We start from the raw sequence: 144,179 nt of genomic DNA, 5'->3' as shown, positions 1-144,179 counted from the left end.
ATCTTTGATTAAGCTTGTCGCCCTCTCTTCCCTATAATGCTTATGGACGAAGCAGATATCCCAAATGCCATCACACAGAGCTAGTGCCCCAGCTCAATTTTCAACAGGGTAATTTTATATGCTCATTCTCCTGTGGTTAAAACACACACATACACTTCTCTAGAAAACACAATATGAAGAGATTGTGTGTGTGGTGAACAGCTTGATTTACGATAGTTACAGAATATCAGTCAGAGCCACACACAGTGGCCCCTAACGAATTTGGACACTGAAGCCACACTTAAAATGTATCTAATTGCATTAGATAAAATTATTCCTTAGGCTTTTTTTCAGAACTAATTTCACTTTTCTTAGCCATATTTGCATAAACAATTGTTTGTATTCGGTGTCTAAATATTCCTACTTCTTTCTATATTGTATGTGAAATATAATTTGTCTTATTTTTGAACAATATATCTACTTAGTGTAAATATAATATATGTAAATATATATATATATATATATATATATATATATATATATATATATATATATATATATATATATATATATATATATATATATACATTGCCTGAAAAATTTAATACTATTTATTTTTAATATTTTTGTACAAACCCGATTCCAAAAAAGTTGGGACACTGTACAAATTGTGAATAAAAAAGGAATGCAATAATTTACAAATCTCATAAACTTATATTTTATTCACAATTGAATATAGATAACATATCAAATGTTGAAAGTGACACATTTTGAAATGTCATGCCAAATATTGGCTCATTTTGGATTTCATGAGAGCTACACATTCCAAAAAAGTTGGGACAGGTAGCAATAAGAGGCCGGAAAAGTTAAATGTACATATAAGGAACAGCTGGAGGACCAATTTGCAACTTATTAGGTCAATCGTCAACATGATTGTGTATAAAAAGAGCCTCTCAGAGTGGCAGTGTCTCTCAGAAGTCAAGATGGCCAGAGGATCACCAATTCCCCCAATGCTGCAGCGAAAAATAGTGGAGCAATATCAGAAAGGAGTTTCTCAGAGAAAAATTGCAAAGAGTTTGAAGTTATCATCATCTACAGTGCATAATATCATCCAAAGATTCAGAGAATCTGGAACAATCTCTGTGCGTAAGGGTCAAGGCCGGAAAACCATACTGGATGCCCGTGATCTTCGGGCCCTTAGACGGCACTGCATCACATACAGGAATGTAACTGTAATGGAAATCACAACATGGGCTCAGAAATACTTCCAGAAAACATTGTCGGTGAACACAATCCACCGTGCCATTCGCCGTTGCCGGCTAAAACTCTATAGGTCAAAAAAGAAGCCATATCTAAACATGATCCAGAAGCGCAGGCGTTTTCTCTGGGACAAGGCTCATTTAAAATGGACTGTGGCAAAGTGGAAAACTGTTCTGTGGTCAGACGAATCAAAATTGGGACACCATGTCATCCGGACTAAAGAGGACAAGGACAACATTCCTATTCCTAAACTTGAGCAACTTGTCTCCTCAGTCCCCAGACGTTTGCAGACTGTTAGAAAAAGAAGAGGGGATGCCACACAGTGGTAAACATGGCCTTGTTAAAATCAACTTATTTTTCCCTTAAAATTATATATTTTCTCAGTTTAAACATTTGATATGTCATCTATGTTGTATTGTGAATAAAATATTGAAATTTGAAACTCCCACATCATTGCATTATGTTTTATTCACAACTTGTACAGTAATAAAAAATATTAAATTGAATATTAAAGGTGCAGTATGTAATAATTTTGTCCGCTAGAGGTTGCTAGAAGCCTATTCAAAACAAAGGCGTAGCTTGATGCCAAGTTTTAGAACGGAGTCTTGGGACATGTGCAAAATAATTGGGATAGGACTCAGGAAGAAATCATGTTCATGGATGCGATTATAAACGTTACTGTAGTATGAAGCAGAGCAGGACCGAGTGTTATGGGAGCTGAACGAGGCCGCTTGAACGATTGCGCAACACACACCTCACGAGCAGCGGGACTTTTATTATGCCACAATCGCCAGCGCTATGAGGTAACAGCTCTGTTTATCATATTAGATTTGAGAGCGTTGAAAATGTTATAATGTTACTCTGTGCGTTTGCTCAGCGGCTGCTGTGAGACACTGTTACACACTGCAGTAAGATAGATCGATTTTACAATATCAGATTAAATGCTGGATGGCTTGTGTGGCATGCGATTCATTTTAAAGCATATTGTATGATGGAGAAAATGCTGTATTACTGTTAATAAAAATAAAGCTGCATCTGATTATGCTATGTTAGCTATTTGACAAAATAGTGTTTTTCTCTGAGGCATGGTAAAGCACGATACTTGCAAAAAAATCAAGAAAATTGATTTAAACAATAAGACTAAACATGTTGAGCAATATAACAATTAGTTTTCTGTCTATAAATATATCAAAACAGTTGATCCCTTGTCTATTAAAACATGTAATATATTGAAGCATCTTTGGTGTTACCATGGTTTCTACAAAATAAAACCTGACACTGAGGGTAACGTGATAACTAGCAACGTGCGACTCCTCACACGTCCCGGGGCCTTGGTTAAAATTGCAATTTTCTCATGATTTACCAATAGTTGGAAACATTTGGGATGTTGTAAGTACTCAAGTGAACAAAATATATAACACTGGCCTAGTGGTATTTTACTGCAAAAATATTACATATTGCACCTTTAAATAATATATTTTTTTCACACAAAACAAAATACATACACTATGTGTATGTATACACACACATGGTATACACACAAGGAGGGAAAACTGCTTTATCTTTTAGGAGTTTGATTAAAGCTTGGCTAAGTTATATCTTAGCTGAATTCTTTATTTCCTCATTAAAAATGCATTATTAGTGCCAATATTCTGACAAATGCTGACTAATTAATGTCCTGTGCCCACAGAATGACAATGACTGAATGAAGATTCAGCTACAGAGATTGTCAAGCTGTAACAAAGCAGTGCAGCCGACAGCTGGCCAGGTGGGGAACTGTCCCCAACAATTAAACCACATTGGCCCAGTAATGTTTTAGTCTCAAAATTGCCCTTGATCTCATGACCTTTTTAAAATGATGTTATGGACAGTGACTGCCAGCCATGCAGGGTTAATGCGGCCCATCTGTTCGAATCTGCAGAAAGCGGGCTAGTCTAATGGCAGGGGACACATACAATTGGCCAGTGCCCTGCCTTAATTGTCTTCAATAAAGAGCTCACTGCTGCACCTTGATGGGTGTATTTCACAGGAACGACATCTCTCTTGTGCGTCACGGTTGTTCTACTTCTATACATTACCCTTGATTGTCAAAGTTAAATGCCTTTGTGTGTGTGTGTGTGTGTGTGTACATAGAGAGACTTATCTGTTGAAGTAAACTACATCAGATACACTGGAGGAGGTTGGCGCCTGTTTGACAAACAGCACAGGAACATTTATATGGGCCTGAAGGCATTTGCATAAAGATGGAAATCAATACAGCTATGTGTAATGCTCAGTCTAGACTACGCCATGCACAATTCAGTGTAGCTCTTGCTCACATATAAATCAGACTGTCTGTAGCTTCTCTGGTAAATTAGAGACAGAGGAATAATGAAGGGAAAACCTGAGCTGTGTATAGCGCTGGCTCCAGTGTAAGAGACAATAGAAGAGAGAGAAAGAGAGATACAATTGCACACAGTGGCCTGTGGATGGAGGAGATTTGAGATGGAGGTAATTTGTGGGACGTGAGGTGAAGCCGATGGCAAAAAAAAAAAAAAAAAAAAAAAAAAAAACCAATTGCATTTATATAAGAATTTCAGCCATGCATGATGTCTTTATGCATAAAAAGCAATCCAGAGTTGCTTAAGCCTTCCTTTTTCTCATGCTGCACTTTATGAACAATGCTAACCTGTACAAACATTGGATGCTAATGTAGGACCTCAACCACCATAGACACATTATATGCACCACTCTTGTTTGTTGATAGAATGACAAAAAGTTAAAAGGCTGGTCTAAAAATGTCAGTTCTCTTCAGTATCATAATGATTGGGATGGCCAATCAAATCAAAAACTTTTCTGTTCACACAAGCCGAACTTCAGTTATAGCTTCAGTTTTAACAGTGAAAGAGGGCGGAGTAATAAGATGGAAGCAGCAACTGTTTTAAGATAGAATTGTTAATATCCAGGGATAAATGCTGGACTTTTGTGAATTTAGCAGTTTTAAATGAAAACATATGTTACATGATTCATGTAATTGGAAGCAATAAACATTAATTGAGCCGTTTATCGCATATTAAGCATATGATTATGAGTGTACATATGCATATATTTTATTTGCAAATAGTTCAAATCGATTTCTTTACAATATTCTAGTTATTTACTATTTTTCCCCTAAAGGGTTAGTTCACCCAAAAATTTAATTTCTGTCATTAATTACTCAACCGCATGTTGTTCCAAACCCGAAAAACCTTTGTTCATCTTCAGAGCGCATATTAAGACATTTTTGATGAAATCTAAGAGGGTTTTTTTAATGGAAAGCAACGAAATTACCACATTCAAGGTCCAGAAAATTAGTAAGGACATCGTTAAATCAGTCAGTGTGGTTCAAACGTAATGTTATAAGGCAAGGAGAATACTTTTTGTGCGCAAAAACAAAACAAAAATAACGACTTTATTCAACAATTTTTCCTCTTCCCTGTGAGTCTGTTACACAGTTGGCGCAGCGTATGTCACTGCAGATCACTGTGTGTACATTTCTCAAGATGGTCTTTTTTCAGTGCAGTGTAATTGCATTTGGGTGTTAGAGCCATGTGAATTGACTAAAAGGGTCATAATTTTTCTCTAAAAGTCCAGTTTGCAAGATTCAGTTCACGCTGCATTAGGTGTATACGGTTATAAATTTGCAGCAGGAGCACATTACTATTCACGCTTGTATTTTCTCCTCAGCGCTGAACTCACCTCAGGATCCCGTCATTGATATTGATGCCTGCTTTGTGTGCTTCCCTCCCTGAGCTGTTTGTTTCTAAAGCCTCTTTATCTTCATCTGGCTCATCCACACGCACACATGCTGTCTGCTTGTCTGACCGTCCTTTAGATACACTCTACCCAACACAGTTTTATCAGCAGCTGTAATGTGTGCTGCAATGTGTGAGATATATTATGAAATATACACAGTGAAAAACATAATTTCGGTGGTAAAAGACTGTAAAAATACAATGGTATTTTTGGTACAATGGTCTATATAGTGAAAAACTGTAATGGTGATGTAATGATGGTGCTTTGTGCTTATATGCATGACACTATATGCACCTGCTATGGGTCATTGACGAATAAGGTTTTTAAAAGTGTAAAAAAAAAAAAAACCTAATGGAGATATAATTAATTTTGAAATTTTATGTGGTTTTTATAATCAATTAACACTGCTTTTGTCATTTACAAGATGGACAAACTTTGTCACCAAAAAAGTCATTCGGTTTAACAAAAATTTTGGTTTTACCGAATGACGATTTTTTCAAACAATGCTAACAGGCTGATAACTAGCAAGCTAACAAAAGGACAATTAAACATTTTATATTTAGTACACGTTTTTAAAATATTACAACATTTTCCATGTTTTATAGCGGTTGTACCAAATGACCTGATGTTTCGGGACATGCGTATGAGCTTTTCTGGACATTCTTGCTCATAACAAAGCAACAACTTCTACACATAATTTTAATACCATTTTGCACTATGTTGATATATGACGTTAGAAAATCATGCCAGAATAAAAAATATATATATTTTAAGATATTTTAATCACAAATGAAAGGGCTCTTTTGGCCTTTGGTCTGTTATGACCTTTTGAATGACCTTTTGACACTTCTAAATCTTTAAAAATCCCTTTATATGAAGCAAAATATAATTAAAACCTTCTGGATTCAGTAAAATAGATCTAGTTGTACTACCTCACATACTTTGGATGTCATATCTTTGTTTTTTATTTTTATTAAGGCCTTTGGACAAAAAAAAAAAAAAAAAGACCCGTCACGTCATTGACCCGTATATTAGTATTTACCATGGGCAAAAGCTACTTGTGATTGTAACATATTAGGTCCAAGGAAGACAAAGATAGTTAATAATTAAAGTTCAGTTTAATAAACAAAGTAAATAGGATAATCCAAGATAGCAAAGGCAACGTAACAGACAAACATTATCGGACAATGATAGAGGACAACTAAAGAGGAATTTACACAGGCTAATGATGAACCGAATACAAACAGGTGTGATCGTTAATGAATGTCAATGGTAAGAGACAGTGGTGGGAAAATAGAACAAAGGGAAACGTGACTGACAAGAAACAAAATAAAAGTCCATGAAAATGAAACTAAACGCACAGATTGTGACAGTGATGAAGTTCCATCATGTGGCTTTCATCTGTGTTTTATGGTGGTTGTCACAGTATTATAATGGTACAAAACAGATTTTAGTACTTCAGTAGGCCGGTATTTTAACATTCTATCAGTTTAAAAATAATATAATATGAAATATGTGTTTTTAATGTAAAGTTCAGTCAATGTTGTTAGTTCTGGCAACCAATTTTTTTACCTTAATTTATTTATTTATTTATTTTACATTGGTGTGTATTTGTTATACGTATGAGAACAAATGTGTAAAAGGCATATTTGGATCTCTATAGTGGTTTACTAGCATCTGTAATGCACATTTTAGTGTTGAATCTGTGTTTAATATATACAGAATGTCTTAATTACTTAGTTCCAACAGCACATTAGGTATCTCCAGTAAATTAACAGTGTTCAGATCAGTGCGTTAACAGTTGACCTTGTGGTCAGCACCTCAATTTGATCTTGTTAGCCCGTCTGACAAGTAGCATCAGTGGCAAAGCATATAGGCTAAAGCAAAGATATAATTTGATAAAACAAGTCTCCCACTGTTGTCCTCCAACCCCTTGTGAAGGTGAGCTACATGTTGAATTAGGAGGTCATGAGCAGTCTGCACGCACAAAGACACATTTGTGCGTATAGTATATCTGATAGATTCCTTTTTACTTCTTAAGGCCATAAGATAACCTTCCTCAGTTTGAATTGACAATACATATGGATAAATTCACTTATGTGGGGCACAAACGCACCCTTCAACTGAATCAGACAGGGACTGCACTGAAATTGATTGAAAAGAAATTGTAGCCATTCATCTCATTATAATATGATTACTGCCTGCGATTCACGGTCTAATCTTTCAGTGGCGGGTACTTGTGAGTGTGTGAACGCTGCACACTCTTCACCCAAATCTCTTGAGACTGATGTATAGTGCACACTGTGGGACACTGTAATTTCAGAGGCCATGGAAACTTATGCTATGATTCACCCACAGCAAATCTATAAAATCTTTAAAAGGAAAAAGACTTCCCTCGTGTGCCGAATTGGTGTTTGGTGGTGGGCTGAGGTCTTCTCTGGGTGGATTTACTTGAACTTTCTTTTAAAGATTCTTCATGGTTCAGATGTGATTAAAGAAGGCTAAAAAACCAAAGCGGACAGATCGTTGAGAACAAAGCCTTGAGCATTAAAGATTGAGGGTGTGAAATATAAATTTGGGCTTGGGGGTGGGGAAGATAGTGAAATGTTTTTTCCAGGAACTTCTACAAGTCTCATATCTGTATGAAAGCCTTTTTCCGTCTCAAAGTAAAAAATAAAAAAATTCAAATATAAAGTCGCAGTTGTGAGATCTGAAGTCACATGCGAGTATAAGAATGTAAAGTTACAATTCAGAATACAAGGTTAGTTCACCCTAAAATGAAATTTCTGTCATTAATTACTCACACTCATGTCGTTCCAAACCTGTAAGACGGTCATTCATCTTCAGAACACAAATTAAGATATTTTTGATGAAATCCAATTGGCTCAGTGAGGCCTCCATTGCCAGCAAGACAATTAACACTTTCAATGCCCAGAAAGATACTAAAGACGTATTTAAAACAGTTCATGTTCAGTTCAGTTTGACTTTGATTGTGGTTCAACCTTAATGTTATGAAGCAACGAGAATACTTTTGTGCGCCAAGCTTTATGAATCTTTTGTTTCGAATCAGTGGTTCGGAGCGTGCATCAAACTGCCAAAGTCACTCCCCCCAGTGGTGACCCATTGAAATTTAGAAACGAAGCCTCATTTACAGAAATCACATGACTTTGGCAGTTTGATTCACACTCCGAACCCCTGATTCAAAACAAAAGATTCATAAGGCTTCAAAGCTTCATGAAGCAGTGTTATGAAATCGCCCATCACTACATATTGTTGAATAAAGTCCTTATTTATTTAAAGTATTCTCGTCACTTCATAATATTAAGGTTGAACCACTGTAGTCACATGAACTGTTTTAAATATGTTTTTCAGGGCAATGAAAGTGTCAATGGAAACCTCACTTTTTAACATGAAACTTTTTATCAAAAACATCTTATTAGTGTTCTGAAGATGAATGAAGGTCTTACAGGTTTGGAACGACATGAGTGTGAGTAATTAATGACAGAAATTTCATTTTAGGGTGAACTAACACCTTAACTGTTTACATTGAGGCAAAAACCATACATTTTTGCTTGTGAGGCATCCTAAAAAATGGATGTTTCCACAAAATTATTAAGCATGCACAAATGTTTTCAACATTGATTATAATAAGAAATGTTTTTGAGCATCAAATCAGCATATTTAGTAGAATGATTTCTGAAGGATCATGTGACACTGAAGACTTGAGTAATGACGCTGACAATTCAGCTTCGACATCACAGGAATAAATGACACTTTAAAATATATTCAAATAGAAAACAAGTATTATTATATTTCTGTACACTATTACTGTTTTTCTGTACTTTTCAAATAAATGCAGTTATGGTGAACATAACAAACTGCTTTCAAACCCATAAAAAACAACCCCAAACTTGAATGCTAATGTGTCTTTTTCCTATTGTCAAAACTTTGATTGTTGCTCTTCAAATGGTTAACTTCTAGCTTGAAGCTGGTGTTTTTAACAATCAAGTAGCTACATTGTTTTCCTTAGCAGGCTCATTTGCTTTCATGCTAAAGACATTGCATTACACTTAGGTGAACACAGCACCAGATACATTTATATTCCAAAACAAAAGTAAGGTATTGTAAAGCTTATCTTCTTGTCAAAGTTGCAGCTGTGTATTAGAATAAAACATTACTTTCCCTCATCATTATCATGCTAGTATTAAGCTCTCAAAGTGCCACCAGCAAATGTTTCATAGATGCATTTTGTTTTAATCAGGGCTAAATTGTGATTCTGATTACTCACTATTATGCAGAGATGTAGCAATCATTATAACTGTCCACCACTTTCAGAAATTTCATCCTCCCTATTTTTGGGGGAGTAATCATTATATTTAAACAACTGTTTTGCAGTATTGCAAAGGAAAAACAACAACTTTTAGACCAAGCAGAAGTTTCTGCATTCTGCCAACCGGTTGCATCAGACAAAGACTGCAACATACGTGCAAGTAGTAAGATCTAATATAATATAGCAAGCATCAACTTAACTGCCTCTCAGCAAATAAGATGGGTGAATTTTATGTCATCTAATTAATATTCATAAGCCAAAGAGATTAGGTTTATAATGTGTCCACCCACTTTTTAGATCATTTCTACACCCTTACTATTATGAACCAGGACATAAAGTCTGAATACTGGTGGATAATTCACATTTAAATAAAGCTGTTGTAGTTGGCGCCCAAGTTCAGTTAATTAAAAAAGTATTTCCAAAGTGTATTTGAGTGGAAAATTATTATACTTCCCAAACTACTTTATGGAGGTTTCTTGATACCACAATGGGTGTCACTTTATTTTTAACAAAAGTTTTTTACATTTCATCTATCATGTCCTTGACTGAAACACAGGCCTCTTTGTCGCATGCAGTGATTACTTTTCTGTTTTGGTTTTTCTCTGACACGCAGCCATCCTTTCATCCTGCGCCGCTGATAAACTGTTGTATTTCTGCAGACATAATTTCTCCTGCAGCGGGATATGCCTGGGAAGAACAACACAGACGTTTGAATCCAGAGGAACATGGAGAGGGTGCTTCAAAGACTATACTGTGTAGGCTTTTATACTTGTTTTTTTTTTCAGTGACTTTTGGAGGATATAATTGATCTCCTAGATGAAATTGGCAAATTGAAGAGGAGCAAAAGTAGAGAATGCTCGCATCTATTCTCGACATCTCCACTCTCTCACCTCATACATTTTAAAGCTAATTTATTTGTCAAGATTGGACTGCGATTTTCACTTTCCTTCTTCCTCCCATCCCCTCATCCTCTTACATTTAGCCTGTAAGCTGAGAACATTTCGCCAGCTGTCATGGAAACTGGAACACTATGCAGTCTGCAACAAACACTTTTTGAATTAGTTTTGATTTATTTTATTTCCTGCAGTATGGCATCTTAATTGCTGAGCCAAATGTCCTTCCAAGACATGTATGTCCTTGAAAGTCTTTGCAATATCACTTAGATGTGCATCTTTCTTCCTTCAGAGAAATTTTAAAAAGAAAATCAGTTTTGAGCAACAAAACAGACAGGCAGAAGGCAAAGCATTCTCTATTCAGTCAGTTAACTGAATTGCATCATGGTGTGTAAAGGCTTATGCAGTCTCTTTGAGGCATCATGTATTTTTGGAACTTGCATTTGAAGTACCTTCCACTACCATTTATATACCATGGAATGTAATATGGAAATCATTTACATTGCAACCTTATTTTCAAAAACTGTTTTTTTTTTTTTCATTACAAATTACACCTCCATTCAAAAGTTTGGGGTCAGTAAGATTGAACTTTTTATTTGAAAGAAATTAATACTTCTATTCAGCAAGGATGAATTAAATCGATCAAAAGTGGCAGTAAAGACATTTCTGTGTAATGTTACAAAAGGTTTCTATTTCAAATAAATGCTGTTCTTTCTAGCTGTATATTCATCAAAGAATCCTGACGAATCTGTTTCAATAAAAATGTCAGTCAGTGTTTTCAACACTGATAATAAAAAAAAAATTCTTGAGCATAACTGACTCCAGCATATGATGATCAGTATAAGATTTGAAGTGAAAAGTTTTATTGAAACATTAACATGATTAACTGATTCTTTTTCTAAGGTAGTATTCAGTATCGCCCCCTTTTTGCTGTTGTCATATCCATAAATAGAGTAAAGTTGCTCCAGCTACTTTGACAAATATTAGTTGTCACATTGAGCGAGAAAGGTTGACAGGGCGCAGCTAAATATCGAATCTCTGGGGAATCACCTGTTTTAAAAAAAAAAAAAAGCCAAACAGATCGCAACAGATCTCGTAATAAAATGAGAATCAACATTGGCTTGGCTTTTTCGAGATGGTGAGAACTGAGGGATTTGAAATGTTGTAAGATGGCGTTTACTCAATAGGTAACGTATTTTATTGAATAGATAAATTGCCATTTGTAACTCTCAAACAGAGTTCATTGTAAAGCATGATCTGTTGTGAAGGCTCATTTCATTATGGTTGTTGCAGAGCTAAGTTGGAATTTATTTTCAAGAAAGTACCATGTCTATTAATGTTTATAGCTACAGTAACGTCTTCAGCTAGTCAGTATGAGATCCTTTCCATCTAAACTGGTTATATTTAATCTTAAGCCTAGTAATGTTTTATGAGCAGTAGGATAATCATATTCATTTGCGCAGTCACGCATAACCAAAGCACAACCAAAACAATGTTCTTCTGCAAAATTAGCTTGTTTGATGATTGATACATTTTATGTAATAATGATTCTTTGTTTCAAAAATGTAAAGCTTTTGGTATTTTCAGATTTAAATTAGATGTTGAAACCTATTTTCAGTGTGATCTTAGACATTTACACCCCACTATACAGGGTCTCATAGTCTTACCATCTGGTACCATCACTGTGCCACAGTACCAACACAGTACTTTGTGCCACTTATTGTTCATTTAAGCCTGGCATCGAAAATCCTGTTCTCTCATTATTCTCTTAGGCTCAGAGAGACCATGGCATTTTTTTTTTTAGCCTGGCAATCACTTTTTGATGCTGTGCCATTAATCCACTCCCAAGTCATGTGTGCCTTGGGTATGTCAGGCCAGCGGGGTCCCACCAACAACTGAAATAACGTGTTCTAAAAAACATGCAATTACTATAATGCCATCAATGGTCTTATGCGGCCAAAGGTGCGGGGTTTGAAAGAGCTATGTTTTTCCTGATTGCAGACTCTTTGGAGAGTGACGGCCTCCCACGCAGGCCTTTGTTTCCGCAGCAGCACAGCAGGTCGAGGGGCTGACGGATGCTGACAGGTCTCTGGGGCTCAGGTGATTGCTGAGGCTTGCGGCCCTTTTCATCGGCGCTGCGGAGCGAAAGATATGAGAGCCGCAAGCTTCGCCGCTGACTCAGAATACTGGTGAGTCTGATTGATACGGAGTTGATGGAAAGATTAAAAACTTAGCTTTTACTCCCAGGCTCTGACAGCAACGTTCCCACACACAAACTTAGTCATATGCATGCAAAACACACTCCTCTACTTTTTAAGTGGACTGTCTGGCATGGATTTCATCTGTCAGTCTGTTGGTGTAATCGAGGCAAAAGCTTTCAATCATCATCTCAGAAATGACACGGCTTGTGCGGTCATAATTACGTTGGTTGTGATTTCAGTGAATAATGTCTAATTTCGATTGCAGCCATGGAGGTTTGTCTTTACCGTGTGGTTGCGAATAGCTTCGTGGTAATTAGAGCATATGAGCCTAGCATAGGCAGAGGAGGAGTATGTTCCTGCACAGTGATTGTTGGTTGGCTTGATTGTGGATGTTTTTTCTAAATTTAGTGGAGCTTTATATCTTTAAACAGCTACATGCAAAATTAGCATAGCCTCCTACACTTCACACTGAATCTCGAGTATTTTGTTCCAAGCACATAAGTTTCTCTCAGTAATGTTGCCAGGTATTAGTGTTTATGTCATAGGCACTCAAAATCGAATTCTTGGACTGCACTTTAATTTAATTGTGGCTTTATTTAACATTAAACTTAACTATCAACTCTATTCAGACACCTTATGTAGGGGAAACAGAACTGAGTTGAGTAAATTTCAAATGTCAACTATTAGCTAGCATGCTAAGCTTCTGTTTTGACAACAAAAAAATAAAGAAACAGCCTTGTGAAGTGTGTAATGTTATCTAGAAGTGCAGAGAATAAGAATAAGGACAAGTTCCACTCTACATCACAATTGATGCTGCTCCACCCATCTTAGTTATGGTTGCTAACTGAGACAAGCTTTACAGAAGATCCTAGTGATGGGTTTTTTCATGAACAGTGGGATCATTGCGTCTGCCACATGGCAAATGAAAACTCAGGAGTAAATCAGTTATGTTTCTCATAATTTATCTTTGGCTGCATTATAATGATTTCCTAATTCAAAATATTATCAAAGATTGCAGGTGGATGTGTTCGGAGTATTTCGCTATTGAATATACTGTAACATTTTAACTCAGCTCAAATAACTCAATTCAATTCAATGAACTTTATTGTCCCCAAGGGGGAAATTTGTCTCGAACTCCGGTGCCCACATACACATACATTGATCAAAGACATAATACAGAATACACACACACACACAAAAAAACATACTACTTATTTAAAAGTCTAATTGACGTTGGTACAAAAGATTTCTTAAAACGATTATATTTGCACATAGGCATCCTGTATCTTTTGCCAGAAGGCAGCATATTCTGAATTTAAATTATGCAAAGAATCAGATACAATCTTGGTAGCTACACTGATGACTGACTGCTCATATGAATACTCCAATGAATAGTATTCCCTTTTTCTCATTGCCATCTTTACCAGACGAGCAATTTTAGCCTTGGATTGAACTGTAATATTGCCAAACCACACAGTATATCCATAGTGTATTACACTTTCAATTACAGCCTGGTAAAAGATGTACATTATTTTCTGTTCTACCCCATACAATCTTAATCTACATAAAAAGTGTAACCTCTGTTGCACACGACAGCATACACTATCCACATGAAAACCCCAGTTAAGCAAGTTATCCATGTAAACACCCACATATTTGTAAGAACAAATAAACAAAATCACTAAAGATACGTTAATTTTGCTGAATGAGATTGAATGCGAGAGTCAATAAAATGTGACCCTGGACCACAAAACCAGTCATAAGGGTCCATTTATACATCATTGATCATCTTTAAAGTTGTCCAAATGAAGTCTTTAGCAATGCATATCCACTCACAAAAATACATTTATATGGTAGGAAATGTACAAAATATATTCATGGAACATGATCTTTACTTAATGCCCTAATGATTTTTGGCATAAAAGAAAAATCGATCATTTTGACCCATATAATGTATTGTTGGCTATTGCTAAAAATATGACTTATGACTGGTTTTGTGGTCCAGGGTCACAAATGATCCGATCTTCTCATCACTAAAATGTCATATTGGAATTAACTGGATATTTGAACAGCAAATATTTACTGGGTATATCCAGTAATTAACTGGATAATTGAACAGCATCATTTTCGGTCAAATTTGCTTATAAAGAGGTAAAAACTTGTTGTTCTTAAGTGGGCTGGAATGGAATTTGGCATTAGCATGGAGAAAAACACTAATCAAAGTCAAAAATAACAAAAAACTCATTTGAAACAGATTACAAGTGAAAACAATGTAAGAGAACAAAACGTTCCCACAACACTTCCACAATGGTACTGTAAGCTATTATTTGCTATTGACTCGAAATTCCTCTTAATGTAGTCCCAATGAAAGTATTTGTAATTTATTATTTCAAATTTATTGCACATGATAAAAATCAAGAATTGTGTTGCATTACCTCATTTTAATTAGCCTAAGTAATTTGAGCAGAAATCAATTTTTCGTCTACTCATGGAGTACTTTCCTGTATTTGCAGTAGTCCCAGGTCGGATTGTCCCACGTTCCTCACTGCAGCAAGTGATTTCTCTATCACCGTAAGGGTCGTCCAGTCAGACACCCAGAGGTCACTGATGACAGCTGGGTTCCCTGGCAGTGATTGAGTCAGTACTGGGGCACTTCAGCTCTCTAACCGCTCTCAGACACGTCTGGCCACGGGCTCTGCTCGTTTATGATGGATGAATGTTTGTGGGCTAGTTTGGCTCTGATATCTTAATGGATGTGCTCCTCTTGGGGTAGCAGGAGTGCTTTCTGTTGGACAAGTGGATGGATTTATCATCCGTCACGCTGAGGAGGCTGCAGCACTCCCCGTGCCCTGCTGTAACCCACTATGATGTAAGAGCTGGAATGTAAGTTACTATTTGATCTGTCAGAGACATTTATATAAGAGCAGTGCTGTAATGTCATTACAAATGTCAAGAAATTCAAAGGATACTGCCAGAACAGCTGCTCCGATCTCTTAAATGAAAGTTTAATGTGTGGTCCAACAGGGAGGGGTGTGTTTGACTCATGTCCCGATGGCAGACCCCCTTCAGGAGTACATTCTGCCACACGTCAGTCGCTTTATGTTTTTATGTCCTCAGCTGCTTGTGTGCAGGGACATCTGTTCTACCGATGCTTCAAGGTGCCTCCGACATTCCCCAAAGGCCTGAAATGGAGAACCCAGCGCTCTGGCAAACAAATGAGTTCTTGGATCCTTGTTGTCCCTGCTGACCCTCCTGTCGCTGTAACTGACGTTCGCCTCCGAAAGATAGTACCGCTCGTACAAGACGCAGTCAAATCACAACAGGATGAAAATAGAACAAGCCGTTTGAGATGTGGTTACTGTGCAACATCTCTGATCATTTTGACATGTTTTGCTGTTTACAGGGGTTTTGTCATCTATTCAACAGGCTTGGGTGAAAAGACATGCATGATGGTAAGGGATAGTTCACCCAAAAATAAAAATCTTTGACTTTGTTTGTTTACTCACCCTCATGTCGTTCTAGTCCTGTAAGCATTTCTTTCTTCTGTGGAACATAAAACATAGCATTTGTCTGTACATACATTATGCTTCAAAAGTTTGGGGTCAGTCAAATTTTTCCGCAAGGATGCATTAAAGACATTAATGATGTTGCAAGAGGTTTCTATTTCAAATAAATGCTGTTCTATTGATTGACAATTAAGCAGCACAACTGTTTTCAACGTTAATAATAATAATAATAAACGTTTCTTGAGCAGCAAATCATCATATTAGAATGATTTCTGAAGGATCATGTGACACTGAAGACTGGAATATCCTCTATCTCCATCTAGAATATGCATCACAGGAATAAATTACGCTTTAAAGGAATAGTTCACCCAAAAATTAAAATTCTGTCATCATTTACTCACCCTCAAGCAGTTCCAAACCTGTATAAATTTATTTGTTCTTCTGAACACAAAGAAAGATATTTTAAAGAATGTGGTAGGAATAATAGTAGGAAGTCAATGGTGCCCCAAAGCAACCCGGTTACCAACTTTCTTCAAAATACTTTCTTTTATGTTCAGCAGAACAAAAGGGTGAGTAAATGATGACAGAATTTCCATTTTTGGGTGAACTATCCCTTTAAAATATATTAAAATGGAAAACATTTATTTATATTGTAATAATATATCACAATATTACTGTTTTAATGCATTTTTTGTCAAATAAATGTAGCTTTGGTGAGCATAGGAGACTCTTTTCAAAAACATTTTGAACTGTAGTGTACAGTTGTATTCATCGTATGGACAAAAACATCTTCCAGAATATCTTATGAAGAAATTCATACAAGTTTGGAATGACATGAGGGTGTGTAAACAATGACAAAATTGTAATTGTAAATGTCCGCCAATGCTTATGTAGCCACAGTGAGGTTGTTGATGTGCTAAGATATGGATTTCTCCCAAAGAAAGAGTCTTTTATTTCACACTCTCTCAGGCAGCATGAGTGCTGTGTCGACACAGTCCCACTGCATCAATTAAAAATGTGTTGCTTGAGGTTAGGCTGGATATGAGCAAGCAAGCACTTATTAATACTAGCCGCATAAAACTTGCACTCTCTGTAATTAAGGTTGACCCTGGCTGCCTTATATATATATATATATATATTTATATATAGAAGAAGTTGCTGTTTTGTGCAAAGACTCTGTGGTAAAGTTTCGCCTAATATGCTTGTGAGTTCTGAGATGAATAGATGTAAACGTGTAATGAGGTGGGGGAAAACACAGAGAGGAAACTGAAGCTGTTTGCTGCACTGCATGAAGGTCATGAGTGACAGTAGCATCATTGAGATATACATATGCATATTAACATGTGAATGATCATTTCAGGAGAGAAGAGCGCTGGTGCGGCGCTCTGTGAAGAATGACATTAAGGGCTTGATTTATTGTATGTGAAGGAGCCTCTCAGCAGCTGTTAGTCAATGGAGAATTCATAATGATGCCCTGCGCTTCATCACTGCTTTGAGTGAATGAGAGCAAGGCTGGAACTAAAAAGATCTGCTTTGGTTTTATTTAGAGAGCTCGGTCCAGTGGCCTGTTGTACATGACAGAGAGCTTTTTCAAATTAATTATGATTTGTGATTTCTTTTTTTAAAACAACAAAATCAAAAATTGACTTATCTGTACTAATTAATGCATGCTGCAGTTGCATGATTTATCTGTGCACATTATATTAAAAAAAGAAAAAATGTGGCCTTCCAACTACTGGGATCTATTCTGGTATGTAAATTAACACTTTTTATGATCCAGTCAATCTCTGATATTCTCAATTGTGTGTTTCTCTTTTTTTAATGCAATTTGTCTTCTTTTTTTATTTATTTATTATGTACAATAACATTCAAATGTTTGGGTCAGTAATATTTTTTTTAATAGTAAATATTCAGTAAGGATGCATTTCATTTGATCAAAAGTGACAGTAAAGACATGATGTTACAAAAGATTTCTGTTTTTTTTTTTTTTAAATGCTTTTGAACTTTGATAATAATAAAAAATATTTCTGGAGCATCAAATTAGCACATTAGAATCATTTCTGAAAGATTATGTAAAATTGAAGACTGGAATAATGATGCTTTTACATTTTAAAATACATTCAAATAGAAAACAGTTATTTTAAATTGTGATAATTTTTCAAAATATTGCTGTTTTTACGGTATTTTTGATCAAATAGCATTGGTGAGCATAAGATATTTCTTTCAAAAACATTAAAAAAAATATGGTCATACTTTAGTTTATGGTCCAATTCTCACTATCAATTAACTAGTATCTATGACTTTTGCCTCAATAAACTCCTAATTACTGCTTATTAATAGTTAAGTTTAGGTATTGGGTATATTAAGGGATGTAGAATATGGCCATGCAGAAGCATAAATATGAGCTTTATGCATACTAATAAACAACCAATATAATATACATGCTAATAGTGAGAACTGAACCCTAAACTAAAGTGTTACATATATTACAGACCCAAACTTTTGAATGCTGATGTTAGTTTTCTTACTAGGTGGGATTTTAATGTACAGCACTTTGGTTTACTTAAAGTGCTTTATAAATAATACTTACTTCATTCTAAAATGTATTGTTTAAGATTTTTAAAATTTAAAATGTATTAAATTATCAACATTATTACTTTTATTGTTTAAAGGGTTAGTTCACCCAAAAATGAAAATTCTGTCATTTATTACTCACCCTCATGCCGTTTCACACCCGTAAGACCTTAATCTTCGGAACACAAATTAAGATATTTTAGTTGAAATCCGATGGCTCAGTGAGGCCTGCATAGGAAGCAATGACATTTCCTCTCTCAAGATCCATAAAGGTACTAAAAACATATTTAAATCAGTTCATGTGAGTTCAGTGGTTCAATATTAATATTATAAAGCGACAAGAATATTTTTGGTGCGCCAAATAAAAAAAAAAAAAAAAAGAATTATTTAGTATTGGCCGATTTCAATACACTGCTTCAGGAAGCATCGGAGCACAATTAATCAGTGTGTCGAATCTGCGGTTCGGAGCGCCAAAGTCACGTGATTTCAGCCGTTGGCAGTTTGACACACGATCTGAATCATGATTCGATACACTGATTCATTTGTGCTCCGAATCTTCATGAAGCAGTGTTTTGAAATCGGCCAATACTAAATAAGTCGGTTTTTTTTTGGCGCTCCAAAAATATTCTCGTGTGGAACGGCAAGAGGGTGAGTAATAAATGACAGAATTTTCATTTTTGGGTGAACTAACCCCTTTAAAATATTGCCTTCTAAAGTAAATATAGTGTAGTTTAAGTATGTTTTTATATTTATACTGGACAACAAGACAATACTGATTAATTCTATTTTATTTGACAGTGCATGATTCATCTATTCCTTCTCAAGAGCCCCTCTTGATCCAGGCTGCTTGAAATCTTTTCACCCTCTCCTTTCAACTGGGTGAGTTTTCACTTCTGATGGAAACAGACATGTATCCCTGGCCGTAGGAAAGAAAATAATCTTTTATTCAGCATCTCTGTATGTTCCGTCTGGATATGCATGTAGCATGTAAGGAGGGGAAGAAGTAGAAGGTGAGTAAATCTTTAGTCATTTTGTGCAATCCCTGGGAACCATCATCCTCACAGCTGCTCTATCTTCAGCACTCGTTCTTCTTCAGCAACAGACAGATGATGATGGAGGCCTCACTGTTGAGTCTTAGGATCAGCACAGTGGTGTGTGATTGATACCAGGGTTAGAATCCCAAGTGAGGGTGAGTTATTTTATACACACCTACACACTAATTCACACTAAAGATAACCAAACCCGTGTACACACAGAAATGTGCGCAAGGGCATTGATCAACTGTCTTGACAACAGTGAACACATGTATATACGCCCATAGCTCTCATAGGGACATAACTGTACATCAAGCAGTATTTGCTCTTATATTCTTGCTACTTCAAGTGACGGATTGCAACAGACAATAAGAGAAAGAAAGGAAGTAAATAAGCATGCAGACTGGATATTAATTCAGTTTGTGGGAGGTGTTTGAGTGAACGACTGAGAATGAGAGAGTGCTTAACATGATTTACCCAAGTAGGACATCCTTGTTGGTCCTGGAACAACATTTGTATCAACCAATCAGATTTTAGAGATAAGATTAGAGTTATGGATAGGGTTAAGCTTAGATCTGAGGTTAGGCCAACAACATTCTTATCATCTACTTACAGTATGTCTGTCTGATAGGGGGTGGTTTAGGCTTAGGCTTAAAGGGATAGTTAACCAAAAATGACATTTCTGTCATCAAATATCTGTATGACTCTCTTTCTTCAGAAAAAAAACAACAACTAAAAAACATAAAATAAGATATTTAAAAGAGTATTTTATGATTTCTGCACTCAAAAAAATAGCTCTTTGAACGAACATAAAAAAAATCATGGTAAGGATTTCCACATGATTAAGTTGCTTTATTTCAGCATTATGCAATTCTGTTATTCCAATTTAATGTACTTACGTTGGGTCAACTTAATTTATTACGGTTGATTCAACGTATTTACTATGGTTGGGCACAGCTTAATGTAATAGTGTCAGCCCAACTAATTTGAAATGTTTTGGAAAATAAATAAAAAGCAATAAATAAATAAATAAATAATTTTTTTCATATACATTGATTTTTACAATTAATTCTTCTTGTTTAATTTTGTGATTTATATAACTTTTGTGATGTTCTGTGTTAGAAATCTAGATGTGATACTGGATTCATCCTAAATTGCCTTAACCAAAAACATTTTAAAGCCTAAATTGATCATAAGTCCATTGGTGGCAATGGTTTTACAATCAACATAGGCTTACAATGCTTTTGGGAAATGCAACCCAGAGCAAAACCACAGTGATTACTTTCTTATTAAAGTAATTGTAAAGTTTGTTAGCAGGTCCTCAATCCGTACAAGTGCAACAATTCACCACGATGGTAACCATAAAACTATTAATTAACCGAAACTTTTAAATACCAACATAATAGAACAGGAAACATTAAAAAGTCTTTCCATTTTCTCATCTTCCTATAAACTGCTTAAAATAACACTTTATTTCAACATTTACACTCCTAGTTCAGCCCCTTTGCAAAGCATGATGGGAAGTGAAAATCCTGTTTGATTGAGTCCTGGTTGGGTTTACTTGATTTAAACATGTTATTCCAATATGAAAACATCAAGTTAAGTCAAAGAGTAATCGTTTCAAGTCAATTTAACATGAATCAATCACATTTAAACCAGAAACCTGATACAATGGTGTTGAATCAACATACATTTTTTTAAAAACCTGAACAGCATCAAAAAATCTTTTTTTTTTTTTTTTTTTGAGTGTGTTTATATAAAAGGGTTAGTTGTTAGTTTATATTAAAGTGAAATTGCCTTCATTAATTTCTCACCCTCGTGTCGTTCCAAACACATAAGATGGTTGAGCTGCTGTTTACCTTATTTGAGAGCTGTATGTTTGCTGATCAGTGTTTATATGTGAATAAAAGCATAAATTAAATCTATTCATCATACAGTGACTGTGTCTCTTTAGAGGACTTGGATTAAACCACTCGATTCATATGGATTTTCTTTTACAATCTCTGTATGAAAGTTTTTGGGTCAATTGACTTTCAATGGATAGACAGAAATCTCTCTGCTTTAATGAAAAATACCTTCATTTGTGTTTCGAAGATAAATGTGAGTTTTATGGATTTGAAATGACATGAAGGTGCAGTAAATGATGACAATTTTCACTTTTGGGTGAAATATCCCTTTAAGAATATTAATGAGTGCTAAACTAAAGGTGGTGTGAATCCATACAGCATGTGTGCTATATTGGAAGCATCACAACTGCTTTGCTCAAATGAAATCAAAACATTGATCAACACACACATACACAGATTTGTTTTGCCATATTCGATATACAGTAATCTGTGTATTTCACCATTTTTTATGCACATAATTGCATACGTAATTGTTCATAAACACTACATTTTTATATATTTTTGAAAGACGTCTATTTTGCTCATTAAGGCAATATTTATTTGACCAAAAATACAGTAAAAACAGTAATATTTTGAAATATTTTTCAAAGTAAAATAACTGTAGTCTATTTTAATGTTTTAAAATGTTATTCCTTTGATGAAATAGCAGAATTTTCAGCATCATTACTCCAGTCTTCAGTGTCACATGATCCTTCAGAAATCATTCTTTCTGAATTAAATTATGAATATCATAAAAAATCTTAGTGATTCCAAACTTTTGAATGGTAGTGCATAGTGGGTTGATTTTTAGTTCCAGTCCATCCCCAGGCTTAAGGGTTGGGTCTATAATTATTCCAGGACTAACAAAGGATGTTAATCCAGGATCGTCCTACTTCAAATCATGCAGTAAAGAGTTTGGGAGAAAGAGAAATGATATGTGATAGGGAGGTTTTTGTAAAGGTGTTTAGTACATCCACCACAGAGACTTGGGTGACACTTGTGAAGTAAGACCTGTTTGGCTCTGTGTGATACTCTGTACACCAAGGGCTCCTGTGGCCCACTAATTAAACTGACATTGCCTCCAGCTTCTTGCCCATGGGCCGTCATGCCAGTTGATAAGGGCATTATGGGGGAGGGTGTTGTGATATGCGGTGGCCGTGGTCCTCTTGCCAGCATCAGATGTTCAGACATCAGAGTGTGAGCGTCTGCAGTGCCGGTTTCCAGAACAGAAGGGTTCATCGTGCTCTGCTGCCCCGGCAGTACCGAGATAAGAGCAGACAGATGCACCCCAATGCGCCTGACGCTGTTGATAATGAACATGCACACACTAACCTAACACTGTGCAAGCAACAAGCAGTTTGTTTGTCCACACTGAACACAAAACTGCTGCGCATTGTGACAATCAAAGCCTATCAGAACATATTTGAAGTTGAAAGTTAAAAGTGAGATGAATAACCTATTGTAACCCATTTACTTTTGTAATATTCAGAGCAGGAGTTATGGATGATTTGGTGTGGTACTTAAATTGATAATATTTTCCTTTCATTTTTTTTTAAATTCAAAAATAAAAAAACAAATAAACAAACTTCTGTCAGGACCACTATCGTCAAATATGATTGATAATACACAGAGTTTGTATTGGCGGTATGGTTCTGTTCTGGGCAAGAACTCCCTGCAGCCTAGCATGGATAAGAGGAGGGAGAGCAGCAATAAACCCCCTAGGGTAAACAGAACAGAACCAACATATGCAGATATAATAATGTCAATAATTTAACATGTACACATATTTCAAGAATTAGTTTGATTCAGGGGAATCATAAGGCCAATCCTGACTGAACAGAGGAGGAGCTGGGGATGGAGGAGGGTAATTTGCTCCTGAGGAATGCAATACCTGCTGATAATACTGAGAATCTTATATATAGATGCCTAATAGGTGTCGTATTCCTATAGGTAGACATAAGTCACCTGGGAGTCAGTTGATGCAAGCTTGACTGACGTGATCTGCCAGAACTGATGCTAACGCTTCATGTTTTTGAAACTGCTAATATAATTTAAGTGTCACATTATAAATTGAGGAAAAAAAATTAATTGAAACATTTAAATTGCATTATTGTAGCATTTAACAATTGCTTTTCTTCATTCTGTTGCCAAATGGATTTCTCTATCCATAAAATCCTCCACAATGTCTTGATATTTTTTTCCATTGGAAATAGATTAGACAATGAAAAGTAGCCATTTGGTTTCAATGATAAAATAAATTAATGATTGCTAAAGTCAAGTACTGCCCAACATTTTTTTCTTGTTTGAGAAGCTATTTCACTTGGATGTACATTACAAAAGGGAAGAAAAGACTACACTCTAAAAATTGCTGTGTTAAAAACAACAAATGGACAAACCCAACAATTGGGTTGTTTTAACCCAGTGGTTGGGTTAAATGTTTGCCCAACGTGCTGGGCAGTTTTATTTAACCCAACTATTGTTTAAAAATGACTATATGGCTGGCTTAAAATGAACCCCAAATTGGTTGGAAATTAAAAATCAGACACATAATTACTAGAGGCAACAATAATATTAATCATTAAAATGTTAATTTATTAAACATACTGTATTAATAAATGTTAATTTTCAACACATTTTGTGTTTATTTTAATTAAGCAACACTCAAAAAAATGATTCTAGCTGCTTGTTCAGTTTATTTAAATAAAATAAGCTGAACCAACACAAATCTTTAGTTTTTTACTTAATTGGCATTTGCACTCAATTGTATTATGTTAAATGAAATTAAATTTGCAAAATGTTAGGTCAACCTAAACCATTTGTGTTGGGACTACATGAATCATTTATGTTGCATTGATTGAACCTGGGCAGTGTATTTCTAGTTCCCAGCATGCTTTGCGTAGGGAAAGATTGGAACAGTAAATGTTGAACTTAAGTGCTGTTTAATGTGTTTTTTAGTAAAGGGAAATACCTTTTAAAGTTTGATGTTCAGTTATATTTGACATTTAAAAGAGTTTGTTATGTCGATTTTTTTGAGGTTACCATTATGCTGAAGTGTAGACCTTGTGGTTAGGCTCTAGGTGGCTACGTAAAATAAATTTATATTGTTCTCAACGAGCATTAACTGTGCTCAAGGCAGTGATGAGAAGTTCTTTACCTGATCATCACTTGCATGCTATAAATGTTATGCATATGAAAAAGTGTTATTTTAGTTTTTATAGAAATATAAATAAATTAGTTTGAGGGTCAGCACAAAATTTACAGTCTACATATGGTCATCAGCTTTTCCCCTCTCAATGGTCATGAAACATGTATGTCTGTGTACAACAGCTACTCAAAACCTAAGCACAAGCGCACATCTTCACCATGATGGTAACAAAAAAAAAAAAAAAAAAAAGCACTGGTTGGATCAACAAGAATGAATTATGTTCAGGAAACATACACAGAATATGTCAAATGAAACTGGTGTGATCTCATTCAATTAGGATGAATTTCACTCATTAGTACAATTAACCTAGCTTAAGTTCAAATAAATCAGTTCAACTGTGTGGAAATAGGTGTCATAATTGAATTAAGTTAGACCAACAAGTTATTTTTTTGAGTGAATACAGTCATTTTTAAACAATAGTTGAGTTAAATAAATCTATCCAGCAGGTTGTGCAAACATTTAACCCAACCGCTGGGTTAAAACAACCCAGTCATTGGCTTTGTCCATTTTAAACCCAACTTGGGTTGTTTTTAACCCAGTGTCCATTTCATGCCCACTTTAACATTATTCTGCACATGCTAAGTGATGTCAGCAGAAAAGGAAAGTAATTTCAGAGGAAGAGCAAGTAGATTAAAAAGACACCTTTTTTCTTTGGGAAAAGCAAAATGATGAATCGAATCTAGGAACATGTATTAAAATAAAAGTAAGTACAGTAAATTTTCATTTTATTTTGACTTTTTTATATTGTAGATTGTCGACCAATGAAATTTCACTGTGGGCGGGGCTACTCAGCTCAACCAAGCAATTTGAAAAAAATCCATTGCTGGTTAGGACACAAACTCAGATTTACATGGAAGCAAATTGCTTGTTGTTTTACCATGTCACTTCTTGGTTACGACACGATGTAAGAAGAACAGCCCCCGTACCATGTATGCTTACATTTCACTCATGCCGAGATCAAAACAACACTAAGATTTTCAAAAGAGCACGTTCGGGTAGGCGCGCACACACATACACACCCACACACACGTTCAGTCAGCATCAAACCAGCCAGACGAGGCCATGAGGAAGCGACTGATGAGAGGACACCCGCTGTCTTCTGCTCTCATGTGAGAAAGCTGTCAGGTTGTGTTTGTAAGATGTCAATTAAAACAGACTCCATGAATATCAGCCACCACTGCTGTTGTTCTAGCACTTTGGCCTCCATGGAAAAATACTACAGAGGACCGGCCAAATGTTTTGCCGCTGCCAATCAATAGATCCCCCTCCAGAGCAGTAAAGGTCACTTCAGGATGAAGAAGATAAATCCCTACTCTTCTACTCGACACAATAGTGGAGTATGTTGGGCTTCTGAAATGAAAAGGAAAAGGGTGTAACTATGTTGCCATTAGGAATACACTGATATTAAAGTCACAATGTAACAGAAGTAATCTTATTAAAGATTTCTCTTTAATCTTATTAAAGCTGAAATTATATTTAGCGTCCCATACATGGACAACCATTTAAACATTCACTGTGCTATCTAGATAGTTAGCTTGTTGACGATTCTTTAATTTCGGTCAAATACATGTTATTTTCACTATGTATAAAACATAGAATATGCTTCAAATGATTATTCATAAATGTAAATATGCACTGCTTTACTGACAATACAATGCAATGAATCTGTTGTAATAGATGTTGTAATAATAAAGCATATTCAAGACTAACGTTGAGTGAATGTTTGATGCCAGAAAAAAGGCAAAGATAAACAGTTATTGTATATTGTATTGTATTGTATATTGTACACACACACACACAATATTGACCAATACTGGTAATTAAATAAATGCCAATATTAGCCATTATCAAATGTGATACAAATATATTGTGAATCTCTAGGTTCTATTGTAACAGTAACCTATTATTTCTACTGGCTGTAATTTTGATGTGCATTGATAACAAAGCATCAACAATTCCTTCCTTGTACGCCTCTACTCAAACTGGGGCGGAAAATTGCAAACAAAGGATTTTCCTACTTTTCAACATTCCTTCACCTTTCCTCTCCTTATACATGATAGATGAGCTGTGGGTTGATCTGCTAATTAGCTTCTATGTGTCTCCGGTAGCTGGTTGGTGGAGGACGTTGGGACACCAGCTTTTGTTGTTGCTTGCCAGTGTCCCAGATGGGAGGCAGTAATTTTACGCCCCATATCCATTAGTAATATGCCATGCAAAAGACAGAAGTCAAACTCAGTTAGATGATACCAAGTTGTTAACATGAGAGTTTGACTGCAGCCTGAGGCAATCCGATCTCTGATTGACCTCCTCCTGTTTACTCTGCAAGGCCAGGAGTGTGTATGTGTGTGTGTCATTTTTAATGTGAGGCTGAGCATTGAATTCACATAGAGACTACAACCCAACGGCCTCTGATGTGTCTGACTTGAATGTTTAATTCTGAACCCTCAGGTGTGAAAGATACTAAGGGAGAGATTTTAGAATTGGCAGTGTTGTAGGATATTGCATCCCATATAAATGGGAAGCCTAAAACATATACATTTCACTGGCTATCTTCGACCAAGATTTCTTTAAGTGCATCAAAAGGAGGTGCTAAAGTCCCTAAATTCATTATATTGATAGCCTGAAGCCATTTGTGTCCCTCACGAACTCGTTTTGTAATCTCGCAAAACTCTCACGCCTCAGAAAGTTCCCCTGAGTGAAAGCTCTTGTTCAATAGAGCTAATTCATACTTTTAAAATCACTGATAAAATGAAAAGTAATTTCTGGGGCTTTTTCATTCCTCATTCACTCAATTCAAATCTCATTGAGATGCTTTTGAGCTCTCACTGTTTGTCTCACTGGGCTTGGAAGTGTTGAATAGAAACTGATGAAGGCAGAAGACGCCAAGTCCCGTTGCATGTCTGATATGAGTCAGGTAAATGTATATACGCCACACTAAAGGCACTGGGGCTCTATAGAAAATGACAGTAGGCTATAGTCTTTGCTTCTGAATAACAGGATTTTAATAGCATGTCATAGCAGTCTGTGCTAGTATAAAAGAGACCAGCTTGTAAGAGCAGTAAACCTCACTCTCCTGGCCTCAAGAGGTGCACTAGCGACCGACGCTAGTGGCTTCAGTCTTTAGCGTCCTTGTTAGTACGCCCATGTCAGGTCAGAAACACTGGTTCAAATCCCCTTCAGAGCAGTTCAGAACCAGAGATGTTACACATGGAATTGAGAGTGGTGGAAATTACATTTTAACATCTAGGAAAAAATCTATTATATGCAAAGGTTAATTTTATAGCATTATATATATTCTAAATACATATAATTAAATAATATTTTACTTTTTTTTTAAAGGTGCCCTAGAACCCCATTTCAAAAGATGTAATATAAGTCTAAGGTGTCCCCTGAATGTGTCTGTGAAGTTTCAGCTCAAAAAACCCCATAGATTTTTTTTAACTGCCTATTTTGAGCCATAATTACATATGCACAGATTAAGTGTGCGGCCCCTTTAAATCTCCTGCTCCCCGCCCCCGCAAGCTCTGGACAGCCCTTAAACAGCAAACACAAAGTTCACATAGCTAATATAACCCTCAAAATGGATCTTTACAAAGTGTTCATCATGCATGCATTGATTCCTGTGAGTATAGTATTTATTTGGATATTTACATTTGATTCTGAATGAGTTTGAGGCTGTGCTCCGTGGCTAACGACTAATGCTACAATGTTGGACAGATTTATAAAGAATGAAGTTGTGTTTATGAATTATACAGACAATTTACAAATATCACTAAAAATATCATGTAATCATGGATCATGTCAGTTATTATTGCTCCATCTGCCATTTTTCGCTATTATCATTGCTTGCTTACCTTGTCTGTTGATTCAGCTGTGCACATCCAGACGTTTTGCCCTTGTCTAATGCCTAGAATATGGGCTGGCATATGCAAATATTGGGGGCGTACATATTAATGATCCCGACTGTTACGTAACAGTCGGTGTTATGTAGATATTCGCCTGTTCTTCGGAGTCTTTTAAACAAATGAGATTTATATAAGAAGGAGGAAACAATGGAGTTTGAGACTCACTGTATGTCATTTCCATGTACTGAACTCTTGTTATTCAACTATGCCAAGGTATTCATAATTCAATGTTTCATTCGATGGCACCTTTAAATAACACACTTTTTCATATGTTGACAAAATTATGTGAAATGCAATTTTAAAAAGTAATGTTATGTTCTGTTTGTGAGTTATATTTTTACTTCGATGTCAATTTAAATCAAGTCATCTTCATTTATATAGCACTTTTTACAATACAGATTGTTTCAAAACAGCTTCACAGTGAAAATAGGAATATTACTGGACAGAGATTCTTGCCGTTCATTTGCATGTTATGTCTGTAGGTATGCGCGTTTGAATGTGTATGTGCGCAGGCGCTTAGTCTTTTATACAAAGTGACATAGCCAAATTACTTGTCTGGCCTGCATAATACAGAATTATTAGTCATTTCCACAGATCCATGTGAACTGTTATCATTTTGATAGCGTTTTATCTATACATAGGGCAAGGGAAGGAGGCCTTCACAGGGGATAGTTTAGTTGACATTTCAGGGCTGCGTTGTCATCATGTCTAGTCGTTCATCTCATCTGGATATGGCCTGGATCTGGCAGACTACAGTAAACCTCCGGATAAACAGAGAGAGATTAATATTAGTGTAGACACCATTCTTCTCATGATGTAGCGAGTACATCAGGTGTTATAGGAACTGTATAGCCAGCACAAATATCAAGCGGGATTTATCACGTACACTAGATAATGTTACATAAAGCTCCATCACTTCAAAAGAATAATATTTGAAACTAGACCTGAAGATATTGCTATGACTTATAGTAACACCTCCCCCTTTGCCTTTCAGACGAGCCTCATATTTATAACAGTAACCTTGAGGGGTGGACTCATGTTCTTCACTTACAATGTTATCTCCTTGATAAGCAAATACACTGACTTGCTGTTTTGGGATTGGGGCGGGGGTAGGGGGGGGTTGTTGTGGTGAAAATTATGCTAACTGTGGAACAGTATTTTTTATTACTCTTTGTTTAGATAATCACGATTTAAAAGAGAATGATTTTATTGTACGTTTTCATTGAAAGTCTGGGACAAGGAAAAAAACAAAAAACAAATCTAACCTTGCTTTGAAAAATAAAGTCTCCAAGGCTGTTTTAATATGACCTTCATATAACTAAAAGGAAATAAAAATCTGTTTTAACAAAAAGCAGCCCATGGGATAAAAAAGTGGACAAAGTTGAAGAAACAACCACATACTGAGGATTTAGCAATGCATCAAGGCACTTTTTTATGTTTTCAGATCATATTGCTGCATTTACATTTTGCCTTTTTCATCATAGAAAAGTGATTATTAATTATGACCTGTGTTTTAAATCATGTTTTTAATTGAATTCATATATTATGGCATTGTTTCTGATTGGTAATCTCCTACTACTTCATGTTTTAAAGCTCATAACAATTCTGACTTTACATTTTCTTCTCTTTACTCAATTCCAGGATGTAACCAAGGGCTCTTGCTAAATCGGTTTTAATCAGATATTTGAAACAACAGCTGATTGAATTACATCGTAAATTAATTTAAGTTACTGATGAGCTCATAAAATCCATCTGCTTTAATCAAACTGAATTAAAGCGTAGAAAGGATTGGCACGCTGATAGCGCCTTAATTCATTCCATGGCTGTATTTAAGCTCAGGCCTAAGCTAACCCAAATGTTTCTGGCTACATTTTGGCCTACTAAAATATCTTTATTTACAATTTTATGCGGCTGCGGTAGTATATTTGGACTTAATCACAACACTAGCGTGACCCTATAATGTGATGTAGGTGTCATCAAAGCGTTATATGCACACACTGTCTCAGTGAGGCAATAAAGTCTCTCTGCTGCTATTTCTCACTTTAATCATCACTTTTAAAGGTCTGCAGCATCACACCGGCGGGGATCAGTTGTGAGATGGGCTGTCTGCACACAAGAAAGGTGTCTAGGCTGGTTGTGCTTTTGGAGACATGTTGGCCCAGGTGATGAAGTGCAGCGCTGCAGGTTCTGTACTTTCATCCAGTGCAATCAGGCCCAACGTGGATGGCTTTCGCAGCGAGGAGCCTCCCCATCTGTCAATTCAACCCCACACCAGTGTTCATGTCACTCTCCATGATGGTGAATTAGGCTTCTCAGTGGAAAGTGCTAGTTCTTATCTGGCAGGTTTGTGGTGAGTTCCTTTCTCATGCTAAAATCATCACTGGCTGCTCCTCACTGCATGACAGGTGCTGCAAATGGATGAGGTCTTTTACATTTGCTCTGTCTCATATCTTTTGGGGGTGAGGGACACATTCACTTCAATGTGGAAGATTGTTTCTGCCATGAAATAAAAAAATTGCGACTTTATCTCACAATTCTGACTTAATCTCAGAACTGCACATTTATATCTCCTAATTCTCACAATTTCTGACTATTTAAATCAGAATTAATAAAAAAAGTCAGAAATGACCTTTTTTTAGCAGTTTATTACATAGTGGGAAAAGAATGCAAAGGAAAAGAAAGTAAAAATTACGATGTTCTCAGAATTCTGAGAAAAAAACATCAGAATTGTGAGATGTAAACACACAACTACACTGTAAAAGTTCTGAATACTCTAAACATTTAAGAAAACTAACTCAGTTTTTTAGGTTAGTAGAAATTTTTGTGATAAGTGTGGCGGGGCCGAGAGCCGTGGGAGCGGAGCAAGGCCAGTGTGGTGCACAGGTGTCTCTCATTAACAATGCCATGCAATTTCTCAGACTTGCCCAACTCATCATAATGTTAATTACATACAGTTCATTTACATAAACATCACATTCAGATCTTGGTTAAATGTTAGATCACAAATAACACATGCCATTATAACTATCAAAACGACTATCATTATATACTTACATACATATAATCAAACAACATACAGTATATATGGTCTTAAATGTTTTGCAGCCCATCCTCAACCTAACCACAGGCTCTACTCTTCACCACAATGGTAACCCTACAAAACTAACATAACAGAATCCCCTGTAAAACCCATCATAACACAACATGCAACTCAACTCAATCATATTAAGTTCAGCTTACTACTACTAGTACAATGAACTTTATTATTTGAGTAAAACAAACTCATTTCATTTAATCAATTTCACTGTTCAGTTTTACAGTGTATAAATGGTGATTACGAGAGAAAAACTTGCAAATGTGAGAATGTTTTTTTTTTTTTATTCTGTGGTGGAAACAAGCTTTCATGCTTGTCAGTATGTTGTTGCTGTTTTAACCATTATTTCCCCCTCTAAACGTTTACTTTTTACTCCTTGTGAATTACCTTGATGGGGATAGGATTTTTGTGTTTATCCCCTCCCAGAATCTTAATGAAATGTTTTGCATCTCTGATGCCTTTTCAGAAACATCCTTTTGAAATAGCAAGAGGTTGTGAATAATTTCACCCTGAAGCTCTTACTCTGGTTTCACTAAGCTACTAGAGGCAAATTCGCTCTCGACGGGCTGAAATCTTTGCATTCTTTACGGATTTTTCCCTCTTTCTGTGTTTGTATGGGGGAAATGAGATTGTTTGCTAGGGTGATGAGACTCCAAATGGCTGTCATTTCTCCTGGAATCAGATGAAAGTGGCCACGTTGCCAGCGGAGGAGCCCAGGGCAGCGATCAGCACTCACAATTTTCCTCTTGTCCTCTCTGCTGTTATTGTATGACTCTCTGGAGGGCCTCTCATCTTATCTGTAGCTCTGACCACAGGGCTGGGCAGGGAGGCAGAGCCATCTTCTATAACTCCTCATCTGGGCTGAGTGATGGAGTGCCATTCGGTGAGGAGGTTAGCACAGATGCTGCAGTAGATCATCCGCTAGACTTTACAGTTCAGCACTCAGGCTTATACATCAGCATAGATATGTGTGTGGGCATGTAGGTGGGGTGATGTGTCTGCCTTAATGTGCATGCGAAGTCAAATTTATCTAATTTGTTTCTGTTTGTCTCAGTCTCTTGCCTTTTGTCTTCTCTAGAAATTCTCCTCCCCGCGTTCCTGTAATCTTTGCCTGCTGTCTCCTATGAAACGCACCACAGTAACCATGGCAATGCTGCACCTGAGCAGGAAATAGCCACTCCAAACCCACAGAAATCAAATCCTAGCTTTGTAGCCGAATGGTGATTTCTGTTAATAGTTTGTATTATATGGATGCTGTTCCTTAAGCTTTAGTAGCATTAGACAAGTACTAATAGTATTTTATGTGATGATTAGTTTAATCCAACTCACTACAGTTTGCAGGGTATTTGTATTACATTGTGTTTTGTGTATATATTCAGTATTCAATATAAAACCAGGGAAATTACAGTATATTGTTTCAATACCACAGCAAAAACAATCAAAAACACTACTGTTCAGTAAGATTTTTTTAAAGAAATTACTACTTTTATTTAGCAAGGACACATTAAATTGACCAAAAGTGACAGTAAAGAGTTTTACAATGTTACAAAAGACTTCTATTACAAAAATAATTTATTTGAAATAGAAATGTTATTTTTTAACTTTCTATTAATCAAATAGTCCTTTAAAAAAAAAATTGATTCATATCATGGTATCACGGTTCCCACAAAAATATTAAGCAGCGCAACTGTTTTCAACATTGATAATCAGAAATGTTTCTTGAGCAGCAAATCATCATATCAGAATGATTTCTGAAGGATCATGTGACACTGGAGTAATGATGCTGAAAATACAGCTTTGACATCACAGGAATAAATTACATTTTAAAATATATTACAGTTGAATTGTATTAATATTTCACAATATTGCTGTTTTTACTGTATTTTTGATTAAATAAATGCAGCCTTGAGGCAAGAGACTTCTTTCAAAGACATTAAAATCTTAGTGACCCCAAACTTTTGAATGATAGTGTATAATAAATTATAAATTCATTATAATAACCAGTATACTAAATTAATAAAAGTATTTTTAAAACAAGAAAGAAAAACATATAAGCAAAAGAACAAATTTGAACCAATCGAACAACAGTGCTTGGAGTCTCAAGTATTCAGTTAAACAATTCGAACTGCTGATATAACGGCCACAGTTATAAATAGTTATCACATATGACGCATTAGTACTGCCTGATGTTGTTTGACCAAAAAGGAGCTAATGAAATTCACTGAACTCTTGTTTTTCTCTTTAGGTCTAGCTTATTTCTATCCAGTAGGTCATCTCGAAGTCTGGGATAGATTTCACAGAAATGAATGCATAATGATGAGAAACCAACTAAAGCAACAGTCGACCCCACCCACCAAGATGGCACTGGTATCAGGGCAGTATTAGTGGTGAGTGCCAGCCCAAGCTGGAGCTCCAGCAGTGTGTAAATGGCTTCATGGGGACCTGCTGGCCTCCTGACGGGCTTGCAGATGGCCTGAAGTTTGTTTTTTTTCTCTCTCTCTCTCTCTCCTCATGATGAGGCTGAGTCAAAGCACCGATGGCAGCTCACGCAATGGTGGCGTTCTGCCAGCCGAAGAATCTGTGACGGCAGTGCTCACTGACGCTGCACGAGCAGACACGAATGCAAGCACACCCACGCATTCACAAAATGCTTCGCTCATATTCATACATCACATCTCCTCATTTTCCCTACCAGATTGTCAGAGTAGGACTGTAAAAATCATCCATCTAACTCCGGCTCTGTTGGAGTATGTCATTGGTGTGTGTAGGCTTTTGTTTTGCCTGTGTTTGCTGGTATGTGCAGCTTGCGGGGAGAAAAAAGAGCCATTACTCACTAGCAAAAGAAGTCACACTGACAAACACCTGTAGGTGGGTTGAGTCTGTGTGCTACTGTGACAGAGTGCTAACCTAAATCAATGCAGTCTGTTCATGAACGTCCCAGCCTCTTACACGTCTGAGCAATTTTTAACTGACCCTGTGCCCATAGTGTCTCTTCTGCCTTGTGCTTTTTTCTCTAATTCACCTCGGTGGAGCCTCATGGGATAGATAGCCAGCGCCACATTCTTCTCAGATTAAAACTACACCCTTAAATCACCAAAAAGGACTAAACCTTGTCTTAATGAGACCAGTAAATGCTGATACCTCACTTGCAAACTGAGGTAAGGCAACATTTATAATTCAATAACATGTTTAGATTTAAAAACATTTAAATAATGCGATGAAATGTTGCTAGCTAAGCTACAAGCTATTCTACTAGCTTACCAACGTTTTTCATCTTCAAACCAAACTTGGATCTTCGGTTGACAAAGTATAAATCCCGTCTGGCCCTTCCACCTGTTTTGGTTGATCAGATCACAAGTGGTTGACGCTAAATACAAGTGTAAACAGGGTATAAAACGTTTTGAGCTTGTCCACTTTCGACCACTTCCAGAGGTAGTTGAATACGCATTTGACCGGATTGCTTTTGTAGTGTAGACGCTCATGTGTTCAAACAGCCACTAAAGACCGCCTACTCTCTGCATTCTGAGTCTGACTTAAAGGTGCCGCAGAACGTCTTTTCAAAAGATGTAATATAAGTCTAAGGTGTCCCTTGAACGTGTCTGTGAAGTTTCAGCTCAAAATACCCCATAGATTTTTGCCTATACTGCCTATTTTGGGGCATCATTAATTAAGCATCGATTCAAGCTGCGCGGCCCCTTTAAATCACGTGCTCCCTGCCCTCCCAAGCTCTCGACTATGTGCAGTTATACAGTGCATAAACAAAGTTCACACAGCTAATATAACCCTCAAATGGATCTTTACAAGATGTTCGTCATTCATGCTGCATGCATGCATCGATTCATGTAAGTAAAGTATTTATTTGGATGTATACATTTGATTCTGAATGAGTTTGAGGCTATATGCTCTGTGGCTAACGGCTAATGCTACACTGTTGGAGAGATTTATAAAGAATGAAGTTGTGTTTATGAATTATACAGACTGCGAGTGTTTAAAAATGAAAATAGCGACGGCTCTTGTCTCCATGAATACAGTAAGAAACGATGCTAACTTTAACCACATTTAACAGTACATTAGCAACATGCTAATGAAACATTTAGAAAGACAATTTACAAATATCACAAAAAATATCATGTAATCATGGATCATGTCAGTTATTATCGCTCCATCTGCCATTTTTCGCTGTTGTTCTTGCTTGCTTACCTAGTCTGATGATTCAGCTGTGCACATCCAGACGTTAATACTGGCTGCCCTTGTGTAATGCCTTGATCATGGGCTGGCATAAGCAAATATTGGGGTCATACATATTAATGATCCTGACTGTTACGTAACAGTCGGTGTTATGTTGAGATCCGCCTGTTTTCCGGAGGTCTTTTAAACAAATGAGATTTATATAAGAAGGAGGAAACAATGGAGTTTGAAACTCAACGTATGTCTTTTCCATGTACTGAACTCTTGTTATTCAACTATGCCGATGTAAATTCAATTTTTGATTCTAGGGCACCTTTAATGATTAAACTTTATGGAAAGCATGCACGCTAGCCAAACGGGATGTAAACTTTGTCGGCTGAAGAACCAAGTTTGGTTTGAAAATGAAAAACTTACCAAGCACAATGTTCTCTCACCATTCCTGATTTATAACACTCACAGCGTTCGGTGTGGTCAGGGTACAAAGCAAAGCTGCTGCTCTCCTTATGTTTTTCCATCATCTCCGGGCGCGTTCATATGTAAATTGCGTGAGCTTATTTTGTCCATTAGCTCAAAAGATCTGAAAAAACTCATATATTTACCGTCCCCCAAAGAAAACAGGACACAAGTGGTCAGTGTTGCCAGATGTACGATAATTATTGTATTTGTATGATAATTTTGACTTCTGTACAATATACGATCAATAATGAAAAAAAAAATCCCATACTGTACGATAATTTCAGAATTTTTGACACTTCAAATGATGTAATCATAGTGTTTCTATACTCATTGATCTAGCTGTGGATCCTATGTCTACTGTCATGATTATAAAGCAGAATCATGTGTTATGCATGTCTTACGCATCTCATCTCATCTCATGTTACGTCTTCTTGGCTAATCATCGTGGAGAATGACTCTCTCTCACAAGCACAAGTTAACGTTCCTGCCGCAGCACTTTTAGGTCAGCTGTTTCCCACTAGTATGCCTAGTTATTTATCTGCTGTGGTAATTTGCAGGTTGTGTCAAAAAGTTGCTGGCCTAGATAAATAGCTATTCTGTACGTTTGACACGTCAAGTCAAGTCAGCTTTATTTATATAGTACTTTTTACAATGCAGAGTGTGTCAAAGTAGCTTTACAGTGATAAAGGGAACATAATTTTGGCTGTACAGCAGCTTTAGAAATGCGATTGTCCAGCTTAAGTTCAGTATTTATTCATTCCAGTACGCTCTGGAGAAAAAGAGTGATGACAATGTCCAGCTCAGTTCAGTTTACATACAATGTCAATGCAGGCAGATCAAAAACATATCAAAAACTGGTGCATGATCATTTTCTTCCAAATACGATATTTTTGAGCATCTGGTACGATACTTGGACATATCCAATCTGGCAACACTGTAAGTGGCTGAAAGTGGACAAAAGAGACGGATTAAAATATTAGGTGTAAACGGGTATGTGTCTCCCTCGTCCACTTGTGATCCGATCAACCAAAACATATTAAAGGGTTAGTTCACCCAAAAATGAAAGTTCTGTCATTTATTACTCACCCTCCTGCCGTTTCACACCCGTAAGACCTTCGTTAATCTTCAGAACACAAATCAAGATATTTTACTTGAAATCCGATGGCTCCGTGAGGCCTGCATAGGAAGCAATGTCACTTCCTCTCTCAAGATCCATTAATGTACTAAAAACATATTTAAATCAGTTCATGTGAGTACAGTGGTTCAATATTAATATTATAAAGCGATGAGAATATTTTTGGAGCGCCAAAAATAACAAAATAATGACTTATTTAGTGATGACCGATTTCAAAACACTGCTTCAGGAAACATCAGAGCCATCAGAGCACAGTGAATCATGTCGAATCTGCTGTTCGGAGCGCCAAAGTCACGTGATTTCAGCCGTTGGCAGTTTGAAACGCGATCCGAATCATGATTCGATACACTGATTCATTTGTGCTCCGATGCTTCATGAAGCAGTGTTTTGAAATCGGCCATCACTAAATAAGTCGTTATTTTGTTTTTTTGGCGCACCAAAAATATTCTCATCGCTTTATAATATTAATATTGAGCCACTGTACTCACATGAACCGATTTAAATATGTTTTTAGTACCTTTATGGATCTTGAGAGAGGAAATGACATTGCTTCCTATGGAGGCCTCACTGAGCCATCGGATTTTAACTAAAACATCTTAATTTGTGTTCTGAAGATTAACGAAGGTCTTACGGGTGTGGAAATAAATGACAGAATTTTCATTTTTGGGTGAACTAACCCTTTAATAGCAGGTGGAAACAGGGCCCTAGAGGAATATTATCTAAGGTAAGCTGAAAGCTACCCTTTAGAGAAAGTAAAAGTACCACCCATAGACTGTGGTACCACCCAACTGATACATATGAGTGAGTCAATTATGCTACAATTACAAAACTAAACTAAACTGAGTGATTCAGGTCAGATTGATTCAGCTGAGTTTTCATTCCTGATTCGCATTTGTTTCATTTGTCATCATGTTATGATTATAAACAGTTGACTGATAATACTGTAAATCATGTTTATTGCTGAAATATTGTCAAAAAAACGTTTTTCTCTCCTATTATTTGACAGACTCAATGAAAAGGATTCAACTGATTCATAGCAGGTGTTCACATCTGGGTCCTCAATATCCACTCTGATCAAACTCACCTGCCTGTAACTTTCTAGTAATCCTGAAGAGCTTGATTAGCTTGTTCAAGTGTGTTTGATTAGGGTTGGAACTGAGCTCTGCAGGAAATAGACCTCGAGGGCCAGAGTCGAGAAACCCTGATATACAGATTGTTCGGATTCTAAACAGCTGAAAGAATACAGTAAACACAGTAAATTTTTATTGCTGAAATATACTCACATTTTTCTTGACTGTTCTCCAATTTGAACATTGTTTGTTCTAATTTTAAACAGCTGACAGGGAATTCTCTAAACATGTTTATCTTTGCTGAAATATTGTCAAGAAAAATGTAATGCCTTTCTCTCTCTCTCTCTCTCTCTCTCTCTCTCTCTCTTATTCATGATTCAGAATTTTGGTGACATTTTTCTCTCCTGATTTGACTGATTAAATGAAAAGGACTGATTCAGAAGACTCAATCATAATTCGGACAATGTTTGTGCTGATTTTAAACATATTGTCATATTGTCAAGAAAAAATGTAGTTTTTTCTCTGATTCCATCTATTTGTTAGAAAAGACCCAATTCAAAATAATGATGGGTTCCGAATTCATGCATAGTTTGTTATTATTCTAAACAGCTGACAGATAATACTGTAAACACCTCTTTTTTGCTGAAATACTGTCGAGCTAAATTTACAGTTTTTTCAATGCTGATGTCCATCAGTGCATTTGGATGGTGGATGAGCTCATGCTAGATAATGCTGCCTTTTCCAGCAGGGCTCCCTCTGTTCTACCTGTTCTTCTGACATTCCTGGCATGACTGACTGTACAAACAGGCTGATACCAAAGGGAATGTGCTGTCAGAGAGCATTAACGTGACCTCTAACCTGAGAGGCCGATGGTGCTGTGCACCAGACTGCAGCTCTGGTCTGTAGCATCCACACCCATCTCACTCTCTGTTCTTCTGCGCTCTGGGCGATGACTCTATCCGTTTATTTGACTTTCCCCTGCAGTTATTTGTGCCGCGTCAGTGCCCTGGCAGCTGGTGTGCAACGTGCCACCTTCACCTCTTATTAGGCACATATTTCACATCTCTTCTTCTCGCACTCGCTCAGGTCCGCTCTCTGTGCATGATTTCGGGTTTTGGTCCAATTCTTTTAGAAAGCCATTGCAGGCAGTTCCTATAATATCTAGGTTTTTTATAGGCAAAGATTTGAGAAAACTGTGTTAAGAATACTGATCAGCATTTTTGACAAGGATAAAAGTAATATTTCTTTTGACCTTTTTTTTAGCTTTTCTTTTTAGCATAAGTTAAATGTTTCAAAGAATATGTGCAGCAGGATTTGTTAGGATGCAAATTTGCTGGATTTGCACTAGAAGTACAGTTGTTCCTGTCAGGTATGGAAGGACGAGGACTCAAATGCAGGTTAGAAGGGCATTTATTAAGCAATAAAAATAAAAACAAAAACACAACAAAAACAACCCCGTGGGGGAAAACAGACTTGACTTGACTTGACTTGACTTGACAAAAGGAAACACCAGGAAAAATATGACAACGAACCAGCACAGGACTGCAAACACAAGGAGAATAAATAGGAGAGCAAACAAGGCAGGTAACAAGGGAGGACAGGTGGGGCAAATCAACCAATAATGAGGTAACAAGGTGGGCGGGGTCAAGACAATAGACGTGAGAGCACATGGCACAAAGAAACACATGACAAGCCATGTGCTCACACCAAAACAAAACAAAGACACAAGCACATGGCCAATGAAGACAAATCACAAGCCATGTGCTTACACAAGACGAGACATGAACACGTGACTATGAAAACTCATAAGCCACGTGTTCACACAAAACAAGACAACATGAGAGCACGCAGCCCGTGAAACACCGACTGCGTGCTGCACAAGACAACACCACAACATGAAAGCACGCGGCAGGTGGAAATCACCGCGTGCTACACAAAACATGAGACAAGAGCGCACGGCAAGTGAACATACACACAAACCGTGCGCTCACAATAAATACAGGACTGGGAGCGCGAGTGTCCGAATCCCGACACGAAACCGAAACCAAACTAGACACGAGTGCCGGGATCCGAACGCCACGCTCCCAACATGAAACAAGGCACGCAGACAAGAGAGCGCACAGCCCCGAGAACCCTCGAGACCGTACGCTCACACAAAAACCCGACAAGAACGGGAGTGTCAGAGCTCTGTCACAAAACCAAGAAATAAACAAGACTGAAGTGACAGAACCCTGACAGTTCCACTATATATTTTTTTTACATTTCAGTTTCAGGTTAGTTAGTATGTCTTTAGTGACATGACAAATATTTTTCAATTTTAGTACAAAAAATTAAACTAAATGAAAATGAGAAATGTTGCCTTAACAACTTGCTCAAATAAAATAAGTTTATTTTATTTTATTTCAGTTAAAGGATTAGTTCACTTCAGAATTAAACTTTCCTGATAATTTACTCACCCCCATGTCATCCAAAATGTTTATGTCTTTCTTTCTTCAGTCGAAAAGAAGAAATTATGGTTTTAAAGAAAACATTCCAGGATTTTTTTCCATATAGCGGACTTCAACAGTTACCAATGGGTTGAAGGTCCAAATTGCAATTTCAGTTCAGCTTCAAAGGGTTCTACATGATCCCAGATGAGGAATAAGGGTCTTATCTAGCGAAACGATCATTCATTCATTTTAACCACAAATTCTCATCATCCACTGCTCTGTGATGCTCCACAGATTACGTAATCACGTTGGAAAGGTCACATGTGACGAAGGCAGAAATATCCAGTGTCTACACAGTGAATGTGCAAAGGCTAAGTCAAAAGCGCTTTACAAAAAAAGGTAACACAACAATGTCGGACAATTTTTAAATTGGAGGATTAAAAGAGATGGAGTTTTTCGCTCTACCATGGTACTTTTGCCTACGTCACCCTTGACTTTTCCAACATGATTACTTAATGCATGGCGGATCAGAGCAGAGCAGTGCAAGATGAGCCTTTTTGTGGTTAAAAAGTATATACAGTTTTTTTTTTTTTTTAAATGAATGATTGTTTCACTAGATAAGACCCTTATTCCTTGGCTGGCATCATGTAGAGCCCTTTGAAGGTGCACTGAAACTGCAATTTGGACCTTCAACCCATTGGTAACTGTTGAAATCCACTATGTGGAGAAAAAGAATGTTTTCCTCAAAAACCATAATTTCTTTTCAACTGAAGAAAGAAAGACATGAACATCTTGGATGACATGGGGGTGAGTAAATTATCAAGAAATTTTTATTCTGAAGTGAACTAATCCTTTAATGTTTATTGTATTTTTGATTTTTATGGTTTTAATTTTAGTTGATTATGATAACTATGATACATACAAATAAACAAAAAAAAAACAGTGCAAAATGAAAATAATGGTTACACTTTATTTTACAGTGCCGTAGTTACATTTTAATTACTCAAAGAAGTACTGAGAATTATTAATTAACTACATGTACTTACAATAGAGTTACAGTTAGGGTTAGGGTATGGTTTAGGGTTAGTTACTTGTAATTACGCATAATTTACTGTTATTACTATAGTAAGTACATGTACTAACATGTAACTACGGCACTGTAAAATAAAGTGTTACCAAAATAATAGTAGATAATAGTATTAGTGTAAAACAACAAATTATTATAAGAAAAAAATGCTTCTCTCTCTCTTTCTCACACTCTTTCTCTGTGCTTTTTTTTATCCCTTTACTTCATCCCCTGGGTCAAATTAGCATAGGAAGGTTGGTAAACGTGTTCAATTTATGCATATAAACCCCAAGCCCTCTATCAGTTGCAATACTGAATACACTGAAATATTTTAAAGCTGATGTCTTATATTGTATGTTGGTATATGTTTGTACTTTAAGGTTTTTGCATTTTCTGCTCTGATTTTGATAAATAAGCAGAATAGAATTAAACATGAAAAAGTGTTAAATTGAGTGAAAGCCCAGTCAAACTGTTTAATTAAACATTCAAGGGGAAGGTAATGTGTGGAATGTTTTGAGTGGCATCATTTTAATTCTTTAAACCACACAGTTGTTTTATTGCATGTTACAGAAAAAAATAAAAAGCAAAATAATAATAAAAATAATAATAAAAGACAAAAGACTTTAGGGGGGTTTTATGGCAGTGTAAGCTGCTGTGATTGATTGTGGGTAACAGAGGATAAGCCTTATTCTAGGCCAATTCCACTACTACTTAAAATATGTGTAGCTCCAGGTAAAATAGGGCTTTTTTTTTTTTTTTTTTTCCTTCTTCGTGCATTTAAGTCTAGAGTTAAATATTTACTTTTACAGCACTTAATGTGACTTAATTAAATATACATTGTTCTCTCTTCTCATTATAAATACATTTCTTCCACCCAGGAAAAAAATGACAAGAAAGAATGTACATGGCGAACCAAGTTAAACCAAGGTGAAAGTACTTCTGATTGGGCAGACTTGATTATGATCATGTTCTGATATTTATCCACAACATTCATTGCAGGAACAACTGTCATGGACTAACCTGAAATGAAATGCCTTGCTCAAGTTCATGAATCACCCCTTTGATGAAAACCTGCAAAAGGACATTTGTTTTTTTTTTCTGTCAAAGAGGTATAAAATCCATTAGCGTTCCCATTAATCTCAATTGCAGTTGTTTGGCTGGTGTAGGACCTTTGAGTTAATGTTGTTACAGTCAGTGCTGGAAGTGGGAAAAAAGTACAGAGAGTTGAAATCGCATTACTTCCGCCTCGGTTGAAATCGTGTTTAGGGTCGGCTCTGTCAGTGTACTAGCAACATGTGAGAAGTGCCAGTACGCAAGAAGTGATGGTTAAAATATAGAAGTGCTTGTACCGTGTATCGGTGCGTACTGGCCCACTTCGAGCACTGGTTACAGCATCTATCAGGGGGTAACAGGGTCATACTAACCCGCCAAACTCAATGGCTTCTGTTGCTAGACATCAGACATGTTTGGGTGTGATGTTGTCTTGTTGGCTGGAAAGAAGAACCCAACCCTTGTCTTAGCGATGGCCTCTTATTGGTCCCAGACAGTCTTTTCACAGGCCAATGAGATCACAGTGTTTATTTTGGCTTTCATCTGTTATGAAATGCCCTCTTTTCATTCCAGCTCTGTTTAAGGAGGAGGGCATTGGCCTTGTTTTCTGTGAACTCAGTGAGGACACTCATCCATGGCTTCTTTCTCTTACTCTCGCTCCCTCACTTTCTGTTTGTATGATTTTATAATGCTCTATAAATTCAGCCGCAGAGGCCATATTGAAAGACAAGGTCGACAATAAACCAGCTGGGGGTGTGTGTAAATTGGAGCCTGTAGAGCCAATACTGCACAAACACAAGAGATATACTTTCAAAGCTACTCACCTTTTCGCCTCATCTCTGAGGGCCTGTTTTGGAAACATATAACAGAAGACCAAGATAATCCTTCCCAGCACATATTCATTTTTAAACATTTCGATTCTGTAGACACCGTACTCTTGAATTGACCACTTCAGAGATAATGCTCTTTGAAAAATAAAGGGATCCATAATGGGAACCAGAGTTTCAAATTATTTGGTGATCTGTGTAGAGGCTATGTAGTAAATGGTAATGGAAATCACCCATAAGTGTTTAGTATTTGTGCTGTTTATTTTGTTTATTGTGCTGTTTGTGAAGTAGAATCGTGCTGGTTTTGAAGTAGAATCCAATGAGTGGCCATAGTGCTTTGGTGGTGTTGTTTTTTTCTCTTTGAACAGCAGGGTTGTATGCTGTTTAGAATTTTTTTTTTTTAGAATTTTTTTTTAAAATGAATTTATTAATTGAATTTTAAAAATCCAATTAAACCGAACTGCAATCGTATGGGGACATATGAATTTAAAGAAAATTCATAGACAGACAGATAGACAGGTAGATAGACAGATAGATAGATAGCAGTAGGGGTATGATTCTCGCTTGGGATGTGAGAGGTCTCGGTTTCAAATCCCGGACGAGCCCCCATTTTATTATGATCCATCTAGGTTAAAAAGTGCCCTAGACATAAAAATTTAATTTTCCTCGGCATAGTTGAATAACAAGAGTTCAGTTCATGGAAAAGACATACATTGAGTTTCAAACTCCATTGTTTCCTCCTTCTTATATAAATCTCATTTGTTTAAAAGACCTCCAAAGAACAGGCGAATCTCAACATAACACCAACTGTTATGTAACAGTCGGGGTGTACGCCCCCAATATTTGCATATGCCAGCCCATGTTCCCAACATTATGAAAGGCATTAGACAAGGACGGGCAGTATTTAACTTCTGGATCTGTGCACAGCTGAATCATCAGACTAGGTAAGCAAGCAAGGACAACAGTGAAAAATGCCAGATGTAGCAATAATAACTGACATGATCCATGATATCATGTTATTTTTAGTGATATTTGTAAATTGTCTTTCTAAATGTTTCGTTAGCATGTTGCTAATGTAGGCTGCTGTTGGTTGAAGTTACCATCGTTTCTTACTGTATTCACGGAGACAAGAGCCGTCACTATTTTCATTTTTAAACACTTTCAGTCTGTATAATGCATAAACACAACTTCATTCTTTATAAATCTCTCCAACAGTGTGTAATGTTAGCTTTAGCCACGGAGTACTATCAAACTCGTTCAGAATCAAAATTAAACATCCAAATAAATACTATACTCACATGACCCGAAGCATGCATGCAGCATACATGACGAACATCTTGTAAAGATCCATTTGAGGGTTATATTAGCTGTGTGAACTTTGTAAATGCACTGTATTATAGAGTCGCGAGCTCGATGGGCAGGGAGCATGAGATTTAAAGGGCCAGCAGCCCCTGAATCGGTGCATAGTTAATGATGCCCCAAAATAGGCAGTTAAAAAAATTAATAAAAAAACTTCACAGACACATTCAGGGGACACCTTAGACTTATATTACATCTTGTAAAAAAACGTTCAATGGCACCTTTAATCATAACAAATAAAAAAAGAAAAAGAAAAATGATCTCCCCCGCCCAGTCGTCAGACCAAAAAGAAACCACTGAACTAAAGATTCAAGAAAAATGATTAACATTTTATTAAAATGAAAATAAAAATATTGAGATCAATGGGAACGCTAATGGATTCATGAACTTGAGCAAGACATTTAATTTCAGGTTAGTCCATGACAGTTGTTCCTGCAATGAATGCTGTGGATAAATATCAGAACATGATCATAATCAAGTCTGCCCAATCAGAAAATAAACAATTATGAACACAATTGAGAATTTCAGGGTAACATATAAACCAGTGGGTGTATAATCTTCAGGAAGACCCAAGGCCCAAAATAACAAAACAAAATGGGTAATAAACAAAAGATCCAAACTAACTTCCCTCAAAATATCCAAATCAAAATGCAACAAATTACCCTAACTACACTAACAAAAACAGAGCAAACGTAATTTCAAAGAAAAGGGCAGGTCAACCCTACAGAACACCGTCACTGAAAAGAAAAGATTGTAACAGAATCTAAATAATGCATAATGGTGGTCTGGTGGCTGGAGAGGAGACAGGAGAAGTGCGACCGGCAAGGAATCACAACAGCTCAACTTCAGGAAGCACAGAGAGGTGGAGCCATGCTGCAGCTGATTACGGGATCCTACTTAGAACAAACAGAGCAAAAAGAACACACACACAGAAATAGCAATAACAGAAAACACAAACAAAATATACCCAAATCTGAACGCAATATACACAATGAAAACATAATATACAGAATTACACATAATCCACTTAACCGTCCATCATCCTCTGAGCGGCAGACAATGAGCAACGTTTATAGTTGTAAGTCAGAGATTTCAAGTAGGTATATCTTATATCCCACATTTGAATAGATTCACACAATGAGATTTACCATCTAGACACAACAGTTTGAGTCTCAAAGGGGTTTTTGCTTACCTTACCCCTTCGTGGATAGGTAATGAAGTCCAGTTGTTTCCGATTATCCCACCCTGCCGTGTTTGTACAGTCTCGGTTGCCCAGGGGGATGCTGACACGTGCACAGAGGACTCACAAACCTCCCATCTGACAAAGTGGTGCGTTTCATGCGACAGCTGCAATAAACTCAGCCATTCATCCCAATGAACGCGATTCTGCTTGACTTGCTTTATTAATAGAAATCAAAGGTTCTCATTCAATAAAGGGCAGGGGTTTAATGAATTAACACATGCATCTGTAAATGTCACTGATTTAAGCTTTTTTACATTTTCAGATCCTTTTAAAATAACTCTATGGTGCCTGTCAAAGCCCAAATTGGTATCGTCCCCATTGATTGATGGTAGGTTTTTTGAGAAAAGCCTCAAGGGTTTCTACTTTGATCCACCAACACGAGGTTCTCATTATGACTCTCTCATGAACTGAATCTTTCGAGTCAATAAAGTGGACAGAGAGGGAGGAACTGAGAAGAAATGATTTTTCACACTCTATTTTTAGACATTTTGGTTTCTTATTATATAGATCCAGTCTGAGATGTATACGTTTCCGTGGCATTTCAACAAAGCACATGATGACTGTCACTTGTGTGAGCCGCATACCAATGTGAGAATTTGATGATTAGGGAATGAATAGATGGGGAGTGGCAAAAAAGAAAAAAGATCAAAAGAGACAAAAGAGGTCAAGAGAAAGAGAAAGTAAGTTCATTTCACAGAATGAGCTGTTCAATCGCCCTGAAAGTTAGCAGAGCAATTGCCATTTGAGGTGTCTGATCTAGACTGCTCCCCCAACTCGCTCTGACCTTCAAGATGGCCAGTCTGAAAGGACTTTGGAGAAGCATCTAATCTAGCCTTTTTCTCAGCCCATAACCCTTCAAACGCTGCGTATGGATATATTGAGCTATATGTGTATGTGTGTGTGTGTGTGTGTGTGTCTATGCTATTCCCAAACTTAGCTTCTCACTGCTTCTCATTTAAAGTTGGTAAAGACAAACAGGAAAAAGCAGTGGTCCATAGACTGCACAAATAGACCCCTGGAAAACAGGCAGCGAGAAAAGTTGGAGGTGTGAGGATGGTAAACATTGGTTTGTTTTTCTGCTCTAATGCTCTACCCTGCGGAGGTGCCTCAGTTATTTTGAACCTCTGGGACATAAACACCCCGTCTCATAAATACCATGTGCCTCTCGCTCACCTCCAGGTCTGCAGTCCTAGAAGTGATACTAGAAGCTACTTTGAAACTCTAGCTTCCCAAGTTACAAGCTATTCATATTTTAAAGTTGTTACAGTAAAATAAGGTACTTTTTTGTACAGTTACAAGCTAACTACACTGAACCAAGCCTGTTTAACATCTTTTAATATTTTTTTTAGGCTAACTATTTTTAGTGCTTGGCATTTTTTACCGGTCGCCTCAAGTTGAAGAAAGTTCAACTTTGAGTAAAACGCTGCACTCTTCACTGTCACTTTTTAGCCAGTCATCGAATCAGAGAGGAGGGGCAGGACCGACCAACCGCCGCATTCTACTTGTACAGCGTCAACAGATGAAAAAAAACAAGAGACAGAGCAACTACTTTACATTGTATCGACATTTTTATATGAAAACAGTAAAGCATTTTCAGCAAAGCGCCTAGCGTTTTCAGCTGGCTTAAAATGCTTTGGTGGACATGCAGCCTATTTGTCATAAAACTAGAGAGGATCTGGATCTAAGTTACTCTAAAAAAGTAATTAATTATTAGTTAGTAATTACATCTTCAACAGTGTAATTGGATTACTGTACAAATTACTCTCTCTAAAAAGTATTACATTACTAATTGCCTTCTAAATCCTATATATACCTCAACCACTTACAAGGATACCAGGATAGACATAAAACTGCTCTCTTAATTCTTTTAAATAAATAATATAAAATTGCATAAATTATTCTTGAACTTGGAAGGTTACATTAAAAACATAAATTTTAACAGTAGATGTTACATTTTGACTTTAAGTCCAATATTGTTTTATATAGAATTGTTCTGTAGTCTATACAGATATTTAATGCAAAAACATCAGAAGTGACTGTAATTAAATGACAGAACAATTAAGAGTAATTACTTGCTTTAATTTTTAAGAGAAAACTAATTAAATTACAGTTATTAATTATTTGGTAATGCCAGGGTTGGGCAAAACATACATCAAAATGTATTTTAAAATAAATACCAAATACCTTAATTTTAGATGTATCAAAATAAATTACAAAATACAGCAGCCACACCATGTATCAAAATAAACTACTGTATTTTTGTATTTTGAAAATACTAAAAAATACTTTTACAAGGGAGCATGACATTTCTCCACAAACCTTCCATCAATTGGCCTATTTGATCTATCCCTTCACCATTACACTGACTGACAAACAATGTTTGATAGCAAAAGCTTTTCTCTGCCCGAGTTATGCAATAAATCTGACATATGCAACCAGTTAAAGGCACAATATGTACAGTAGGATTTTTGGATTAAAATATTTAAAAACCTCTAGAAGTCAAGTCAAGTCAAGTCAAATTTATTTATATAGCGCTTTTACAATTGGTAATTGTTTCAAAGCAGCTTTACATATTAGAAGCACAGAAAAAAAAAAAAAAAAAAGGGAAGTGGTTAAAACTGTACAAACAAGCGTGGTAATATGTAACATATACAAGATGGTGCTACATTAAGCCAATGTCGGCTGACTTCCAGGGGTGGAAAAAACCCCCTAGGAGAAAAACCCAGCGTGCTAGCACTGGGAAAAAAGTCCTAGGAGGGAAAAAACCCCTTGGAAGATATATATATATGTAAATGTATATGGAGATCAAAATCTGAATTGTACATTTTTATTATAGAGTTTAAAAATCGATTATATATAAATATATGTAAGCGGATACGGGGATCCTGGGCTACGTTGTAGTCAGGTCCAGACGCAGGTTCTCCATCTGACCTGGATACGGCCTGGATCCAGCACCCGGCAAACCTCAGGATAAGCAGAGAGACAGATATTAGCGTAGATGCCATTCTTGTTCTGATGTACAGGTATATCTAGTGTTATAGGAAATGTTCTCGGTTCCGGCCGACCTAATTATTGCAGCGTAACAATCCTTTAACGGATTTGAAAATGTTAATGTATTGATAATGTGTTATGTGTATGCAAGAGCAAAGAGATGTGTTTTTAGTCTAGATTTAAACTGACAGAGTGTGTCTGCTTCCCGAACAATGCTAGGAAGATTGTTCCAGAGTTTAGGTGCTAAATAGGAAAATGATCTGCCGCCTTCAGTTGATTTTGATATTCTGGGTATTATCAACTGGCCTAAATTCTGAGATCGCAATAAACGTGAAGGACTATAATGCATTAAGAGCTCACTTAGGTACTGGGGAGCTAAACCATTTAGAGCTTTATAAGTAAGTAGCAAGATTTTAAAATCTATACGATGTTTAATAGGGAGCCAATGTAATGTTGACAGAACTGGGCTAATATGGTCATACTTTCTGGTTCTAGTAAGAACTCTAGCTGCCGCATTTTGAACCAACTGTAGTTTGTTTAAAAGCCGAGCAGAACAACCACCCAGTAGAGCGTTACAATAATCTAGTCTTGAGGTCATGAATGCATGAACCAACTGTTCCGCATTTGTCATTGAGAGCATATGTCGTAATTTAGATATATTTTTTAGATGGAAGAAGGCGGTTTTACATATACTAGAAACATGACTTTCAAATGAAAGATTGGTATCAAAGAGCACACCCAGGTTCCTAACTGAGGACGAAGGTTTAATGGAGCACCCGTCAAGTGTTAGAGAGTATTCAAGGTTTTTTCGTGAGGAAGTTTTTGGTCCAAAGATTAGGAAATCAGTTTTTTCTGAATTTAATAATAAGAAATTTCTTGTCATCCAGTTTTTAATGTCAGCTATGCATTCTGTTAGTTTTGTGAATTTGTAGGTTTCGTCAGGGCGCGAGGAAATATAGAGCTGAGTATCGTCAGCGTAGCAGTGAAAACTAACACCATGCTTCCTAATTATCTCTCCTAAGGGCAGCATGTACAGAGTGAAAAGCAACGGTCCTAATACTGAGCCTTGTGGTACCCCATATTTAACCTGTGATCGATACGACATCTCTTCATTAACTACCACAGACTGATAACGGTCAGATAAGTATGATTTGAACCATGCCAAAGCAATTCCACTAATGCCAATATAGTTTTCAAGTCTTTTTAAAAGAATGTTATGATCGATAGTGTCAATGTTATATATTTTGTTGACTTGTGTACTTACATTATCCCAAATGTTTCCAAGAATTATTAAATCCAGAAAAATAAGCAATTTTAAACAGGACACAGCCCGTGTCCGTGTGTCGCCTATCAATGACATAATACCCTCAATTTCTGGTTTTATTTAGTAGAAACCATGGAAAGATCAAAGACGCTTTAAATTCCTGTTCTGTCTAATAAAACATATTATATGTTTTATTAGACAAATGAGGAACTGTTTGGATTAATTCATCAACAGAAAACTATATGTTATATAGCTTCTTGTTTAAATCTCGTTTTCTTGATTTACAGCGAGTACCATTTTTTACCATGACTAATATCGATCTAGCTTACTGCAGTGTCAACAAGTGTCTCATAGTAGCCCCCGAGCGAACGCAGAGTAGCATTATAACAACTTTCAACACACAAATGCATCTAATATCGTTAGCCTCATAGCATAATTGCCTAAGTTATTTTTTGGCCAAATATCTGCCTTTGAAATATGATCTGGGCAATTATGTTATGAGGCTAAGGATATGATAAACAGCGCTGCTTTACCCCACATACGCTAGACTGAAAAAAAGCGGAAGCAGCGTCTGTGGCATAATAAAAGTTCTGCTGCTCTTGAGGCATGTGGCGTGCTCGTCTCTCATTAACATTCATTCCAGCGGCCTCATTCAGCTCCAACATCACTTGGTAACGTTAATAATCTCATCCATGAACATGATTTCTGACCAAGTCCCGTCTTGATTATTTTTCACCGGCTGTAGACGTGAAGACAACACCTCCCATGATTCCACAAAATCAAGGATAAGTGACTGAATAAGTGACCTCTAGCGGCAAAAAATTTACATATTGTGGCTTTAACAGATCAAATATTCACATATCCCTGTGATCTCCCAGATGAAGGTTAGTTTTAAAGTAACCAACAGTATAATGTTTTCAAATGACTCATAATTGTATCCTAATTTAGTTACTTGGTGTTTAGTAACAAAGGGCCTGCTTTGCATCAGCAACACTGACTCAATGACAAACAAGTCATTTATAAGAAGACAACTGATGGCACCTGTATTCATAGCAACTAGATTCTAACTAATTAATCATTTGATTGTTAATCATAAATATAGGGGGCTGCTGCTCGGTATTATAGTTTTCAAGAACATTATGTAAATTGGTAAACTATTTAGCCGCTACTAAAACCAACACCAAAACTTAACATCTGTTCTGAACTCAAGTCTGGGCAAACCACTAAGCAAGCACCAATCAGAGGCTGCATTTTTATGATGTCGTCATGTAGACTTCTTACAAAGTATTTTACAGTATTTTAAAACTACAAAAATACAAAACACTAAAGTATTTTGATACAAAATACAAAGCCATTTTCATCAACCCTATCAAATACAAATTAAAAAATATTATTTTGTATTTGAAATACGTATTTGAAATACGCATGTGTGCTTGTTTTCATGATTTATGAGGACACAAATTTGAATAATGACATGGGTATTACACTGGTATTACAACGTGAACGTGTTTTATGAGGACATTTCATGAGTCCTCATATTTGATATCTTTGCAATTAAAAAACTTAACCTAAAGAATAAATGAAAAATATCATTCTGACATAAGTATTCAGACCCTTTGCAATGACATTTGAAAATTAGCTCAAAATGGTTCACTAAAATTATTTGATTATTGCAATTAATGTCACTTTGTAGATTAAAAGTAGTGATACACATTTTTTTTTTGCTTCAAGTGTTACTTGAAAAGTAACTCAATTAGTTTAAAAGTAACACTGCTTTAAAAAAGGCTGAGCTGCTTTTTGCTAGGCTACTGAAAAATGTTAGCAGTGTTGCTACTTAGTTATATGCTCTATAACACTCTGTCCAGGAAGTGGATCTTTTTCATTTGCAGCCAAAGAAAAATTTTACAAACCAGCAGTGTGGGGAAAATGTGATTTTAGCCTATATTTTCAACTCTCAGCAAGACTCTTGTAGCCTTTGAGGCCTCAGCGAGGTAGCTCACCATCTTTGTGAGCTTAAGGGAGGCTTCCATTGATGTTCAAAATGTCTGCCTCCAGCTGTCTTAATATCACACAAGTACACACAAACGCACACAGACACCGATAGACTGGGCTTGATTAAACATTCTTGAGGTGTTAGCTGGTAATCTGTCACTGAACTTCTAAGGAGCCGTTTAAGTTTGGCCTCCATGTGTCACCCGACGTGGCATGATAGGCCGTTCCTCACAAACACAATTCGTTCTGCTCTTAATGTGGCCACAGAATCTACAGCACTGTGAAGACCTTAGACAGCTTTAGTGCCGTGCTTATTGAATGGAGGTGAAAGCTCTGCTTTCTCCACACAAAATACACAAGATCTGATGTACAATAAGATATGGCTCAAAAAGCTCCTCTATATATGCCGTATGTAATCTCAGGAAGCTCACAGTTATTTTTTTCAAATGTTTGCATTAAAGGTATTTGGATAAATCGAAACCATTTTTTGAAATTAAGATATTCTACAGCATGGGTTTTCCAAAAAAGGGACCACAAGGGGACTAAATGGGTGCACTTAAGATATTAATTAAATAAGTTTCAAATAATGTTTATTTTTAATTTTTTTTTATTTATTTCATTCTGCTATTGAAAAAAGACTTATCAGAAATAATGAGATTAAGTTTGATTATTTTACTCTCTTTTTAAAAGTAAGTCTTGTGTATATTGGCAATACATTGACAATATAAAGGCAAATTATTATATTTAGAAACATGTTGTTTTTATCTCTGAATTTATAGCTGTGAAAATAATATTGCAATTGAATCATATTTGAGAAAACTCCTGTTGTCCTGTTTTTTGTTTTTTTTTTTAAACAAAAAAAAAAAATCTGTATGCTCTCTATTTAAATAAATTACCATCTTAAACAACTAAGATATTAAAAATGTCTCACTGTTGATTTTCTTTTCCTGTGGGCTCACATCCAGACATTTTCTGAATTGTTGCATCCTTTCACACTGTATCATATCATGCATCTCAGTTTGAATCGTGTTAGGTAAAAGTGGCACTATTGGTTGAACACCATCTCAGGGGGCCATTGAATTCAATTAAGCATCTGAAAGGCTGGACACCTCATGTGTGTCAAATGAATTTGAGACTGCTGGTGTGTCTGCCTCTGTACGGTACTGTCAGAAGACAGTTGCCATGACAGCCAATCGCAAGCCTGCTGTTAGTACAGCTACAGGTTAGTGAAACCATGACTGACTCGGAGATCGGCTGGACCTTTGTTTCCGCATTTGGCCACAATGTTTGTGATCGTGTTAAAAGGCCACAATTATTACCTCTGTAATTAGATGGTTTTATGTGGGCAGAAAGGAAAATGACCACCGGCTTTTCACACATCTGCGAACACATGGCAAATGATGTCCATAGTGAAGTACAATGAAGAGATTTTAGCATTCCTTTGGCTGTTTATTGTGACCCTGGCACCTTAACAAGCTACATCAGAATACATTTTCTTTCTCATGAGAGGTAGGCTACAGAAGGTCTAAATGTGTTTTGATGAGCCATGTGGGATTTTTACTTCCCTTCAATGCTTTACCTATAAAAGGCTACTGTGGTCATTTAGACAGTGATGCCCATCCCAGGGGATGCTTAAACAGCTTTATTACTCCCTGTATTTGGACAGATTTTGGTTTTAATTTGTTATTAAAAAGCTATACAATAGAAAATTAATCTCATGATTTTTTCAGATTTTTTGGAAAATAAAATAAAATGCCTGTTTTTTAAATTTGTGGACACTACCGTTCAAAACTGTTGGGTCAGTACATGGATGCATAAAGCTGATTAAAAGTTACTGTGAAGATATTTATAATGTTATAAAAGACTTCTATTTCAAATAAATGCTGTTCTTTTAAACTTTCGATTCCTCAAAGAATCCTGAAAAAAAATGTCAGGGTTTCCACAAAAATATTAAGAAGCACAACTGGTTAAGAAATGCTTTTTGAGCATCAAATCAGGGGTGCGTTTCCCATACAATGACGTTACTTGCTGCCATACGATGCATTGTTGAAAAACTAGCTAACTAGTCACGACTGTTTCCCGAAACCACATCGTCACAAACCAGTTGTTCAACCATGTTGGTGAACGATGTCATGCAGGTGGTGGAGGAGTAATAACTTCTTTAAATGAATCTGTTGGAGATCAAATTAATGCTAGATATTTTGCTATAAATTACAGATATGGCATCTGAGGACCAATTCTCATTTTTCTCAGTTATTTTGCTTTATTTCCAGATTCAAAGCTCGTTCTTGCATACTAGAGCACGTATGCACATGCGCACTCTTCAAAAACGGTGCTTAAAATCTCATTTGTACATTTTATTCGAAAAAATACATAGTACTTCATGTCATCTTGCTTATTTTGCTCAAGATAACAATTTAGTAAATGATGTTTTATTAACAAAATTCAGGAGGAGTAAGTTCAGATAATTAACATAATTAGCACAGGTGGAGAGCATTCAGTTAATCAACTCAACCAATGTCAAAAGGTATAAATTCAGCAGACTGACTTCTGTTCATCTGAGACTTTATCAGCATCCCTCCTCCACCCCATCTCCTCACTTATAGTTCTTTTACAACACCGGGGGGAATACTCTGGGTTCGGGCCAAAATTCCGAGCTCGGAGCCCTCTCCCCGGACAGCACGCCAAATACGCATAGCTTTACTCCATTTAATTATATGGATATGTGAACTCGTGAAGTACACATCTCATAAAAACAAGAAACTATGCTTTAACCACAGCTCGAGAGCTGTCATTCCAACCACACAAGTTTGTGATGCAGTTTGCAAATGTTCATTTGAACAATGGTTTTGGGGAACACCAAATCATTGAACTATGTTAGTAACAATGGAATTGCGATTTAAGTTGAATAATAATGCTTTTGGGAAACGCACCCCAGCATATAAGAATGATTTCTGAAATCTGAGCATACACTGAAAATGGCTGCTAAAAATTCAGCTTTAGCGTATATTTTAAAATTACATTTTAGAATATATACAAATAGAAAACATTAAAATAATATTTCACAACATTACCATTTTTACTGTATTTCTGATTAAATGAATGCCTTTTTGAGCATTTGATTAAATAAATGCATTAAGAGTTAAGAGTCTTTTTTTCAAAAACAATAATAATAATTTGTTACATTTATATAGTGCTTTTCTCTGCACTCAAAGCGCTTTATGGAAAGGGGAATCTCCTCAACCACCACCAATGTGCAGCATCCACCTGGATGATGTGACAGCAGCCATGTTGCAACAGAGCTCCTGTCACACCTGCTTATCCATGGAGAGGAGACAGCGTGATAAAGCCAATCGGTATTTATATGGGGATGATAAGGAGGCCATGATGATGGATAGAGGCCAATGGACGAATTTAGCCAGGATGCCGGTGTTACACCCCTACTCGTTTTCAAAGGACATTCAGGGATTTTAAATGACCACAGTGAGTCAGGACCTCGATTTAACATCTCATCTGAAGGACGGTCCTTTTTTTTTTTTTGACAATATAGTGTCCCCATTACTATATTAGAGCTTCAGGATCCACAACAGGGTGAGCACCCCCTGCTGGCCTCACTAACACCTCTTCCAGCAGCAACCTAGTTTTCCCAGGAGGTCTCCCATCCAGGTACGGACCACGCTCAACCCTGTTTACCTTCAGTGGGCAGTCTGTCTTGGGCTACAGTTTTGTGATAGCTGCTGGCAATAAAAAATCTTACCAACCACAAACTTTTGAATGGTAGTGTATCATGTATAACACATTTGTTGTTTGTGACTTATTTCTCATGCCATTTATATAAGTAATACCACTGTTTGCATGTCCATACAATGAAAAATCAAACATGCACGAATGACCAAACAATAGGCATATTATGTATCTAATTATGTGTCCTTGCTCTAAATTGTCCCCAGCTTTCCTTGGAATCCAGTGTGTCCACACAAATTTGAATGGATTTGAACAGGTCAAGACCCTCCTCTGAGCTCCTTCAGTGAAGACAGCGCTGGGACAGCAGGCATGGCCGATGAAGCCGATGGAGCCCAGAATCACAACTTTCTCTATTAAATGGTAATTCTGAAACAATAGGGAGGTATCGCTCTTTAACATGGTCCAGATGATAGCAGCATCTCCCCTGCTGGGCCATTCTGTCCTTTGGCTGGATATAATTCAATGATCTGATCAGTACAATAAAAATGATGTGCTCTATTACTGTTGCTGCCTTTGCCAGTCTGTGGGGGCCATGTTTGTGAGACCCCCCTCTATTCTCTCTCTCATTCACACTCTCTCTTTTGTATCTCCTCCATAACCAAAGCATTAACATTTGTTAAGCAGGATGAGTGGGTAAGGATGGAGAGATGGGATTTGTGAGCTGTGCCTGATGCCTGATGTAGTTTATCTTTAAAGTCAGTATGAAACGGAAGCTGCAATAATCTTTTCGCCCCTATGGTGACGTACTGTATATCCAAATGAAACAAGAAAAAAAATGTAGGGTGAGACTTGATTTTGTCCATCGGGAATTGCATTGGATGGTTGTGGTTTGCTATTGCTGTGATCTCATGTGAGTGACAGGTTGCCCCACCCTTGTGCCGATAAACATATCATCAGAGAAGAGAAGTCAGTGCAAGAGGGAGGGGAAGTTATTTTGGTTTAAGATTACAAGCGTACATGAATGTTTTAAGAACGATGTACACAGATAAATCATTTATAATAAATACTGCAATATTCCATTTAAAAAAACGAGAATTGCCCATCGATTTCTATGGTGATTTTAACCTCTTGAAGTGCAACCGTTCTGATTTTCCATCACAAAAGACCAGCATCTAAAAAAGGACTATTGCTGTACTGTAACAGTACACTGATTTTTGGGTTAGGACAAAGTTCTTTGATGGTAATGTTGTTTGCAAAACAATACACTTTTGTCACTGTGTCCAATAAACATATGAATGTGGAGACCCTGTTGCGAGTGACGATGGAAGTGTTGTGGATGAAAGTTTGGGCTCTTAGTCCTTAGGTCAACTTCTAGAACGGCAGTGCATGAACCTCAGAATTACTGGATTACCCAATTACCATTGGGCCCTTGACCTCCAGTTACTCTTGGGAACTGATCCTGTTTGTAAATGAACTGAAACTGCTTAGAAATTAGATTTTAAAAAATCTGCCAATTTACTTAAAACCAAAGTAAGCACTAAGTTAACAGGCTTGTTATGTTTGTTGTCTATTTGTGCATTTTGTCTATCCCTTCACTGCACACTTCCCCCTTGCTACTCTTCTTTTTATCTTTCATTCTCTGTGTCTCTGAGGACACTTTGTTTTTCGCCCAGGTACTGCTGCCTATAATGGAATGCTGTTTTTGTCTTTAACTCGATGCACCTCCTAAACTGAAAATAACCAGCCGAGACACATTCCCACAAAAACAGCATCAGGTCTTACTAGGACGATGGCTTGATACCTCTGAACTGAACGGTGGCTTACATTGTTGGAGCGTCTGTGGCAGGATCTGCCTAGATGTTTTGAACTCTTCTGCTGAACACGGTGTGTAGTCATAGACTAGCTGGAGGAAATCTGTACAGATAACAATATTAATCTGCTCAGACAGCTGGGCTGGGGGATATCTAGTGGCATTAGACTAAGGACACAGGGACCTTGGTAGACCTAAATATATATCAGGACTGGAATGAATTTTATCTTAGCTGAGCTCACAGGATCTCTGCCACATACCTTGTACTCTAATGGCTAAAGTGACAGTCAAATGAGTTCATAAGCTGTGCTGAGGGCATGAACACCTGACCCTGTCACAAAATACGAAAAGCAAAAGTGTCAGTTTGTGTCTTTGTGAGACTGTCCTCCTCCAAAAAACGATCCTATAGGTCATTTTTTCAAGCACCTTATTATGACCTATATTTAAGTTTTAAAGGCGTAAAAATAATGATAGTGTTGTGTTACGTCTGTCGTCATGAAATGACATATGATTGTCGTTACTGATCAAAATGAGTGTTCATTTAAATGCAGTGTGTGGACTTTTTATACGGTCACTTACCCACCATTTTTCCTATTTCCATTTAGCACTTTTTTTTTTATTATTAACGACTACACCTACCCCAACCCTAAACCTACCCTCAGTGATTTATAGTGCATATACACTTTATGAGTTTCCTGGGATTGAACCCACGAATGCATGATTGCATATTGTTGTATATTGCAATGATCTACCAATTGAGCTACACGAAACCTGAAATATGATGCAGATAAATGGATATAATGCATTAAAATGAAAGTGTCCTGTTGTCGATAGGGGCGCAACTTTAGTAAATGCTCCTATAGGTCGTATTTAGGGAAGTGACAAATGACCTATATGGGCGTATTGGTTGGAGGACATGTTGGTCTTTGGATATTACATGCAAGCATTTACCTGTAGTCATGGGACACTGTTCCAACAACATTCACTTTTTACAATGTCAACAATCAGGGGTGTTGTGAACTAGTGCATTTCTAGTTTCTAGAATCATCAATCATGCTAGCATTTTGTGAAGTTGAGAAATTGGGCCTGAAATATTGTGGAAACAACCATGAATATAACATTTTTTATATATATTTTTCAGTGGACTTTTGTTGTGGACACTACTCAGGCAATTTTTTTTTTTTTGTTAGAGGCATAACAAAAACTGCGCCCTGCACTTCTTAGATATTAAATATTAATTATGTTATTTGACCTTCATCCCAGCTCAAGTCTTTTCAGACTGTAAGATGATGTCAGTGAGTTCATGGAAAAATTGAAAAAGAGAAATAAGATTTTTACAAAATATATAATTCTGTTCAAACGTTTGATGTCACTAAGATTTTTTAATGTTTCTGAAAGAAGTCTCTTATGCTCAGGTCTATATTTAATCAAAAATACAGTCAAAACATTTATTTTAAGGGCTGTCAAGTAACATGTTAACTTAAGGTATTAATTAGTAATTATATTTAATGCAGTATATATCAAAAATGTGTTAGTCATTTTTCATTCTGCTTTCTTAATTCAGAGATTATTGTGATCATTTTAATATATTCACAGACGTTGTTTTATAAATTTATAAATTTTAGAATGAGGGTCCCTTGCAAGTCACTCATCATATTAGAAAATCATTACATTTTAAAGAGTTTTTTAATGGCCTGTGCTCAGCATCCACCTTTAAACAAATTTTCCAAATTTTGGATTTTGGTATGTGTCACGAGTGGATTGTACACTCTAAAAAATGATGGGTTAAATATGGACAAACCTAGGGATTGGGTTGTTTTCACCCAGCCATTTTTTTCAACCAATTTTGGATTGTTTGTGTATTATGTGTTGTGTGTGTTTGAAGAATATGTTGTGATAAGGGCGCGTAATGAATGAATGACCATATTAATTTCCCCTCATGGGACAATAAAGTTTACCTTGAACTTGAAAGTTTACCTTGACCTTGATTTATTTTTTTAGCCAGCAATGTAGTAATACAGTAAAAGGCATGTTTTTGCTCACCCCCAAATAGGGGCAAATTTGTGGCGTATTTTAAGCTGAAACTTGACCAGACCAGAGACTTATATTACATCTTGTGAAAGAGGGCATAATAGGTGCCCTTTAACCCAACCTGCTGGGTTTGTCCATATTTTACCGAACTTGGGTTGTCTTTATTTCAATGCATGACAAAGGAGATATCTTCAAGAACATTTAATGGAGTACTAGGAACAAGGAAACTCACCATGAAACCAAATCTACAAACACCACATAGTCAAAACTACATAAAGGACAGACTGAAACTAAGGGCATTTATACACTGTGAACTGAAGATCTAACGAGACTAATTAACAAGACACAGCTGAACTCAAACTCTAATCAAATCAGTAACCTAGAATACAAACAGACAGGCACACAAGGAGAACTGAAACAATTAACAAACTCATACCTGAACAGAACCAGGAAACAGATCAAAAGCCACAAACCTTTGATCCTGCAAATTTAATAGTTCTTTGATCCTACAAATGATATTTAGAATTATGACCAGAGCCTTGTTGATTTGTGTCTGTGAAACACAAAAACCAGAGAGCTTTTGGTTCGATGATAAGTTGAAAGCATTTCCACCCGATCTAAAATGTTGACTGCTGATGGATGTTGTACCTGCATAATCATTTAGGCCTGCATGACGGTCTCCACCACAGCACACTTATGAATCCTTTTCTTTCTATTTTGCTATCTGATAAGCCATAATATCTGGCACGTCGCACACTGACACAACACATAAATTGTATCTATGTGATCACAAATTATAAATTGACTTTCAGCTCTTTTTGATAACGCATTTTCCTGTGGAGTAATCAAACTTGCATTACATGTAAACGTTCTGTCAGTGTGCATTCTGTCTCCTCTATTAGGCCGGAGGACATGCCTTGTCTTATTGTTTTCTTATGCGTGCTGTAGGTCCTGCTGAGGATGTTGGAATTCTAGGAGCAGCCTGTCATTGAACAGTATCTCAGTGCTGAAGCAGATTGGACAAAGCAGCTGCCCCGGGCTGGAACGAGCTTTGCCGTGAGGAACCTCTCGCTGCGCTTCGTCTCACTTAAGATTGTTCTTTGAGGAGCTGTATTCACTTCTCTTAATGTGACGTAGCTTTAGATACACTGCATAATAAGCAAATTAAACAATTTTGCACGGGACAGAAAATATTTGGCCTTTGCAAATAAGCACAAACTGGACCACTGTGCAGATCCCACAGGGCCATTCTGAATTACCCTAACAGATGCTAAGGAGACGCTTAACCCAGCTAAATGCTTGAATATTTCTATTTGAATCAAGACACTTTTTTTGTGCACGCTGATGTGTTTGACATATACACACAAAATTACTGTTACTTTGGTGATGTTCGTGGGTCAATTTTTTAATGCTCTAAGGCAACTGTACAGACCCAAAACAATAACGTTTCTTAATTTTTATATATATATATATATATATATTACTTTTTTTACTACCCTATGAAGCTAAAAAAGGAGCTTTACCCCACTTATTTCAATACAGAAAAATATTTTGTCAGCCACATATGGGTCAAAATTAGCTATCATTTCTTTTTTCAATCTGAAATACAATTATAATGGTGTTGTTTTTCTTGAAATTTTATGACTTTTTCTCATTTAGGGTCATGAACATGCATGCAAAGTTTCAACACACTGATGTCTTGTGAAATGTGCATACAGAAAATTTATACGATTTTGTTTGTGTGTCAATTTGACCCATGTAGGCAGCTATTCAAAAGCAACTACAGACCTAAATACAAAACACTTCTTTGTTGTATGTCAGCGCTCTTCAACTGTAGTGCAGGTGTCTTCTTGAGTTTAACATTTTATTTTACCTGTTAATTGTCTGTCCCACTTTTTGAGCATAGATTTGAAAAGGACTATTCCAACTTAAATTGTTAAAAAATCTTGAATACTTCAGAGCACAGACTTAAGTTTGGTATCTCTTTAAAGGAAGCACTTCACAGATTATTGTACAAGTAAAGGCAGTTGTAAAATTAAAGTTTAAAAAGTTTAAGTTTATGAAAAAATAAAATATATATTCTTATATTTTATATAAAATATATATTTTACAAAACATTTTCAACTCTAAAACTTCAAGAAAATCAAACGTAATATCTGAACAAGTTTTGAGCTAAATTTTAGGTTGATATCTCAAAAAAGAACTTTCAGTAATACCAATACCAAACTTTTCATTAGGCGACATCCAGGCTCCACCGGTGACCATATAAGCACTCTTCAATTTCCATATATGGTTTGAGTGATCTGAACCATATATTTCCATACTTTTCAAAATATTTATGAAGTAGACTTCATATTCAGAAGAAGTTTGGGCAGTAATGTTAATATTTGATTTGAATTCAATCCCTAAAACACATATAAAAAACATACAGAAAGAATCAGAGTGCGTGATATAGTTTGACACCACATCACAAATACATAATCTATCGCTATTTATCTATTGCTCAGTCATTTCTTTTGAAAATCCATCACCAAATATGAAAACTAGATTCTGAAAGCTTTCAAATGCTATATAGTTTGTCAAGATTACTTTAGGTGTAAACTAAGATATTATTGTTAAAAATGTATAATGGCAAGTGTCCCATGGGTGTGGGGAGGGGCAGTCTTAAGAATAATGGTTAAAAACATTTTTATAAATCATAAATTCAGATATTTATTCTTTGTAATGTGTGAAAAATATTGATATTAAAATGTATTGAATCCAAATAGGGTCATTTGACCTGGACCATACAGGCTGTATCCAGAAATCAAACATTGCACAAGGGTTAATAAAGACTTATTTTTGTGCAGTACGTTCCTTGCACAATACTATGTTATGACCTCAAAGAACCGTAGTGTAATTACCATAGTGCATGATTTGTAAAGTAATGCATTTTGACATTTTCATCACATAACCAACTCAATATTGCTTTTCTGATGTTGTAAACTTGCTCAGTAGCTCACTTGCAATGTGGAACACTTGTTTACAATGGGAACATGAGTCTTATGAAACACGACCCACCATAAAACAGCTCAAAGACTTCTAGAAGCAATGTGAAATGACATATGGATATTTTATTTCAGAGCTGCGATGATACACAGATCAACCAGCATAATAAAACTTTGGCTGATTCTTTTGTTGCGAATAAGACTGCATGCACTTCTAGTGGCACTCACTGGACATTTTACTTTGAAATTGTTGCGAAACCTGAAGTAACATATAATTTTGCAGAAATGTTTCCACAGGCATGTTTTTCCAATGAGCCAATAAGCTGTCCAAACAATTTTGTCAATAAAAATACTGAATGAAATCCAAGTTAGTTTATAATAAACTTCTCTTGTATACCATCTTAGATTTTTTTTCCCCCAAGTTGAGCACATCGCAATGCATTGGGATGTATGTGATACTGTCTTGGGACTGAAAGTGTCAAAATTAAGTTGTCTTTAAAGGCCTTTAACAAGAGTTCAGTACATGGAAATGACATACAGTGAGTCTCAAACTCCATTGTTTTCTCCTTCTTGTATAAATCTCATTTGTTTAAAAGACCTCCGAAGAACAGGCGAATCTCAACATAACACCGACTGTTATGTAACAGTCGGGGTGTATGCCCCAATATTAGCATATGCCATCCCATGTTCCCAACATTATGAAAGGCATTAGACAAGGGCAGAGCCCTTGAAACACATATTAATATAAATCATATTTAACGGCTCTGGACAAGGGCAGCCAGTATTAATGTCTGGATCTGCAAAGCTGAATCAACAGACTAGGTAAGCAAGCAAAGGCAACAGCGAAAAATGGCAGATGGAGCAATAATAACTGACATGATCCATGATAACATGATATTTTTAGTGATATTTGTAAATTGTCTTTCTAAACGTTTCATTAGCATGTTGCTAATGTACTGTTAAATGTGGTTAAAGTTACCATCGTTTTTTGTGTTTTTTACTGTATTCACGGAGACAAGATCTGTCACTATTTTCATTATTAAACACTTGCAGTCTGTATAATTCATAAACACAACTTCATTCTTTATAAATCTCTCCAACAGTGTAGCATTAGCCGTTAGCCACGGAGCACTATCAAACTCATTCAGAATCAAATCTAAACATCAAAATAAACACTGTACTTACGCGATTAGACGTGCTGCATGATGAACACTTTGTAAAGATCCATTTTGAGGGTTATATTAGCTGTGTGAACTTTTTTTTTATGTTGTTTAAGGCAAGCGCGAGCTCCGTGGGCGTGGAGCACCAGATTTAAAGGGCCACACACCCTGAATCGGCTCATTTCTAATTATGCCCCAAAATAGGCAGTTAAAAAAATTATTTAAAAAAAATCTATGGGGTATTTTGAGCTGAAACTTCACAGACACATTCAGGGGACACCTTAGACTTATATTACATCTTTTAAAAAAAAGTTCTAGGGCACCTTTAATTTGAAATAGTCTTGTGTCATGCAAACGCCTTACTATGCCGACTCTGTAGGCAACTCATTAGTTTTTTGGATCAAAGTTCTTATATACAGGCCTTGAAGGAGCAAGAAAGGAAAAGAGAAAGAGTCCAAGAGAGCCTCACAGGGGGTCAGAAACAGAGAAGGTGAAGATCATGCCTGTCACACTATGGTTACACAAAGGTGAAGGAGGAATTTTATAGGCTACAACACTTGCTTCCTCCAATCCAGCTCTAAAACTGCCTGGGGCTTCCTGTGCTGTTTCTCTTTTCAGCTGAATGAGAGAGAGACATCCACTTTTGCATTATTCAGACTAACCACATAATGGAACAGGCAATTCCCCAAACTCTCCTCTGATGTGTCAGATTTAAAGTGGAATAAAAGATTTAGCATTCTTTGTCTTCTCATACTTTGAACTGCGGGAGATCTGTGATTCAGCTCTGAGTCGTTCACTTGGCACTGAATTATCTGAGTTGAATAATTCTTGGTTGTTAACCTACTTGGTAACTAATAGAGTTTTCAGTACAAAAAAAAAAAAAAAGTTACTGTATTTAATACTGGATTTCATAGCTTATACATGAGACACTCATTTCACCCCCCAAAAAAATCAAATAAAGAATTTAGAAGACAGTAAAGCCTTTATTTAATTTACATGAATTGTGTTGAAATATTGCCAAATTTAATTATAATTATATTCTCATTATTATTAATGACAGATGATTCTCAGTATGTTACTGTAATTAAAATCATTTGTAATATTTTTTAATCAACAAACATTAAAGGCAGTTACTGTAATATTTGCCATTTTAATAATATTTGCACTGCAACAAAATTCCCCCAAATCCTCTTATCTGTCCACAAATGGTATGTTTTACCATTTCTTTCTTTCTTTTTATATATATATATTCCCATTCCCATTATTCTCAATGGTGATTCTAGGACATCTTCCTGACAGGCATTCATGAGATTTGCTGCTTTATAGAAGACACTGAGAGTAACCCAAAAAAACAACTATCCTCTTGTCCCTCCTGTGAACTGCAAATGCTCCCCGAGTGACAAAGGCGAGCCATTGGAGACATTGATCTCCCTTCCACAATCACCTCTGTCGAGCATGTCCTGTAAATCTGGCCGCCTAAATCCTGCACATGTCGCAATTGACTAGTCTCGAAATGGACCCAACACACAGTCTCAACTGGCATTTACCAAAGCCATCGATCTGTGTAGCCCAAATACTCACGCTTAGATAGGAAATGTAATGACCTCTGCCTGGGGAGAATTAGACGGCCGAGTGCAATGAAGAGCAACAGAGCCGTGATGACGACGGGGGGGAAAACAAAAGCAAACTCTTATCAGTATGTGAAGCATCGTCTTCCTGTCAGAGGTGTAATCCCACAGATGAATGTGTGCGGGGACGTCCAACCGTGATTAAACTTTGTGCAACAAGCCATAACATTGCCACATAATACTCACTCTCCATCCCGCTATCTATCCCTGGCTGCTTTGCTTAACTGGCTCAATAAATTAGCTTATGTTTGAGCCTAAGAAGCCGCTCCATATGAAACATGTTCCATATGAAATCATCTTTTTTTCTCTCTCTCTCTCCCTCCCGCACAGTGTGAGGTGTGAATGCTAATCAGCGAAAGCAGCTGACGCTTGTTTAATTGGTCTAACCTGCTTTGCTGAACTGTGGCGGTCCTATGAGAATATCTTGGCTGGCACGGTAGGTTTTTGTCCCTATCCTATTCGACATTCATTCTGTTCCATGCTACTATTTTTATTGCTCTAACAAGGTTCCGGGCAGGGCTGCAGGTGCATCGTGGGAAATGGATGGCCTCGTCATGGCTTGAGCCCCCTGTGGAGCATGAGGGGTGTTGCCCCAAGGTGCTGTGGCAGCTGTGGAAGGTCAAAGAAGTGTGAGGAGGCACAGGTGGCTCACAACGGAAGGAGACTGAGCGACAGACAGACACATCTGACAGACCTGACCTTCACTGCCTTAAACTCAGTTTGCAGTTTACAGTTTTTTCTCAATCGCTTTGGCTCAGTTCTTGAATGGAAATTTTTTTACCCTCAAAACAACAAGTTCACATCTCTAAACAATAGTTTCTTGTTTACACCTGATTTGCATCGCCAGGACCCATTTCTCACTTAGGTCACCTTTTCAAAACTCTAAACACATTGAGCACAACAGCAGTCTTTGTAGGCTAAACTGCATTTTCCATTGCTTTGGCACAAAATGCATTCAATGACTTCATCTTTCAGATTATATGAACCAAAATATTATGTGCCTACATGCCAATTTGCATGTTTAATTAAAAAATGTTAAAGGGGTTAGTTCACCCAAAAATGAAAATTCTGTCATTAATTACTCACCCTCATGTCGTTCCACACCAGTAAGACTTTTGTTCATCTTCGGAATGCAAATTAAGATATTTTTTTAATGATATCTGAGAGCTCTTTGTCCCTCCATTTGACCACTTTGATGCTTCAAAAAGTTCATAAAGAGATCGTAAAACTTATCCATATGAACTGAGTGGTTTAGTCCAAATTTTCTGTAGAGACTCGATCACTTTTAATGATGAACAGATTTGATTTAGGCTTTTATTCACATATAAACATTGATCACCGAACATAAACAAATGCTCAACCGAACCTGAATGACAGACGAGAACAAACCTCTTCCGGAAGCTCAAATGTGCAATGTTTATATGTGAGTAAAAGTCTAAATTAAATCTGTTAATATAAAAAGCGATTGTGTCTCTCCAGAAAATTTGGACTAAACTGCTCAATTCGTACAGGCAGAATTGTCATTTTTGGGTGATCTAACCCTTTAAACTTACAACCTTAGTATGTTCAACTTACAAACCTACATACCTAAAATATAATGCAAAACTGAATAAGACAGCAATTTATTACATTTCTTCAGTAATACCATATTGAAATATATTTCAAATCTAAAATAAAATATATAGCTGCGAGCAGCAATTATCGGGGTTCAAGCGTTTCAATGCCTTTAACCACACGTGTAAAAAGATGTAAAGGTTTTAATCAGCAAGACTGAAACCATCTCGATCATAAGATGGAAAAGACCATTTACAGCAAATACAGGCAATTTACCATATGAAATATGAGGTTTTTAAAACTTTTTAACAGGTTGAGCCAAAAAACTAGTTCGCAATAGCAGGTTCTTCAAAAATCCAAAATATCCGAAAATTTCACAGGTCCACGAGTGAATCCGAGCAGTTCAGGAGTTATGAGCCATTTCTTACTTTTGACCATTGTAGAACCCCCATCAGGCGGATCGGGGCGAGCCTTGGTGACGTTGTAGGAGATGTGAGTACTAACAGTCTCTACGATTTGCGGTTTGGTCTGCCTGATCACTTTTAGGGGAGAATGCTGATCCTTGGAAAATCTAACATTTACAATAGGGTTTCAGTGCTATGAAATACTATGAAAATAATTAGATGTAAAGTCTTTCAATTTCTTTACTATCTATACAAAAGGGGACAACTTAGGAATAATATTGTACTATAACATGGACCATGTAATATATAATGCAGTGAATTCTAAATGGTAGAGAGCTGCCATTCTTGTTTTTTAAAGAAATGTTACAAATAAAAAATGAATACTGCCACCCATTGTTGGTGATTTTGAGGTCATTGTTTTATGAGTGATACAGTGTGTATGTTTGCTGTTATGGACTAATTACTTAATTTGAGCCATATTAAATGTTTTGATAGTTTTAGTGCATTTTATATGTAAAATGTACTGCTCTGCCAAGCTAAAATTTTTTAAGGAGAACTGTGTTAAATTTTTTGAAAAAGTGGCGCAAATATGTTTTGTGCAATAACTTAATGCACATAGCTTGCTGATCAAAACTGAGTTGTTTCTCAGCAAAACTGGCATACTCTTCACAACTTCTAAACATTGTGTGAGCCATCACATAAAAATACTGTACATGTACAGTCAAACCAAAATTTATTCAGACACCTTGAACATTTCATTCATTATTACATTTTATTCACTATTGTTTAAAAAAAAAAAAGGTAATAAAATATGACAAGATCTCAGAGTTAAACTGTGTCAGAAAAAAAAATATATATATATATATTTTAATTATGTCAGATAAAACTTAAGCAAAACATGGTCAGGTCAAAGTGTCTGAATAATTTTTGGTTCCAGATTTTTATCAATTTTACTGGTAGTCCACTGTATGAAGAATATTTGGGTATTATATGTCACAGTTTACTTTATTTAGCTATTCTCACTTACATAAATGAACTATAGTGTCCTGCACGCACTAGTAAAAATATATTAAAAATGTCTGAATAATGATTGGTTTGACTGTATATTCCATAAATATCTATGACATGAATGCTTCTGATGTCTGCTAAACTGGCAAATGACCTGTCATAGTAATGAAATAGGAATCACAATCTTGCCAAACAACCATTGACTTTGCCCTGTTCATTTTACCAGCTGTTGAGTTGAAATATGTATCTAAACGCTCAGTGTAATACACAATGGCATTCAGCCAGACAAAACTGTCATTCTTGTAGTATAGTAGTAAGCAGTCAGTGTCATTTTTTACTTGGGGAAAAAAGGTTAATAAAAAAACCTTAAACTTATTTTATTTTACCAGTACAGCTCACTTAATGGCAAAAAAAGTTTTCATTTTGGTACCATTGGCCAATTTACTGACACAATAACAATTGCGCTTTGATGTTGGATGTTGAGAATGTTAAGACTATTTAAAAACATAAGCCCAAGTGATTGTGTAAAACTGTGATGCAAAAGCAACTAGTCCAGGTGCCAAAAGAATCACTGCCTCATAACCCACAATGTCAGAGTGAACGCAAACAAAAACAGAATGATCTCTGAGTCGTCACAGGAAACGTGAGCAAGAGAGGAAACAATTTGTCAGGGAAAATTAACAATGATAAATTATTCAGCGGATCGATGAATGGGGATAAAAAAAGAGCCCTGTCTGTAAGCACAGGATCCATATCAGCAGCCTGGATCCTGACGGATGCGAGCGCTGTGACAGATGAGAGGCCGACGGTGTCTGAGGTCAAGGTCAGTGGCGGGGCCCTGATGGGAAGCGCTCTATGACTTCAATCTCCCACTTTCAATGAGCGATGCCATAAATCAAGGCCTGCATGAGAGAAAAGTGCGAAAACAACTGGTAGAGCGGCCTGCGATAGGCCTTTTCCCACAAGACTCTTTATTTCCTCTCGCATCCACATAATACAGCAATTTAACTCCAGTCTGAGTAAACGTGTTTCATGAGTGTTTCATGGTTGACTGGGATGAGTGTGTCACTGTTTCTTTCCCTTGGGACTGTGCAAAGGGTCAGAGGTTTAACCTGACGATGCGTCATTCGCCTCAGATTGGCCTGATGTGGCTCAGCGGTGGATCTGATGTATGGAATTACAGCTGTGAATGAGTCAGCCAAGGCTAAACCATAGTGGGAGGATTCAAAGATGTCAAACTTGAAATGACGAAGAGATAAAACTAGAAAACAGCGAGAAAGAAAAAAAACGTAGTGCTCGCTTGGAGATTATCTAGCCGCTTTTGAATCTTTGATCTTTTGCCTTTTTTTTTAATAAGGATGGTGAAAATTGAATGATTTTGCATGCTTAACTATTGATGTCCTTTTCAGGGAGGGATTCACTGATCCATGTATTTATTCTCAGCAGTGCTCTTATCGTGACCAATTTGAATGCTTTCTGCGGTCTAAGTGGAGGTCTGAGGATGTGCGTTAACTGTTTATGGACTGCACCCCTCAAAGTACAGAAAATTCAGGAGATGCTTCAGTAACCACTGGTGAAACTGAAACAGATGTGCTTTATAACCCAGCAGGCCTGATCAGCCTGTCAATACAAGGAGGACTTACTTGTCCCTATCGACAGAAAAGAGGACAAAGAGAAAGAGGCAGGATTCCTACGCTGTAAAAAATGGTTCTTAGATCAAGAAAATATGCAAAAATAATCAAAAATGTATTTGATTGTTACATCTAAATGGTGCTTTTTTATTAAGATGTACTCTGATTTTTTTAGTCGGCTGGTTTTATTTATTTGTTTTTGATCTTGTTGTCATGTTTAGTAACTTGCTGTCTTGTGTCAGAATCAGTTTGTTGTTCTACTCAAAATGATCAAGTAAATATCAAGTATACTAAGTCTTTATGTCTGTGTGTGTCATTTCAAAGTATTTCAGTTTTGTTTCTTGTGAAAAATAGTCTTGTGATGTTGTCAATTGTTTCAGACCACAAACAGATTTTTGAGTTTTCTGAACTTGTTGCAGCTGATTGCCTTAAACTTTAAGTTTTCTCAACTTTTGATTTTTTTTGGAGTGTTTAACAGTTTAAAACCATGTCAATGAAGGGAATGTAAATAAATGTATCCTTCAGTAATCTTTTTAAATTTGGTGGTAGAATTTAAGTCATGGCAACCTGGCATTTAAAGTTCATTCAAGATATTAAATATATTTTTATTTACTTAAAATAAAAAAGTTAATGGGAAAAAATCTTTGCAAACTCTTGATATCAGTTTCACATGCGCCTCATTTTTGCCGGCATTAATCCTAGAGTGGAGAAGATTGGTGTTTCATTTACCAAGTCTTAAAGAAACACTCCACTATTTTTGAAAATAGGCTAATTTTCCAACTCCCCTAGAGTTAAACAGTTGAGTTTTACCGTTTTCGAATCCATTCAGCCGATCTCCGGGTCTGGCGGTACCACTTTTAGCATAGCTTAGCATAGTTCATTGAATTGGATTAGACCATTAGCATCTCACTCAAAAATAACCAAAGAGTTTCGATATTTTTCCTATTTATAACTTGACTCTTCTGTAGTTACATCATGTACTAAGACCAATGGAAAATGAAAAGTTGCGATTTTCAAGGCTGATATGGCTAGGAACTATACTCTCATTCCAGCGTAATAATCAAGGAACTTTGCTGCCGTACCATGAGTGCAGCAGGCGCAATGATATTACACAGCAAAGTTTTTAAAAAAAAATGGAGTGTTCCTTTAAAGGGTTAGTTCACTGTTTCATGAAGCTTCGATGCATGCAAATCTTTTGTTTCGATTCAGTGGTTTGGAGCATGTATCAAACTGCCAAAGTCATGTGATTTCAGTAAATGAGGCTTTGTTACTCATAAGTTTTTCAAAAATTTCAGTGGTTCACCACTGGGAGGCGTGACTTTGGCAGTTTGATACACGCTCCGAACCACTGAATCGAAATAAATGGTCAGAAAATCTTTGAAGCTTCATGAAACAGTGTTTTACGGAAGAGGATTAGGGCCAAGCAATAATAAAAAAATAAAACCATCTCAAGATTAAAGTTATTAAATTTCAAGAAAGAACTCGTAAAATTTCGAGAAAAATGTCGAAATAAAATGTTGAGAATAAACTCGTTAAATTACGAAAAGAAACTCGTTAAATTTTGAGAAAAAAGTCGAGATAAAATGTTGAGAATAAACTCATTAAATTGTGAGAATAAAGTAGTTTTTTCTCATACATTTTATCTCGACTTTTTTCTCGTAATTTAACGAGTTTATTCTCGACATTTTATCTCGACTTTTTTCTTGAAATTTAACAATTTTTTTCTCGAAATTTAACAACTTTAATCCTAAGATGGTTTTATTTTTTTATTATTGCTTGGCCCTAATCCTCTTCCATAGTGTTTTGAAATCATCCATCACTAGATATTGTGGAATAAAGTCATTATTTTGTTGGGTTTTTTTGGTGCACAAAAAGTATTCTTGTCGCTTCATAACATTAAGGTTGAACCACTGTAGTCACATGAACTGTTTTAAATACGTCTTTAGTTGCTTTCTGGGCATTGAAAGTGTTAATTATCTTGCTGGCAAAAGAGGCCTCACTGAGCAATCGGATTTTATCAAAAATATATTAATTTGTGTTCTGAAGATGAACGAAGGTCTTATGGGTGTGGAATTAATGACTGAATTTTCATTTTTATTTCCCTTTAAGGCCTGTGTGAGTGTCATTTTAAGGTATTTCATGCATGTTTTTATCTTAATGATGAATAATTTATTTGTTCTTCTCAATACAGTTAGACAACACACAATTTCCTTGCCATGACGTGCATTTCTCATAGAGACTTAAACAATTAGAACAACAGAACTCATTTTAACTTAATAAAACTTAGTAAATCTTAAAAAATACAATACTGTTCAATTTATTTTTTTTCAATAAATTAATATTTCAGTTCAGCAAGGATGCATCAAATTGATGGAAAGTGAAGTAAATACATTGTTACGAACGATTTGTATTTCAAATAAATGCTGTGCTTTTAAACTTTTTATAAAAGAATCCTGAAAAAAAAAGTATTACGGTTTCCACAAAAATATTAAGCACAACAAATGTTTTCAACATAATAAGTATCAGCATATTAGAATGATTTCTGAGGTATCAGCACTGATTCAGTGTCTTAAATTTGATTTGTAATAATATTTCTGTTTTGACTGTAGTTTTGATCAAATAATTGCAACCTTGATGAGCAAAAATATTAAAAATATTTAAAAAAATATTTTAAAAATATTTAAAAAAATATTTTAAAAATATATAAAAAAAAAAAAAAAAAAACTTTTGAAAGGTACTGTACTTAATCTTAATAAGTAAACGTTACAATGATGGCAGATTTTAGCCATCAGTTCATCAGAACATCTCATTTTGTAGAGGCATGAACCCTGGAGCAGAGAAGACCAGAGGAGGCATATGGAGAGTACGTCTGCCTAAGGGCACGAGTTCCCTGGCTTCCCCTTCTGCTAGATCTAACGACCCACACGCACATATACTGACAGTGAATGTCGTCATGCGTAGCCCTTCGTAACTGCACACCTCAGCATCTGCTGCCCGAGGGACTTTCTGCCGGCTCCACAGCTATTCTACGAGGGGAATGAAGTGTGACTGTGCCCTGTGCTTTCTTTCAAATTCATCAAAGCCTTGTGATCTCCATCTCAATGAGAGAGCTGTGAATTATAGAGCAGCACGTCGGGGTAGCTGATTCAACTTTAATGATGTCAAGAATGCTGTGAACAAACAGCAGTGCTCACTGAGATGTCTAAGCAGAGTCGCATTCTCACATCTCTCTGTCTCCTGAACTTCTAGAGGAAAGGAAGAGGGACACTGAGGGTATTCCCATGGAAACCGAATCTCGTTGTCGTGCGAGCCGGTGCCATTCTATGCTGGATGAAAGATGGCCTCAGTCTTGATTAAAAAACTGTAGGCGATGCTTCACCTGGGTCCTTTGTATTGGGAAGTCATCTTGATGGCTCTCCAGGGTTATCTCTCTTTTTCTAAATCTGACAGGTTAACACTATCAATTAGCAGCCATTGATCGGTGGACAATAATAAAGGCTGGTTGAAAGATGATGTAGCCCTTCACCTTCACCCCTGAGGCAATACATACAGCTGCACACACAACAATGTGAAACTAGTCCCGACTAACCAGAAAGAGGAACTTCGCAGTTTGGAAACTGATTTTTCACATAGACATTTACAGGATTATGTGGTTTGGGTATTTTTATAGTTTTATCTCTATTTATATTTTAAGAAGTCTTGCAAAAGATTTATTCTTGAGCAAGCAAGGTTTTTCTGGTCCCTTCAAAACCTCACATGGGTGATTCCACAAATATGCAATTTTACACTTTTTTTTTAACACATCAACAAACATCCAGTAAATGTATTTTATTTTATACTTTATATTATGTCCTTTCTTCCTGAGGACAACTGTCCTCACTCATATCTTTCTTTCTGCTTGCTGTATTAGCAATTGGGTCATTGACAAATAAGGTTTTTAAAAGTGTAAAAAAACAAAACAAAATGGAGATATAATTAATTTTGAAGTTTATTAAAGGTGCCCTAGAATCAGAATTTGAATTTTCCTCGGCATAGTTGAATAACAAGAGTTCAGTACATGGAAAAGACATACATTGAGTTTCAAACCCCATTGTTTCCTCATTCTTATGTAAATCTTATTTGTTTAAAAGACCTCCGGAAAACACTCGGATCTCAACATAAAACCTGAAACTGTTATGTAACAGTCGGGATCATTAATATGTATGACCCCAATATTTGCTTATGCCAGCCCATTTGACGCATTAGACAAGGAAAGGCAGTATTAACGGCTGGATCTGTGCACAGACTAGGTAAGCAAGCAAGAACAACAGCGAAAAATGGCAGATGGAGCAATAATAACTGACATGATCCATGATAACATGATATTTTTAGTCATATTTGTAAATTGTCTTTCTAAATGTTTCATTAGCATGTTGCTAATATACTGTTAAATGAGGTTAAAGTTACCATCGTTTCTTACTGTATTCACGGAGACGAGAGCCGTCGCTATTTTCATTTTTAAACACTTGCAGTATGTATAATTCATAAACACAACTTCATTCTTTATAAATCTCTCCAACAGTGTGTAATGTTAGCTTTAGCCCGTTAGCCACAGAGCATAGCCTCAAACTAACACAGAATCAAACGTAACCATCTAAATAAATACTTTACTCACATAATTCGAAGCATACATACAGCATGCATGACGAACATCTTGTAAAGATCCATTTGAGGGTTATATTAGCTGTGTAAACTGTGTTTATGCCATGTATAGTTAAGAGCTCGTGTGGCAGAGGAAGCGCATCTCTTAAAGGGGCCGTGCTGAAAAAATCAGTGCATAGTTAATGATGCCCCAAAATAGGCAGTTAAAAAAATTAATTAAAAAAAATCTATGGGGTATTTTGAGCTGAAACTTCACAGACACATTCAGGGGACACCTAGGACTTATATTACATCTTGTAAAAAAACAATCTAGGGCACCTTTAAGTATTAACAATGAGATTATGTGTTTTTATAATCAATTAACACTGCTTTTGTCATTTTTTTTACAAGATGGACAAAATTTGTCAGCAAAAAACCTCATTCAGTTTAACCAAAATTTTGATTTTACCAAATGACACATTTGGTTGTACCGAATGACGATATTTTCAACCAATGCTAAAAGACTGATAGCTTGCAAAAGGACAATCAAACATTTTATATTTAGTACAAGTTTTTAAAATATTACAACATTTTCCATGTTTTATAGCGGTTGTACCGAATGACCTGATGTTTTCAACTCTCTTTCAACTATTTGAAAAATTCATGTTTTCACTTGATCATATGCATGGTATGAATTTTTCAAATAGTAGTTACTTTGCTTCACGACCATGTGGTCCTTTGCAGGCGTCTCAATGATGTCACATCCTGTCACATGATACTGAACGCGTGACCAAAATGTTCCCTTTTAATGGTTACTCCGAATGACATCAATGAAATTAATTTTTCTGGACATTCTTGTTCATAACAAAGCAATGACTTCTACACATATTTTTAATACCATTTTTCATGTTGATATGATGTTATAAAATATGCCAGAATATATACATTTATTACATTTTAAGATATTTTAATCATAAATGAAATGGCTGTATTGGCCTTTGGATGGTTAAATCGAATTACCTTTTGACACTTCAAAATCTTTTAAAATACCTTTATATGTAGCAAAATATAATTAAAACCTTCTGGATTCAATAAAATAAATCTAGTTGTACTACCTTACATACTTTGGATGTCATATTTTTGTTTTTTATTACTATTATTAAGGCCTTTGGTCAAAAAAAAAAAAGACCTGTCACATCATTGATCCAATTACACATTTTAAATGAAAGCAATATTTTTTTTATTTCCTATCTATAAATTTAGCTTTTTGTAGACATATTTTATTCAAAACAAGGTGCATGCATTTAATATGTCATATCAAAATAATTGGATATTTGTACAAAATATCATGATTAAATTCTTTCTTTTTTATTTCAACACAACATAAACATAAATTATACAGTACAATCTTAGTTGGTGACAAGGTATTGCAGAACATAAAAGAGTACCTAAACAGGAAAGAAAAACATAGATAGTACAAATATACTGTAAGACAAACAGTTCAAAAAGGATCCACAGGAATAAATTCTTTCTAACAAACACCTTAGTATCACGACCTTGCCTTAAGCGCATGGCTCGTAATGAACTGTCAACCCTGTTGCTTTTTTAAAGGCACAGCTATATCTGAAAATATATTAAAATATATAAATTAGCTCACACAACAGTTTAGTCACTGTCTGACAAAATGTTTTGATAAGCACTGGAAAAGGCGCCCATTTCATGAAATGCCCCTCGTGTACTTCACATGTGTCACCGCAAGGGGGCGCAGACCATATTTCATCCGCTCTCTCTCTCCTCCAGCGGAGCCCTTGCCAACCGCCCCCTCTCTCCCTCTCCACGCTCCTTTCGCGACGCTGAGCCACAAAGCGGACTGTCGGCGCACGGCAGTGGCACCTCGCCGCTTCAGGGTGAAGATGTTCGGCAGTCTGTGCGCCCGTAAGCTGGCTCGCCGATCGCGGTCAGCGTTAATAGCCGCGCTGACAGTGCTGCTGGTCCAAACGCTCATCGTGTGGAACTTCAGCAGTCTGGACACGGGAGAAGACCGAAAAGACAACGGTAGAGAGAAGAGGGACCGAATCGGCATCAACAAAGCCTACAGCGAGTACCCGAAGAGCGGCTACCAGAAGAGGCATCACCAGCCGCCGCTTGGGAAAGCGTCCATTCGACATAAACAGCAGCCGGTAAGGCGGAATTTCCCTGTTCGTCGCGAAACCATTCATTCCTCACGGTCCGCCGTCATAACGGGCCCGTTCTCGTTCGGAAATGATCCCCAGGCAGACCCAACGTTTCGGGGTGTTTATGTTTACACGAACGGTGGCAGGAGGATTTGTTAGTGATGTGCTGAAATGCAGCCCTTTGTTGTCATGACTATAAGCACAGCTGAGAATGTGACAGTCGCGCGCGCCGCGCGAGATGCAGTTTTGTTGGACACTTTAGCATCTCGTGTGACGGATCGCTCTCCGTTAAAACTCCCGTTAAGTTGTTGCTATTGTAATTGTGTATGTCGGCGGCGGAAGAGGCAGTTCAGCTCTCATGCGTTGCTTTCAGATCATGTTCATGTAATGTGTTGGTGATATTATTATGAGCTAGGAGTGATCTCGTTATGACCTTTATGAAGAGTGAAATGATGCATTATTACATATGATCCGGTTCTGTCGGCTATGGATATAGTGTAAATCGTCGATTTTTGTTATTAAATGCCCTCTTTTTTGTCCTCTTTATCGGTCAATTTTACAGTAAAAACTATAGAAATGTTTTGTCAGGTAAATTAAAATGGATTTCATGTGATAACATCAATTAATTAGTCAAAATATGGATTAGTATGACTGAAATAACCTGGTCATTTTCCCAAAACGTCCGCTTAGTAGTCAACATGTCTTAAAAATGTGTCATTTTTAAAACTTACCTTGAACCCCTTGAGTTTATGAATCCACATTAATGGCTTTTTTATTTATTTATTTTTTTTGTACATTTGATTTAAATACTATTTTTCTTCTATTCTTAATTTAATATGTCATATATAATTAAGTCTGTTAATATAAAAGAATTTGAAGCAAATTTTCCAAACAGTGACACAGAAAGCACGAAAAATCATTGTCCTCACTTTAAAATCGACATATTTTACTATTGATTTTGTGGATTCGTAACATTCTCCATTGAGTTTGTGCCTTGAACTGCTGGCTGATCTATCTGGACATGATGCTCCTGCTCTGAGTTTTTGCCTGCAGCTTTGCTGACAGACCCTCCATGCCTTGCGTTGAGGACAATGACTCGACTACATTAGGTAACATCAGTGAGAGTTGGGTCAGATCAGTTAAAAACAGCTATTTAAGGTTACGTTTTCTCTTTCTCTTTTTTTTTTTTTTTTTTTTGCAGTGTATCAGCTTCTTGTGAAACAAAGAAAATTGTTCAAACCAGAAATGTTTTTGCAGTGGACACCACTTGATCTCTGACTGTCTTAAAACCTAGTTGCAACTTATACCTAGGAAGCATTTTTTGGTATTAATCTGTGTTATGTTATGCAAAAATGTATCATGCACATGCCTAGGTAGGAAGCTTGCTCAATTTTGAGACACAGCCAAAGCAAGGTGTATAAAACATTAAAGTCGGTTTCTAATTAATTAGCACAGAATACATTAAACACCCCACTTCAGTAGAAGCGCTGCACTCCCTCGTCAAGTCTGCATCATTTTTTACAATTAACTGATACTAATTATCATGTAGCATCTCATTAACATAATTCTCTCAAACATAGGTTTGCCTAATCTAATTAGAAATCTTTCTGTCACCAATAGCTGTGTTTGAACAGCTCTTTCCTCATTGAAGAAATATCATCCTAATTGTGTTCATGTAAATCTGGATAATGTAAAAATGTGAAGGCTGGAACAGATTTTCACTGCAGGCTAATACCAACATCACCATTTGTCTACCATGTGGTACGGTACTTTTTAATTGCAGAGGTGTTAATTTAGCTTTCTAATCCAGGTGTAATGTAAACTACAGCGAGCCTGGAGCGACGTTCCATCTCATTTAGTCTCTCGCTAATATCCCCACAGACTTGTTGCTCTATCTGTGTCTAATGTGATAATTCTATTCTTCTGTGGTCGAATTTAATCCTGCAGACTAAAGTGCACGTTATAATCCCTCCAGCACTAATCGACGGCACCTTCGGATGCCGAATTCTCAGCAGGACTTGCTTCTCAGACAGTTTTGCCTTCAAGTTGTCGCAGTTTGGAAGGAGTGTTAATGTCCAGTAAATGTGTGCATGTCAGCAGAGTGGCTTGGTGCCATCCTGCCTCTGCGGTGTGAAGCGTGTCCGTCTTTCGGTGTTGTCTGCTCTGAAATGCTCCCCGTAGAGCCATCATCCTGCTTGAATCCGACTCTGCTGCAGGAAGCGCTCTATCCCACTCGATTCCTTCGAACAATAATAATAGAGTGTGGCGTGACCCCAGCGCCGGTCACCTTTTTGCCCGTGCTCTTGTGTACACGCTCTGCTCTTCCATATCTGTTCTGCGCTCGGATTTGTTTGTGGCCTCGGTGGGCTGTTTATTCTGGCAAACAGGATTGGCAGAGGATTAAAGTGAGAGCCCGTAGCCGTGTGATTGTTTCAGCTGTTTATCTCGATCCTCGTCCTGAGACGGCATGGAATCAGCGAGGTGGGAAGTCTGGAGCAAGTGTTTCTCATCCGAACCCCCTAAAGGTTCTCAAACCCGCTGAGTGCCACAGATGCCTATCAGTCTGCTTTTGTCCGAAATTAATCTTCATCTTGAAGCCACATCACTGTTGGATTTCCTAATGGCTAATTTGTTGTTTCGAGTAATTTCAGGTAATTTGTCTGTTCTGGGTTTGCCGGTGCAGATGATGTAGTGTGTTTGTGTCTGTCTAAAAAGCAGCGCAAGTCTTTGTTGTTCGGGTGTTTTGGTGTAGTGCTACACTCTACCTGGCCTCTGTTGACTCAAAGAGAGAAAAATAAATGGGGGTGTGACTATTCCCTTTTTGAAGTGCACTTTATGGCGACTGCTTTTTAATACCACAGTCACAGCTCTGCCGGCACAAATTGTCTGCTCTTCAGCCCTTTTTGATTAAAGAGATGCGAGACACAGATGACCTCTCGCCTCTTGTGGGCCACTGCGCTGCCTTCTTAAACATAGCATTAACCCAAACCCACACGCAATCTGTGCCCACCGAAAAAACGATGCTGAATTGTAGGAAAAAATTGGATCTTTTGGTTTTTGTTTGCATGCTCATATTTTGGCTCATTTGACTCTGATTAACATACTTGACTGTTTAAATCCATTCTGCACAATTTCCACAAACTTCATCTGGTCCTACATTGACCTCAGCGTTTGCATGTTATTTGGCTATTCTTGTATTGTATGTGTCTTGTGCACTGTGTGTATTCCTTCCTGAAACCAAAACTGGAAGTTCCGTCGCTTGTGGAAATGGGGATGTTGGCTGTGCATAATGGGAAGTGGATTAAACCTTAGATAAATGTGGGATTTTCTGTAAATGGCAAAATTGGCTCAGAATTTTTTGAGTCCATTTTAGTTGCAACTTTTTGGGGATACTTTACTTATGTGAAGAAATGCTTTTGTACTACCTAAGCAAAGAATTTCCAAGCCCAAATGAAACACCAGATGCAGCTAGATTAAATTGAATTTAACTGTAAATGGATGTTTAACTAGACATTTTCAGATATTTTCAACCCAGAAAGAGGGTTGGCTCAATGATTATATGAATAATCTGTCCTGAGTCTTGAGGAATCCTTATATAATTAGGCTGCATTAGTGTTCATATATATTTTGATTGACGTTTGATTACACACAGGCAAGCACCCAATTTAAGTCCATTTTATAATAATACATTTATACTTACATAATTAAGTTTCTAATCCAGTTCGTTTTGTTTTAAAACGTTTGTTTTTTTGTTATTTTTCTTGCTGACTATCATGTTTGTGGTCAACAAATGGCTTTTCTGAGGTATAATGTTACGTGATATTATTTTCAACACTGATTGAACTGATTAAGACTTGATACAGATTTCAGTAAGCTACTGTTTCTTTCAACATATTTTCTGATGTTCATTCATATTTATTTCATTCTGTAAAGTAGTAAAGTGATGCACCGTCTTTGTTCAACTTTCTTTTCATAATATAAATAAATGCATAGCCTAGGCCTATTTGCTTATCCTGTAAGCTTGTGAATAAAAATGAAAATGTGGACGAAAAAAGAAACTATTAAACATCTAATTATCATTAAAATATAAAAATTAAAAGGACGGGTAATAATTGATTAGGACGGAATTTTTACTATCCTGTCCGTCAAAATGATTTTGACAATAATGGCTGTAAAGTTATTTTCAGAGGACAGTAAATCTATACTGCTATTCAAGCAGCACATACTCTAAAATATATCCAAAATTCATTTCTATAGAATTGTCCCTTGAGAAGATATACTGAAATGGTTGCTAAAATGTGCGGGGTGTATTCACTTTTGTGAGATACTATGTACATATACATAGACTGTATGTACAGTATTTATTTATTTATAGATATTACTATTGTATATATTATTTTATATTTTAAATTGTATTTCATGTTTTATGTATAGTTTATTCCTCTTTCTCTATTAAAAGAAAAAATTGTAGATAAATTAATTAGTCAACCAAACTAAATGAAACATTTCTGCAGGCAGATGTAGCGCTGAGGAAAGCATGCCAGTGAAGGGCTGTGATGTTGGCGATTAAGTTAATTCCACATGTGTTTGGTGTGTTTTGGGGCCTGTGTTAATGCAGCAATAAACGGTACTTCCTTCATTTGCTTTAACGTGTTCTCATTAGCCAGATGCCGCTGCGCACCAGGTGAGCGGAACGCCACATTTGTCTTGTTACTGCATGTTCTGATTCTCCTCAGGTCAGCCGGTCCCACATGCTCAAACACCGCTCGGGTCCTGTCGCCGCAGGACGTTCCTGATGCGAGGGGAGTCTGGTTTGATGGTGATCAATCTCATATGTCGTGCTCTGCATGTGTGCTGAATGTGAATGTGCTCATTATCTGCCGACCGCTCGCCACCTGAATTTGTGGTGGGATCCCAGAGGGAGGGGCTCTGGGGACCGAGAGTGACATAAGTGTCCATGTAAACACACGCACACACCTGTGTAGCTCTTTCTAGCTCACTGTAGCATGTGGAGGGATGTTTCTTATAGCAGGGCTCCAGACAGTGCACCCATAGTTGACTAGGCAGCAAAGCTTTGGAATAATAAAGCTTAGTCCTCACTTGCACCCTTATATCACAAAGCCAAGCTTGTGTACATCAGAGTTTCTGTGCTTTCTGACATTTAAAATTTCCCAATATCGCAATGTCCGGATTTTTTTTTTTCGCAAATACAAGAACTGTTCTTGTAAAAAAGTTGTTGAGGGGACATTATTTTAAGTCTTTTAGTAAAAGTAAAAAATATTCATCAGTGTTTACAAGTTATACATTTAATGTTATTTATATAGTGTTTTTCTTTCTTTTTTGCATTTTATAGTGTTTCTTGCATCCCTTGCTCAGGCCCTCTAGTGTCTCTCACAGACACTCCAATCCAGAAGGGGATGTGTGCGGTAATGCAACGCTGTTTGCTCACCGCCACAAGAAAAAGCACAAAGAAGAAGAGCCGATCTAGAAATGCATGTAATCTCTCAACCAGTGTTTCAACTGCAGAAAGACATCAATAAAACAGCTTGAGAACAATATCTCATGTAGCATTACATTTACCTCAGGCAAGTCATTTGCTGTCCACAACATTAGGGCTGCACGATGTAACGTTTTAGCATTAATATCGCAATGTGCCCATTCGTGATAGTCACATCGCAGGAATATCTAGTATAGGGATTCATAATCCTTACAGACCAGGCACTAAATTTTGAAATGCATGCGATTCTCTGATTAATTGCAAAGTTTAACCATCATTGAGCGAAAGTTCATCATTTGCACGTGTTTTAGGTCCTGTTAGTTGTGCGCCACATGGAGCCCCTGATGCACGTGAACACCAAATTCCATTCACTTACACAACTATTTGTGCTTGAAAGGACACATTTACGCAGAATTATATCAAAATATCTCTCTGCGAGTATCCTTGTAAACACAGTTGCTAATAGCTTAGGCAAAGCACACAAAGAAAACGGATGTGCATCATTATATTGGATCCACGCTTTCGTTCTTGAAGTGGCAGCATGCTAATATTCTTGCTGCTTTCTGTGTCCGAATGTCGACAAACAACAAAATACAAAGATAAAATTACTTTTGCAGCCATAACACACATTAATTATATTCAGTTTATACAGTGAGGACTATTACCTGAAAAATATATATATTTCATTTAAATCACCCCATTCATTGTAGAATTATTTCCAAATAGAGCTATTCAAATAATCTGGTGAATTTATTTCATGTCGCAATATATATCGCAGAAAAACTAAATATCGCAACAAACAAAAAACAGCTTAGTTTTCTCCCCTCTGCTGTACCGAACCCATACCGAACCGTGACTTCAATACCGAGATGCGTACCGAACCGTCAAATTTGTGTACTGTTAACACCCTTACTAATTATTGAAAATATGTATTGAATATAAGGCCATAATACTATTTCAAATGCACATGCACAAATCAGGGGAATATGGGAAATTAAAACAAATGTAACGGATTAAAAATAGTCAATGACAGAAATTTTACAACTCCATCCATCAGAAAGACAGATAATGATTGTTTGTTACACAACCACACAGTCTATCATGTTACCACAAAATAAACACATTTTTTCCACTTTTATCCGGCCAACTGTGTCATTCCCCAGTCACGCAACTACTTTTCTTAGCAGGAACTCTTTTGTGGATACATTGTCTTTCTCTCAGTCTTTTCCTGTTATTGAGTTGTTCCATCCTCTCCTCTCCTCTCCTCGCCTTGCAGTGCTGACTCACACTCCGTCAGTATGCCTGAGTGCTTACAGGCCATCTCTCTGTCTCTGTTGCCTCTCTTTGCATCTCTTTCTTTCTCTCTCTCTCTCTCTCTCTCTCTCTCTCACACAACATTTGATCCAGGCTGGTCATTGTTTTGCTTGATCATCAGAGGTTGCCCCAGGGTACTCATTTGCCCCAGCTTCAGTTGGACAGCTGCCCTGTTAGCATTTCCTCCTCTCCATTAGCTCTTAAACAGGGAGGGAAGTATATCTCAGACCTTGTAAAGATTGATGACGGCGAATCAGGAAAGTTGAGCCAGGTTGTTTTTGCATGGCTTTCGAAGGCTAGAGGCGAAGTCAAATTTGTTTTCATGAGGTTACCTTCATTCCAGAAGTGCAGAAAAGACCAAATAGAGCACTTTCATCTCTCTCTGACTGTTACGTAATGAACCGAGCCAACACCTATTGATTTGTTTCTCTGTGTTAAGCTGATGGTTATCACAAACAATTCCATGATGTGCTCTCTTAATGAGCGGGCTCGGTCCCACTGCCTCGCCAATGACTTCATCTACTAAAGCCAAGAAAGCAAGCGCACAGGCTGATTTTATAGTTCACACCGAGAGCCGTGATAAAGACTGTTGTGAAAATGCTTTCAAGTGGCTGAATGTCTATTGTGTTAGGGTAGAATATTTTGCTAGCAGTGCTTTATGTCCTTTTGTAAACATGTCCATAAAAAGTGAGCTAATTGTTATGTAAGCTTGACAGCACAATAGTGGCCTGTCACAGATATTGGAAAAACAGCAAATTGGAGCACCGTAATGCTACCATTAACATAACTGTGGTCGGTCGCTATTCATACTTGGCTAAGTAAGCTGCTACAGGCCCTTAATTCCATCTCACTCCTGTCATTGTTGGCGCCTATTTGTTATCACTCATTGTGTGGAAATAGGAGGGGGCGTGGCCTATGGATGCTTAGTGGGCGGGCTAATGGATCGTCGTTTGCGTGTGTTGTTTTTTTTTTTTGAGACGTGTGTGAGGACTTGTTTGGATGCATTGTATGCAGAATATTAGGGATGAACCAATATTAATTCTTTCTGAAGCAAATTATTATTTTTATGCTAGGGCCGGTATTAAAGTTCTGTACATTTTTATCTAAATTAATTAAAAATAAAACACTAAAAACTGAAATCAGTCATGATATGCTGAATTTAGGCATCACGACATTAAAATGTACAGTATGAAATATGGGTATTCATTTGGAGATGTGCTAAAGATTACATTTAACGGTTCATTCCATTGACTTCCATTCATACACATGCGAGAGACGGGAAGCAAAAGGGATGAATTTTCGCATTTCTCTGCATTACAAAGTTCTAGTTTGGTTAACTCTGTGAATTTGTGTCACGTGAAGACGAGTGACCAATAGAAGATTGATACTCCACAGCATGACCTTTTAGCTGAATGCAAATTTTAAATCTGCAGGACTGAAGCATTGCAGTTTAGTGGAGTAGATTTTTTATTTTTATATTTTTGATGTATCATATGTTACATCAGAGTGTGACGGCATTTTCTGACCGCTGCATGCTCAAAAGTCTAGTGTGATCGTGGCTTTATTAAATTGTAAAATTGTTTTTATAGATTAAAGGGTTAGTTCACCCCAAAATTAAAATTTAATTACTCACCCTGGTGATCTTCAGAACACAAATAAAGATTTTTTTTTTTTTTTTGATGACTGAATGCTGTCAGATTTTCTTCCATTGACTGAATTTGAAACTACCACTTTGATGCTTCAAAACCTTCATAAAGAGATTGGAAAACTAATCCATATGAATCGAGCGGTTTAGTCCAAATTTTCTGAAGAGAATCGTTCGCTTGTTATGATGAACAGATTTAATTTAGGGTTTTACTCGCATGTAAACATTGATCAGCGAACATAAGCAGAAGCTCAACCTAACCTGAATAACGCACAAGAACAAACCTCTTCAGGAAACTCAAATGTGCGGCGTAACACATGAGAATGAACCTCATTGGATACGCCGCATGTTTGAGCTTCCAGAAGAGGTTTGCTCTTGTACATTATCTAAGTTATGTTCGCTGATCAATGTTTACATGTGGGTAAAAGCCTAAATTAAATCTATTCATCATAACAAGCAATTGATTCTCTTCTAAAAAGTTTTTGAAGCATCAACGTGATAGTTATAAAGGCAATCAATGGAAGGAAATCTGACCGCATTCTGTCACCAAAAAGACCTTCATTTGTCTTCTGAAGATGAAAAGTCTTATGGGTGTGGAACGACATGAGGGTGAGTAATTAATGACAGAAATTTCATTTTGGGGTGAACTAACCCTTTAAATTTAATTGAACATTAGATGACCCAGGTGATCATAATGTAAATATAAGGGAAATTACCATGCACAATATTCAATATCGACTAAAACTAATAATTTTTTTTTATTATTTAAATTAAAAAAATTCTATGCATAATATTGGCCAACAACCAATATGGTACTGATATATTGTGTATCCCTATATACACGCATGAATACTGCTTAAATACACTGTTATACAAAAATATCAGCAAGTGCACTAATGCCGTATGTGTTAGAGCTTAATATTTGTGTGTTAACTTGACGATTGGAGAAGATGGTGGTTGAGTAGGAGTCGTCGGGGCGAGCGGTTGACGCTGCAGAAGAAGAGAGGGGTTGTGTATTCATGTGAATACATTCCCTGTGAACGTTGGAAAGCGTTGGTCAGTGTCGAGGTGTGTCAGTATGACTATGTAACCGTGTGTTGGTCACATGAATGAGGCTTGTGTTACAGCTCAGTCAGTGACGGCCGAAAGAAAAAAAACTCTGGCATTCACTGGCTGCTTTACCACCACCATCCAGACAGGTAGTCCCACCCCACCACTACTTCTGTCTCTCTCTCTCTTTGCATAGATCTGTCTCTTTCTCTGTGTGCTTTATTGGCATGATAAATAATGGACTCTAATCATGCTTCCACATTTAGTCTCAATGGCCACCATAACTTCCAGTGCATGCATTATTTTGCTTTATCAGTAACTCATTATTGATTATTCTTATTTTACTATATTCTAACATTTTACTGTTATTGTAAACACTTTTTGTGTTATTTTCATTTTTTGCATTTTAATTTTTTTTTGTCAGTCACTTGTTTACACTTGTAAAGCACTTCGAATTTGTTTGAAGGATGCTATGTAAAGTTGTCTGTTTGACTGAAAACAGCAATTTCCTCCATTTTTACAGGTATGTAACACTCACTTAATTTAACACTCTTACCTCCGGTTTCACAGACAAGGCTTAAGCTAGTCCTAGACTAAAATGCATGTTTAAGCTGTTTTAACTGAAAGCAGCTTATTGACGTATATTAAAATATGTCAGTGCCATTGTTTTGTCTCAAGATGCACACCAGTAATGTTTTTTTCTAGTGTACATTTATAAAAGATACTTAAATATCCTAATTGAACTAAGGCCTAATCCTGGCTTAGGCCGTAAATGTAGTCTTCAGCTAATCTCAAATTGAATATCCCTTTTTTTTATACTGTACATTATAATACTGTGATGCCTAAATTCACTTGATTGATTTTTTAGTTTTTTGTTTTTTTTTTGCTTTTTTTGTTTATTTAATTATACAAAACACTTAACTAAAATTATCCCATGATTTACTCACCCTCAAGCCATCCTAGGTGTTTATGACCTTGATTCTCTTGCAGACGAACACAATCAGAGATATATTTAAAAATATCCTGGCTCTTCCAAGCTTTATAATGGTAGTGAATAGGGGATGCGATTTTGAAGCCCAAAAAGTGAATTCATCCAGCATAAAAATAATCCGTATGTTTCCAGTGGGTTAATAAAGGCCTTCTGAAGCAAAGCAATGAGTTTTTATAAGAAAAATGTCCTTATTTAAAACTTTATCAACTATAATAACTAGCTTCCCGCAGATGGCCGTAAGCATCGATTTGCGGCAGAAGAGCGACCTCTGACTCGACACATGACGCGATGACGAACGAGGAAGCTCAGAGGAGAGAGCAAAACAAAACACCGGTCACGAATTAGAAATCTAAAACGAGAAATTTTAAAGAGAAATGTTGGAGGATTTCGATATAAGAGAAGAGTAGCTTGAGTTTGTTGCACAGCCCTGTTTGTTTGAACCACGAGAGGTGTCAAGTACATCCTACGTCATACAATGCTTCAGGGGTTACTTTTTTTTTGGTAGTATGCGTACGGTCGTCTGCCTGAAGCTACTTTTTTAGTTTATAAAGTTTTAAATATGAATATTAAAAACCCATTGCTTCTCTTCAGAAGGCCTTTATTATGTAATGATTATTTTTATGGTGGATGGATGCATTTTTTGGGCTTCAAAATTGCGCCCCCCATTCATTACCATTATAATGCTTGGAAGAGCTAGGATATTTCAGGATATAAATCTCCGATTGTGTTAGTCTGAAAGAAGATAATCATAAACACAGAGGATGGCTTGAGGGTGAGTAAATCATGGGAAAATTTTCATTTCATCAGTATCAACTACAACATGAAACTAATACTTGATAAGTTGGTATCGGCCAGAATCTATATGCATCCCTACTCTTTTCTGTCTTTTTTCTGTCTGTTACAATTCAATTCAGCTTTATTTTTAGCAATATGTATGTTTTTATGGAGCTTAAATTCAAGTTTATTGTGGTCATGTTTTAGATTTCTGTTAAGAGTGATTTTAGATTTATAACAAGAGTCAATATCAAAGTTTCGTGATCTGAGGACTTACTCTGAATATCGCTCTCTCTTTGTATCTGTCCCTCTCATTGTCTCTCTTTCTGTTTCCCATTTCTTTTTCTCAGTCTGTCTCTATTTACCAAACACTACCACACCCCCTCAGTAACACTCCCACAGGTCCAACCATATTCACACACGGCATTCAAACATATGCCACACACGCACGCACACTCGCACTCAAATAGAGTAGATCTTCTTTGGCTAAAAAGGTTGAAGGGACTCAGTACATAAGGTCTCTGAGACTGTTATGTCTGTCCGTCTCTTTCTCTCTCTTCCTGTCTCCTCTCTGAGTTGGTCTCACAGTCTGTTTCTCTCCGCCGTGTATATTGTGTCCTCTGCATTCCTGTTCTGAACGTGGGCCAAACCAGCTCGTCCATGTATCCGTCGGCATCAAGCAGCCACCATAATCCACCCAGCATCAGATAATCACGCTACTCTACAACAACCTCATTACACACGGTCTAATATCAGCCACGGATTTTAGCAGATGCAATAACAAATACTTCAAATCCATAATCCCAAAGGGAAAGACAAAAATCCCATTGGTAAGCATCTTAAACTAGTTTTTGTGTTTGTTTGTTTTTTGTCTTATGCAGAAAGCAATAGGCATCCTGGGAATAAGGCCTGGTGTTGTTTTATGCTTGAGTGTGAAATTCAGAGAATTTAAATCACGATGTGAATTTTCAAGGCCCCGTTTGCAGGCGTCTTGTTTTCCGAGACCTCTCATATCTCATTTGTTTTGTAGATGCCATAGACACCAAAGCTAATGATCCTCTTGTCACTTCTGTATTCGACGTAGAATCATTTGTGGACGTCTGCGAATGTCAGCAATGAATTTAGTGTGGTAAACGAGGAGAATATTATCTGAAGATATCATAATCACAAATAGCTTTGTCTACAAGATATCGAGCGTTCCCAAATCGCCACCTTTTTCAAGCCACAAATGCCATTTCACCCATTCCATTATACATTCTGCATCCCGCAACAGAGACCTAATTAAAGTGCGCTGGAAGGGCATAATTCTAGGCAATGCCTGCTGGGGCTTGTGAATCATGTCGGCTACATGTGACCGAGACGCAGGCTTTTTCACAGCCCCGATCACGTGACTCTTCCGCTCTCTTTTTTAGCGGCAAGCTAGAGAATGTGAGTATATCACACACTGGTGTGAATTCCCACTGAGCCTCTGAATGCTAAAAGACTCCCTCTGCCACCCACGGTTAGATCCCCCCGACTCATCCTGGCAGAATAGAGAGTCCTGTTCGCACTCTTTTGGAAGTAACCCCCCGTGAATCCCTCTAAGCAGCTGGTCTGTGCGTCTCTGATCGCTTTTTGCACAGGCAGCAGGTGTAACGCAAAGTTCGCAATTGATTTCTGACAGGGATCCAGAGCCCCCCAAGCCCACTGTTGAAGAACGACTGGAAGATACCAGAGAAGCGTCTTGAGCATCCAGGCTTAGTCTCTAGCAGTGATTAAGTGCAGGCTCCATGTTCAAGGAGAAAACTGCAATTTATGTGTATTTTCTCCTTTTTTTAAAAAAAAAAAATCCCTTAATCCAGTGTCTACTCAAATCCCTGGCGTAATCCTCAGCAATCCCAGAGGCTTTGAGAATACTTTACGTGTTGCTGGTGTATCTTTATTAACTCATTGTTTGCCCAGACTATTGATACCACCGGGCCGCTCAGTCTTTTTTCAGACCATCTGATGCATATTGAAGACAAACCTAGAAAGCACTTTCTTAGTCTGGCAAGCTCTAATCTGATTTTATAAAATTGTATCAATTTCTCTTTTACTGATCAAATAAATGCAGCCCTCCTGTGCAAAAGAAACTTCTTTCAAAAACATAAAAAAATGTTCCTGACTCCAAACTTTTAAACAATAGTGTCATTTTTCAATTTTGGTGTAACAAATTTCAAAATGAATATGCTGTACATTATAATGTTCTGGTTCTTAAATTTGTTTGAAGCATTTAAAGTAACTGATTTTAGTTTTTGATTTTTAAACAATTTAAAAAAAATAGTATATACAATATAACTTATACTTTTTAACCTTAAAAGGTTCTTAGTGGGCGGGAATGTAGACCAAACCTTTTGCCATTTAGTCAAAAGTCTGGTTGTGAGTAGTATAACATGTGCCCGCCTCTTGGAAGACAGTTTTTTTTTTTTTTTATTTGAGTGTGATTCGTTGGATAGGTGAATCATCTGATTGTGAATCACCCTACCACACGGTCTGTGCTTTTTTTGCTTTAAGCTGTAGAGAAAGTATCGCTTAATGTCAAGTGTCTGGTGTACAGGGACAGACCAGTCACTGAAGCACGGCTCTCAGTTCGATATTTTCACTTTGGGGTGCCCTTTTAGAAACTCCAAAGAAGAGGAATGGGGTATCCATTTAAGACCAAATTCACAAACTGAAAAGGTTGAATAGCCGAACGAAAAGAATACTAATGAAGAGAGGAAATTGGCTTATTCTGACTTTGCTTGTGCCCTCGCTTTCTCTATAGTTAAGAGCGGATGGATGGTGCCTGTGAACTGAGAGGTGTCAGTTTATGGTCAATTACAATTTTAAGCTAGAGTTTTAGTATTGTTTACCCATGCAGAAGTGTCGCTAGAGTGTTTGGAGTGGTTGCCACGGCATGTTCTGAGCTGTTTTTAGCGCGTTTCTTTGTGGATGCTAGATGGTTGCTTGCTAGCCAAAAGAGTCTATATAGAGATATGACTCAAGTCTCTCCATCAGTGTAAGACTATAGGACATTTTTTTTTTTTTCTAGTTTCATCATCCATTAAACAAAAATCATTTGTCAAATTGCTCATGGTTTCCTTTACATTTATTCATTTTGCAGGCACTTTTATTCAGCAACATATTCAGTGTTATTTTAGTATAATTTATATAGTTATATAGTATTTATTAATATTTTGATTTAGCTTTTATTTTTATATTTTCAGTTTTCATTTTAATTTTAGTTTGTTTTGTCATTTTTAATGTTTTATTTTTTTATTTTTGTGCTTTTATCGTTATTTATATATTATATAAAATAGCTTTAATTTGTCGTTTTAGTAATTTTAGTACTTCAGTACTTTAGGTAGTTTTAAAGGCAAAATTTCTAATTTCAACATTTTTAACATTTTTTTCATCTAATATAATTTATTTTATTTTAGCTGGAGTTCAAAGAATGAAAACAGTTTTTAATAGTTGAAGTTTTAGTTAACAATAACTGTTTGCATTACATTATCAGTTCACTTCTGTTGAATTGAACCAAAGACCTCTGTTGTTTAACTTCCTACAGGAACATCAGGTAATAAATAAAATAGTAGTTTGGAGAGTAGAGCTTCACAATGATTCTGAACAGACAATTAAACCAAAATGTATGTAATTTATTACATACAGAATATTAAAAAAAAAAAAAAAATTACTTAATTTGAATTAATTATTTTAAAAAATTCAATGATTCACTCAAAGACTTCAGTTGCTTTGTTATAGACGAATCAGTGTATTTGAAAGAATCTCTTGAATGATTGATTCAATGACAAATACATTTTTTAACAGCCACATACTGGTGTAACAATGTATTTGATACAATCTTTATTTGAAGCATCAAGTTACTTTCAAAAGGTGATTTACTCTATTTTTATCACTTCCATAGACATCAGTGTTTATATCTGATATATAAAATTTTATCCCAGCATATTACCACTCCACTGTTATTACCACTGTTATTCTTTTATCGACTAATCGTGCAGCTCTGTTGGAGAGTATAGTATAGTTCTGTACATCGTTGTAGATATCCCAAGCTGTAAAAGCAGTATAGATGAATCCTCATACCTCCCAGCCCTAGAAATAGTTAAAGTACCACCAAGAAACATCATGCACATGCTGATCCGCATGTACACTACATGACTGAGTACTTTGAGTGAGTGCAAGAGCCTCCCAGATGATCTTGAGCTCGCTGAAAAGATCCAATTGAGACACACCACTGAGTAATGGTGACTGAAAAGCTGCCAAAGCACTGGCTCTAAGAGTCGAGCTTTGCTTCTGTAATCCACCCTTGAGCCAATAGGAGGGGGCAAATAAATGACCGTAATTATCCTGAGAGCTGTTATTTGCATATCTTTGCTTCCTTTTTCTCTGACATTAGTTTTCATTCGCTTTGCCATTTAAGTTTCTATTTAGGTTGATTTAGTGTAAGTGTTGGTTACAGCCTCCATGACATTAAGGCAGCGCTGTTCATAAAAGACGTCACCGAGTGTGTAAGTCTTGCTGCTAATCTACCTCAGCCCACTGTTATTGCTCTTCAACACCGAGGCGACGTGGAAGGATTGTGCCAGCCTGCCACTGTGCCCGCAGTCTGCTGCCTGACTGTTTCAGAGCGGTCTGCAATGCATTTTAGTGCAGTTTATGGAGGTATTAAAACACTTCCCCTCCAAACCAGCATAGTTAGTGTAATTAAAGTCTATGGCTGCCTCAAAGTTCCCTAATCATTCTTTTCCCCCTGGTGTTCTCTCTCTCTCTCTCTCTCTCTCTCTCTCTCTCTCTCTCTCTCTCTCTCTCTCTCTCTCTCTCTCTCTCTCTCTCTCTCTCTCTCTCTCTCTCTCTCTCTCTCTCTCTCTCTCTCTCTGTTACATTCTAATTCTGTCTCTGCCTATATTGCTCATCCGTTTTCTCTCTCTCACTTTGTAATGGGAAGGATTTAGCTGTCTGATGAATAGCACTGCACTGGCTAACTGATCCCATAGGGTCTGAATGGATGCTGATTCTGGCCAAGAGAAAAGGCCACAGCCCTAGAGATCATCTGATGATGGCGGTCACACACTTCTCCAGCTGCACCACTTCAAGTCTCTACCGCCCATCGGGAGTCTCTTTCTCTATTACAGGTCCTCTGTCCTGCTTGTTGATGCACCGCTCAACCCGCCATCAATTGAAAACCGGACGGTTTTTGCTCCAATCACACGATCGGCAACCGAACGGTTGTTAGTTTTATTTTGGCTGATCTCTATTCCGGACTTGCACACAAACTGCATTGCAGTTATTTCCCACAAGTCTGTAAACAGGACGTTAGCACAGGCCAGAAACGGGACATTTTGTTTTTGAGATTATATAATCTAATTCAAAAACAACTGCGCATGAATACTACATGTGTGTTGCATCTTTGTTTGGATTGTAATTAAAATGCAGTGGTTGCCTCTAATTTCAAATGGTTACAGATATTATTTAAGGCCAGTATGCCTCTTATAGAGCAAATAAATTTGCTCCTGTTATAGGAATTGGCCAATTTGCTTGTAAAAAAAAAAAAAAAAAAAAGAATAAATAAAAAATCAGCCATGAAAAATATGCATATGATGATCCCATGCAAGACGGTTTGTTGCATTTTTATTTTTAAAAGCAGTTTTTTTTTAGAAGATTACAATAATTTTCAGTTCAATTTCAATTAAAAATAATTTATTAGTTTTATCCAGATTTTTTTTTATAGCATATGCAATAGTACCATAAAGATAATGAACAAAACACAGTTGTCTTTTATATAAATATATTTATCTTAAATATATTTTAACAGTAATGAATAAAAATATGAACATTTAATTTTATAAATAATTTATATATTATACATTTTATTTATAAATTTTAGAAAGTGGGTTTGTAGTTTTTTTTTTTTTTTACAAAATAGCATAGTATTTTATATATTTTAGTAAATCTGTTTATTTACATCTGTTATCTAGAATATTATAGAAATGTTTAAATTGCATTCAAATTTAATTTATTCATATTTATTTTATAGCATATAAAATAGACCCACATACTACTGAGCAAAATGCATTTTGTATATGTATATAAAACAGTAAGATTTAAAAAAAAAAAATCTACATATATTTTGGTGAATAATTTTTTATATTTGTATTATTATTCTAATTGTTCATGCCTCATTCCTTGCAACAAATGAATGTTTCTTCCTGCTATGGAGTTTTACATCTCTGCATATGCCTTTATCTTGCTCTTCAGTTTGAAAACTAAATAGTTCTTTTTCCCACCACTATTCTGTATTATCATTTCCCCATTAGAAACAACATGATGGTAATAAACTATTAACATGTGTGTATATATATATATATATATATATATATATATATATATTAAAAATATGCCATTCAAGATTTTAGTGCTTTCCTAGTGACAAATCCCTCGTGCCAGCAGGAAAGTGCATTGTGGGATTGCATCTGTAGTCACAGTGTCAGACTCATCCATAAACCTCAGTGTTTTTTTGTTTTTTTTCTTTTCTCCCACAAGCGCAGTGATGTACAATGCAACCACATTCAGCACATAGCCCTGACCACAGCCACATACTATAAAGGAAATCAATACTTCATAACAGCTCCCAGGCAGGCAGGGAATCCTGCATCTGTGTCTACAAGTTGTAGGGAGAGACAGAGAACTTCAGGTGTAACAGGATCAATGGTAGGAACCAACACACACATACATACATACTGATAACTCTCCGGATATGATGCTGTCTTGACGCTGGCCTGTGTTAGGGTGGAAGTAGACTGGCAGCATTTGGAAGAGCTGTCAGAAGAGCTCAGGAAAAGCCAGATATGAGGGCCAAGGGGTTAGGCTCAACCCCAATCTGAGAATCCATTTTCTGCTCGAATTCTTCAGTCATTCGTCACCTCTGCATTCAGAGCTCTCTCTGTCTCTCTCTCTCTCTCTCTCTCTAAAATGTGGCTCCCCCCCCCCCCTCCCCCTTATAGTTTGGCAGTCCCTCTGACTGTGTCATGTGAAGAGTTGTTCTAATCTCTTCTTCCAAATTTTGTGAGGCCTTTCCCTCCTTTTATGAGATTCTTTTCAAGTTTTAATAGGCACATGGGCACATTGAGTCTTTGAAGTGTGGTTCTCTACACCATGTCCCATCATTGTTTCAAATTAAGGGCTTAAAGATAGTGCATTTCCCTACATCTCAGCGTTTTTGTACAGCCTCTCCTCCTCTCATTTTACCACACAATCAAATTGAAGAGCTCTGTGTAAACAGTTCTTAAAATAAAAGTGGCTGAAGAGTGTAGTGGTGGGACTAGGAACGCACTCCTATTAATATTCTGGCAATAATTATTTTTATGTTATAGGTGATAACTGATAAATGGCAATATTAAGATCCTAAAATGAATTAACAAATGAAATTAATACATTTTGTACATTTAAAAAGTATAAAAATAAATTACTCTAAAATATACTCTGGAAACCATTGATTTCCATAGTACTTTTTTCCATACTATGGAAATCAATGGGGTCTATCAACTGCTTGGTTACCCATATTCCTCAAAATATCTTCTTTTGTGTTCAGCAGAAGAAAGAAATGCAGGTTTGGAACAACTTGAGGATGAGTAAATGATGACAGAATTTTCATTTTTGGGTGAACTATCCCAAGATGCCAGGTCGGGATACTAGCATGCAAAACATTTGCAAATGCATATTACAGTGCATGGTTAAGCCGGTCTCAGGTGTTAGAGATCAGGGTTAGCTGTACTTGGTAGAATGTTGGAAAGTTAGTTGCGCGTGGGCAAGTGGTGGGCAGGTTCATATCGGAGCCTGCAGCTACCTTTTACTATTATACTTTTCTGGCTTGGCAGAACAGATAGGCCTGTGTAAAGAGTAGGGAAGTTAGAACAAACAAAACATGGGTACCAGGTTGGGCCATGTTGTCGAAAAGGTGTGCAAATTACAGGGTATACAGTGGTACTGTTCAATTAGATCACTTTTTGTTTGAAAAATTTGTGTTGTATTCACTTCAAATGAATGATACCCATTCACAAAGAATGCACACTTAGATATGATTACGTTTTTTTTATTGAAAGAAATTAATACTTTTATTCTGGAAGGATGCATTAAATTGATCAAAAGTGACCGTAACAATGTTACAAAAGATTTATATAAAAACTGCTGTTCTTTTGAACTTTGTATTCATCAAAGAATCAAAAAATATATATATATATTTCACGATTTCCACACAAATATTAAGCAGCACAACTGTTTTCAACATTGATAGTAATAAGACATTTTTTTTTAAACACCAAATCATCATATTAGAATGATTTCTGAAGGATCATGTGACATTGAAGACTGGAGATATGATGCTGAAAATTCACCTTTGCCATCACAGAAATAAACTGCATTTTAAAATAGAAAAGTTATTTTAAACTGTAAAATAATAATAAACAGTTTTACTGTATTTTTGATCAAACAAATGTAGCCTTGGTGAGCATAAAAGACTTCTTTAACATTTTTTTAATCAGGAAGGTCACAAGAAAATATTTTTACTTACAAGGACAGAATGCCAAGAGGTAGTTGGCTTCTTGAGGGAATACTGAGAATTAAACTGCTGAGACCTGAAAGAGATAAATTAAGCAAATGCCAGGCTGAGCTTGGATTAAATGCAGAACTGGGATGTCAGATGTGGATAATATTGTTATTTGGTTTCCTATCAGAGGGGCACATTAATGCATGGACAACAGCCATGGGTTAATATCAGAATTGGATATGATCTGATGGAACTGCGCCATGATGGCTGGATGTAAATGAGATCTGTTAAAGGAGATGGATAGGAGAGATAATCAGTACTTATTCAGGGCGTTTTTGCAGATTTATTAAGCTCTGAGGTATAGAACTATCTAACCAAAAAAAAAAAAAAAGAAGAAGAAAAATGACATCAGAACTCTCAATCGGATGAAAAGGTGTGTGGAGAAATGATGTGTGAATATTCAAACAGCATGTTTTGTTTTGCTGTAGCAGCAGAGGCGAGAGAACAGCAAAAGTACTGAGTCATGAACAGAAGGAAAGCGTTTTTTTTTTTTTTTGAGTGTCTGCTGGCATTGAATGCAGTTGCAGTGTTCTGCTGTCCGTGAAAGGGCACCCCGATGCTGAACAGGACTGTTGCATCACTATTCTCGCCATTGATTTTCTCGTATCGACATCCACTCTGCGTCACACTCAGATAAATGATGTAGCGTGCGTGCTGCCAATGTTCGTCTAAATTGGTTCCCTCCTCACACATCTAGTCTATAATCGTCATTAAATATTTTTAGATATAGGCCTACAGTGACTTGTAGCAGAGCAGTAGAGAAATTTGGATGTACCTTCTGTTCCTTTTTGCATGAGTTGCAACAGCTTCTAATTATAATATGGCTTTCAGTTTGGTTATTTTTACTGTTTGCTTGCTTGTTTTGTATCAATGCACAGTTTTATAACAAAGCTCTTAATGGGGGATAATTAGGAAATGGTTTGTTTGAATGATTTGTATAGAAACATACTTTTTATGTAATCAACACAATGACTGCAATTGTTGTGTAATTACATTTTACAAGGTACTGTAGTTTCCCACATGCTGGTTTTCTACAGATTAGTAACTATTAAAGAAAAGGACCGGATTGCTGTTACCAGCTGATAAAAATGTAATTCATTTTCTAACTATGTAAAGTAATGCAGTTTTATCGTTGTATTCAGACAAAAGGGCCCTTTCATTGTGGATCCGCGTGCTAATGCATCACCAAAAAGTTAAATTGAGACCTGCTGAGTTGTGCCGTTGGCCAGAGCCTTTGAAATCGGGATGGCAAGGATGGAATGGTATGCCAATTAACGGACCGGTGCTTCTCGGGTTTTCTGTTACAGATTGTGTATTGATACTCTGTATGCTTGTGCACGACTGGACCGTGCTGGCAGAGAAGCCATCCATCAAGTCCCATGTGTGTATAACCTGATTGAGCCAAACTCTACATCTGCAGAGTTTAGGGGAGTGAACATGGCACCGGCATTTGCTATAAAAGCAAAGCAGGGGAAGACTGACTTGAGACAAGTTCTGCCAGTCCACTTTTGGGAGTCTGTTTGATGTTCTTATTCCTCCACATGGGCCACAGAGAGGAGCCTGGATGTTTTAGTTCTCCATTGGTTGATGCCTCCCAAATAACAGGCCTGGAAAACCGCCTTTTGCGCTGACCTTGCTGCTGTCATTATGTCCAAATCTGGGTTGTTCCATGCATATACCTTACTATTAGCAATCAGAGAAGAGATTAGCCCAAAATACACCCCATTTCAGTGTGCTGTTGGTGATGCGTGTGGCAGAGAGAACCGAAGGGCCCGAGCCAGGGTGTGGCTGTTCTCGGCCCTGGTTCGTGGAAACGTATTTCTGAACATGGTGGGTTTCAGCCTGTTTACACAAGTGGAATGAAAGAGCAGTGGGTCTTCCTACACAGACCTGCTTTTTACACGCACGCCCCGCGGTCCTGTCGCCCACACAAAGCTGTAGTTCTCCCACGCTTCGTGGCTGAAAGGGGTGGTTATGTAAAGGCATTGGGGCCCAAGTCCCAGACCACTTCTTATGCGAGGAGGCCACATGTCGAGCAATCTGTCTCACAAGCAGCACCTTGAGCATTCATTAAGAAATCCTTAGCCGAGAGTGGCCGCATCCATTGTGGATTCTGTCTAATTGCTGCGCTGCCTCATTTGTATGCCTCTTTAAACACTCTGCCTACAAGGCTTTACCCCCCTCATTAACAAAGGTTTCCTGTCGATGGAAAGGTGGTAGTTTGTTTGTTTTGATGTAACGGGTTTAACTAAAGAACATGCGTGGAATATGATTGCGGGGACTTGCTCTCTGAAACAGATCAGGGGCCAGATTTAAAGGGAACCTATAATGCCGCTATTACAAGATGTAATATAAGTCTCTGGTATCCCCAGAATGTGTCTGTGAAGTTTCTGCTCAAAATACCCCACAGATAATTTATTATAACTTGTCAAATTTGCCCCTGTTTGGGTGTGATCAAAAATGCACCGTTGTGTGTCCCTTTAAATGCAAATGAGCTGGTGCTCCCAGCTCGCTTTCCAGAAGAGGGAGGAGCTTTAACAGCTCACACTTCGGTTGCTCAACAACAACAAAGCTGGAGAATCTCACGCAGCCAAAATGACGATTGTCAGTAACCGGAGTCGGACACTGATGGAGAGACTCAAGAAGTTGTTACAACTTTTAGAATGCAACTGGACGATTCTGAATGGTTAGTGGATAAATTTATGTAGTTGCTGTAGAGTTGACCCATCGACTAGCATGTGCCGTCATGTTAATCTTTTGTGCAAATCCAGCATTAAATTGACCCTCGTTTGTGAAGCAATCCAGCGTAAAATGATGGCATGGCAACAACACTCTACTACAACAACTCTTCCTCTTCTCTAAAGCATCCCAACATGTTCTCACCCCCTTTGTTAAGTGTTCCCAGGGACAGAATTTATGTAAATCTTGGGGTTTGTGATGTCACCAACACGGGAAGAAGCTCATTGTAGTCCCGACCAGCCGTTTGTTGTAGTCCTTAAAAAAGCTATTTCTGTAAAATAAATTTCTCCCTTTGGATTGAACTTTGAGCATCGTAACTTTGCAGATGTTGTTTATGCTCAAACAGCAACAGTACACACCAACTAAAGTTAAAAAAGTGAAATCATAATCAAGGATTTAATAAAGATCTTTAAGAAAGATTTTCTTAAGGAATTTCTTAAGATAAATTCTAAGAAATATGTAAGAATGTTCCTAAGTGATTTTTTTTTTTATATATTCTTAAATTCATAAATATTTTCTTTCTTTCTTTCTTTTTTTTAAAGAAGAAAATAACAGTTTTTTGGTAATATAAAAGATTAACTATTCTTAAGTTTAAAAAATAAGAAAAGAAAAGGAGTTAAGAAGAATATTATTAAGAATGTTTTGAGTAACCGGGCTGTGCGCCATTCAGAACTGAATTATAAGTTCTAATTAAATCCCTGAATTTGAACAAAATTTGAATTCAGGCAAAATAGCAATTTACATGATAGGATGTAGAATTACAATGAATTTAAATTCAAAGGAATTCATTTTTACCTAGAAAAGCAAAATTATCAAGACAAACTTTAAATGTTAATGTTGGCTTGATAGATAGATCCCTTAAGTCACCATGTCCTTCTTAACCTGTATAACTTTCTTTCTTTCAAAGGATATTTTAAAATATGTCTTAGTGTTTTTGTCCATACATTGTCAGTGGGCTTCTTCAGAACCTGTTCTTCTGTGTTACACAGAAGAATGAGAGAAAAGCATACAGGTTTGCAATGACACAAGGGTGAGTGAATTATTTTTGATTGAACCATCCCAACTTCCTATGAGATGTGCCAGTTCTATTCAATTCAAATAGAGCCATTTCTTCACTTTTGAATTTTGCTCAACCCTAATAAAGAAGAACAGAATGTGCAAGACTGATGAAATGTGGGGTTGGCAACTGGAAACCTTCTTAAACAGGCCAGCTTTCACTAGTTGAGTTGCACGACTCCATATCCCTCAGACTTAGGAAAGCATTTTCTGAGACAGTGCCAGAAATCCCTACCATAATGGATTACTGTTGACCACTTGATACAAAAGCCGAGGCCTTAAACCTTAAAGCAGCAGGCTAAGCCTGGCTTAATGTTTGCTCATTTGCACTGGTGAGAGCTGTGGGCCCTGCACTTCAGAGGGAAGAGGATGATGCCAATCAGGCCTCATGCCAACAGGTGCTCAGCAAGCTTGGGGCTGCGTTCAATAGGAAAAACGCCACAAAGCGCCTCAAGCAGAGGCTTATGGGGAATCTCAGCACTCTTCACAGAGCCCAAAACTGATGATTCTGAGCTTAGTCCAGCACAGCTTACCAGCTTTGTGCACAAATCACACACCAGATAGGGGTTCAAATGTAAATCTTCATGCTTGAGGCACTGTCGTTAATGCTCAAACAATTAGTGCTTGTGCCCTTGTATTAGTTCTGTTAATCTGTTAATGGTGAAGTCTTTAAGCATTTGTCAGTGCTAAAAGCACATACAACACTTTTAAACTAAACATATTATTGTCAGTATTAAAGCAACAAACAGCATTTCTCTATCTCAAAATGAGCATTTTCTTTAGCTCTTTATCATAATAAACCCTAAAATAAGGTTAATATTTATCAATTAGTGGATTTGATGAAGCACGCATAGTAAGAAGTAGGTCAGGGTGCTTTTCTATGATTTTTCGGTAGAGTTAGGTAGATTTGTGCTACGTCTGTGTACAAATGATCAGTCATGTTGTGGCAGGCCGTGATCAAGGACTGATGATGGCCTCTATCCTTACATGTTGGAAAAGAAAGCTATGTGCTTTCAAGTTCAGAAGCTTTCATAAACATTGAAGTTGTCTAGAGTCGTCATCGTTTGAAGTCCCATGATCATGTCTCGTAGCTACTTATCAAAGACCGTTTTGAGCCGGTTACATTTCTCATCCATCACAAATGTTTGTCAGGAGTCTAAATGGGTTTATCAGAGTGTTTTTGGGTGTGCATAGTGGAAAGTAACTAAGTGATTCTAGATTACAGATATGCGTGCTCCTTTTCATATTGTGATTGTTTGTGCACATTTTTCCAAATAGCAATGTTTTGTCCTTTAATCCAACTGTAATAACTTACTCTTGAAATATGGGTAATTGGATAATGTTAACCAATAGAGACATATATAGCCTAGATGGGGACTATTTCAGCAAACTCGCATTTGGTCTGGCTTCATTATCCTTTGTAATGGCCACTGTTCAAATTAATTATTCAAATAATTGCAAAAAATGTCTGAAAAAAGTCCGATTCTGGAGGTGAAATGATGCAAACTTAGTTTTTTTGTTTTTGTTTTGTTTTTTTGTTTTTTTGCCTGCACATGTTTCTTTAAGTCTTAAATGACCATAAACCACAGAAGTTCTCTTCCTCTTGTGGCCATTTCCCACCTTTGTCGTCTTTATTTTCTTTTTTTCATATTGCCTTTTCTCAATTTTTTTCTATTCTTCTGAACATTTTCTTTCTGCCTGGTCTGCTTGTTCTCCAAGATAAGCTAGCTTCTCTAATGTAATATCCTTGTTCTGGTTTTGTGGCATCTCTTTCACTCATGTTGGTCTTGTAGAAGAAGGTGTTGTAGCTCCGACAGTCCGCTGAGTGTCTCATGCAGACCTGCTCTTCTCTGCCTGGGGGGCTGAGCTGGGCTTATTTGTCATCTCTAGTGGAAGCGCTTTTCACTATTTTCCCCAGTAGCCCACTAAGAGCTGCGAGCAAGAATGACTAAGGGACCAGCCCCTTCATTAGACTGAATCACACAGGACAGGGACACTGCTCAGAGCAAAACAGTGTGTGAGAGAAAAAAGGCAGAGCAATGTCTCTAGGCATGCGAATACAGTACTGTACTGGTTATGTTTTCGTAAGTGTGGTTGCATGCATGTTAGACTGCTTGTTTGGCTTGACAAACAATGAAAGACTTCCTCTGTGGTTTTTGCTGTTTGAAAGAAAGGCCAGGTTATGCATCAAGTTGTATCTCACTGCCTGTCCTTTGTGTCTGCCTCATTGTTGGGAACAACTGTTCTGTTTGCAGAGGTGATGAAAGCCCATAGGCAATTTTCACTCAATCTGCCTAATATCCAAATCAATTTTAATTCAGTTTGGTTTAGCTTGGCCTCCATCTCCAGGATGAAAGCACAAGGTGATGGCAGCAAGATATAAACACCCTGAGAGTATGGTAGAAATTTTGGATGATGCCATTGACCAACATCCAGTGCTTAGCTTTGTTTGGAATAGTATTCTACTCTTTATAGTAAATAGTACTCTTTATAGTACACTTTATAGTAAATAACTTGAATACTATGCACAATATGCAGATTTTCTGAATTCATAATGACCAGAGTATGTATATAAATTGTATTGGCCACACCCCACAGGATGTAGAATTGGAATATGAAGTTGAATAGGTAATGGCATTCTGGGAATAGAAGTGTTCTTCCAACCTGGTCTATTTTTTATTAAATATAAAGTATATATAAAATGAGTGACATTTCTGACAATTAAATTTTGTTTTTAAGGACTATAAAACCAAATTTTCAGATGGGTTTGTCAAAAAACCTTTCTTATATAGTAAAAAAAGCATGCCTTGTAGTTATATGAATTTTCCTTGAATTTTTTTATTTTAATTTTGAAATTTTTTCCTCAAATTTAAATTGTAATTCTGCATCATATTTGCTACCTTAAATCAAATTAATTTTAAATTTTGAAAGTTAAATGATTTCCAATTCAGCTCTGAATGGCATTCTACTCTCATAATGACTTTCTGTATCTCATTTGCCTAAAGTGTCCCTCCATTTCCATGTGAATAATATCAGCCCTGATTTTTTTTTTTTTTCCTCTCTTTCTTGACTCATTATTTGATAATACTGCCAACAACCGTTAACTCTTACTAGTCTTAAGTATATAATGTGCAATGTATAATGTTGTAACAGCTTACATGCAGAACAGAGAGGCTTTATTTGATTTTGAACTACATTTACAAAAAAAAAAAAAAAAACAAGTAAACAGTCAGTAATAAAATAAGAACAAATAAAAAAATTGCAAATGATAGCACAAATAAATACAATAGAATTGAAAGACAAATTAAATAAACATGGCTTTAAGTTTTTCAGGTGGGTCTAACAGTAGTATTCTGGTACGAAATACTACAGAAATGAAAGTAATCAAATGTAAAATAACACTGCATAGTTTTCACTATATAAATTAAATGCAGATTAATGCTTACAATTAAAGGTATAAAATTTAGTCAAGAGCAGCGAGTGATTTTCTCTTTGTCTTTTGTTCACTGATTACCATGACAGACAGCAGCAGGTTTATTAGGCAGCTGTCACTTTAAGAGCTTATGCATGGATCCAATATACTGTTACACAACATGCATTTTCTCTCAATTATTTATGTTTCAAAACTGACTGTATTTACCTGAATACTCAGCAAAACAGGCATTTTGACCTAATTTTGTATGCATTTGACTTTTTAAGCGCAATAAGCCACGAAAAAGTTAATTTGATACTCCCGAGCTGTTTCAAAGGTTGCTTGATGAGAGCGTCACTTATCTAAATAAAAGGTGTGAGCGCAAAACCTGCGGGACTGACTAAAATTTTGTGCAATACAAGCACTATTCAATCAGAGTGAATGATACAGGTAAATGAGAGGAGGAAGGTGTGTGTCCATTCGCTGTCAGAGAGAAGGAGCGAGCTGGTATCAGTGTATCGATACTGCAGAAAGGGAGTATTGGAATCGTTTTAGATATTTCAGTATCAATACATCAAAATAGTGATTCCTTTTTTTTTTACAACACTATGCCAACCTTAGCCCTAGTGTTCTTTGTACTTGTCCATAGTTTGACCTTTACGAGCAGGTCAACTGTGGCTGTTTTTATTAAGATTCAGACACACACTCTGTAAATGAGGATTCGATGTGGAACGCTGCCATCGGTTCAGTTTGATTGAGTAGCTTGTAGACAGTCACGGTGATTGATGGAGCTGCTCTCTGTGGTGTAGGAAAGGTCAGAGTTTGGTTTCAGCGCCCGTCCCGCATACTATAACCAGCTCGCAAGCTCACCTTCTTCGTCTAGTCTGCACATGTGACCGCATCCACCCCCACTCCCATCCTGTTGAGCTTTCTGTGACTCATCCTGCACTGACCCTGTGCAGCCACCCAGGCAGAGAGGTCAGGGAGAGGGCAGCCTCTAGGAAGGTGACCCTTGCAGCCCTGGGGCACTGGGTGAGGCAAACTTTGCTGACCTTCTGCTGGGAGAAGCAAACTGAGGTGTTACATATGGTCAGAACTAGCATGAGTAGTGATTGTAAATGACTTTTTTGGATTTGCGGCCTGCATTTCCCTGTACAAAAGCTTTATTAGCACAGCAAGTTTATTGCATTAGCAAATTTGTTATCAGTTTATTGGGGTGAGATGTTATGTTTGGTCAGAGGCTATGAGATTATTAATGGAAAGTGATGCTTTAGTTCCTGGCCCACTGTCTTGAGTCATAGTCACATAGTTTCATTGCATGAATGCACTTTTCATGTCTGCATCCATATGTGCACCAGCTCACACATCTGTAAGCCTTGCTCACAGTCAAAGCTCAGATTCTGTAGCCTTAATCTGAGTCATGTAATGTTTTCTGACGTCCTTTTGCTTCACAGCTTCACGGAGAACTGAAGTATTTATGACTCTCCTAATAGTTGACTAACAGTGTTTCCATTCAGTCCCATTGCTGTTAATCCAACAAGCTTCTGCTGAGATGCAATTCACCCATATGTATCCAGGCGACTCATCTCCTGTGCTTAAGTGCTAGTGCTACTACTACAGAACTTGCAGGAGTTATGGAAGACCATTGTCAACATTTGTGTGTGTGTGTGTGTGTGTGTGTGTGCACGCGTTTTTGTGACACATCAGGACACAAATGTGTATAATGACATGGGTATTACATAGGTATTACAAGGAGAGGGTGACTTATGAGGACCTTACCCCATGTCCCCATTTTTCAAAAGGCTTATAAATCATACAAAATGAGTTTTTGTGAGAAAGTAAAAATGTGCTCTAAAAAAGTAAAAAAGGTCTACCCTTAGGGGTAGGGTTGGTGTAGGGCGATAGAAAATACAGTTTGTACAGAATAAAAACCATTACGCCTATGGAATGTCCCCATAATTCATAAAAGCAAACCTGGTGGTGTGTGTGTGTGTTGAATTTGAATAGATCTTTAATTATTAGTAGTAGGTGTGGTTCTCAATCTTTTTGACTCCAGGGCGCCTCATTGTCCACAACAATATTCAAAGGTCCCATGACTTTTCCAGTTTTTCATGATTTACTAGATAATGATTAAAGAAAAGGATTTCTACCCGATAATATATTTTAGAGCAGGGATGGACTACTCCGGTCCTGGAGGGCCAGTGTCCTGCAGAGTTTATCTCCATCCCTGATAAAAACTCACTTGCCTATAACTTTCTACTAATCCTAGAAACCTTGATTAGCTGGTTCAGGTGTGTTTGATTAGGGTTGGAGCTAAACTCTGCTGGACACTGGCCCTCCAGGACCGGAGTTGTCCATCCCTGTTTTAGAGCTTTGCATAACAAAATATCAAAACAAAACATAACAAAATGTAATTATAATTCATAATAAAAAAGTTGTAAGATTTACAAAATTTAGATTTTTTTATTAGATTTCAGGTTAGAGGTTTGTCAAAATCTTTTATAGTGTTATATTAATTAAACTTCAGTATTTAAACTATTAATAATTTATTGTTAAAAAATGAATACTTTAATTGCTTAAGAAACTATGTTCCTGGCTGGATTCATGTTATTGATTAAGTCAGCCTGGATCAGAGCATTTTTCATAAATAATATTTTATTATTCCCACAGTATCCACATATTAGCTGCTGGACTGCAAAGTTAGAAGACAATCAGGGCAGATTAAGGGAGTGTTGTTTGGTTTTAAGTTTCATGTGTGCACTCTCCCTCAAACCTTATTCATTCATTTAAACCATTAAGGTGTACAGTTACATATAACTATACAGTTGTCAAACAGTCTCTGACGTGAGGCATTGAGAGAACAGGCAAAGCAGCATTCCAGTCTTGCAGCATTCCTCACCACCATGCCAATGACTGCAGGCATGTCATTTATATCAGCAATCACATATACATATACCCACAGTTACACCAGAAACTAAAACTAAATTGCTCTTATTGTCACCAGTGAAGCTGTGAATATTAGAAGTGCTCATCTGTGGCACAGTTACAGTAGACTGTACTTTTTTCTTTGTAAATCATGTGTCAGTATTGACGAAATAGCAGAATCATACCGCCCAGTTCTAGTGTTTGTGTGGCCCGTGATGTTCTTTGCCATCAGAGAGGCAGAAGAAGAGCCAGATAAAAGTGTGCTTGATAAACGAGTATGCGACTCCCACCCTTCCTCTGATGGATGATGCAAGAGAGAGGGGAGCCTCCTCCCCTTGAGAGAGAATACAGAAGGTCTGCGACTGCCAAGGTGCTCAGCGGTGCAGAGCAGGGCTCCCAGAGCACCTTGGGAAATGACAGATTTTTGCAAGCGATCGATAGTCTTCTCTCCAGCAGCCTAACTTACCTCCTGTGGTTGCTCAGGCTATTAATCCAGGGCACTGTAATTTCCTCCTGAAAGCTCCTGGAGGAGGAGGAGGAGCAGACAGGAGTGGAGTCGGCTCTAAACTGCAGCCTTTAGAGGGCCAAAGTGCGGGTGACGCGACAGAGATTTGTCTTTGAAAGTTTTCCCTCACCAATAATACACTCTGCAAGCTCACCAACAAGCTTTAATAAATGCTCTGTAGACAAATTTCACCATAACGGTAAGGAAATGAGAGTTGCAGCTGTGCCTAGTCTTACTTCCTGTCCTGATCTCCATCTCTTTGATTATCTGTTTGTTTCCATTTCCTCTTATTAATACCTCTCTGGCTGTCTACTGTTACTGTACGTGTACTTTAAGACTGGCACAGTAGTCGGTGGACAGAACAAGTTGAGGGGAAAAGTAAGAGCAGTTGACAGGGGCGTAGGAGTCAGGGGATGTGATGCGTGGGGAAGTTAGCAAGAACATGTCAAAGTGGTTGTAATGTCGAAATGGTTGTTGTCACAAGTTATATAAGGCAAAGATATCCTATGATCAATATGTTTTATTGACCTTTATGTAGTCCCTCCTTAGAGTTAAAAGAATCAATCACGTGTTTGATCAGTTTAATGCATGCTAGTAGAATAAAAATAATTTTTCAAAGAAAAAAAAAATATTTTTGATGGTATTATGTTTATGTATAGCAGTTATGTGAAAGGTTTAATATTAATAATCAACATCCTTATTCTCAGTATAAGACTGAGCATTTAACTTGTTTGTTGGAGCTGAAATGGGCAAATGGATTGCTAATATGATTACCAAAATATATAAAGAGATAAAGTGAAAAAGATAAATAGTGCATTTATTTGCAAAACACCATGTAGATATTCATCCTGTCATGTCAAAGATCATATCTTCTCCTAAAGCTTTCACAGCTACAGAAATGTCTCCTGCAATCAGATCAGCACTCTCAGGTCATGGCTGCAACCTCCTTCCTGTTGCACACACTGTTGCTAGTGGAATATTTCATCAACAGTGACACTTGCAGGAAACAGAAAAATATCAGAAATGGCCCATACGAGGTCATGCTCACATTGAATTACTGTGTGGTTAAAGAGAACATTATTGTTTATCCAAAATTGTATGCCTGATTACTTATAAAAGTAAATAAGGTATAAAACCTGACATTGTGACATTGACTTTCTGTTGGTAGCAGTAACTAATTTACTAACGGTTTCGCCCTTCATCTTTCAGGACGGCTACCACTCGCACCGGCCCAAGGAGAAAGTCCGCGTGGACAGCAACAATGAGAACTCTGTTCCCAAAGACTTTGAGAACATAGACAACAGTAATTTCGGGGCACGTTCACAGACACAGAGACATGCGCCCGGCAAGCACAAACAAGGTCTTCTGGAGAAGGCGCATGCGCAGCAAAGCTTGAGCAAGAACTCTAATGAGGTCATTCAGTATGCACAGAACAAAGGTGGCTACAATCAGACGCGCACCGAGCTTCACCGGAAGGCCAATCCCACCCTTCATCCACAGCAAACCCAGCAGCACAGGCACCACCTCCAGCAGGCCAAGCGATCTGCCACACCCACTGCAGACATCAAATACGACCAGCCGCCCAAATGCGAGCTCAGCGGCAAAGAGGCGATCTCCGCCCTCTCTCGCGCCAAGACCAAGGAGTGCCGGCAACAGATAGTGGAGGTTTACTGCCGCCACAAAGAACGCCAGCTCATGCCTGAGAAAGTCACCCGTTATTGCCCAGTAGAGGGTGAGTAGACTTCTTATTCCATGTTAAAGACCTCATAAATTCAAAATTGGAATTCTGTGGCTTTTAGTCCATGTTTATTAGTTTTGAAGCCATTGCTACTGGACAAATTAACTTGAAGTCGGCATGAAAATTCATCCAATCTACCTAATTGTGCACGATTAATCCATACGTGCATCTCAGATTTTTTTTTTTTAAATTGACCTTGTGATGTTTAATCAAAATGTCTTAACTCTTATGGTCAAAATAACAGACTTCTCCCTGGTGACGTATGCCATACTTCTCCAGTCCTTTAGTCTGAATAAACCCACCCCGCCACAATCGACTGCGAGCTCGCATTCATTTAAGTCAACAGCCATATCTCAAAATTCAATCAACAACCGATAGATGCAAGTTCCCATCCTACATTTTTTTTTTATAATCCGTTAAACTCTGTAGATATGTCGTTACTTCCATTAAAACACATTTAAAAGTCTTTCTTTTCCAGGAAAATTGACAAAAATATTGATTACTCATTCTACACAACATCCTACACTACATCTACTCTCATAAAGAGAATGTCCCACCCCCTCTGCAACTGACTAGCAATAGCAAATGGTTCATTGCTGAAAATGTAACTAAAGCCTTTAAAAAAAAAGGAAAAAAAAGTCAAATTTCCCGGACAAACTTCCTGATTAAAAAGGAAGTATGTCACCACAGGACAGAAAACTTGTCGGGTCTTTAACTCAATGTCATGACGTTTTCCTTTGGGATAAGGACTAATTATAATCATCAACCTGCATTGGCATGAAGCGAAACATTAGCTGGGCTTTATGAGAATTTAGGATAAATAATACTCAAAATAATGATGGTTTTCCTAGAATTAATTGCCATCCTGTCTTTGGAGGTTTATGGAAGTAGTGTATTAAGAGTCACAGGGCTGGCAACAGACATTCACAACACTTGTAATTACAATCAGAGACAGGCTGGAAATGAGATTCTGGATTTCCGCGCGAGGTTAGACGGATGTAATTGCTGCACGTTGTCTTTTTTCCCCTCTCCATCTCCCATAGCTGACTACAGAAAACATATTCATGCAATTATGCAGTGCTCAGTCATCTGCACACAAATCAGGGCTATGGATGCGTTCAAATAGAACAGTGACAGATCTTCTCAGGGCTCAGAGCCTCTGCCTAGAGAAACTTCCGGAAACCAGAATGGGTTTTGACAGATATGACAGGAACATCACCACAGAGACATGAGTCTGGGACATGCAGAGGTTTAGGGGATGGGGCGGGGCAGGAACGCTTCTATTTCAAGTACAGTAGACCGACCAAGCCACATGGATGGTGTTTGAATGTATTTATAAACAGTAATTGCATTATGCGGTAACAGACAAAGACTTTGATGGCAAACACGTGAATGGTTTGCCTCAGTGTTGACAATTAGCACAGAAGCAACATAAGTTTGAACCAAATGGCAGGTTTTTTATGAACATTGTTGGATGAATAAGTTTCAAATGTGGTCCAGGCTGTTGGTCATGAGGGCCCTCAAGGAATCTGCGCATTTTTAACATTTTCTCTGTTGACTGGTAAGAGAAGTCTGCAGAATAGATTTACTGAACTGAGAGTGTTACCAAAGTTTCTAAACTCGGTGGCCCTTCTTGGCATGTTTTTTTAGTTGAATGGAGAAATATTGACATTTCCAAAGCACTTTATGAAGATTACTTTTCTAAAATCTGACAACAGTGGTATTATGAAATTAGGGGCTGTTTACACAACACCGTTTTCAACTAAAAACGTAAAACTTTTTATGTATTTTGGCTGTTCATTTACATGACAACGGCGTGTTGGATGCAAGTTTCAAAGTGCAAGTTTTTAAAAACGGTCTCCATGTAAACAATAAAAACGCAAACCTGTGAAAACAATGATATCATGCACTTGCATATTACGTGTTCAGTCTATAGTGTTTCTTCGACATCTATAATGGCCTGCCACCAGAATACAGCGTTTTTAATCATTTTCACAGATTCGTGTGAATGGGGATCATTTTGAAAATGGTGTCGTCTGTACATGGAAAACTCAAAGGAAGAACTTCAGTTTTTAGTATATCATTGTCATGTAAACATACCCTTAGTCTCTGTGATAACTATATTATTCAGGCTGGTCCATGCATTTACTAGAGTAAAAACAAGCAATATTTCTAACCAAACGTTAGACTTTTTTTACTGAAAGGAGCACATCCATTCTCTTCTTTTTTTATATAATGAATACATTTATTCAGCAAGGATGCATTAGATTGATTAAAAAAAATGACATTAAAGATATTTATAACATTACAAAAAGAAATGCTATTCTTTTAGACTTTCTATTCGTCAAAGAATAGAAATAAAATAGAAAAGTTATTTTAAATTGTAGCAATATTTTTTATGAATTTTGATCAAATAAATGCAAGCTTGATAGACCTCTTTCAAAAACAGTAAAAAATCCTACCAAACCCAAACTTTTGGTATTGGTAAGTGTGTCTCTTTAAATTTTACAACAAAGTCTATTAACACTGTGCAGAAAGTTCTTGCATTGTAGGCCATTAATGTGTCGTGCTCGTGATGGAGCGGTATCGGAAAGATCTTGGAGCAAGAGGCAACACAGATGCTCCAACTTTGAAAATGCTCACCGCTTCAGGCGAAATCACACAACTCCGCTTCTATTCCTAGATTTTTAAAATACAGTACTCTGACAGAAGGGCCAGTGTTTCACTGAGAACATGTAGGAAACAAAATGAAACACAGGGACAGATGATTGACAGGCCCATCCACACCCCATAAAGACAGAGGACACTGGAGTTAAGATGGTGTAATTGCCTTTAATAAAGGACCTTCATGCCTTTCCCAGCCTCCACCCATCCAGGGTCAGCCAGGTCCTCCCTGAGGGCCAGGAGCGGTGCCTTCCCCTGCTCTCCTTCAGGCTCCATCACAGGGTCTGGGAGACCAGGGCAGTTTAGGACAGTAACGACAGGCTCAGCTTTCAGATTATAGTCATTACCCCCTCATGGCCCATGTCTTCAGTCAGCATGGCCTCACGCCAAATCGTAGTGCCTTCAGTGTAATTTCATATGAGCTTTTAAAATTAACCTCATGGCCTGTAATGAGTAATTCAGCTTGCCCTTCTTTAGAAGTGGCATGCTATACCATGACATGGAGAGAAGTCCGCCATGTATTTATTCTGTGGGCATTTTTAGAAAGCCACAAACGACCGAAGCTCAGCCCTTGTGGTCTGCGCCAAGCTATTTGTGAGTGCTGAATATATGTCTGAAGGAAGGCGGGGATGGTGTCTTATATCAGCCATTGTGGAGATGGTATCAGTGAAACACTTATAGGCCAATAGGTGATCATGTGGTGGATTGTTGCGGTTCTGGATTCCGGCGTTATAGCGGTGTCTCGGATGGATTGAGGTGCCCTCGGCTCGGTTTAAGTGTTAGAGAGGTTCATCTGTTTCATCTGAGAACATTGAGGGATACTCTCAATGACTGCATAACACAGTCAGGTTTTGTGAGTAATGACTGTATTTAATAACAGGAGTGTCTCTTGAATTGTCCTGTTCTTATATAAAAGGAAGCCCCTTTTCTATTCCCACAATATTCATGAATAATAACTGTAACCATATTGGCGAAAGTAAATGAGTTGTTAGCTAAAATAGTGTTTTTTCATTAATGCACTAAAATGACAGCATTGTTTTAGCTAATTTTTAGCTTTATTTTAGCTCCCTTTAACCTCTAAAATTTGTGATCACAATGAAATCAACTGTGACAATATTGAGCAAAACCAGTGAAAACTTTTGATGACAGCCATAATTGTTCAAATGAAAAATGTACACTACCGTTCAAATGTTTGGGGTTGGTAATGGCGAGTTTCCACTGCATGGTACGGTTCGGTACGGCTCACTTTTTGGCGCTTTTTCTACTGCATGGTACATCGTATGGATACTAAATGTGATGTGTAAACACTGCAGATCACTGATTGGTCAGAGAGAATTGTCACTACCAGCGTCATTGGATTTGAAACACGAGACACTAAACCCGCTAGATTTAAATAGTAACAGCCACCGCTGTTTGTGCAATGTTTTTAAACAACTTGCTTTAAACGACCGGCGCGCGCAAAAAAAAGGCTGTATCGTGATGAGATAAAAAAAAAAAAAAAAAGGCTGTATCGTGATGAGATAAAAAAAAAAAAAAAAAAGGCTGTATCGTGATTAGATAAAAAAAAAAAAAAAAAGGGTGTATCGTGATGAGATAAAAAAAAAAAAAAAAAAAGGCTGTATCGTGATGAGATAAAAAAAAAAAAGGCTGTATCGTGATGAGATAAAAAAAAAAAAAAAAGGCTGTATCGTGATGAGATAAAAAAAAAAAAAAAAAAAGGCTGTATCGTGATGAGATAAAAAAAAAAAAAAAAAAGGCTGTATCGTGATGAGATTAAAAAAAAAAAAAAAAGGCTGTATCGTGATGAGATACAAATGGGCAAGTGACGGGTGTACTCAATTTCCAGTGAAAACCATCCCGCTTGGTCTAAAATATAAATGCTTATAACTTACCATAGTGAATCAGGGTAAGACAAAGACTATTGATGATGTATTGACTCATTTAAATTATTTTTTTTAATTGTTAAAAATGTTACATAGTGCACCTTTAAGATGGCTCTTCACATTAATATTGTGAAATATTATTCTAATTTAAAATAACCAATTTATATTTGAAAATGCAATTTATTCCTGTGACGTCAAAGCTGAATTTTCTGGGGGGGGAAAAAGCTGAATAAATTAATTTCTGAAAACTGACAGCCTAAAAATGTTTTATGTCTAGATGTGGATAAATTAGTCTTTTGAGTGCATTTTGGCTAATATGTGTGTGTGTTTGCACAGGCAAAGTGAATGTGAATGTGCATTGGGAGGAGGACTCAATGGAGACGGTGCCTGCTGTACCGGTGCGGATAGCCTTCATGTTGGTGGTCCATGGACGGGCCTCTCGTCAGGTGCAGCGTCTCTTCAAGGCCATATACCACACGTCTCATTTCTACTACATTCATGTGGACCAGGTATGTCTGCAACACACATGCAATTTTTCGATTTGTATAATGGTGAGAATATTCTGAAAAGATTGAGCAGCAGGAGAGGAGTTATGGAGTTGTAAAGCTGTTAACAAATATACAATTAAAAATTTTTTTATAAAATATAAATAAACTATTTGAACTAATTAACTAGTCAGTTGTTGGATGAATAGTCAACCATCTCTGAGAGCAATAGTGGAGGATAGGAAAGAGTGCAGAATGCTGGGTAAACAGTGGGCTCCAAACCACTCCATTTATTCAGTAAGCTGTTTCAAAAGCCTGATGGAGAATTATTAAAGAGCCATACTTCAGTGTCTTTCACACCATTTACTCTCTCAGCTTGGCAAGTGATAGAGTGTGAACATGAAAGGCTGTTTGTTCACACACACATACACACACATAACGCTGCAACCCCCCTCCCTTAATTACACACATACAAAAATACACTTAATGAGCTACTTGAATTTATGGCAGGAATGCGTAGGGTGAGTACGCTGTCTTGTAATTTCGAAAGTGCAGGATAAAGAGCTGCTTTTCAATCAGTCCATCATCATAGAGACAAGCTTCATGACTCCATAAAACGAGTTAAAGGAGGGGGGGGGTGTAACAGAAAACACACAGGTAATCAAAGACTGTGATGTGTATATCTCAAGAACAATGTAGTGCTTCACACTTGCATGCAAAGTTTGTCACAAGCACTATACTACAAAAAAAATCACTTTTTCACGTTTTCTGGTAAAATATCTAAACATCTTTAAAACAAGACGTGTACTTGAGAAGTAAAATTGTGTTAGATAAATACTTACTTTCAGCATAATTCTCACAAATTTTAGGGATGCACAATATATATTAATATGAGCAGATATAAGAGAATTTAAAAAAAAATTATTTGACAATATTGGATGTATATCGGTCGATATTTAATTGTGCATTAATTGTTTAGATTACCTTTTAATAACACTGTTCAGTGTAATCTTTAGCAATTCTCAAAATGAATATTCATTTTTCATATTGCAAATTATATTCTTGTGATGCCTAAATTCACTTGTAGCATTTAAAATGATTGATTTAAGCTTTTAGAGTTTTATTTTTATTTTTTTAGACAAAGTAGTATTGAATATTAATGTCTTGAATTTATCGGTTATTGGCCATAATATGAAAATAATTCTCTGCTATCAGACAGAATTTTGATATCTGTGCTAAATTTTCTTAGATTAATGCCTAACATTTTATCAATGAGGTAAGAAAAGTACATTTAATTCAATTGAATTATTTGAAAACAATATCTACATCTTGTGCAATTTTTGTTTCTCAAGGAAATTTATCTTTTTTTAGGATGTTTTAGGTATTTTTACTGGGAAAACAGGACAAGTGTGTAGGTGTACACACAGTACATGAAACTCTGTGCCATCTGACTGTTTGAAAAACCTTCATCCACTTCATTCAATCTGTTTTTCCCCACAAGGTGCCCTTAGTGGATGGTCAGACTTTGTTTATCTCATGATAACGCTGGTCACGTTTGACTGACTGATCCCAGATAAAGTTCTCAGGCTCCAAATTAACTAGAGCCTGTCTTTTTTTTTCACCCTGCAGCGATCTAACTACCTGCACAGGCAGATGGTGGCTCTGGCTCACCAGTATCCCAACGTCCGGGTCACACCGTGGCGCATGTCTACCATATGGGGCGGTGCCAGTCTGCTCACCATGTATCTGAAGAGCATGAGGGACCTGCTGGCCATGCGAGATTGGTCCTGGGATTTCTTCATCAACCTGAGTGCTGCTGATTACCCAATCAGGTGAGTAATCATTCTCTCTCATTACTCTACATTTAACTGATTATTCTGTTGCATTGCTTGGTTTGTCATTGTTTTCTCTCAGGAATGATTCAAGTTTGTTGGTTGCCACAGAGAACAATTGAGTTAACACCTGACTAGCATCTAGCTGTGGGCTGTTGGGAGATTAGTTCCAAGCAATGTCACAATTTAGTTTAGCAGGGGATTATGGTTAATTGAGTTCACCATTGGCTGTTTGATCTAGTGTCAGCAAGCTTGATGATTCATAGAGCTGTTGAGGGATTACATTTAAGCATCTTTGTAGAGATTGTACTTTTTTATTATTCAGAATTAGCTCAATTTAATTATGACAGGGCCATAACACCAAAGCAAACCAAGGAACTTCTACCCCAGATATTTTTCACATTTGAGGAAGACTTCAGTATTTCAGTATCTCATCACATTACCTGTAACTCAGTGTGGCATTTCTGTCTGTAAGCCGAACTGTGTTTTGAATTATCACCATGATAAATGCCATTAGTGTGCATAACTCTTCAGTCCATAATGAGAGCAGGATGAGAGGTTGAGTAACCCAGCTATTCCCCCGGCTACAATCAATACTACAGCCATGTCATTTTCTGCAGCCCTCAGAAATCTGGGTGTTAGAGATCGATACAGCCGTGTGATGAATTCTGGCCTGTCCCGCACAGCCGTTCAAGGTTAATCCTGCCTCTCTATCACTCCGTCACATGCCACACCTCCAGACCGGAGAGGGAAGTTAGCTGGGAGCCAAAGCCCCTTTAAAGCGAAACATCAAAGAAAAATAAAATGATTCTTTTCATCTCTAGCTCTGAGTCAGGTTCAGGTGCAAGCTATAAGTAGCCTGTCAGTGTGTGTGTGTGTGTGTATGTAGTGCAGTGATGTAGTTGATATCATTTGTATTATACTGTGCAGAAACACCATTTCTCTAAAACATGAGGACAAATCGGTCCATTAAGGAGTCCGAACCGGCTCCTTCGGTTGTGGTGATGGAGACTTATTTCTCAGTCCACTATCATAACAGAAAAAGGGGTCAGCAGAGAGGAAGCTGTGAGGAAAATAGCTTCAACAAAAGATAAGAAGAGCGCTAAGTAGAGTCATAGGAAAGTATGTTTTAAAAATATGCTTATTTACTCTTAATTTAGGGTCGTTACCACAAAACATCATTCTGTTTCTTTCTATCTGTGGAGTTAAAGTGTATAAAGTGCATAAAGTGCAGCAGTAGGACAATGCATTATTCTGAAATAAAATCAATAATGGAATATGGCTTAGTGTGATTTGTCAAATTTAAAAAAAAAATCGTTCAGCCCTAAAAGGATCAAAAAATGTCTTCAGCAGTTTTAAAAAAATCCAGCTTTTTAAAATATTTTTATTTAGCACTGCTCCCAAAAATCACCCCACTAATTCTAGAATGAATTCTAGAATTCTTTCTAAATATAGCTATTCAATAATTTAGTGAACGTTCCATATTTCTTCAAATCGGAATATATATACAACATTATAAACTTTAATTTGAAGCAAGAAAAAAATTGAAAATCGAACAAAACAACAAAGGTACAAGACTGTGTACTTTAATGGCTTTAATGAGAGAAAGAACTACAAGTCCCATCAAGCCTTGCGAATGACATAATAAAAAATAAAAACGATGGCAAAATTTTAAAACTATTGCTTTAAAGATGCTTATTATATATTGAGAAACAATATATTTTGTTTATTGCAAAATATGAAAATCTATTTTTATATTACATTATAATTTTGTGATGCCTAAAATAATTAATTTGATTTATTTATTTATTTTAGTGATTACAGTTATTGATTTCTATTTTTAGTGTTTTACTTTTAAGTGTATTAGACAAAATAAACAGGATTGTAATATCTGTGCATTCCTGCTAAATTCTTAGAATTATGCTTAACTTTTTACCAGTGGGGTAAGAATCTCATCTTCGGAACACAAATTAAGATATTTTTCATAAAATCTGATGGCTCAGTGAGGCCTGCATTGCCAGCAAGATAATTAACACTTTCAATGCCCAGAAAGCTACTAAAGACGTATTTAAAACAGTTCATGTGACTACAGTGGTTCAACCTTAATGTTATGAAGTGACGAGAATACTTTTTGTGCACCAAAAAAAAACAAAATAATGACTTTATTCAACAATATCTAGTGATGGGTTATTTCAAAACACTGCTTCATGAAGCTTTGTAGCTTTTATTTCGAATCAGGGATTCGGAGCGCCAAAGTCACTTGATTTCATTGGTTCACCACTAGGGGGCGTGACTTTGTCAGTTTGATACACGCTCTGAACCACTGATTCGAAACAAAAGATTTGTAAAGCTTCGAAGCTTCATGAAGCAGTGTTTTGAAATCACCCATCACTAGATATTGTTGAATAAAGTCTTTTCATTTTGTTATTTTGTTTTTTTGGCACACAAAATGTATTCTCGACGCTTCGTAACATTAGGGTTGAACCACTGTAGTCACATGAACTGTTTTAAATACGTCTTTAGTAGCTTTCTAGGCATGTTGGCATGTAGCATTCTAAGGTGCTATTTACTTGTCACAATTGGTAAAGATTTCTCTGTAGTTTTTCACCAGGAATTCTGCTGTTGAAAACGATTAATTAAAAAAGTTGATTAAAAAAGAAGTTGAAATCATGAAGGCTGATGGCTCCAACAAAACCATATACCATTGATTAGCAACCTCATAGCTCACAGTAGTTCTGTCTATAAAAGTTTATTGTCTTTAGAGTTATTGTTAAAAATCGATTCCCCTACAGAGAAAATGGGATTTTTACTTCTGGTACCCAACTGTTGCACTCTATTGCTGTAGGTTAAAGATCTCCTCTGATTGGACAGGAGTGGGCACAGACTGACAGATCCATTAGACCTCATCTCAATTTGGCCAGAGAGACATGAAGAGTTATCATCCAGACATTCAATGTTTTTTTTTCTTGCCACCAATGGCTTTGACAGAGAAAGCGAGTCTGAGACAGGAAGTGAGGTGAGACAGAGGGAGACAGAGACAAAGCCACAGACAATGTTTGAATGCATGCCTGACTTCCAGTTTAGAGCCACAGTGTGTTTGCTGACACTGCAGACTTCACTCTGCTTCATCGCGGTTGCTCCCATTACCGACTAATTGCGAATGACAACGCGTGTTAGAGGTCCTGGGGGGACATCTTCAGTGTTGGCCTTCCTAAAGACCTGTGCACAGCCCTTTCCCAGAACGCTTTGTCCACATGTCGTGACTGCTATGCCGAGGGACGTGCGGTACCTGTGTCTGGTGACTTAGCCACTTATTTTCCCCTCTAATTCCCTCCTGATGTCCATCCTTCTGCATGGATGCCTGTGAAAGGGGCTGACAAAAAGCTCTCTCCTCTATAGGCGAGGCTGGACGCCAGGGGCGGAGGGCTCTGTTACACAGTGTCTTTGTTGGGAGCGCCGAGCTCTTTTCTTCCATTTATCCGCTCCATCTTGCTCTTTTTCTCCGGCCCTGTTTTTTAGTCTGTGCAGCTGTATTTATAGCCTTTTCATGAAGAGAGAAAAGGAGAAAACAATGAGTCTGGATTCTGTTGTTCTCCTCTTCCCATGTGGTAACATGGGCTCCATGATGCCCTCTTCTGGAATGGAGCAGCTCAGTTTGGAATAGATAACTAGCTTACTAAATACTATGCTGTATATACTGTATTTTTTTAAAAATAAGTTAAACTGTTGGCATTATTCCATTATGAACTCGGTTGGATCCTTCAACTTGAAAAAAGTGATTTTCAGTCCAATTTTATTTAAAAATGATTAACATTTTTCAGTCCAATTAAATAATTAGTCAAGAAAAAGCAAAACTAAAAAAAAAATACAATTTTGGTTGATATTACCCCATTCATCACACTAGAAATTTAAGGGTTAGTTCAACCAAAAATGAAAATTCTGTCATTAATTACTCACCTTCATGTCGTTCCACACCTGTAAGACCTTCGTTCAACTGCAGAACACAAATTAAGATATTTTTGATAAACAAGATAATTTACACTTTCAATGCCCAGAGAGTTACTAAAAACATATTTAAAACAGTTCATGTGACTACAGTGGTTCAACCTTAATGTGATGAAGTGACAAGAATACTTTTTGTCCGCCAAAAAACCAAAATATCGACTTTATTCAACAATATCTAGTGATGGGCGATTTCAAAACACTGCTTCATGAAGCGTCGAAGCTTTACAAATCTTTTGTTTTGATTCAGTGGTTTGAAGCTTTTCAAACTGCCAAAGTCACGTGATTTCAGTAAACGAAGCTTTTGTTATGTCATAAGTGTTTCGAAATTTCAGTGGTTCACCATTGTGGGTGTGACTTTGGCAGTTTGATTCACGCTGTTTTAAATATGTCTTTAGCATCTTTCTGGGCATCTGAAAGTGTTAATTATCTTGCTAGCAATAGAGGTCTCATTGAGCCATCAGATTTTATCAAAAATATCTTATTTTGTGTTCTGAAGATGAATGAAGGTCTTACGGTTGTGGAACGACATGAGGGTGAGTAATAAATGACAGAATTGCCAAAAAAATTCACTCGTAATATCAAACTACTGTATATCGATATAAACGGTATTGTCTCATCCTATATCATTTATAAAAATATATTGCACAAACTCGATAAACCACCCAGCCCTAGTATGCTATTTTGAACATAACCTTCAATTACAGTCTGCATGTCTTGACAATGTTCAGAATGGAATACTAGTGTACTGCCTACTCCATACCGCACCATATAAACTGTGTACAGGCTACTACAGTATATCAATAAATATTATGCATCATGCAATAAACTATCAAACTGTACTACACTACATTGTTGCCACATGTCCTTACTATGTTGCATGTTTAATTCAGATTTCAATTATTGAAAATGAATACAAATGACCGTTAACATGAATTATAAGGTTTATTCAAATTTATAATTAAAATTTGATGGTATGGCACTTTTAACACTAAAGTTTCTTATTGACTTTCATTTTTAGAATGTTCACAATTCCTGTCTAACTGTAATTTGCATACTATATTGTGATTGGTCTTTCTTGCATTAATTTGGATACTCTTACTTGATTGGTCATATTATATTATTTTGCATTTCAATTTCTTTAATTGTGAGTTTGCCAAGCAGTTTTTGAGATTTCAGGATTCCTCCATTCAAATAGATAGGACTTGGTCTTAGATGTCCGAAATAGCTGCCCGGAGGCGTTGCAAATATGTCCGCCGAGTGAACGGACTTTCCTTGAAAGGGACTTAATTCAGGGGTTTAATTCAGCATTCAGTTATTGAAAATAAATACACATATTTTTAATTTTAATTACTGCTTTGTGTAAAAACATCCTAGTTTTTGTCAGTTTGATTTGAAAAAGGATTCAAAAAAGAAATTAATTTCATTAAGTTCATTCATCGCTATTAAGATGTAATTGGGTGCATTGCATTATAGGATGCAGTATTCCTTACGGTTTGCTCTGATGGCATATTGTGCGATTGTGGAAGTCCATCCAAGTATTCCGTGCCTACAGAAAATTTGCATACCTTGAAGAGGCCTCAAAAGTAAAGCGTAAACATCCTCTCTGTCTCTATCTTTCTCCTGCTCTCTCCCACTTGGACTGATGCTCATTATTATTGCACCGTTTTGACGGCACTGCAGTGAGATTTCAAATCTCACTGGTAGCTCTGTTACAGAATACAGCACTCTAATAACCTGAGGTCTGAGTTTAGCCAGCGCAGGGAGTGACTGGCAGCTGTACATGCAGTGAGCACTGGAGCAGGGTTTCATTTCAAATGCCACACTGGGTTACCCATGCTGATCTTTTTTTTCTTTTTCAAACAGGAGAGACACTGCAGGTCAGAGTGCATTTGTGCATGTTCATCTTTTTACCACAGCAGTTAAATATTTAATGTGGTCTTATAATGAACGGTGGATGATATAGTGCCTTAAGCTATTGAAACGAGCCGTGTGAGATAGTCGTATGTGATTGACTTGTGCAGCTTGTTGACGAGTGATGATAGGATGACTGACTGTTTACTATGGAGCTAAAATTCACATGCAAACATCAACATATTCACCTCAGCTATGTATTACTGTTTGGTTGTGAAGAAACTTTTGTTTCCTTGTTTTTTTTTTGGACCCAAAGTACGAGAATTTTCTTGACTTATTTTTGCAATGAATTCAGATCTGTTCACTTAAAGTACATTTTTTTTATATGAATTATAAGGTTTTTAAGATTTAAAAAAAATGTATATGATTTGGCACCTTTAACATTAAAGTCTCCCATTGACTTTCATTGTAAGAATGTTCGCAATTACTATCTAACAGTAATTTGCATACTGTATTGTGATTGGCTTTCTTTCTTGTGTTTATTTGCATGCTGATAATAGTATTGTTGATTCTTGTTCACAGTCAAGGCTAGTAACCAAAAAATTGCTGGTTTGATTCCCAAAAATGTGAGTCATGAGTCGATGTTTTTTTTTTTTTGAGCAAGACATTTTTCAACTTCCACCATCCCTGGTATTGTAACGATAAATAAAGATTTTATTATTCTTTTTATCTTCAGTGTGAAGTTATTTCCCCTCTACCAGAAGCCTGCAGTGAAAAAACAAACATGAGAGAGGAGTGTGTATGGGGAAAAATGACTAAAAACATTCAGGCAGTGCATTGCGACAGGCGGTGAAACAGGGCAGTTGGCATTTGGGTTTGAATCTGGCTCTGTATGTGAGCTTGGACTCGCCCAGAATCCCTCATGCTCCATGCTCATTAACACTGTGGCTCATTAGCCTGATTAGCAAACTCTGTTACTTTTTCTCTCTTTCACTTGTTTTCTGTTTTTCCTTCCAACACTTTTGATCTCTTTTCAGGACCAATGATCAGCTGGTGGCCTTCCTGTCCAAATACAGAGATATGAATTTCATCAAGTCTCACGGGAGAGATAACGCTCGGTGAGTGCTGACATGCGATCGTGCTGATGGCTTATGGTGCTGAGACACTGTAGCACGTGCCAGTTGCACAGAAGGGTGCCTTTTATAACCGATAAAAATAAATTTGTAATTTGCATTGTTGATAATTGCCAACAGATTCATCAGAAAACAAGGTTTGGACCGGCTTTTCTTTGAGTGCGACACCCATATGTGGCGGCTTGGAGACAGGAAAATTCCAGAAGGCATATCCGTAGATGGAGGCTCTGACTGGTTTCTGCTCAACCGAATGTTTGTGGAGTACGTCATCAACTCTCAAGACGACCTTGTGACCAACATGAAGCGTTTCTACGCGTACACGCTACTACCTGCGGAGGTGAGATGCCAAAATACAATACAAAATCATGTTAAAGAAGAAAAAAAAAATTTTCAAAAAAAAAATCTAAACATTCTTAAAACAACGAAAATTGACTTAATTTACTTGAATAACACATTTATTTGTGAATAATATTTATTGGATTGTCTTTATTCTTGTTTTTCCTTGTTTTAAACAATATAAATAAATAAGTGAGGTTTAAGTTTAAAACAAGAAAAAAGGGGGTAAAAATTAGATTTTTTTTGTTGTTGTTGTTGTTGTTTTTTAGTTCACCCAAAAATGAAAATTCTGTCATTAATTACTCATCCTCCTGTCGTTCCACAACTGATCATCTTCGAAACACAAATGAAGATCTTTTTGATGAAATCTGAGAGCTTTCTGTCCCTCCATAGACATCTATGCAACTGACACTTTGATGCTTCAAACAGTTCATAAAGAGATCATAAAACTAATCCATATGAATTGAGTGGTTAGGTCCAAATTTTCTGAAGACACAGAATTGCTTTATATAATGAACAGTTTGAATTTAGGCTTTTATTCACATGTAAACACTCATCAACTCATTCTCGTGTGTTACGCAGCTCATTTGAGCTTCCAGAAGAGGTTTGCTCTTGCGAGTCAAGCAGGTTCGGTTTATGTTCGCTTATCAATGTTTATATGTGAATAAATGCCTTAATTCAATCTGTTCAGCGTATAAAGCGATGGTGTCTCTTCAGAAAATTTGGACTAAACCGCTCAATTCATAGTTTTACGATCTCTTTATGAACTTTTTGAAGCATCAGTTGCATGTCTATGGAAGGACAGAAAGCTCTCCGATTCCATCAAAAAGATCTTCATTTTTTGTTCAAAAGATGAAAGAAAAAGTCTTACGGGTGTGGAACGACATGAGTATGAATAACAAAATTTTCATTTTCGGGTGAACTAACCCTTTAAAAATTCAATTTTAATATTGTTATATATTCATGATATAGTATTATATAGTATAATTCTTATTTTAGACAATTTTGATTGTAAATTAAATGTATTTTGTTTTAAGGCCATTTAGATATATTTAATAAAAAACACGACTAATAATGATCAAGAAAATGACTTTTTCATTGCACAATATTACAACGATTCTGCTACATTAATTCACTAGATTGGCGTTCCATTAATTTTTCTCACTGATTCACCAAGTTTGAAGTTTATGATGATAAATTGAGTAAATTTCCAAAAAGCGGGAATGAATTTGCATAGTTTTATTTGCTCATTTGCATTGTGTATTTGCTCATTTGAAATGACTGTCAATGTGTTAGTTTTAATGAAGGGCTTTTTGCTGTGCCGCGGCGAAATTGGATTCTTCGCTCTGTCTAGGTCTAGTTATTCACAGCTGAGATATTGGATATTGTGGCTTGAGAAGGCAATTGGCCCTTTTTTACTGATGTAGACATTTAACACACTAGACCTCCTGACAGGGCTATTCTGTTAGACATCCATCTTCATTTTATCAGATGTCATTATTCTGTTTCAACCTCTTAGTCATCTATTTTCTTCTCTTTCTCTTCACCCCCTACCGTCCCTTCCTATTTATCATTCTCCTCCCCGATTCTCATTCTGTCTTCGCAGTCGTTCTTCCACACAGTTCTGGAGAACAGTCCGCACTGCGAGAGCATGGTGGACAACAACCTTCGCATCACTAACTGGAATCGAAAGCTGGGCTGCAAGTGTCAGTACAAGCACATCGTGGACTGGTGCGGCTGCTCACCAAATGATTTCAAGCCCTCCGACCTGCCCCGTTTCCAGGTGAGCATCTTGTACCCTTCCAGTGAGGCTCTCAGTCCTCTCGTTGTCCGACTGTATGAGTGCAGCCGGCGCTAACAGGAACGGTTCAATGAACCTGATCATTAGTTAAACTCTTTTAAAAGCCTTTTCAGTGACAGCGCTGACCTCACGCCTGAAGGAGACCTACGCCGCGTCCTGTTTAGTCAGAATAAGCACAATAGGCCTTTAATTTACCTTAAACAAACACCTAATAGTGTGAGACAAGCTCTCCAGTCAGTAGCGATTTCAGTCGTGATTAGAAATCCAATGAGACTCAACTAAAGGAAAGCCTTGCTAACTCAAGCCTACACAGGGGATCTGTAATTAACTCTGCCCGGCAGAAAAGGACGATGAGGGATCAATTGCAAGGCGGTCTCTCATCAAAAGGATTCTGGTAGTGAGTCTAGTATTGTGGAATGAGGCCGTGGAGCTTGACCGCAGCAGCCAATTCCCTTCTCTCCCCCCTACCTTTGGTCTGGAAGTCTCTCATTAGCCTCCAGTACAGAGTCAATCCTATCATGGTCATGCCCGACCTCTGTGACTCACTCTCTCTACTGTAAATGGAGCTACAGGCCCAGTCGAAATGAGTTTTAAACTTGTCATTCCCATCCTGGTGATTTTCACATAGCTGGCTGTGTTTTATTTTTTCCATTCTGCTGCCGAAGAACTGCAACTTTGCATTTTCTCCCTTTTTTGGGTTTCTCTCCCTTGCTCTATTTGCCTCCATGTCGTGTTGCTTGCGGTATGGTTTCACATTAAACGATGCAGTGGTCTATTCGGCAGGCCGTTTCCTCATAAACTCCCTACTGTGCGCTCATGCGCCAAACCATGACATCATGACACCATGTGCCACATCAGGCAGCTTTTGCCACTGTTTTTATTTCTAGACTGCCCAGCTGATGAAGCCAATTTTTTTTGGGAACGTCAACATCCATTATGGTGAATCTTGATGTTCATATGTTCTAATTTAAGTAACATTTTATTTTAACGTTATTTTGGCCCTGTTTTATTTTTGCAAGTAGTGTTTCCTGTTCTGAATGAGGGCTAAAAACCGAGCACAATCATTGCTGTATTTCGAGCGTTGCTAAATGTTTACAGCCACAACTTCTCTATATAATGGAGTCTTTCACAGAGTGCAGTTAACTCATTCGGGCCTGTGCTGGGGGAAGGGCCTGTGAGTGTTTAGCGGGTCATTATCACTGAAGGCATACCCATAGTGAGTGTTGAGTAATTATCCTTTGACAATACCTCCTTTCTCACAGACAGCTCTGAAGAAAAAGGACAATGGGAGAAGAAGGGAGGCTTGAAATGTGTCATGGCAGTTCAGTTTATATCCAAGCATTTCTCACCCCTCACCCTATAAAGGCCCATAACGTATAAAAGAGCTTCCTGGACTTGCCTCTTCAAATCATTTTATTATATTTTTTCCGCATTCTCTTTTCTCACACATTTTTGCCTTCTGTAGCTTTTTAAAAAAGAAAAAAATCACTGAATTTTGTATTTAAAGTGATCCAAAAATTTAAATTCATCAAAAAATGTGGCGCACAAGAACGAAATGTTTTAAAGCATTGTTGTGTTCGCTGTTTTCCAAAAAACATTGGTTCACAAGTTATTTTCTTTTTTAAAAAGTCTTTTTTTTTTTTTTTTTGTCTGAATGAACGGTTTATGCATCATTCTTTTGAATCTGATCTTTCCAATGAATCAGTTGATCTTGTTCACAATTATGACTCATACTGATCTGATTCCTCTGAATTTTTAGAAACTTTAGTGTTGCATGGAATAAAGAAAGTCATACAGGTTTGAAATGACATGAAGATGAGTAAATGATGACAGAATGTTAAAATTTGGGGAATTTTCATTCCTTTTGAGGTTTGTGTTTTGATTTTTCAATCTGACAGGGGTCTGCTGTCACCTGAAAACTATTTCAAGCATGAATATTTTTGATATCTTTGGTTCTTCTCAGATGTTGTCCCTCTTCTTATCTGTCTTATGTTACACGTGTTAGTCTGCGGGGAGCCAAGTTGGATGTGAATAATAAGCAACACCACCGTCTCATACCAGACATACGCCACTTTGATTTTTATTTTTTGCTGTCAATTATCTCTGGAGAATTTCTGCCTGTGATTCTGATGCTTTTTCCCCATTCTTGCACATCATACTGGATGGTGTGCCACGCTTTTCAGTTCTCAGCCTCTTCGCTCTGTCACTATCTCTTTTTCTCTTCCTGTTTCTCAAAGTCTCAGCAGGCTGTCTTGTCTATCAGCGTCTCTTTGTCTTCACACTCACGCTCTCTTTCTTTCTCTCTCTGTCTTTGTCCCCATCAGCAAACCACCAGGCCCACATTCTTTGCAAGGAAGTTTGAAGCCAGCGTAAATCAAGAGATAGTGAACCAGCTGGACGTCTTTCTGTTCGGGAGTATGCCGCAGGGCACGCCAGGTCTCAAGGCCTACTGGGAGAATGTTTTTGATGAAGAGGATGGTATTCACAGCCTGTCCGACGCACATCTCACTTACTATCATGCCTTCGCCCGATTGGGTCTGGCGCGAACTGCCAACTCATTACAGGGTGACCCCAATGACAACAGCTGCAGGTCAGTATGCAGTACATGTGTTTGTTTGTTTGTTTTTTTAATTAGAGCACAAAATTAGTTTCTATAAATAACAGCTATAATCTGAATGTATTGTTTTTAGGAGATTTACCAACCACATTAAAGTCATTTTAACCTTTATGAAGCTTGAAAGTTTGGGGATGCCAATGACTTTTTGTAAATGGGTTTTACAAAAATGCTTCTGGACCCACATTTTACTTTGGAGATCATGAGATGACCAAACACATCCAAAACAATATTGAATGTTGAAGAATTTGTGCTCAGCAACCAATAATTCATTTCACAAATTATAGTCTACATAAACCGTTTATCCTCATTGCAAGTGAAGCGGGTTTTAAAGGTGCCATCGAACGTTTTTTTACAATATGTAATATAAGTCTAAGGTGTCGCCTAAATGTGTCTGTGAAGTTTCAGCTCAAAATACCCCATAGATTTTTTTTAATTAATTTTTTTAACTGCCTATTTTGGGGCATAATTAGAAATGCGCTGATTCAGGTTGCGGCCCCTTTAAATCTCCCGCTCTCCACCCACGGAGCTTGCACTAGCCTTAAACAGTGCTTAAAAAAAAATTATTTTTTGTATGTGCTGGATTATTTGAGTATTGTATTTATTTTGATGTTTACATTTGATTCTGAATGAGTTTGATAGTGCTCCGTGGCTAACGGCTAATGCTACACTATTAATAAACAGTAATTAAGAGTTTGAGGCAAAAGTTGTAGTTAATAGTTAGTTATTAGTGAGAGTTGGACCCTAAAGTGTGACCTACATATAATATTTCATTTTCAATAAATTTGCAGCTCACTGCATTTTGACTATGAATCTGTGTTAATTCTATTTTAACAATAAATGTATTAGTTGATCATTGTTGATCACTTTTACTGCATTAAAACCCATTAATATTTCTCCAGTAGAACCTTCATAAAAAGTTAATGGATTGTGAAATATTTCAGACGTTCAGATTTTTCCCTTTAGTCTGCGACTCTAGCTCAGCCCTCTAGGTGGCGTCCCACCAATCTCTGCTCTAAATAACTTAGACTTATAATATATAATAACTTAGTTTATGTTGTTTATGATGACAGAATTTCATCATTTTCTAGTGAATTGTTCCTAACATTTGTGTGTCTTTGTTTTTGTTAGTGTGAGCTTTTTCATTTTAATTGTTTTGTTTGAAACCGTATGTATATTGGCATTCTGTATATTCTGACAGCTAAATAAGTGCACACTCATTTGTGCCGTCTGCCGAGGGAAGCGTAGTTTTGTTTGATCTCACTTGCAGCAGATCTGAAGTTCCTCAGCTGTCCAAACATCTGTCATTACTGAGATAGAGAAGAGAGAGGGACGGACAGAGCCAAGAGAGGATAAGGGACGGAGTTTGTCAGTCTGGATGCTGTGTTTATGTGTTTATCAGTGCAGTAATGCCTGGCGTCGCTGCTGTTTCTGTGCAAGGGTAGCGCTGGTGCATTCTGACAAATGAGCCACAGTATTTGGACCCTGCAGAGGGACTCGTCAGGCACAAGGAGGAGGTTGTTGCTGGCCGGTGGGGGTTGGGCGGTGGCGCTCAGGGTCCGCGAGTGAGGGAGAGCTCTGTTTTTTTTGTTTTTTTTGCAGCCCTCTGAGATATCAGCGGTGAGAGGCTGAGGTGGGCCGCTTGAATAGCTGCTCTGTTAGTCCCTGCATGCTGCCCACCTCCTGCAGTGACAGAGGACGGAGGAGGAAGGGGGAGGGTGGCCGCACCGGTGTAAATATTTGCTGTTCTGCTTGTCAGGCAAGCGATGCTGGGATGGAGCACCTCCAGCCTGTGCTGGAATACTGATGAGAGCACGGCGACAGAGCTCAGGGTGGAGATCGCTGCAAGAGCAGCCATCCGCTCTACATGAGCGCCTGCGTCTCTATCAGCTCCTGCTGCTCCTCCTTCTGTCTGTCTGTCTTAGTGTCTCACAGCCCAGCACTTCACTCACCTCTCTGCAACCTCACATCTAGAGAAAAATAAACATGACTCAGAATACAAAATTATTGGTTTTGTTGCTCAGAAGTTTTTTCAGGTTTTTTATTTTTTATTTTATTTTTTGCAGTGAAAGGGCTTTAGGTATTAACGAAGCCCTAAGAAACTTGAATTTAAATCAAAGAAAATACCTTTTTGATGAAATCTGAGAGATTTCTCTCCCTCCGTAGACGGCTATGCAACTGATGCTTCAAAAGGAGATCGTAAAACTAATCCATATGAATTGAGTGGTTTAGTCCAAATTTTCTGAAGAGACTTGATCACTTTATATAATGAACAGATTGAATTTGGGCATTTAGTCACATATAAACATTGATCAGCGAACAGAAGCTCAACCGAACCTGCCTCACGCGCAAGAGCAAACCTCTTCCGGAAGCACAAACATGCTGCGTAACACACGAGAATGAACCTCATTGGTTCTCGCATGTCAGGCAAACATGCTTGAGCTTCCGTTTACTACAACTGATGTGTGAGTTGATGAATATTTATATGTGAATAAAAGCCTAAATTAAATCTGGTCATCATATAAAGTGATCGAGTCTCTTCAGAAAATTTGGACTAAACCGCTTAATTAATGTGGATTAATTCAACGATCTCTTTATGAACTTTTTGAAGCATCAAAAACAGCAATATTATGAAATGTTATTACAATTTAAAATTTGATCTATTGATTGGCATAATGTGTCCTTGCTGTATTAAATTATTAAATTTACAGTTGCTGAGGCTAAAATTAGCTATAAGTGGCTATTTCCTTCTCAGCTAACATTATAAATCTCTTTACTGTTACTTTTGATCAATTTAAATTTTAATGTACCCTTGTAGAATAAAAGTATTAAAAGTGCTATTAAAAAACTTACAGACCCCAAACATTTTACCAGAAGTTTGTATTTAAGAAAAAATCTAGACTAATTTATGTAGAAATATCTAATTCTTCATGTTAAAGGTGAGGTATCCATTTTTTAAACAACGCTGTTGGACATTGTTGATATTTGAAATCAACCCAAATCACCCTGCTCCGAGTCAGTCTCTCAACCCGGCCCAATCGCTGCAGGCATGCAAGGCGAGTGCACTATCAATGACGCTAAACACTGCATTACCTAGCGGCTGTCAGTGCGCAGTGTTTTACCTGCACAACTCTCACTATCTGGCCACTTTTACACGCGCAATGCGAGAGTGGAAATCTCCCTCTTGCTTGTTCTGTCTCCTTGACCGCCATACGCCCCCTAATGCTGATTGGTTACACGTTTGTTGTTGGTATCGGCCTGACTAACTTCCATACAGTGTAGTTGAAAAAATGGATACCCCAACTTTAAGCCACCAAGACAAATAAATTAGGCACAAAATATATATTTTCAAATAAATATAATGCAGAATAGTTAAGTAAGAAATATTATTGAAAAAATACCCAATAAAAATGCCTTGACAGGTGTGGCAAAATTTAATTTTGAACTGAAATGACATCTTTCTACCTGTAGGTATTATGCCATGGGTCATCCTGTGTCTGTCCACATCTACTTCCTGTCTGATGAGTTCCAGGGATACCTGGTCAGACATCACGCCACCAACTTGGCAACCAGCAAACTGGAAACCCTGGAGACCTGGGTCATGCCCAAACAGTTCTTCGAATTCACCAATCCACCCAATACCTTCAACCGACTGCAGTTTGCAGAGGTTAGTAAACTCACAGTCTTACAATACACACACACACACACACACACACTGGAGATGAAGCGTTTTTGTTTACTGTAATAGGCTGATTGGTAGCACATTTATGTGTCCTATGTTGGTCATTTTTATTTATGAACTAACTGCCGTCATACAGTTTTAAGACAATGCTTATTTCATTCGGGCTCACTGCAGTAAAAATGTCCTGGCAGTCTATAGGTGCCAAATCGCCCCCACACTACCCTCAGAATGTATGCATTGCTAAGAAAATTGACCTCCGAATATTATTGGCAATCTTACACGGCTGCACATTGTGCTTGACATACTCCGTTAAACAACCAATAATTCAGACGTTCTTCATTGATTTAGCTGTCAGGCAGCACCATACCTGTCATCTTGCCCTTTGGCGTAATCAGTGATTTGTCTGCCACGAGTATGGGGATAAAATAATGACTTCACGCTGAACTGCCCTCAGTTTATCTGTTGGAAGCCAAGGGTACATGTTCGGTTTCAGACACAAGAGTTAGATGCATATAGATGACTTAAAACAGGATATGAAGATCTATAACATATATACATATATATATATATATATATATATATATATATATATATATATATATATATATATATATATATATATATATATATATATAATAGAGAGAGAGAGAGAGAGAGAGAGAGAGTGAGTGAGTATCTGGTTAAAAATGTATCTGTAAAAATGATACTCTCCCTGGTGTACATTCAATCTACTATGTTTAATTAACATAAAAGATAAATTGTTTAATATTTGTTTAATAATAATATTGTGAAAAATAATATAAAAAATAATATTTGTTTTCTGATGCATGCAGTTTCTCAGATATTTTTATTGATTTTGAAGTCTTTAATGCCTGTTGAAAACTCAGCTTTGCCATCGCAGTAATGACTGACATTGTAAAATATTTTGCAATAGAAAACTGTTATTTTGAGTTGTAATATTATTCCACAGTAGGCTATTTCTGTTTTTACAGTGTGTTTGATCAAATAAATGCATCCTTATGCTCTTAAGAGACTTATGCTCTTATCAAATTTATCAACCCCAAAAATTTTAATGGCAGTATATATTATATATACACATTTATGGTCTGTAAATGTTCTATTGGAGTCTGCCTGGACATCACTTCCTAAAAGCATTATAGTTCCCATCATCCATCCTTTGGGGGAACACCCATAGACAAGGCAGCAGAGCTGTAAAGTGCTTAAAGCAAGTCCAGCTGGGTCTCGGGCGTCTTCCCAACAGAATGATCAAATTGATTTGCCGTGTTCTACTGAGGTGCGGGCATGGCCGGGGAGGGATATGGGACAGGTCAACCGTAAAGAGGCTCCTGCTGTCTGTCACGTACTCTGTAGGAAATGATGTCGTTTCTGAGAGTGGCTGGAGGGAGCTAGCATGACGGCTCCAAGCCACCACCACCCCCCATCCCACAAGTCAAATTACCTCACAGTGGGAGAAACATTACACTGGGCACTGCTGATCGTTTGATGCAATTATGCTCAACTCAGCTGGTACTGGCGGTCCCAATTGGTGCCATCTGTTTACTTACGATGGGATCTTGTGCAATTCATTTGGCTGTATATCCATCTATGCGGCTCTCTTAGGGAGCCACTGGTATGTGCTCAGGTATCCCGTTACTCTGTTTTTTTTCGGGGACTGAATTTCAAGGATACAGAAAGTTTGTTCAGATCCATACCAATGAAGGCCTGTGCAGTGTCTGGAGGGGTGAACTGACACATCTCTGCATCAAGAGCGACACACTCTGTCTCAGAGCCCCAGGACTCTGTTCTCATCCTCTCTCTTACTTGCCTTCTTTCTCCTTCTCTTACTCATTCGTCTTCTCTTCTGCCTCTCAGACTTGCTCTAGATCAGTGATTCCCAACAAGGGGTATATGGACCCCAAGGGGTATTATGGCAGGTTCCAGAGGGTACTTGAAAAGATCTTGCTTAAATCGATGAAAACATGTTGAAAACCATGAAATATTATGAGAAGTATAGTTGAACAATATAATAAACAATATACAATCAAAATCAATATATGCATTCATTTTGATGTTAAATGATATCCGGAGAGAATAGGAACACATATCTGGTTTGTGTCAATAAAGGGGTACTTGAGCCTAACTGATGGGACTGTTAGGGTACATTCTCTTGACTTTCCTATCAGTTTAAATGTCATACATCTGTGTTTTCTCTCATGCATCAGATTGGAACAGACTGGGATGCTAAGGAAAGGATATTTCGGAACTTTGGGAATCTGATGGGACCCATGGACGAGCCTGTGGGAATGCAGAAATGGGGAAAAGGGTCGAATGTGACTGTGACTGTGGTGTGGATTGATCCCACCAATGTCATCGCTGCCACCTACGATATCCTGATTGACGCCAGTGCTGAATTCACACACTACAGGCCTCCGCTGAACCGGCCCCTGCGGCCTGGCATGTGGACCGTACGTGTGCTCCATCACTGGACCCCTGTGGCAGAGACACGCTTTCTCATCACCCCCCTTACCCACCACAAACACCTACCTATACGCCAAGGTGAGATTTACACTGTATACTAAAGACAACATGATTCACAAATGAATCTTTTTTTGAACCGGTTCTTTTTGATGATTTAATGGAACTGATTCACAAAGTGTAAAAACTTTCTGTGCGAGTTAAAATGTGAGGTAGAAGATATGTTAGAATTATAAACAGTGCATCATTTGATAGAATTTATATAGCTTAATTAACCATGTTTCTATCCAAAGTTGCGAATTTAACTTGTGCGCAAAATTGGAATTACGCATAAAAAATCTGCAAATAAAGCAGCGTTTTTATCCAGTGATTGGCCAGTATAACACGCTCAAACTTTTTTTTTTTTCTTTTTCATTTTGGCTTCAACAATCAGAAGCATTTAGACTTCTTCAGTTTCATTTGGAATGCGTCTCAAACCACCTCCTGAAGTGGTTTGGGTAATCGGATTAAATCTGCCTTGAAAGCATTTCAGAGCGCATTTACACCTGCTCTTTAGCAATCCAATCAGAGAAAATGCATTAAGTAACCAGGTAAAAAGCCCTAAGCTAATGTGGATGTTAAAATACTTGCTCTTATCTAAGTTAATTAACATCAGCTTAAAGGATTAGTTCACTTTAAAATGAGAATTGCCACAAGCTTTAGTCACCCTCAAGCCATCATAAGTGTATATGACTTTCTTCTTTCTGATGAACACAACCGGAGTAATATTAATAAATATCCTGACGCATCCAAGCTTTATAATGGCAGTGAATGGGTATGAGCTGAAGAAAGTGCCTCCATCCAAAGCAAATCGTACTCCAGGGGATTAATAAAGTCCTTCTGAAGCGATGCGTTTGTGTAAGAAAAATATCCATATTTAACAAGTTATGAAGTAAAATATCTAGCTTCCGCCAGACCACTTTACATATTCAACTTACAGAAAAAGTGTAAAACCTCTCGCGGTTGAAAACTCTTATGTCCTATGCCTTCCGTATTCAACTTACGAAAAAATTATGAATTTTTCTTAGTTGAATATGGAAGGCAGTCTGGCAGATGCTACATATTTTACTTTATAACTTGTTAAATATGGATATTTTTCTAACACAAACGCATCGCCTGGATGTGTCAGGATATTTATTAACATAACTCCGATTGTGTTCATCAGAAAGAAGAAAGTTGATTGCACAAATATAAATCATTTCCACAATGAACAATCTTTTTTCCTGACAACTCATAGCTGGAAAAAAATGTGAAATACTTCTCATTTTCCAATGTGCAAAACACCTCTCTTAGCATAGCATATCACTTGAGAAAATGCTGTTTCAAAATACTCTTTTTGAAGCTTTGATTTATGCGTTATCGCAAGCTTGTGTATTTAAAACAGAATGAGAAAACTCTCCTTCCTCCAGATGTAATGACTAATCCTCTAGTGTTTTGCATGCTCTTTTTGAAGACCATAGTCTGACACTATGGTACACTGTATATTAAACTGCCTCAACCTTTCAGGTCATCCCACCCTCTGCTTTCAAAGGCACTTTCTGCCTTCACGTCTAGCTATGTGCCTGGGCTGCTTGGCTGCCTATAAATAGTCCCAGCTCACAGTCACGAATGAGTAATACACCACGCCGGGTCACCTTTCATTGGAATAAACTCAAAAAGATAACTGTGCAGGAGCCACGATTGGTATCTCTAGCCCATTAGGGGACATTTTGAAATAAGCGTGGTGTGCGGTCATCAGCGGATCTGTCCTCAAAACGCTCCTAATGAGGGAGAGGTTGTGATTGCGGCTCGACGTGCGTGCGTCGTGGGAATGGGCGGGTGATAAACGCACATGATTTACCAGACTGTCATTTGATTAATGTCTACAGCAGGCACCGAGTCTTTTCGCTCGCCGTGGCTCTGCACCCGCAGCTAATAAAAGTTTATGGAGTGTGTTTATGCGGCCCAGGTCGGTCGGCATGCTGTAAGCAGTGACGCTCGCCTGTCCACGCACTTCCTGGCGAGCGTGAAATGGAATGTTATGGCAGGGAGAGGTGGGCGAACCTGGTGAGAGGGGTCAGGAAGAGACACAGAGGGTGATCTGTGAAGGGCGGCTAGAGAGAGAAGTGTGAGGAGCCTGAGGAATTTGCAGCTTTACCTCCAGGGCTGTTGTGTCCTTCTTTACAGCTAAATGAGCTGTTTTAGCTGATATAATGCAGGCGAGTGGTCTAGTTTATATGTGAAGATGTATTTAATATTTAAATAAAGACTGTAGATTTTTTGGGGGGCATTTTGATAGAAGTTTTGTAAAATCCCAGCTGTATATTTTTATTTCATCCCTCAAAAAGAGACTGAATATATTAAAACTAAAACTACTTTTTTATACTTTATGCTTTATGATGTTGTTACATCATAAAGCATCGTGTGTCTGAAGAGTCCTTGAGTCGTCATCTTTTTCATCTTTCGTAGAAATATTCGGCAACATTCTTACTGTCTTTACTGTCACTTTTGGTCAATTGAATGCATCTTTGCTGAAATCCCTGTGGTGAAAATCAAGATTTTAATGTTGTCTATGTGGTATTTTTAAACGCTCTGAAGCAGGAGAGTCTCGGTTTATTTTTTTGTTGATATGAAAAATTGTGTACATTTAGCAGTATAGCGGGTATATCGTGTATATTACGATATTATGAACTACGTGCCTTTCTCCACTGACATTTTGAGTTGTTCAAAGTGTTTCTAAGGATACTGATGTTTAGAAGGCAGCTGTCTGACTCGCAGACAGGAACACTGTTTTTGTGACATTAGCGACACATTATTAGCTGTTTGATAATGTAGTCAAGCAAAATGCTAATCATATTAATTACCGTTATGTGTCTGACGTTTTAAAAAGCGATACCATTGTGCAGCGTTTACCTCAGTAAGTTGACCGAGTGGATCTCTGAGCTCGCACGATTGAGTGGAGGCGGGGCTAATTATCATATTCATAGATCCCTGTATTTTTAATGAAGCAATGGTGTAGAGTTACATTCAAGCCATTTTAAGGCACAAAGACATTTTTCCACAGGAAAAATTTTTTTAAATATGCCATTTTGGTGATCAAAGATGAGTTTTAAGGGATACAATTAAAAGAAACTAATAAAAATGACAATCATTACTAAAACTTAAACTAAAATTAAAATGAAAACTGAAAATATAAAAATGAAAGTTAATTTAAAATGCTATAATAGTATATAAATAATACTAAAATAACACTGGATTTATTAGTGTTCAGTATATTTTTACCCACACTAAAAAAACCTTGTCCACACATGACGGATAATTCTTGGCACCTACAAAACTATATACTTTCTCCTATACAAAGTTATCAAACATCAGCTTTAAAGTTTATTGTTGCCATAATGAACAGTTTATTCCGGACAACTCTCATAGCTGAAGAAAATGTTCTCGAGTCATCACCTTTTTTCCCCAAAAAAATGAAATCAGGAAGACTGTACTTTATTTTTCATGTCTAAAAATGTGAGGCAAATAATCCCAAATAATCCCAGTTTTGCTTCGCTTGCATTAAGGTGCTTGCGCGACTCATGGAAAAAACCTTTTTCTTCTCTCTCACAGAGGATGCTTTAAAAACGCACAACGGGCCGGCCAAGAACAGCTATATGGAGCAGAGTTTCCATGGTCTGAACCCTATCCTCAACATCCCGGTCCACCTGGGTCAGGTAGAGGCAGCCGAGCACAACGCAGAGCTTACGGGGTCCGAGCTGGAGCGCTGGGTGGACAGTCTGCTGGGCAAAGTGTGGTCAGCTGTGGACGTGTGTTCAACAGGCCCCAGTGGCTGTCCAGTCATGCAGACTTGCAGGGAAACGGTGTGGAGCTCTCTCAGCCCGGACCCAAAGTCCCAGCTGGGCCCACCCAAAACCAACGGACGAATCAGGTAGCAGCGTTCACTGCCCTGAAGACTCGCCTTCTTTCATTTCTAAGGTCATTTTGTTTTTATTATTTATTTTCCAGCGTCGCTCGTGCGAATATGAGCAGAACGGACCTCTCTCAAACACAAGACACACAAGGCCATGAAAGTGTACGCTGCAAAGTTTTTGAATATTATTTTAAAACTGTGCGGCCTCTGGCTGTCTCAAACTCTGAGTGCTCTAGTGATGTGAGTGTTGTCAGGCTTCCTATATTTTATTTATTTCAATTACTGTGATTGAATCTTTGTCAACTGGACACAGCAGGTGATGCCTTTGTGTAGGTGTTACGGCTGAACGCTGGGATTGGGATATTAAGCACAGAAAGGACCTTAAGACTGGTTGAAAGACCAAAAGGGATGTTTTTATAGTAAGCCTATATATTTCAAATCAAACACACTCGCACCTACCGTGAAGGATGGAATGTGTTTTTCAACCTATACCTTATTAAAACCAGTGTTTCAGATCATATATCACTGTGTTTAGTACAACATTGCTGGTTTCTTTTAGTTTTGAGAAAAATACGTTCCTTTTTATATGCTTTTCACTGGATCAAATGAAGTGAAACAGGCATTTAAAGCCTTCAAACTCCCCCTAATAAAGTTTCCTATATAGTTTTAATAAGTTATTGGTTGAAAAACATCTGTTTTGAATAAAAAATGAGCTTTTGACAAGTAGAAGTGATCCAGTGCCATGCAAGTTGCCATACTCCACAGAATCCTATTGGCTTTGTAGGCGAAAAGGTAGCAGTTTGAAATGCCTGTTCAAAAGTGTATCATGTTATCCACTTCTGCATAATCAAAATGGCCTTTTTTTGGTTATATTGGTATAGCCCAAAGTGTGATAGCTACAAATATTAAATAGTACAAATAATTTGTGGTTGCATATATGCTAGGCTAGCAGGGTGGTCAGTTAGCATTATAATAAGCTGGCAGGCTAAAAATGTAATGGTATGCTAAACTAGCAAACTGATCAGCTATTGTGCGCTAACTTACCAGGCTAATCAGTCAGAAGTTTGCTAAGGCTTATTGGCCAGAGATATGCAGAGAGTGTGCAAGCTAACTGAAAACTTAACTCTTAATTTGAGCATCTACAGCTTTGGTTATTTAGTGTGTTATGCGATATACACTACCGTTCAAAATTTGGGGCTGATTTAGAATAAGATTTTTCTTTTGTTCACCATAGCTGCATTTATTTGACACCTAAAAGAAAAATGGAATATTGTGAAATATTGTTACAAATAACCATTTTTGAATGCATACTTTTTGAATATATTTTAAATGTAATTTTGCAATGCAATTCTTAATGTTATTCATTTTAAAAACAGTTGTGCTGCTTAACTTGAAATTTTTTTTCAGGATTCTTTAATGAACAGATCAAAAAAACTAACTTTATAAATGTCTTCACTGTCACTTTTAATCAATTTAATGTGTCCTTGCTGAATAAAAATATTAATTTCTTTAAAAATAAAAATAAAAAAAATGACCCCCAAACTTTTTAACGGTAGTGTAAATTAAGAGGCATTCGTTGCTGTTTAGCCAAAAGAACATGCATCATAAATCAAATGTGTTTCTGTCTGTATACTAATTTTTCTAAACAGGCATCAAATGGAATACTTCCTAAAGGTTCTGTCAGTACAGTCACTTTGGCATAGGATTCTGCGGAGCGATAGAAACTTGCATGATACCACAATTCTTTAAGCGAGAGTCTAGAGTAGCTTGTGACTGTCTGAAGTGTCGTTCTGTCTGTATGCTGTTTCCCCTTCAGGCTCTTGAAACTTGAAATGGAAGGTGCCAGCTGTGCTGGCACACCACGAAAAAATATGTAATTTCTTTGCCTTTTTATTGTTTTATAAGTTTTTTCCCTTTCCCCTGAAAAAAGATACTGGTTAGCTGAGGGTTGTAAGTTGCCTATTTATTCATGTTTATATAAATGAAATAGATATTTTTTAGTCAATGACTAATGTCTATATGCTGTTTTTGCAGCTCATTCAATACCTTTTGTAAACAAGCTGCCTTTATTTACAAAGGCTATCATCCCAACCATATTACAACTATAAACACAAGATGCGGTACTAGTATGGGCGTTGGTAAAGACCTTTCCGCCCCTCCACCTGAGGTCCATCTGTTCATTTCATAAACGTTGAGTGGGAAACTAACTGGATGAATGATCTTAAATGACCTCAAGAACTGCGATTCCAGCCATGCTGCTTCTCATTTTCTTTATTCTAGTCTTTTTATACGAGCCAGTGTTTGGTATTTTGTCATATATATTGGTGAAACGAACAAAAACGGACATCGGCTGGACAGGTTTGCAACATCCACACAGTTTCAACATGGCTTCTACGATTCCTGGGCTCAGGAGCCTGGAGGACGCCTCAGCCGCTTTCCTCTGCATGTACGCCATTTGGACGTCACAGTTTCCAGATTGGGCCGTCCGGATTACTCACATCCATAATAATGATAGGGTGGCCTCTCAGATCTGACTGAGATGTATTTTTAGTGAGGAAGATTGCAAGCTTGCTGGACTCTACAGTTTGCATTGGACCAACATTTTCTCCGTTTTTACAAACCTTTAATGTTTCTACATTGCAAATGTACGACTTCATATTTAAACTGGGCTAGTGTGGCTTGTTGCGCTCTCTCATTTGAGGAGCACGTCTCCTCTGGGACTCTGTGGCCCTGGCTTAGCCATCACTTTGTATGCAATCTGATTGTTATCGGGTCCTCAGAGAGGTGGCGTCCCGCCCAGTGTGCGCAAACAGTGAAATGTCATTGCTGTCATGTGATCCAAAGGAGGAGGCGACCTTAAATTTTCAATAAAGCACTCTTGTCATTCATATGTTCCCAGCGGGATGCGAAATTGGAATGCATTGTTATTTAAATTTTTTAATAGAGCGTTTAATGCTTGTCTAAGTGGTGTTACATCCGTACTGTATGTGTGGAAGTGCAAATTATTTGATATTCTTAAAAGAGAAATTATATGAAATTATCTATTCACATACATCTCATTGACTTCTGATTTACGATCTTGGCTTGTTGATACATGAGGAGTCAGTCACTGGATAGTTGAATATTAATGTTCAGAACCATTTTACTTTTAAAGGTGAAGTGTTTCATTTTATTTCATTGTTTAAAATACGTTCTACTAGTTAAGTGTGCAAAAGCCTCCAAATGAGTGCAAAAACTGGCTTTTCTTAAACTGCTCTGCTTATTTGAGCTGTCCAACATGTCTGCTTCTGGCTCAAGCAGTGATGCACATTTGGGGCGGGGCTACTTGTTTCAGATCAACGGGAAATGGGGCGTGGGTGTGTTCGACTTCAGTTGCGGCTGGATTTAACCAATAAGGGAGGAGTCAGAGGAAGAGTTGAAAATGTAGACATGATGTCAGACACTTTCTGCTCCCAGTATTGACGCTTACACGATGTCTACGTCCTTCAGTTTCCTTTATCGTTTTCATGTTCATTCAATACTTTATGTACTGCTTAAAACAGTGCCTGTATGTACAATAAAGTTCAACATAAGACTATACTATTTAAACACCAATAAAGTGGGGTCGATATTTTTTTTATTTTAACATAAAATACGTTTTTACTGTTATAAAAACATGCATTTGTGAGCATAAGTGTACCTGAAGGTGTCAGGTGTGACATGTCAAACATGTCATCTTTTGTCATCAGTGAAACGGCTGTTTCATCGTGCAGCCGCTCTGGAGAAACTGCGCAGAATGAGCCAGCCGACTGCTCTCGAATCGCTCGCGCGCAGACATGCCTAATAACATTTGCAGCTCTGTTTGTTGCTACACAAATTACGCACTTCACCTTTAAAGGAATAGTTCAGCCAAAAGTTTAAATCCTGTCATGATTTACTTGCCTTCATGTCGTTCTGTGGAACAGAAAAGATGATATTTTGAAAAATGTTATTTTTACCCATGCAATGAAAGTCAATGGGGTTCGAAAAAACGTTAGACCCCATTGACTTTCATTGCACAGACAAAAAAAAAAAAGGCAAAATATCTCTGTAAATAATGACAGAAGTTTCATTTTTATCCCGTTAGGATCACTGATGGATCTCACCTCACAAATACAGCAACATACCTCTTTCTTTCACATTACTATTCTAACGTTCACATTATTATTAAATGATATTTATTACAATAAATCACTCAGACATCTCTTCTGTACTATAGCTATTTTGGTAGGAATGACTATGTAAAGTATTTTATATTGGACTGACGTTCATAAAGTATTGTAAATAGCTTTGTTTTTAAAAAGAAGTGTCATAGTGGGTCAGGTGTTGGTGTGTTGAGTGGCACTGTAGACCATCAAAACTTTCATGTGAAGGGGTTTGTGAAGGGCTGTACTAGTCTGAGTGTGTGGTTTGGCTCTTAATGAACATTTTTGCCTTTCAGAGAATCTCATGCCAGATTGCTGTTCTCTGTGCTGGAATGTTTTGTTGAGCAACTGTTGCACAATTTATTTAAACTCTTCAGTCGGAGGGGACCTCTGTGCCTTAGCTGTTGTTCCCAACGTTTGTGTCTGTAAGCATTGAACATGTCGTCTCTGTATCTTTCATTTCTCCACGAAACCAAAAAAAAAAAAAAACTGCTGTTGTAAATGCCTTCTGTATCAATGTTCTTTCGGTTTTGCTGTTCTTTTCTTCATACTGAATTTTTGAATAAAAAAAACTCCTCTGTCATCTCATTTCTTCTCTTCAGATGTGTTGGTTGAATATCACCCCACTAACACGCAGCGGGAGAATCATCTCTGTGTGGTTCCTACTTCTAAAGACAGTCACATTAGCAGTAGATAAAGCAGCTGACACACGGAGCGCTGCTCTTTACAAGACACAAGGGTGGAGATGAGAATCTGGTGCTGCCCGGGGGGCTCTTCTCTCTCTCTTTCTGTCCTTAAAGATGTGTGTGGTCCCCTGAGGCTGATTTCAGGACTCCCTGCATCCCTCTATCCAGGATCAAAGAGCCACTTTTAGCCCATCGATCTTGTGCTACTTCCACCGAATTACTGAATAGGAAAAGGCAGTCTAATTAGCAGCTACACGGCACACACCTGTCTCACCTGCAGCGTGGAAACACAGCTGTATTCTTTTTAGTCTGTCGGTCACTGATTTGACAGTGTATACTGATGTAATCCTGCAGGGCTAAGTACGTACTGATATGAGTACCACCCCCACCCTACATCTGCTGCCTGGCAAGTCAAGCTTTAGGACTCTCTGATGCTTTATTAACCAATTGTGTTATTTTTAAACTAGATAGTGAGATAATCCCAGTGAAGTATGACTACATCTCTCACAGTTATTCTGACATGTATGGGATGATGTACATCCATCTGAAATAACCCCCAACAGTGTTATCAGGATCTTGTCATGAAGTGCAAAGTTATCATCCTGAAGGGGTTTATTTTGTAATATTAGCCAGGCTATACATTACATTATACTTATTCTGGTAACACTTTACAATAAGTTTCATTAGTTAGCATTAGTTGACATGAACTAATAATGAACTACACTTGTACAGCATTTATTAATCTTTGTTAATGTTAATTTCAACATTTACTGATACATTATTAAAATCTTGTTAACATTAGTTAATGCTCTGGGAACTAACATGAACAAACAATGAACAACTGTATTTTTATTAACTAACTAACGGAGATTAGTAAATACAGTAACATATGGATTGCTCAATAGTTAGTTCATGTTAGTAAACTAATGCTTAACTAATGAACCTTATTGAAAAGTGTTACCCATACACT

At 37.3% G+C, this 144,179-nt stretch overlaps 1 protein-coding gene across 3 annotated transcripts; it reads left to right on the top strand.

Moving 5' to 3' along the window:
- The first annotated feature begins 76,754 nt into the window (after positions 1-76,754).
- On the top strand, positions 76,755-143,111 carry xylt1 (xylosyltransferase I). Of its 3 annotated transcripts, XM_067381859.1 has the most exons (12): positions 76,938-77,408; positions 95,232-95,399; positions 109,140-109,662; positions 114,552-114,724; positions 116,330-116,532; positions 123,426-123,506; positions 123,642-123,858; positions 125,464-125,640; positions 127,983-128,248; positions 131,744-131,939; positions 134,177-134,510; positions 138,060-143,111. In XM_067381859.1, the coding sequence occupies exons 1-12, from the start codon at positions 76,953-76,955 to the stop codon at positions 138,380-138,382; spliced, it is 3,117 nt and encodes a 1,038-aa protein (XP_067237960.1). In that variant the 5' UTR covers positions 76,938-76,952; the 3' UTR covers positions 138,383-143,111. The 3 variants fall into 3 exon arrangements, with proteins under 3 accessions (XP_067237962.1, XP_067237960.1, XP_067237961.1); XM_067381860.1 differs by lacking the exon at positions 95,232-95,399; XM_067381861.1 differs by lacking the exons at positions 131,744-131,939; positions 134,177-134,510; positions 138,060-143,111 and adding an exon at positions 130,032-130,779 and having other exon boundaries at positions 76,755-77,408.
- Positions 143,112-144,179: the final 1,068 nt, after the last annotated feature.

The sequence above is a fragment of the Chanodichthys erythropterus genome, chromosome 3, assembly GCF_024489055.1.
Source record: "Chanodichthys erythropterus isolate Z2021 chromosome 3, ASM2448905v1, whole genome shotgun sequence".
NCBI classification, from domain to species: domain Eukaryota; kingdom Metazoa; phylum Chordata; class Actinopteri; order Cypriniformes; family Xenocyprididae; genus Chanodichthys; species Chanodichthys erythropterus.
The sequence above is the reverse complement of the archived record's forward strand: the minus strand, read 5'-3'. Positions and strand labels throughout refer to the sequence as shown.

Excerpts from the sequence above, each read along its gene's own strand:
- xylt1 (XM_067381859.1), top strand. The coding sequence starts at position 76,953 with ATGCCCCTCGTGTACTTCACATGTGTCACCGCAAGGGGGCGCAGACCA. Across the intron at positions 95,400-109,139 it reads CAGGTGTAACAGGATCAATG|GACGGCTACCACTCGCACCG; the intron begins GTAGGAACCAAC and ends TTCATCTTTCAG. Across the intron at positions 116,533-123,425 it reads GCTGCTGATTACCCAATCAG|GACCAATGATCAGCTGGTGG; the intron begins GTGAGTAATCAT and ends ATCTCTTTTCAG.